This window comes from Pangasianodon hypophthalmus, chromosome 11 (genome assembly GCF_027358585.1).
Source record: "Pangasianodon hypophthalmus isolate fPanHyp1 chromosome 11, fPanHyp1.pri, whole genome shotgun sequence".
Lineage (NCBI taxonomy): Eukaryota > Metazoa > Chordata > Actinopteri > Siluriformes > Pangasiidae > Pangasianodon > Pangasianodon hypophthalmus.
Window position 1 is genome coordinate 20548510 of NC_069720.1, and position 122958 is coordinate 20671467.

The following is a 122958-nucleotide window of genomic DNA, read 5'->3' on the forward strand; positions in this document are numbered from 1 at the left end:
CAGAAGACAACATTAGGTTACACTCCTGTCAGATAAAAACAGGAACCTGAGGCTACAGTGGGCATAGGGTCACCAACACTAGGCAGCTCAAGATTAGAAAAAGACCAGGCGACATTTTTCCATTCTGTCCACTTTCAATGAGCCTCTGACCACTTTAGCCTCAGGTTCCTGTTCTTGGCTGACAAGAGTGAAAACTGATGTGATCTTCTGCTGTTGTAGCCCATTCACTTCAAGGTTCAGTGTGGATGTGGATCTGGACCTGCAAATGGACATTGAGTGTATTTGCTAGTTTAGGTGAAATACAGCTAAAAAGGTGCAGGTCTTCTCCTCCCATCTCCTTAGTTGTCATTATTGATCTGTTTAGTTATAATACATATAACTTCATTTATTTCTGTGTTTAGACTAATATATTGGCATATTACTAGCTTTAAATCAATAAACACAAAGTTATGTGATAAATATGTGAATTAAAAATAAGTTAGTGGTTTGCGGCTTTCTCCTGGTTAGCTGTCATGGTAATTTGCATTTAAAATTCTGGCAGCACTTGTTCCAAAGTTGAGTTTACACATTTCAGACTTTCTTGTTCAGTCTCCAATGTGCCCAAGGCTTTCTTCATACCAGTAAAATTTAGTGCACACTGCATATCCTCAAGCCCAGCAGACAGAAAACATGGCAGCCTTTTCAAAATATTTCAGAGGACTACTGTGAAAGCCATGAGAACAAAAAGTGGGCTGCAGTTCATCCTACTATAACAATCAAAATGACTTCTGTTGTGCATAAAATATATACACTGATTTTATGACATGTCCTGTCATATTTTTTAAGCAATGTATACCGTGTATATATATATATATATATATATATATATATATATATATATATATATATATATATATATATATTCTGAATCCAACATCTCTTGTATATTCATCACCACAACTTCATGTATAACCCAGTACATTTGATGAATCATCAGAGAAGGCTGGTGCTGATAATTAATTATACAATATACCACCACTTTCAACACCAGGGCTAAGAAACAGAAGAAGGGCATGACAAAAAAAGAAGTTATGGCGAATGTATTATATACCTAGTTTAATTAAGCGCTAGGTTTCCAAAGCTGTTATGTGTGATTAGTTTTTGTGTTATTGATAAGGACATGTTCATAGCTTTGATGAATGTTTATAGGTATACCCATGGCACACAAAGTATTGTTTTGTGCTGATTATAAAGAGGGCATTTTCAATTTGGCTTTTGTTCCTAGTAAAATTAGTTTGTTATTGGTTTTCCATTTTTGTTCTTTGAATCAGTTTGGAGCTCTGCATACAATATTATTGTCATGGATGATTCCAATAGAGAATGTGACTTTGTATATTTGTATTGGATTTTTAAATTTTTATTTAGTTGGTATGTTTTGCACCATTCCCTCCCAAAAAGCTTGTCCAGCTATGCTCTCTTGGAACCCAAACCACAGAGGCTAAACTCCCGAGTGTTGTTATCCATTGCGCCTCCCAGGTACCTTTCTCTGTTTAAACCTGTATGCTAATACTCTGTGATTAGCGTCTCCATTAGGAACTCAGTCAGCAGTGACCAAAAAAAACTGAAACTGTTATTAATTATTTGTTTTTACACATTTGTTATTAAGAACAGTAAAATATATCTTTGAATACATATAATTTTAATACAATATCATGCTGATCATAGTTTTCCAACTGTGCTGAAAGGTTTGGCAATATTATCGCAATATGAAAATTATATTATATTATATCTTCACGTCTTCACATTGTACTTTCAATGTGTTTCATTTGCCACACAATACAAAGACAATCACTGATCAATTTTAATTCATCACTGTGACAAGGCTGAACTTCCAACTGATACAACCACTAACATAACATGCAGTAGTCCATCGGCAAGCGAGCACAAGCCACAGGTTTTTCAATACCAGAGAAAAAATAAGCAAAATATGCAGACAGTAAATGCCTTAAACAAACCTCCTCACTTATTAACACATTTTATTACTAGAATCTATAACTGTAACCATCTGCCACTTGAGGCAATTCCCTGTGCTTTATTTTTAAGTGCTCAGAATAATGCATTCCTTTATTGAAAATAGCAATAAAATTATATTTTTTCAAGAAGACTATTGCAGGGAAATGTAGTCCATTCTGACCTGGAACTTACTGTTCAATAACTACCAGTTACTGACTTACAGTAATTTTACCCACAAGTTTGTTTTTCATATAGCCTGAAATGGCAGTCTCTGAAATATGTTTATGAAATGTATAAGGTGTGCAGGAATTACAGTCAGGATTCATGTGTATGAGCCTGTAAGCTCCATGTGTCAAAATAGTTACATTCCCCATAACTGTACTACACTAAAATGCGAAATGCAGTAGTGGTAAAACTAATACTAGCCAAGCACTTCTGAGTGCAGCATTTCTTTAAGCAAAAGAAGTCAAGCTCTCTCCTTCCTCAGGAGAAAGTTGATCAATTTAAACTCCATGAAAATGTTTATCTTAGAGTATTATCCCCAAGTCAATATATTCTAAGATAGTACCACATTAAAAGACATAAATAGATGAAATCCACTTGACATCATAGGCACAGACAAATGTGCTTAAAATCAAGTACCAACAGACAAAAGGCCACAATACAAAATAGCAACCTTGCAGTCAGCCTTTTGTTCATATTTGCAATCTGTGAATTTGGTAAATAAAATATATAGGTGTAGAGGTTCTTCATTAGGTTTCGGTGCAATTCCAGTCTAGAGAAATATGACCAAAAATATTGTGCTCATTGTATTGGCTGAAGCAGCATTTTCTGGATATGTTGCTCATTAAACCACTCAGGTATTTCCCCTCACTAGTGAGCAAGGTCATCAAAACTAAAAGATGCACAAAATGAGAATGAGAGTCTGAGTGATGCATAGTGATATGTGTCCAACCTGCATCATTTGTGCTCCTAGATGTTGTGCATTGTCACTCTTTGAACCGTCTTCCACTCTGCAGCTTTTTGTAGAAGTTCTCCTGATGGATTTGAGGGTTCTCCCGATCAATTAGCACCAGAGGGGTTTTGCAGCGCAGACTGCGTCCCTCCATGGTTTGATCAAGCTTGGGGAGCTGGGGAGGTTGAGGGGGCTGTGGGGTTTGAAGAGGCTTATGGGAATCTAGGTCAGCCTCACTGGTTGAAGAGCATGGTGAGCTGTTTTTAACCTGACGATATCCTCTAGAGCCCTCGCGGTTCAGGTCGTTGAGTTCATATGACTCGGTCATGTTCCCATTGGAGGTTCCCCTCCACTCCCAGGGATTGGCAGGGTTGGAGACCATGTGGACTACAGGGTGGTGGATGGCATGGGCATCCACTGTGATGATCCCAGAGCTGCTGTCACGCTCAGATGGTGGGCGGTAGGGGGGTGACTCAGTTCCTGTGATAGAGGAGGTGGCAGAGGAGGATGAGGCCTCAGAAGATTTGGGTGTGCTGGACAGCAGACCTTGCTGCTTGGACATGGCAATAACCTGCATAATGCGAGGTTGGTTCGTTGCCCTAATGGCACCTGGAATATTGGCCCCACTCTTCTCTGTGATGGACAGCCACTTAGCACGGGTGCTCGCATTCTTTGGAGACACCGGAGGAGGGACTGGTGGCTTGGGGGGCATCACTACTTTTGCTCCAGTTGGTGCATTGGCTGGCTTGGCAGGATGTGGAACAGTGGCACTGTATAATGTGGATGGTGCGCTCTCTTCCTCAGTGGTGTCCTCACCTAGGTCTGAGTCCTCTTTACTGCCCTCTTCGCTCTGCAGACTTGCACTGCGCATCTCCAATGACTTCTGCTTCCATTCAGAGACTAGCTGGTGTGAGCGCATTGGGTCCACAGGCACAGGCACCGTTACCAGACGCCTTGTAGTCTCCTCAGGGCCTGCAGCTGTAGCACGTGGTAAAGTATTGCTGAATGTCACCATAGTCTCCTTACCCATAGGGCTGCGGGGTGCAAGGAGCTCTACATCTACACTGGCCCGTTTCAGGCTGCCCAATGATGCCTTCTCCCGCTGGAGAGGGCGGTTCAACCCGTCCAAGGAAGACGGTGATGTGATTTCTTCGTTGCTCTCAGAGGCATGGCCTTTATTGTAAACTGAGTCGTGGCCTCTCTGGGCAAGAGCTCGTAGGGCATCCTTCGGGGGGGGTAAGGCAGGAACAAGAATGGCATCCTGAGCTGGTTTGAAGTTAGAAACAGCATAGAATGCCTGGGACAAACCAGAGAAGGCTCGAATGAACAGTGTATACAGTCAGATTAATATTGACCAGCCAGTCTAAAATTCTAGTTTTGCACACTTGGTAAAGGCAATAAAAAAAGGCCATGGAAAATCCTAAAATATGTCAGTGGATGTGAAGGGACCCTGATTCTCACTGATATTTTTACATCATGCAATCTAATTCTGAACTGAGGGAAAAGAGCAAAGCAAGGAAGAAATTAATGACATGAAAGACCCCTGAGAACTTGTTCACACCCATCTTAGATACTATGCCTTGGAAAAGGGAGATATGTGTTGCACTAACATAAGAAGCAAAGGCACAGCTTCCAAATGCATAAGTAAGGGCATAGAAAAACAGCCTCACCAGATACACAGCTATGCCAGCGCCGATGCAAAAGCCCACATAGACATCAATGGGATGGCTGCGGTACTGTGTGATCTGAGTGAGACCTGTCAGGGCAGCTGCGATGGCGAAGGCAAACACCAGCACAGGCTTCAGCAGCTTGGTGCTGTCTGAGATAGTGGAGTTGAAGTACATCTAGAGGAACAGACAGCACAGCAGATGGTCCATACCCATGTGCACAAACTCCTATCCGTCAGCCTGGTAATTTGTGTTATTTATATAGTGGCAGGCTGGTGGCTGAAAATGCAATGTGACTGGTTTATTTCTATACAATCTGCCAGAGACCTTGCAAGATGATGCAGTTATAAATAATTAAATAAATAATATTTCCCTTATTTGAATACCAAAAGCTATACATGCAATAGAAAAACTGAGCAAAGTTTGTGTAAATATATTTGCTTATTTGAGCTTGTTCCTATTTTTAAAAATCCACTACAGTTATAATCTTTGCTAATACTGTTTATCATGCCACATCAAGAGAGGGATTAACTAGGATTTGCTTAGTGGTACATATTGTTTGCTTTGCTCTTGTCATCCAACAGACACACATCCACACCGAGAGGGAAAGACTTACTGAAATATAAACAGCAGCAAAGGAAGAAAGAGTTGCATGCTGGGAAGGAAAGGTTTTCCTGCCACAAAGGAAAGCAAATGTCTAGAGTAAGGCAAAACCATGGAAAGCACTTGGGGTAAGGAAAAAGAGATAAATACACAAAGTGCAAAAATAAAACTAATTCAAAATCCTCTTTGACTGAGCATTTTTGTCAGTAGTTCACTATTATATTGATGCACTGCCACATGGGATTGTGGGATTACCTGGCAGAGAGAATGGCATGCTGGTCATGGCCAGAGCAGATGTCTTTAGTGATATAGGGATTTTTGTCACAGGAGACTCCAGGGAGGGTGTAATTGGGCTTGCATACAGTCAGAAAGAAGGGTGTGTGGTAGCCAGTGGCAATTTGGATGACATCAGTGACCAGTGCCGTGGCACAAAGACCAAACACATGAACACCTGAAAAGGCAAGAATGAAGAATGGAACGATTATGTGACAAATTCAAAGTCTTGCGCACTTTTAAGTCATGTTCTAATTATCATACAATATATGTATGCAGGGGTGGAAAGTAATGAACTACATGTATTCTCATTACATTACATGGGTCACTGTAATGGTACGTTTTTTGAAAGTCTACATTTCAGGCGCCAAATGCTTAGTCAGCAGCAGCAGCAGTGTCTGAGACAGTGGAGACAGATGAGTATTCTTTCCCAATTTATCAGGTATCTTCAGTTTTAAATGCTTCAGAGGAAACAACGTGATAATGATCTACAAATTATGCCAGCCAAAACCCTTGGAGATATCGGCATTTCACAGCTCAACATCCATCCTGTGGAAATATGTACATGTAAGCTATCAGCTAGCTGAGTGCGCTAAACTATCTAGCCGGATCTTTTGATGTTTTATAGTATGAAAGCTCTGTATTAAACTTAAGATGTCACTTCAGTGTTCCATAGTGATTGCCTGTTGTGTTAAATATATTCATGTGCTGCTACAGCCTATAGCTAATGCTAAGATGTGTAAGTGGCACCTTTGCTAGCTAGCTAGAAACGCGTATTACTGAACATGAGCCAGCTAGCTAGGTGTTTAATCAACCTGGCAAGCTACTGAGCCCTAAACAAGATTTTGCTAAGTTAGCTAGCCTTGTTTGGATTAATTTTAGTCATAAAAAAACTAAATTACGAAGGGTTTTAGGATGTAAAGGACCTTCCTATGAATGAGATAAGAAAGTACTTAGCATTATGAAAGTTTCATTACTGAAGTAGTTTTTCACCAGACAACTTATTTTATCTTATTTATTTTCTGGTTCACGACTTTTACTATTATTCAAGTGAATTACTACTACAGTAGCAGTACTTTTACCCAAGTCAGTGTGTTTTGTAGTCTTTCCACCACTGTATATACAGTATGTATACTCTCAATAACCTCTTGCAAAGTCAACACTCCTGTGATGCTAAAATGACAGATGACTGTAAACTAGAAATACATATGGTTTGTGCAGCCATTATTTTAGCGTGCGAGAATTTTGGTCACTTACCAACAAAACGCACAGTTCTGCGGAGGAAAGAGTTGAAATTACATCCACCAGCATTGATGCTTCCCTCATTCCCAGGCCCTATCTTGAGTCTGGACTGCATGCAATACACAATACCCTCTCCAATCATAATCTAGACAGACAGAACACAACACCAGACAATCTCTCAGACAGAATGCTTTAATTTATGGCTAAACAATGATATTTTTATTATAATATAGAAAATAACTGACTGACAATAAAGAAAGTGAACCAAGACACTGTGGTATCTACAGAAGTCTATTTCTTTTTTTTTTTCTTGTAAGCTCAAGATAACAAATGTTGTTTTCTCCAGATCATGACTTATTTTCATGTGATCATGAAAGTTGTTTTCTTGAGATCACAACTTATTTTCTTCATATGTTGAAAAGCATTATTGGGCATACATCCTTTACATCACATGGCGTCTATTTACAGAAAGTGGCTGGTACAGTGACAGAGTTACAGCCCCATGGTAATGGGTTTGATCCTGAGCTCGGATTACTCTGTGGTTTTTGACTAAATTTTTCCCAAATTTCCCCTTCGGGATCAGTGAAGTATATCTATCTATCTATACATCTGTCTAACCATGGAGACGTCCCGGTCCCAGTCCTGGCAATGAAACCGATCACCCGTTCAGGATCACTATAGGTTTCACTACTATATAGTTGCATATTTATGATTCTTTTTCTCAAATAATTGACAGTAACTTGGACAGAAACATTTTGACAGAAAAATAAGTTGTGATCTCGAGGAAACAACTTTTGTTATCTTGAGATCACAAGGGAAAAAAAAATCATGGCCTTTCTGGACTTCTGTAGATATCTAAACATGCTTTATAAATTCTGAATAAGAATTTGCATAATATATAATAAATATAATAAAATATTTGAATAAGAAAAAAAGCAGACTCACTGTAGAGCTTTCTTACACCTAAAAAGCAGTTTTAAGTTTCAACACAATGTTATGAAGAAAATTGAAGGATTTTCCCACAGATATAGCCCATCTGAATTTAATAAATGAAAAAACTATTTATTTTGTCCCTCTCTGGGCCGCTAAAGGTTCCATTTAGAAACCAACAGAATATTTCCTTATCAAAACCCCCTTTAGGAATCTTAGAAAACTTAACTATCCAAAGAGCCATTGACGAACCTCTGGTTTTTGAAAATGTGGAATACAGTACATGTGAACAACTGCTTATGCCTTGTCTATGACGGTGTAAAGTCAACCAGACCATTTTAAAAAGCCTAATGTTAGTAAATCAATGCCACTAGACTTGCAATGTTTTGCCACTTGCCCAAAGGGAAACATTAAGAACTAATAAATCATGGAACATCTAGACTAATAGATGTTGCTAATACTGAAAAAGTTATTCTTGCTCATTTTGATGGTATCTATAACAGTTGAGAGCACTTACAGAAGCAGCAGGGCCCGCAAAGGCGAGACTCAGCAGCATAAGCAGGGGGATAAGTTCCTCTCCGCTCTCCACATACGGCATGCTGAGCGAGCGATCATGGCAGCGAAAACCCACCTGCGCTGGCTGCAGCACATCAGTTAACTCCAGGAAGTACAGAGAGACCATAGAGGAAGCCACGATGGGCAGCTACAAGTCACATGAACAATGCAATGAGAATGGAATTACTAATCCATTACCAAGCAAGAAATTATTATGTTGTGTTAAAGCCAAAGCTGTATCAGTGTCTTTGATGCTATACATATTGTTTCCCTATGCACAGCTTTGTCTTGTAGTGCCCACAAACCAAACCACTGTGTACCATAATTGTTGGTACCTATCATGAAATTAAGCAAAAGTGGAAATGAATATGAAACAAATAGCACATGCATAAATAACAAATGGGGATTCTGTGTAGTTGTATCACAGAATGCCATTTTTTTCCTACAAAATTATCAGCAATCTTGAAATCAATATTAGGTGAAGCCTCCACTGGTGAGTATAAGAGCACTGAGCCTCTTCTTGTGATATCTATTAGGGTTAGAGAGATCAAGATTGTGGGCACAGCTCCATGCAGAACACTTCAAGCTTTATATTATATTATATTATAAAGAATCATTATATCCTTTTGTTTATGTATGTGTTACAGGGAGGGCTCGGTACAGAGATGGAAACAGTACCAAGCAGGGCCCGCTATCCAAATGGATAAAAGATGGCAAATATTGAACCAGAATGTGAGATCGGGACAAAAATAGGAGCGCATGCTGGCCGAGACGCAACCTCTGATAATGATGACAACAGCGGCGCGCAAACCGGGGAGCCTTGTTTGCATCGCTTTGGCTCACTAAACACTACACTGCTTACAGGGGTAAGCAGCTGGGGGAAGAGTGTGTATAAGGGGGGCGATGAGCTACCAACAAGCCCCGGCTCACGCTCTTAAGCTCCACCGCAAGATGGGGGCCAAACTCTGCACCGGCAACTAATTGGCCACACTTAACGCCATGAATGCGAGGGTACGGCATCCTCTCAGCATAACTAAACTGACGGTTCAGCAAAGAGTGTCTCTCACTGAACCTCAATATATAGCACGTCTTGATATGATATTGAAAGAACCTGACACTAGTCCTGAACCTCAATAAAACTTCTTTAAACCCTATTCTGGATCTTGCATTCTTAAACCGCTAAGATTAGCAAAATTACCTCTCAGAATGAGCATGTCACTCTGATACCTGGCATAGACTTATGTCCGCACACCAACTGACAAAAACACTCGTTTTAAGTAGTGGCATGCGCAGGTGCTGTGAGTTAGCACTGATTGCCTGCATGGGACTGACGCGCTATTTCGGGCGCACACCTGACAGGCTGCGACATAGGCCTGGACATCTTTGTCCATAGGGGGCCACCAGAACTGATGCTGTAAGAACTCCAGGGTTCTGGCTGCCCCAGGGTGCCTGGCAAAGGGAGAGGTGTGGCCCCAGGAGAGGACCTGTGCTCTGGTGCTTCGACCTCAACTATAAACTATAAACACCTGGATCCAGTTCTTGCTGATGTGCCTGGCAGATCATTTCTTCCAGCGAAGAAGGAAGAGGAAGCCCCAGTGAAGAAGGAAGAGCCTATCTTAGGAGTGACGACTGGTGTGAGAGCACATCCGGCTTAATGTTCGTGAGAACAGGTCTGGCTTAATGTTCTTCAACCTGAGTTTAAAGGACAGGACAAAGTCAAACCAGGACCACCTGGCCTGTGAAGGGTTAAGCTGCTTGGCCTGCTGAATATAGGTCAGGTTTTTGTTGTCCGTTAAAATGAGTAACGGATGCTTGGCCCCCTCTAGCCACTGCCTCCATTCCTCTAAGGCCAGGCTAACCGCCAGGAGCTCATGGTTCCCTACATCGTAGTTCCTCTCCACTGCAGTCAACCTGTGAGAAAAATATGCGCAGGGGTGTAGCTCCTTTTTAGGGTCTGACCGTTGGGACAGGACAGCAGCCACCCCGATATTGGAAGCATCGACCTCAACTATAAACTGGGTGTTAGGATCAGGCATCCTAGGCAATCCAGATAAACGAATGCATAGTGGTTCACACAGAGGGCATCATTTCTGAAATGCTGGAAGACCACGGGGGCATTCATCAGGCCAAAGGGCATTACGAGATACTCAAATGTGGTCTTCCATTCATCCCCTGCCCTGATGCGGACCAAGTTATACGCACTGCGTAGATCGAGTTTGTAAAAGATCTTGGCCCACTGCATCGAAGGCCGAGGCAGGGCAGGGAGTGCTGGTCCTTTTGTGTCACTGTGATTAAGTAATCTATGCAGGGTTGCAGGCTTGCATATTTTTTCTTTACAAAGAAGAAGCCCACGCCTGCTGGTGAGGCGGATGGGTGGATAAACCACAGGGATAAAGCTTCTTGGATATATTCATCCATGGCTTTATGCTCAGGGGGGAGGGGAGAGAAAATAACCTGCCCCTGGGAGGGACTGCCCCCAGAAGCAGGTTGATAACGCAGTCGAAGGGCCTGTGGGGTGGTAACATTTGGGTCCTGCGCTTCAAAAACACCTCTCAGAGGTCCCAGTAGTCCTCCGGTACCCCCCACAGGTCCACCAGTTCCGTAAGGGTGGAGGAGGGGTTACTCATACCCCTTAGGCAACTCTGTGGGCATTGAGATCACCAAAGGTAGACCGAACCGGTGGACCATTCGATTTGGGGGTTATGCTCCCGTAGCCAACGGAAACCAAGCACAAAGCATAGCTCAGGAACCCTGGTGACATATAGGGCCAACCGCTCGGTGTGGCGCCCTATGCATAGGATGAGCGGTGCCGTCTGGGTGGATATGGGACCAGAGGCCAGTGGTCGCCCATCCAGGGCAGAGATTGGTAATGGACACGACAGTGCCTCCGGGGGCAACCCCAGGCTGTGGGCCAAGCCTTCATCAATAAAAATTCCCTGCGGCCCCCGAGCCAATAAAAACTTGGAGGCTCACCTCTTTGCCCTGGCCCCAGTGAAGGCTTACTGATAAAAAGAGGCCAGAGGTGTGAGAGACCGCACTCAGTGACAGCCCAGATCCCCCTCCCTAGGAAGGCACTTGTCTTTTAACTGTTTGTGAGGGCAGGGGGCCTGGCACTGGCCCAACTGCCCATAGTGCCAAGACGGCTGCGATTTACTGACCCCCCCCCCCCCCCCCCCCCGACATTGTCCCCTGCCAGACAATAATGCCAGACCGTGGCGGCCCAGCCAGAGCTTTACTGGTCAATAGGGCAATCTTATACGCTAACTTCGCCTTCTCCAAAGGGATAATCGGGTTGCACCCTACCGGCTCCCCTGCATATGGCTGCGGAGCTGGCAACCATGTCTCAGTTACTGGGGGGACAGTACCGGAGGCCCGGGTCAGAGGCTTTCCGCCCGGGCAGTGTCTGTAGAGGCGGCCTGGGCTGCAGCAGGGCCTGGATCTGCCCCACCCATTCCGAGACTCCCTGGACATTGGTGAATAGGGCAGCCAGGGCCTGCTCATGTTTCCCTAGTGCCATACCTTGGCCAGCCACAATGTCACCTATCCGCTCCAGATTCACGGGTTCACGTGTGGACATACCATTACCTGGAGGGCTCGGTACAGAGATGGAAACAGTACAGAGCAGGGCCCGCCACCCAAATGGATAAAAGATGGGAAATATCAAACCGAAATGTGAGACCGAGACAAAAAGAGGAGCACGTGCTGGCCGAGACGTGACCTCAAATAATGACAACGAAAGCAGGGCACAAACCGAGGAGCTTGTGTGCCTCGTTCTGGCGTGCAAACCACTATGCTGCTAGCAGAGGTAAGCAGCTGCAGGAGAGTGTATAAGGGGGGCGGTGAGCCGCCAACAAGCAGCGGGCTCACGTTCTTAAGCTTCACCACGAGACAGGGAGTGAAATCCACGCTGGCAACTAATTGGCCGCACTTAACGTAATGAATGCAAGGGAACAGTGTCCCCTCATCATGACTAAACTGTATATAAAAAATGACTGTAACGCTATATAAAACACGTCTTGATAGTGCTGAACCTCAATAAAACTTCTCTAAAGCCTATTTTGGATCTTGCGTTCTCAAACCGCTAAGATTACCAAAATTACCTCTCAGAATGAGCATGTCACTCTGATACCTGGCACAGACGTATGTCCGCATGCCGACTGTCAAAAACACAGGGTTTAAGTAGTGGTGTGTGCAGGTGTCATGCATTAGCACTAATTGCCTGCAAGGGACTGACACGCTATAAAGAACCGTGCAGGTGGCTGTGGATTTGTCTGAGAAGACACCCACGACGTTACAGTATGTGGACATAAGAATATAACAGTCTTTGAATTCAGACCACAGGTTTTCAATAGAGCTCCAATCCAAAGATTGAGTTGGCAAAATATTTATTTTGGTCCCACAACCATTTCTGTGCTTACTAGGATGTATTTTTGAGATCATCATCTTGTTGAAAAGAATCTTCGGCCAATTCTGAGGCAGAGGCAATCAGGTTTGGTCTAAAATACCCCAGTACTTAGCAGAATTAATGATATCATCATTTTTTCCCTATAGTGAATGGATGACAAAGGGATTTTACATAAGCCCAACCTCATATTTATACCCCGGAGAAAAGTTTCTTAAAACTGAGAGAAATTTATGTATTTTTTTTTTCAAGAATGACTTTTTTATCAAGAATGATTTGTTTTTTTCAAGAACGATTTGTTTGCATTCATTTAAATATTCTGTAGAAGTTTCAATAATTTTGCCACAAATTTATTTGGAAAAAAAATTTTTGTTCTGGATTTTTTTTATATTTGCATTTATATTTTTGATTTATATTTATTATATATATATATATATATATATATATATATATATATATATATATATATATATATATTTTTTTTTTTTTTTTTTTTTTTTTTTTGAAAAAAAAAAAAAATTATTTAGAAAACTAGGTCCATATAAAAAAAAATTTTCATGAAGGGTGCCAATAATTATGGAGTTGATTGTACCATTAAACAGCGCTCACCTCTACGAAATAGAAACAGGGTAATAATGTTAAGCTGTCCTTGGGTGGTTTCTTCTTGGTGGTTTCTCGTGCAGGCATCATTATGGATTCTCTCAAACACTGCCCTGAAGAAAAATGATTTGATGGTTAATTTTCTTCAAGCTGTTTTCCACTGCTGTTATCTTACAGAGACTCACAGCAACTAAAATCCTTTTGACAAAAATGAATTCATTTCTCCATTTCAAAAGGCAACCTTGTGTGGTAACAATCTAAAAGTAATAACAGTAGAAGGGATATTTCCAATCTAAATAATCCTCCTCCCTGTGAATATATGATGAGAATTAAACCAGTAGATCTGTCCTTTTCGCATTCATGGAGCAGAATTAAATTTATTCTGTTCCACAGATTCTAAAAGTGAGGTGAAAAGCAAATCTGTGTGCATGTTTGTGTTGCATGTTTAGAGAGCTGACTGTGCTTTATACTTGACCAGTGATTCTCAAAAGCAGATTCTTGGTGTTTTTCCTTCAATCAACTTATCTGCTAATTAACAAGTAAGCTGGGAAGAGGGAAAACACCAAAATGTGAATGGGTGGTACTCCAGGACCAGGATTGAGGAACATTAGACCAGTCATACCCAAATGAGACCATCAATCAATATTCTTTTTTATATTGTGGTTAATTTGATCATAATTGGCCCAACTCATGTAGTCATATAGTCATATAAAAGCTTCTAGGTGTTTAATTTTCAGCCTGGATATAAATGAACATCATCTGTGTTTCCCTAACCCATTACATCTTTTCCAAAAAGACAAACTGCACATCCCAAATTAGATCACATATGTATCTGCAGCAATTGGTTCTATAGAAATGGGAAATGGAGAAGTGCAAAGACTGTGCCCCTGCTTCATGCCTAAAGACATGTACTCGATTAACATAATACAAAAAGGCTGTAGTAATAATAAAAGAAAAATAAATATGACAAACAGAACACTGCTTCCTGGGGTTGCAATCTGTCAAGCTGCAGACATAGTATATAGTTTTCTAATGTATATATTATAGTTATGGCATTTGGACAGTGATAACGTCTTTATAATTCATTTTGAAACAAAGTTTACGTTTCCTACTTTTTCTAAACTGGTATATATAGCCACTCACATTGTTTTTCTCTTTCAAATAAATTCATGAAGTCTTGCATTTTACATTTATAGTGAAGTCTGTACAATATGTCATTCCAGCATTCCACTAGTATACACATAGTGGAATGAATTGTTGTGTCCCCATTACCATGGCACAACATACAATACTAAGGAAGCACAACAAAAAGGACTATATTGCTTCGAAAAAAAAAAAAATAAAGTTTTTTTTTTTTTTAGCAAAATGTCTTCCAAAATTTTTCATAATTAGTTTATATTAATATTTTTTTCAAACAGCCTTTAAGAAAGCCTTTGACAAAAGAAGAACATACTGAAATCATTGTCATAAGCTGTCACAAGGGTGCAATGGACTTTAACAAGAAACATGGCAAGCACATCACACACGACACTGTTGCCAGACTTATTAACAAATTTAAAAAGACTGGAAGTGTTGCAGACCAAGAAGTGGACATCCACAAACATCCACTTACGAAGGCACAACTGACGTGGTGCTGGCATACATAGTACCATATGTATGGAGACATTTGGAGACCCTTTAGTGTATGCTGAACAATACAATAATTACACAGGACATTACAAAACAATAAATGCATTGGACAGGCGTGTGACAGAGTATACAGGAGCATTGTGTAGACGAGCTAGGTGACACTGTTCAAAATGAATAGTTAGTCCTAAATTTCAGCATATCTATCTGTGTAAAAATATCAGAATACAGTCATAATAGCAGCATTTTTACCACAGCGGAGTTGAATTCTTGAATCTGATTGGTCAGAAGGTGTGCATTATTTTTGTATAACAGCACAACTCAGACAGTAGTTCCAGCTGTATCATGTGCCAGGTTTATATTAATATTATATTAAGTGAAGTGAAGTGATGTGTAGCCAAGTATGGTGACCCATCCTCGGAATTTGTGCTCTGCATTTATCCCATCCAAGTGCACACACACAGTAGTGAACACACACACACACACAGTGAACACACACCCGGAGCAGTGGGCAGCCTTTTTTGCTGCGGCGCCCAGAGAGCAGTTGGGGGTTCGGTGCCTTGCTCAAGGGTCTCACCTCAGTCGTGGTATTGAGGGTGGGAGAGAGCGCTGGTCATTCACTCTCCCCACCTACAATCCCTGCCGGACCTGAGACTCGAACCCACAACCTTCAGGTTCACCTTCTCATACACAGGAACTAATAATAAATTGATTTAAAAAAAACTTTTTGTTTAATAAAGAGAATTGTTGATGTGGTGAAGTTTTTTGAGAGAGAGAGAGAGAGAGAGAGAGAGAGAGAGAGAGAGATGTAGGTGCCAAAATGTAAGTGAGAACAGGAACTAACTTTCTCATAAATGTTCCTCAACACTAAATCTTATTATACAACAGTTAGCTCCAGTCCACTAATTTCATAGGTCGAGCAGCGTTCCACAGAGTGTCTATTTTCTAATAACCTCACTGCTAGCACATGTCAATGATTAAGAAATAGTTCACTGTAATCTTTGGCATATCATTGTGGTATAAGTGGAATAACACTGGAGACCATGCTGTTATACAAAAATAATCCACTTCAATCCAATCAAGGCATGTATTATTTTAGTCTAACAGCATGGTTCATTGTGTGTTGTATAGTCCAGAACGGTGTTTCTCACTCAGGGGTCTGCAGACAAATTGTAGTCCATGACATAATTACAGAGGGTCCTTGGGATTGTTTTTAAAAATATTTAAAATATATATAAGTGACATACTTTTTTATTACATATTTCAAAATATACTTTATATACATATTTAGGCACATTACATTTCAGAAACATTGCAAACATTTTTAATTAACCTATATGCTTAGTCATGCTCATTCACAACTCTCTCACTGTTGCAGCTTAACATACTCATTCTGGAGTGATCTTTGCTCACATATATTTATTAGCACATGCACTGTTTGTATTATATCCAATACTGATGGGTTAAATAAACAAATGATAATTCAGAGTGTTCATCAAATTAAGTATAATGTTAACAATAAAATGTGTAAAAATTTTACTGTTCACCCCGGTTGCAAAAACTTCAATTTCAAGTTTAACACTGATGGGTATAATGAAATGTGTGTCAATGTGCAATGTCACATGTTACTGTCAATGTACAAAAATGTCACTGTAAATGTTAAAGCAATGTGAATAGCATGAAGTCAAATCAAATTTAATACTGAACTCAAAATTTATTAAATCTGACACTTGTTAGTTTATGATAATATGTAGTGACCGTTGTGGTCTATGAGGATAAATCAGAATACACTAGGTGTCCATGGCTGAAAAAAGGTTGAGAACCACTGGTCCAGAAGATCATATTTGTTATACACTTCACGTGCAAGTCGTAGTGTGGGTGGGGGATCTTTTATGGAACCATTTAAAACAGTTCATTTGGATGTTGGAGGGCTGCAGGGTGTTGAATCTGCCTTGGGGAAGAAGCTGATACAGAATCTAGCAGTGCTCACTGCTGTGGGTGCTGCTGTGGAGGAGGTGGGAAAAGTCATCCACAATGATGGAGACTTTGCAAATGCTGTGTTTATGCAGTCTGCTGTAGTGTCATGTATTCCTGCACAAGGTAGTGATACAGTAGGACAGGATGCTCTTCATTTTCCCATCTAATACAAACACCAGGCCTCTTAAGAAATTATTACATTTAATTTTCCCCCCACTTAGAATTCATATATGAAATAATTCTGCACAAAATCTACATTCCATTAAAGAATGACAATGAATGGAACCGATTTCATATGTCAGAATGTGCATTCATTATTAATCTCACCACTGAGTTGATATCTTGCAGATTTTCTCTTATTAAATGGAGTCATTGGGGTGTAAAAAGCATTCTCAAATCTGACTGGTCAGAAGATAATGATAGATTTTCTATAACAGCATGGCTCTAACAGTAGGTGTACACTATGATATGTAACAATGAATATATACACTCACTGAGCACTTTATTAGGAACACCTGTACATCTACTCATTCACGCTGTTATCTACTCAACCAAACGTGTGGCAGCAGTGCAATGTATAAAATCATGCAGATACGGGCCAGCAGCTTCAGGTAATGTTCACATCAAATGTGATCTCAGTGATTTTGACCATGGCATGATTGTTGGTGCCAGATGGGCTGGTTTGACTATTTTGTGGTATGAGATACAACAGTCTCTAGAGTTTACTCAGAATGGCACATTAATGAAAAACATCCAGTGAGCATCAGTTCTGCGGATGGAAACACCTTGTAGATGAGAGAGGTGAACGGAGAATGGCCAGATTGGTTCACGAAGACAGAAAGGCTACAGTAACTCAGATAACCACTCTGTACAATTGTGGTGAGCAGAAAAGCATCTCAGCATGTACAAACATGTCGAACCCTGAGGCGGATGGGCTACAACAGCAGAAGACCACACTGGGTTCCACTTGTGTCAGCCAAGAACAGGAAGCTGAGACCGCAGTGGGCACAGGCTCACCAAAACTGGACAGCTGAAGACTGGAAAAATATAGCCTGGTCTGATGAATCTCAATTTCTGCTGAGGCTCACAGATTTTGGTGCCAACAGCATGAATCCATGGACCCAATCTGCCTTGTGTCAACAGTCCAGGCTGGTGGAGAAGGTGTAATGGTGTTGGGAATGTTTTCCTGGCACAAGATGGGCCCATTAATACCAATCAATCATCGCATGAATGCCACAGCCTATTTGAGTATTGTTGCTGACCATGTGCATCCCTTCATGGCCACAATTTACCCATCTTCTAATGGCTACTTCCAGCATGATAATGCACCATGTCACAAAGCAAAAGACGTCTCAAACTGGTTTCATGAACATAACAATGAGTTCAGTGTTCTTCTTCCCAGTCACCAGATCTGAATCCAATAGAGCACCTTTGGGATGTGGTAGAATGGGAGATTTGCAACATGAAAGTGCACCTGCAAAATCTGCAGGAACTGTGTGATGCAATCATGTCAAAATGAACAAGAATCTTAAAGGAATGTTTCCAAAATCTTGTGGAATCTATGCCACAAAGAATTGAGGCTGTTTTCAGAGCAAAGGGAGGCCCTACCCAGTATTAGTATAGTGTGCCTATAGTAAAGTGTTCAGTGAGTATATATTGATATGATTTCTGGAAAATGATGTTTCCATTTTTGGAAGAAGTCTCCAGTTTCAGGGAGAATTCACCCCAGATGGGCCTTAAGTCCATTGCAGGGCACAATGGACACACATATTCACATCTAGGGGCAATTTAGCATTGCCAATCCACCTACCGGCATGTTTTTGGACAGCAGGAGGAAACCCACCCAGACAAATGGAGAACATGTGATACTCTGCACAGACAGGAACCCGAGGATCAGGACTGAACTGGGGAGCGTGGAGCTGTGAGGCGACAATGCTACCCACTGCACCACTGTATTCTGCCTCTGTATTCTTTATACGAGATGCAAAAATTGCAGAATGTTACACAAAGTTTCCAGACAAACGAGATGTTTTGTTCAAAAGTCCTTGTCCCCGCAAAGTGCTTCTGAAGCGTTAGGAGGTGAAACCAGTGTATGTTTGAAATGGCTGATGTTATAACTGCTATAATCATCAACCATTTTGAATACCAATTGATTTCACCTCTTACAGCTTCAGAAGCATTTTCCTTGCACAGCTGATGAAGGACTTTTGTCAAAAATGCCCTATTTCTGTGAACACTACACTGAAGTTACTCCCTGGATTTTTCTTCATACAGTCATGTAGTTGCCTAAGCTTCAGGGATGTTCAGTTTGCAACCTGTAAATTCATTTTCATCATCTGCAAAAAGACATAAATTGTTGTTTAGCCCCTGTATGTAAACAAGTTAGATCTGTATCTTGTCAAATTGCTTGAACCGGTGGCTCAATACAAATAAAATATAGTGAAGGCAAACAGACATGTTTCAGTTAAAGAGTTTTAAATAGTTTTCACTCTAGAGGTTGGTTGTTAGAAATTTCATTTGAATTGATTCCTACTTAAAATAAATGATCTTAAAACAAATCAACCTAGGGATAGGGTTAGAGTTAAAAACACTTTTATTGCAGATCTGTTTTGTTCCTGTGATATGATCATGTGTTTGTCACCCTTTAAAAAGATTTGGTCTGGTATTATTTGAGATAATATCCAATTTCTAATCCACACTTAATGTATTTTGGTCTATAGTTGTTTACTATCTTTACTAATTTTGAAGATGAAATATTTTCATGATGGTGGAGTCAGGTTTTCTGTTATTAACCACTTAGAAGTTCTCAAATAGAGTGGGATCAACTGTTCTCTGAAGGTTTTGATGGAAAGCCATCACCACCTGGGGCTTGTTTTCAATCTGCATGTATATTGCACTCTTCACTTCATCATTTCTGCAGTGTTAATCTCATTTTTCCTCACATCAATAGAAGATGAATCTTTTGAGCTAAGATCATTTTTCATAGTTAGTACAGCTGTATATTTTCCAATCCCTTAAATTTATTTATCGGCCTACTTGTTTTTGAAATGTTGAGGTTTGGATTAAGCGCTTCAAGTCAAGTGACCAGTCCAACGTGCTAATACAGCAGTGCTCAATAATAAATATAAGAACTTTGTTGAAGGTGGATTGTGATTTATACCCATGTAACAAAATAAAAAATAGAAGACCACTAGTGGTCCCTGGACCCCACTTTCAGACCCATGGCTCTAATACATTAATATTTCTCCTGGATGCACATTTCAAATATTTTTGTCTATCCACCAGTGTCCTCAGTTCTTTTCATTTCTGCTCTACGCTGTACGTTTCTAGTTTGTCAGTTCTTTCTTTCTCTCTTTTTCAGTTCTGGTCTAGAATGGCTTGTGCATTTTAGTCAGTCTTTGTTTTGTATGAGTGCAGTGAATTCTGTTCTGTTTTTTTCTTACCCTTGTTCTCTTCATCACCATTTTCTCCTGCTGATGGCACACTTAACCATTTCATTACGATTTAAAAATCTTTCCCTGCTTTTCCTGAAATCTTTTAGTTTTTGCTTTGGTCCCCCTGCTTATATTTTACAGACAACTACAGCACTAATGCGTCTTCGTTTTTTTAAAAAAATAGCGGAGTTTTATTCTCCTTGACTGTCACGAGCTCAATGCCTAGCCAGCCATCTTGCTCTATCATCTAGTGAAAGTCCCCATATACTCAACTTTCAAGTGAATCCTGGTGCATTTTGGCTGTACTAAACAGAGTACTTGTTTTTCATGAAGACAAGCTGTCTTTATCTAAAAGAAGCACATATGCCTTCCAGCTAGTCTTGAGAGCTCTTCAAGTCAGCGTGTGTGTGAGTGTGTGTGTGTGTGTGTGTGTGTGTGTGATAGTGCTAGGCATCAGACTCCTCATTAAACACACCAATGTTTGTGGTCACAGAAGGGCTTCCAATTCAGAGCAATTTAACTGAAACCAATATGCCTACATGGGGATGGCACTTTTTCAACCGAGGCTTAAAACTGGTGTGCAAATGCAGTCTTCCAAATCAGTGTTATATAGTGTACTGTTCAGAGACCTTTCTGTAAAAAGATCCAGTGCATGTAGGCATTTGATGTGAATTCATAAATGGGTGAGAAATAATGCTGAGTTATATACATATATAACTCTAATAATACACTCATATAATAAGTAGAGTACATGTATAGCTAGATAGGTAGGTAGGTAGGTAGGTAGGTAGACAAGACTTGAGTGGACTTGACAGAATAATCATGCTATGTGAAGAATTAAATCCAACATGACAGTCCATGATAGATTTGATCAAGTGCAGGAAGAGATGTGAGGAAATCTGCATTCTGCTGCATGGACACTTGACTGATGTGCAGTTCAATAACATCAATAACACACTGATTGATGACACACACTTTACAGAGATGCCTGGACACTGCAGTGTACACTAATGGCACCACTAAGGGAGTAATCAACGCGTGTTAATGAAAATAATGAATAATAAGCATGCTTTGAAGACAGTGACAGAGATGCTGTTGGAAACTAGAATCACTGCGACAACACAGCATGAGCGTTTAACTAAGAGCAAGCCGGGTAAGAATACATTATTACTCACCAGATAAACCCCAAGCTCCTCGGTGGTGATGCTGGTGCTGGTGGTGATGCTGGTGGTGCAGGTGGTGTATTTCCCCCTCAAGTCTTTAAATCAATAGGTTGTTTCTGCCACAGTGGGTTACACTGCAGTTTGTATTCGTCTTTCTGCTCACGTCCATGCAGTGCAATGCTGCGGCTTCCACAGCCGACTGAGATGACTTTATTTATTAGTATTTTTTATTCTTAAAGTTGCTCAGTATAGTTAGTTCCCCTCCCACATCAAAGTCTATCACTGTTTCCCCAAACATGTAAGCACTACAGTGTCGTACGGACAGGGCAATGAAGCGCGTGAGGGGATGTGTGATTTAAACAACAGCCTCCCTCCCTCCCTCCATCCCTCCATCCGTCCCTCACTCCATCCCTCCCTCCCTCCACGCAAGAAGAAGAGCTCGTGCACGACGCCGAGCTGACACGTTCAGCGCTGGATTAACTCTTACACTGCTCATTCATTTCCATTCATTTCCATGGACACTCCGTGGACACACCTTGCACTTTACTGGTTATTATAGCCTATAGTGTGCTAGACGCAGGGCTTAATCAGGGTTAATGCTGTAATAATGTTTGGGCTGATCATTTCGCTGTCTATCTAAAATGGAGGTCTAAAAAAAAAGAGAAGGAAACCCCTCAGAAGGCTGCAGTTCGCAGCGCGCATTGATACTAATAGTTAAAAAGCCGAGCGCGGAAGAAGGAGCCTCATCACTCCACTGAAGAAGAAGAAGAAGCAGGAGCCTCATCACTCCACTGAAGAAGAAGAAGAAGAAGCAGGAGCCTCATCACTCCACTGAAGAAGAAGAAGAAGAAGAAGCAGGAGCCTCATCACTCCACTGAAGAAGAAGAAGAAGAAGAAGAAGAAGGAGCAGGTGCCTCACCACTCCACTGAAGAAGAAGAAGAAGAAGGAGTCTCATCACTCCACTGAAGAAGAGGAAGAAGAAGGAGTCTCATCACTCCACTGAAGAAGAAGAAGAAGAAGGAGCAGGAGCCTCATCACTCCACTGAAGAAGAAGAAGAAGAAGAAGAACGAGCAGGAGCCTCATCACGCCACTGAAGAAGAAGAAGAAGAAGAAGAAACAGCCTCATCACTCCACTGAAGAAGAAGAAGCCTCATCACTCCACTGAAGAAGAAGAAGAAGAAGAAGAAGAAGAAGGAGTCTCATCATTCCACTGAAGAAAAGAAGAAGAAGAAGAAGAAGCCTCATCACTCCACTGAAGAAGAAGGAGTCTCATCATTCCACTGAAGAAAAGAAGAAGAAGAAGCCTCATCACTCCACTGAAGAAGAAGAAGAAGAAGAAGAAGGAGTCTCATCATTCCACTGAAGAAAAGAAGAAGAAGGAGTCTCATCACTCCACTGAAGAAGAAGAAGAAGAAGAAGAAGCCTCATCATTCCACTAAAGAAGAAGAAAAAGAAGAAGGAGTCTCATCACTCCACTGAAGAAGAAGAAGGAGCAGGAGCCTCGTCACTCCACTGAAGGAGAAGAAGAAGCCTCATCACTCCATTGAAGAAAAAGAAGAAGGAGCCTCATCACTGCTTCGGTGAAAGAAACTTGAAACAAACATTCAAGTCAATGCAAGCTACATGAACCCCTTTATTTGTATATATCCTTCGAATAGGTGCCAATATTTCCCATTCAACACTTGGACAAATATTGATTGATAATGGACGCTTAATGCCTGTCCTACTCCGCATTTTCAATTCAACACGAATGAAAAAAGAAAAGGGAAACAAAGTGGGGTTTTTTTTGCCTGAGCAAGAATTTCCATCCATCTTCTGTACAGCTTATCCTACACATAGCCTGGAGCCTGAAGCCTATCCCAGGGGACAAGGGGCACAAGGCAGGGGACACCCTGGATGGGGAGCCAATCCATCACTGGGCACAATCTCACACACACACACACACACACACACACTACAGACAATTTAGAGATGCAAATCTGCCTACAATGCATGTCTTTGGACTGGGGGAGGAAACCGGAGTACCTGGAGAAAACCCCCGAAGCACGGGGAGAACATGCAAACTCCGCGCACACGGGGTGGAGGCGGGCATCGAACCCCCAACCCTAACCACTAAGCCACCATGCCCTCAAATAAAGAATTTATTGCTAAAAAAAATAGCAGCAGGCTATCTTCAGACTGCTTCAATTAATCAGGGGGGCATGGACATGTCTAGGCCATCATCAGCTGCAACATCTGTCATAGATCAGCCATTTTAGTGTGATGATGGCTAAATTTATGCAGTAATCTGGAGATAAATGAATGAATGAATGAATCTGTGACACATAATAGAAAGACAAAGAAGAATTGATACTAAACAGGAGATTTCTAAAGTGCCTGTCAACTTATTTTCACAATTAGTTTCTTATGGTTATAGCTATAACTGCAAAAGAAAAGGCAATGTTTTTTGTTTGTTTATTTGTTTGTTTTTTCCAGTTAAGAGATTTCTAGATTTCAGTTTTCTGCTATTTCTTTTTGGCCAGTTTGATTTGGGTGAGATATTTGGTGGAGGTGGCATCTGGTTTACCAGTGAACCAATCAGAATCAGCTGTCTTCTTACAGCAGCTCTTCCTTTTACATGACATATAGAACTGACTTCAGCCTCTTTGTGCCTGGGTGTCATTTTCGGTTGGAATTTTTGGCATTTTATATAGCAATTCCTTTTGTGTAGTAGTTTATGTGTGGTTCTTTTCCAATGGTGAAAGGAATGCAATATGGAAGAGTGGCATTTTTATGAATGAGAACACCATGGTCTACATATATTGCTGTAAAATTAACTATGATGTATTTTTGTGGAATTAACAATTTTTTTTTATCATACTCATTACTTAGGCACATTTAAAAAGTCAAGGCTACAGTTTGTCAATGTTTTTTCATGTTTATATAAAATATACTGAAAAAAAGAGAAATTTAATCTGATCTTGAAGAGCTTCACCATCAAAAATCACAACCCTATTGTCACTGTGTGATAGTAGGCAGTTAAATGGAGAGGAGAGGAAAGCCTCCAGCTGGAGGTATTGGTGGAGTGCACACAGATCACCAGCTTGTGTGGTTTTGTGACTTTTGTGAGTGCTGTGCAGCTATAAATGTGCAGAAAAAAGCCTACACCAATCCACCACTGTTTATGATTCGTGACTGGGGTATTAACAAAGGTACTGTCTTTCCTACATGCTTTTCCAGCACTAGCACTGTTGAGAAGTTGTTTACTTTGATATTGGTGTCTTCCCAGCAATCAGTATGCAATTAGACACACCCACACTGTACTGATAGAAAAAAAAAAAAAAGATAAAAAGACTTTTTGTAGCTTTTAGTTATCATTAACGCATAGTTAGGGATAAATATTTCTTGAAGTTACCATTGGTAATGCTTATTAAATGTCTGTCATATGAAGAACTGTCATATCCCAAAGATTTCCAAAACTTTAAGGATCTCTCGGGAGAATTAAGACGACTGATAAAAGAAAATTAAACATTTAATCAAGTGCATTAGCCATGGTAATGTGGCTTTCCCATTCATTTGTCTTGTGATCTCATACAACCACTGAAAACATTGTGCAATTTGGTACCTGGTAGATTTGTTTAACATAGTTTTATGATATCAAAACAGAAGAATATACAACACTATACAAAACTACAGGGTGCAAGTTTGGAACCTACTTTCGGAAGAATATTTCATAACGTGAGGTGTGTAGCGCTGGTGTCCACCATGTAGAATCATTTCACAGCTGCCAGTGGCATGTTAATACCAGTCACTGTCACTCAATGTTACAAGTTTAACAGTATAGTATGAATGGAGGGGGGGAGCAGCAGGAAGTGTTGTTGCCTCAAAGCTCAGGGGTTCCCAGTCTGATCTTGAGCTCAGGTTACTGTCTAGTTGGAGTTTCTGTGCATCTAGCCACATGCCATAAGCGCCTCCTTGTGGCATTATGGGAACATACCATGAAGACTCTATATGCACTTTATACAAAACAAACCACAAAAAGCCCAGATTGTCAGCACATCTGCCTTGGAGTTTATTGTGAGAAAGTAATATAAAACTTGACATGGAAAAGTAAGCTTCTTAATATTTACAAATAGTCAAAACATAATTCATCAAAATACAACTTTTGCAATAATGGACAAACCTTTTACTGAAATGCCTGATTTATACTTTAAATACTTTAAAGTACTTTGTATGTAGAAGAAAAGTGTTTCACTTGTGTATAAAAAATAATCCTTTACTGAATTCTGTAACACAGGTTTCTTTTTTATCCTTTTTCATGTGGACCACTATGGTAATGCTGACCAACTTAACATACTAATAACATTAACAGAAACAGAATGACAAAAACAGGACTCTCTAAAGATGGTGAGTCTGGGCATTTAGGACCAGGCCAGGAACCATATAAACAACCTCCATTGTCAGATTTTTGGAAAACCTGTCAGAGGAACTTGGAAGCCTGGAAGGTCTCATGCCACAGAGTTAGGGATCTTCCTCCAGAGGCCTCCACACAGACAGTTCTTTATCCATCGCTGCTCCCACTGCTTCATAGCATTGGTCTTGTTCGGGGAGCGCAGCATTGTAACACAGCCACACCTGACAGAAACAAATAGGTGGTGAAGACAGATTTAAAATCATATTAGCTATGATAACCAATAAAAAGCTGTGTCTATACACAAATGTGATTGTTATTTCAAAAAGTTCATATTTACTACTTGGAAGAAAAAAAAAAACATTCGATTGGGTTGGCAAAAAATAAGTCTACTGAAACTTAATTTCTAAACTATTTGGCTAAATTTCCCTTATGTTTGCTTGATGTGGGACATGGGCTCTGAATAAATATTTCATATAATTTTTTTATTAATTGTATAATTTCTAATTAATATATATATAGAATGAACAAAGCATGTGTCCTAAAAATGATGTTACATATAAGGAAGGCAAATTTCCAAAAGGCACTCATTGGAATCATTCTGTGCCTAAATATCAGTGGTGTTATTTATTGGGTATAAAGTGCACTAGGTAAGCAGTGCTATTATGAAATGCCCTATGTAGTGAGCATATTTAATCAACAGGACACTGGTTGGTCTTTTGACCCAGCTGTGTGCTGGAGGGGCCTTATACTGTAAATATAAATGCGTTTATAAATTAGTAGTTGTTATTACTGTGAGAAGTTGGGTTTCCAAGTAGATCCTTAATGTTTCTGATAAAATTGAAATATTACCTTGTGGTTTTTTTTGGCTGAAGAAAGCAATAGGCTATCCATTCTATTGTAGCCCAATGGACCCGTGCTTTTTTAAAATCAACAGTAAATAATCGTTTAATGCATTTTTTTTGTTTGTACCTGGTGCAGGCCTTGCTGTCCTCTGTGGGACAGATGCCCATGTGTAAGCAGCGGAGATTGTCCATCCTCTGAGATGCTGGACTCCTGAAAAGATATTTGCATTCTTAGAAAATATGAGTGAACAATGCTTCTTTATCAATACTATACACCACATGAAAGTGATGTGGCTCAGACAAACATCAGTGCAAATAGAAATATGGTGTATATGCTGCATCAAACAGACTGAAGATTTCTTGCTTATATGCCTATTACATGTGAGTTTATTCATGTGTCTGAACTTAAATTTTAGAAATATTTTGAAACAAAGCACCCTCGGGGATGCTCACCTGGAGAAAAGCTCCATCTGTGAGTTGGGGTTGAGTCCGGGCAGTGTATAGGGCTTGCCAAACTGCAGCCGTAAATGGTGCTTGCTCTGGATCTTCGTAATGACGCCATCGTTGATGGGAAGCCAGTCCATGCTGGGCACAAGCAGCTGACTGGGCAGCAAACAGCACTCGTCCAGCAGGGTCTCATCTGGCTCCTGAGGGTGACTTTCATCTCGTGCTACAGGTGGATTAAAACCACAAAAATAAATCGCTACATAATGTCATAATGACATACTATCCATTATTCTTCTTATAAGATAGTAAGTAAGTAAGAGTAAGATATTCTTTATTTGTCCCGCAGTGGGGAAATTGCATTTAGCAACAGCAGGGGTACAGTACAGAAAGAGTTTAATGGCTTAAATAGTGCTAAAGCAAAAATCCTAACACAAAACAAAAAAGGAGAAGGGTGTATACACATAAGTACAGGTTGGTTGAGAATAGTGTAGCTTGCCAGTAGTGTGACGGTATTGCACATTAAAAGATTGCACACTGATATTGCACATAAATGTGAGTGTAAATACTGTAATGAGAGTATTATAAAGCCATCCTTTGTTTACTTTAGGATAACAATAATAAAGAAACTACATTATTTGAATGACAGAGCTTAAATAAATTGTTCCAATTACACTGAATGTTGGCTTTCAGTGAACAATACTTATTAACACTTATCACAGCTTTTTAAAAAAAGACTTCAACAGATGGCATTTTTAAGGCAGACTCACAGCAGAGCCAGAGCTTGGTGAGGAGGCGGAAGAGCAGAGACATGCTGTCCTGGTTGTCTGAGGTGGCTGTGTAGATGGGCAGGCAGCCGGGCTTCAGCAGGCCCCAGATGCGGATCATCACCATCATCTCCCTCAGCATGCCCAGGGAAGGTCCGTCACGCAGGAAACCAAAGCCTGGTCGCACTGTAGAGCCCTGTTATCAAGAGGAAGAGACATGGATTGTGGTTCAGTATGTACATTTCCATCTAAAGTGTCGCATACCAAAGCACATTACCTGTGGTAGTTTACATAAAATTTGGCTCATTAAGCATTTAGCTCACACAAGGAAGCGTTCCAGGTAATCATTACAAACACTGTATATAGCTATGCCACAAACTGCAAACTATGTGTCTTGGTTTATTATACGTAGGCGGTTTGGGATTAAGATTATTTGGGATTGTGAGTCTCAGTGGCTGCAGTTTCTTCAGGTATAATGGCTATCATCTTTATTTTAACAAAATATCAACTTTTCTACTTCAGCCAAGTGCAAGAATATGAAACCATTTTTGCACTTCTGACTGAGAAACGAAGAACAAGAAAGAATTATGACTTCTGGCATCCTGCTATGGCATACTGTAACCCATCTGTTCTTTCCCCATCCCATCACTAGCTGCTTGACACATCCTGTCACTCACTCCTGTAGTATCTTTGATGTGAGGTGCATTTAAAGACCTCACTCCCTCAACTTGTAGGGAGTCCCTGTAGGGAGTTACTCTCTATGCAGCGGATTAAAAACAACCTGCTTCAAACATCGTCACAGTTTACTTTGTTCCACATAACATTTCCAGTTTTCTGTGCAGGTGGATGGAAAGTACACTTAGGAGATGTGTGAAATATGTGCTCTCTAGCCATCACTAATGTGCTCCAACCTCAATCTGTCATAATTTATTTAACTTCCAGTAAATAAAATTGGACAGGGTATTCATAAGCTTTTTAACAGAATAAACTTGGTATAAGTGTGGTTTATTTTTGTGCTTTTTCTAGTATTTTAAACCTACAACTACATTTTGCAATTCTACAAATGTGATCTTTAGGCTTTTCATTGTGTCCTTCACTATTCTTTATCTAATGGCCTGTTTTTGGGAGGTGGGAGGTAAGCGGAGCATCCAAAGGAAACCCACAAGGAAAACATGAAATTCCACACAGACAGTAACAGGATCTCAGGATCAAACTCCAGGCCCTGGAACTGTGAGGTGGCAACAGTCCCCACTGTGCCACTTTATTTAATTTACTCGTTATGTAATGTACTCTTCCTAAACTGACCTGGTTAGGCAGATTGGCCAGCAGATACAGCACAAAGTCTCCCACCCACTGAATGAGCTGTTGCAGGGACTGGAGTGGAGGCCCATCCAGAACAAATTCCTCCGTCTTCAGGTTGATCATCACCTTGTCAATATCTGGTCAAAATAAAGAAATGTGAGAGTCACACATTTGGCTGTAAACAAAACAAAACAAAAAAAAAAAAGTGTTCATAGATTGTGTTACATAAAAAGAACCTTTAAAAAGGAGTAGCAAGTAAGCCCCTAGTATCTGTTATATATTTCACATAAATGACTTTACCTGTTGACCAGGCTATTTAACAAGTCCATCTACAGCTGAAACTATTGTTCCCAAGTGGATATTCTTTCTGTTTGTTTAAAGTGTATATTCTTCAAGAGAAGCACTCTTGGACAAGCGTGAATAAGCACACTGTACTCAGATATAAAACCGATCAGAAAGTTCCCATAGACAAAGACTGCTCCATAGATATGAGCTTGTTACCAGTGTCTATATTCTTGGTGCAGATCTCTGCCAGCCGGTCTCCTGGGCTCTTGTCTGGTGTGTTGAGAACATGGGGCCTTAGCAGAGATTTAAGCGTGGAGCTGATGGCAATAAGGAGCAGCTTGGCATAGAAGTCACATGCCCGGGCTGCTGTGGCTAAAGACAACTTGCACAGAGAGGCCTTTACAGCTACGATTCGGGTAGACAGCACCTGCGAAACCCATCCAAAACAGAAAAAGAATCACAAACTACCCATAATCCTAAATAATTCTAGCTTTACAGTCTATTCCAAATCATGACCGAGCACTCATCTGCTACCCTTATAGGCCACTTTAAGTAAAAACAAATCGGTCCTTAAGATAAACAATATCTCTGATTAAGTTGCTGTCTCTTCCATGCAAAAAAATTTCATATTTATGTATTTCATATTAGTTTAGAATACCATTCCTTTGTTTCAGGATGTGTTTACATGAAATTCAGGATGAAATATTGTGGTTACAACAAACTATCAGACATTGGCACTGGACTTAATACTTCTTATGCAAGAAAAATTGACTTTAAGGTCAGAATCACACGTAACACGCCAGTTTTCATCAAAATCCACTCCGCACACTCAACTCCAGTGCAGCTGAGCGGATTTTTTTTTAATAGAATCAGCTTTGCCATAGAGTTGTACTGTATGTATTATATGACAAAGATATGCATTATATAGTAAGTACAGTGCTTATAAAGATATATACAGGACTTATAAATATATAACATTTATAGTAAATACAGGACTTTATTAAATATCTAATATTTAATGTAGCACTGAAATCAAACAGTTTTTGAATGATCCCATATCAGAATAGTGAAAATCCCATTCATATGTACCTGCTGTAATGCCTGATTCTGTCTCATGTACTCTTCATGGAGTTTCTCTACCAGGTTATGCACCATGCTATGTTGCACATGCAGCAGCACATCCCACCAGTCGTAGCCTGTCACCATGCAGTACTCCAGCAGGAACAGTAAATGGCGCAGCAGAATGTTCATGTCCAACATCTGACCCATGGAGGGGGACACGCGGATCATGTGCAGCTAAGAACAGCAGCATAACAGAGGTCACAGAACAATGCAAACTCTCCATGTAATAAAATTAAGTAAGCAGGCACCAATAAGTTGCTTCATTCTGCCTCTGCTAGTTTATGATCAAATCCTTTCAGAGGAATTAATTTGAGCATGCAGTCTGGTCAAAGTGCAAAAGACTGTTAGGAGTAGTGATGTCTTTAAAGAAACAAGAGGGATTGGAATTGAAAAATAGTGTAAGAAAAATGAGTTGGTATTAATATAATGTTACTATGTGGAAATGCCTCCTGTTATTAAACCAATTTAATTCATTTTTGCTTTTATAGCACTGTTTACATTAGGAATGGATGTGGGTACATGATGGTTTGAGACATTTCAAATTTACAAATGAAAAGAAACCATTTCTTCATAGCCATTTCTTATATTTCAAAATTAAATGATGCTTATTTATCCACCATCAGTGATGATGTAAGTGCAATCTAATCTGCTTCTCTCCAGCTAAAACCAAGCTTCACATTGCATACCTTTCCATGGTTATCCACACCAACCAGAGCCAGAGAAGTCCAGGAGAACTGCAGGGCTTTGAAGTGCACGGACGGACCTCCAGTTCTCTGGCGTTTAATCGTCGGCTCGTCCCCCACACGCTGAGAAGTGCCAGTAGTCCCAGGAAACACACCCATGGTTTGGAGGGACAGACGGTGTAGTATCTGAATAGTGCCATCATGGAAGGCCAAAGCCAGGCCTAATCAAGAGAGATCACACAAGGCAATACAAATCGTTAAGATTTAGTTCAACAGCTATGAAAAATTGAATTGTTGAGTAAAGTTCATGACATGACAGCTGCACATACAGTTCAAGTTTTGGATAGACAGATTCTGTAAACCAATTCTGTACAAAAACCTGAACCAATTGTCTGAATTCAATTTTATTTGTATATCGCTTTTAACAATGGACATCGTCACAAAGCAGCTTTACAGAAGTAAATGGATTCAAAAAATATATTGTAAATATGTGAATTTATCCCTAATGAGCAAGCCAGAGGCGACGGTGGCAAGGAAAAACTCCCTGAGACTCCCTGATTTTGAACTTTTATTATTTCTAATATTATTTATAATAAACATTATATGAATAATTAATTATTGTGTGTAATTTGAAATTTGATTTCTCTACAAATATCGCTTCAGAAATGGTTAACATGTCTGTAGGAATAATAAAACTTTGATGCTGGGACATTCTATGGTTAGGTAACTAGAAAACACACAAAGTAAGGAGGACCTCTAGGCATGTGAAGTATTTTTATATGTCTGTTTCCATAAATGTTTATATCACTCATAGAGAAAGTGAATATAAGATATACTGTAGTTTTACAATTTTACAACTGTATTTCTATAAAATCATAACAAATGGCCTGAGTCAGTGGGTTAATTATTGCTAACTTATGATCCCAAAGTAAAAGTTAATGTTTCTCTGACATGAGCACATAATGAGAAAATAAAACATTTACCAAGGCCTGGGCAAAACTTTGTGTCTGAAGCAACTTTAAGGTCAGTGTTGGAAATTGAGATAGGCAGTTTAGGCAGCGCCACCGCAGAAACACGGTCCAGGTCATTTGTGGCTGAAAGGATTCGCCACTTCAGAATCATCGGCTGTTTTTCTCCCACTGCAAATGAAAAAGACCACATCAAATTATTAATTCGGATACAAACTGTAAAGCATTACTACACCACAAAATCATAGATGAATCAAACACTTCAAATACTTCATGCTTACCAACGGGTGAGCGGTGCTGAAATATATTATTGACTGGGAGCCCCTCTTTCCGTAAGGACCAGCACTCTACGATGCTACCCATCTGACTGGATGCACATAGCAATACCTTCAGAAAACAGGAGCAGGATTAATAAACAGACAAGGACACAATCTATGATCACATACATCCTGCTTCCTGACCACCACTGATCTATGGGTTTGAATTTGGATTTTCTTTGATTACAAAGACTCTTTTCTTCATCTTCTCTAGCAGCCATCTTCATTAATAGGTTTATTCCAATGACATCCAGCTCACCATTAGTTGAGGCCTTACTACTCAAGGTTTGCTGTATTCTTGTGTTTTTCATTTTCATATTTTAAAATTGCACTTCGTATTGTTATTTTTTGGTTCCTTGCACATTGTCACCTTTGAACTAGCACAGAAAATTAACCACGAAGCTACCAGTATTTTCCGTGTTATGTTGAAAGAATACTCCTGCATTTTTCAACTTAATCTCTACTTACTGCATCAGTAGCATATGTGGAAGTACCATAGACAATAATTTCAACAAACATACTTTCAAAGGAAGTCAAAGGGCAGTAGTTCTGGCAGCCAAAAATGTTTACACAATTTATGAATGTTCATGTAGTCATAGGTATTTGTACATTAAGCTCATATTATGTACATCTTGTCCTTTCAGGGATGAGACTACTTTGCATTACCAAGGCAATCATACAGATCTAGAATGTGCATGAATACTACACAACATTATTGAAAGCATAAGTACCGAGAAATACTATTTTAATTTTTGAAAGTAAGGACCACATAAGAGCTACATTTGGAAGAACCTTATTGTTAATGCAACAGTTGTAGTTTGAATTTGTGTTATAAATAGACAGAATTTAACAACTACCCTTAGATTTTCCATTATCAGTATGCTTTGAGTAAATATGTTCTCACCTGCTCAGAGTTCTCCCTTGTGAGGAATTTGAGGTGTGTGACAGCAGGGTACTTGTTGCGGCGTACCGGGTCGGTGGTGCAGCGCATGAAGAGCGAGGGCAGCAGCTCGGTGTCGATACGGCACTTCTCGCTCACCACACTCACGCACACCTTGTAGAACTGCACAGGTGAGGAGCTGCTGCCGTCCGTCGTGGCTACCACGATGTTGCCGCCGCCTGTGAAGGCAATGTCAGCCAGGGCCACACGGCCACGCAGGCGGCTCAGACTCTCGCTGGCTGAAAGTAGCGCGCCATTCGGCTTCAACAGAGACACGCTCACTAAGCCGCTCACCGTCACAGCCAGCCAGCCCTCCATAGGTTTCCCACCAAAAAGAGTAAGCGATGGAGAGAACTTCACCCGTGAGAACTTCTCGCCGAAGTTGGTGGAGCCGGACTGTGAGATGACATAGTCGGTAAGCAACATGAAGGATACAGATTTTGTACTTGTAGTGGACTGAAGTGTGTCAATAATAGCAGTGGGGGGAAAAAAAGAAAAAGTGCTATAATTTTTTCCTTGCCTTCTCTACATGCAAAGCAAGCTTCACTCCATTGTGCAGCCATGACAGAGCGACAATAGGATCTCCTTCGACCGCACTGCTTTGTGTACATTCCCAGCTGTTCACCAGGTGCTCTGTCATTGCCCAGCACTTGATCTGTCCATCCCCATCTGCAGATAGCAGTCTGGATCCTACTCACACATTTAAAAAAAAAAAAAAAAAAAAAAAGGTAAAATGCAATGGTTAGCTGTGATGATAACTAAACACTGCAATAACAGGCACCTTATTTACACACTATACAAGAGAATGCCAGTAAAATCTTGGCCAAATACTGTTCCAGACTATCAGCTATGTTCAAATGTGCTGCAAGTAAGATTGCACGATTAAGACTGTCTCATGCCAGTCCTACAGTGCAATACAGTGACAATATTATTCCACTGGTGACTTTTCAGACTGAAGTTGTAGCAGCGCTTACATTCCAAGATTTCGACACTGCCAAAGCTTGTTTGGCTGCACTATGCTGGTGAACATGTCGCATTAAGTGATCTTACCGTTTTCCAAGAGTACAGTAAATAAGCGAGGATGTATGTCTGATAGCTACTTCTGAGGTTTGTTACAAGCATGAGTAACATGCGAGAATTAGTTTTCCAAAATATGTCTTCTATCAGTGATGAATTTCAGTGATGGTGACAGGAAATGACACAGGAAGTGGGCGTACTGCAGTACCCCAGATTTTCAGGATTCCTTTAACTGCAACTGCTAAAATAATAATAATAATAATAATAATAATAGATAGATAGATAGATAGATAGATAGATACCAACACTTTCCATGTTCCTGGTGCCAGGTACTGCTAAGATTTTATTTAAATGAGTGCATCATTACAGCTGTGTTACATGGGAGACAGATGTTGCCTGTTGCTTTACAACTAAATCTAATGCACTGAAGTTTACTCACCTGACTGGTCCCATTCAAGGCACGAGATAACTTCTGTATGACCAGAGTTGATGGAGTAGACATCCCAGGGATGCTCGGTATCAATGATATGGATCATATGACTGAGATCTAAACCAAAAGGAGCACAGGATTTGCAAATGTTACTGTTTACAAGTTAAACTTCTTCAGTTTCATGAGTGTTTAGAGTAGACACAATTCTGAAGTGTGATGTTAAACATACGAATGCATGCATGAATGTCACTGAGTATAATTAGACACTGAAGAACAGAGAAATCCTGTGTGTGTGTGTGTGTGTGTGTGTGTGTGTGTGTGTGTGTGTTCTACCTTTGTCTTCATCTTCATTTTTCAGGTCGGTGGTGAAGGAGATGAGGTTCCTGCATGACCACGCGCACACCAGCGGGATGGAAGGACAGTGGTTGCTTTTGGTTCTCTTCTCCCACTCACACACATACACAACATCCATCTTTAAACCATTGACGTTTCCGATTCAATTCATTAAACCCATTCAATTTACGCCTGAATCTCTCTCTCTCTCTCTGTCTCTCTCTCTATCCTCCTACAGTATCTGTCTATCTAGCTAGCTAGCCAAAACAAAACATGAAATTAAGTGGACAAAACAAAGGAAAAACAAATGTCTTCAAAATTACACCTATTTTATATGTTTCTGATTAATAATATGCTGATAGTGCCTACAAATAACATTCTGAAGTTTTATATTTCCCCCATTATCTAAGAAAAAAACCCTGTGAACGTACATGTAATTCACGTCTTAAGCTACGCACAAAAATCACATACTGCCGTACTGAACAGTACGTTAAAACAGCAAGCCTACGCTAATGACGTAAAGTACTACTAAGTGCGCTAGTACGCAAGAAGCCTTTCAAAAGAGGCACTGGAAAGAGGATTGTTACAGTTATAGCGCCACCTGTGGACCGGAGGGTAATGACAGTTTTTATCTCTATACTAATACAATGAACTTGGCTCAAGATACATCCATGAGCGAGATGACGTTACTGAATTCTTGAATCTGATTGGTCAGAAGATGTTGACTAATTTTCTATAACAGCAGCTCTGACAATATTTCTGGCTGTTGTGCAAATCACAGGTTTATATGAAAGCGCTTGGTCTAATATGTTGTTGTTTCTATTGTAACAGCTCATTCACAGGGACTTATGTGGCAGACACTCCACATAATCTAAGTTTAATAATAAACATTTAAAAAAAAAATTTACATATGGTGAAGCTTCCTGTAAGTAGATGTTTATTTCACATTTATAGAAGGAGCCTAGAGCTTTGTAACAGTATGTCTTTCTGAAAGGAGAAAGTCCTCAGGATGGAGGACTTTGCACTTTCTGGTTTCTTGGTAACATGACACACTGTATTTATTTATGTATTTATTTGTTTGTTTGTTTGTTTGTCTGTCTTCAATAGAGATTAAAAAAAGAGTCTAGTGGGAAAACAACTGTTTATAGTTGTTATAATGTAACTGATGGGAAATAACTTGTCTTGTGGACCTTCTACACAACATAAAATGTGACTATACATTGATTGAAAAAATATGACTCATCATTCATTGATAAATTAAAAATGGTATTCATTTGTAAATCCCTGTGGTATAAGAGGAATAAAACACTTCGGGACATGCTATTATAGAAAATTAATCAACTTTCAGGGAGATAATACATCACACAACTCCGTCGTTGATTATTTTCCTACAGCAGCATATCCTGAAGTGTTTTATTCCTTATGTATGCCTTTATCAGTGTGTTTATGTGGCTGGATTTAGGGTTTATAGCTGATATAACTGGCCGACATTCCACAACATTAAATCCATCCATTCTCTGTGCCGCTTATCTTACACAGGGTCGCGGGGAACCTGAAGCCTATCCCCTGGGACTTGGGGTACAAGACGGCGGACACCCTGGACGGGGTGCCAACCCATCACTCACACACTACAGACAAATTAGAGATGCCAGTCAGCTTACAACGTAAGCCTTTGGACTGGGGAGGAAACCGGAGTACCCGGAAGAATCCCCAAAGCACTGGGAGAACATGCAAGCACTGCGCACACAGGGCAGAGACGGGTATCAAACCCTCAACCCTGGAGGTGCGAGGAAAAACGTACTACCCACTAAGCCACATTAAATGTAACCATAAAATAATGAAAAAAGTATGACAAGTTGTTCAATGATGAATTAAAACTGGTATTTCTTTGTAAATCAATGTGGTATAAGGTGGTGTGTACATGCTGCTATAGGAAAATAATCAACTTCGGGGAGGTAAAGCATCACACCACTCCGTCGTTGATTATTTTCCTATAGAAGTGTATCCCGAAGTGTTTTATTCCTTACTTATGAGTTCAAGTCAAGTCAAGTCAAGTCAAGTGGAGTTTACTGTCATTTCAACCATATACAGCCAGTTAGTACATAGTGAAATGAAACAACGTTTCTCCAGGACCAAGGTGCTACATAAGACAAACACAGAACTACAAGGAACTACATAAATTTATACAAAAAGTGCACAAGTGCAAAAATGTGCAGACAGCACAAGACCGTACAATGACTACTGAGAGACAATGGGCACAGTAAGTCCCAGTGCAGCGCCGATCAGTACACAGTTCTGTTTAAAGTGAATCTAGTGAGAATAGTGCAAAGAGTACAAGTGTACAACAGGTAGCTGAAATAGTGTTAACATAAGAGTAGCAGCCTATGTACAGTATAATAAATATTGTAGCAGCATAATGTAATGTGCAAATACTTGCAAAAAAAATTGCAGAGAGGATGGAGGATGCTCAGTTGTGTGTGTATATATGTGTGTGTGTGTTCCTTCAGTCTAGTTTCTGAGTATTGAGGAGTCTGATGGTTTGGGGGAAGAAACTGTTACTCTGGTCGTGAGGGCCCGAATGCTTCGGTACCATTTACCAGACGGCAGGCGGGTGAAGAGTGTGTGAGAGGGGTGTGTGGGGTCATCCACAATGCTGGTGGCTTTGGGGATGCAGCGTGAGGTGTCAATGTCCGTGATGGAGGGAAGAGAGACCCCGATGATCTTCTCACCTGTCCTCACTATCCGCTGCAGGGTCTTGCGATCCCTCTGTAGAACATGGTGAAGATGGGGGGTGGGAGATGTGCTTTCCTCAGTCTTCTCAACTGATCAGTTGATCAGTGTGTTTGTGTCCCTGGCTTTAGTGTTTGTGACAGTAAGGGACGTGTCGGTTAGCAGGCTGTGTGTGTGTGTGTGTGTGTGTGTGGTCATTCAGTACACAGGTGGCGCTGTAGTCTGGAGCTCCACTTGAACTGGTCTGTGTAACACCTTCTCTTTTTTTGGTCACTCCCAAGTACGCTTAAAATCTTGTGTAAACAGGAGAACCGAATGGGAGTCACTGTACTGTCCGTCGAGAAAAGACCGTGTGGGATTATAATAATAAGTTTTAGTGGCTGGTGTGTGAGATTTACATGGAGCTGGTGTTAAACAGCACAACATACGGGTCCTGTGGTGACCATAGCTACTAACCAGCTGCGGCTAACTCATTAGTTTGCGGAGCTAGCTTAGCTAAACCGTGGCGCCGATATCAGACTTCACTCAGGATTATATCTTTCTGTGCGTTATTTATTTGACTACATTACATCGAAATACAAAACGAGAGCTGGTTAAGAAAAAAAGCGTACAATGTTAGCAGGATAGTAAGGAGTTTGTTAGCTCGCTAGCTAGGCAAACTTGGCTAAGGTAAAACAGTGCTGCGTTAGCTAGCTAGCTAGCTAGTTAGTTAGTTAGCAATCGGAATAAACGTCTGCTGAAGACCGGACAGCTAGTTTACAGCGTGACATGGTAAACAACACACTTGGCAAGTGCACTCGTTTTTGCTAGCTAGCGACTCTGAAGCCATGTCATGGGACATGTATAGGTAGCTAGTTAGCAGTGTAGCTTTAACCAAGGGTCGTGTTATTTAAAAAAAAAACATATTTTATATATGTGTAGTAATCCTCGCAGTAAGCGACAAGCTAATTAACGTCACGAGTCAGCTAAGCTACACATCGTGCTGTTTGGGTCTGATTTGGTGGAGTGTGTGTGTGTGTGTGTGTGTGTGTGTAGAGCTTCATTACTCCCCCATGACCCACACTGGCAGTTGTGTTCATCCAGCTGTGCCACCGGAATAACAATGTCAGACAATCAGGGCAACGTGAACAACAACAACGTGCCTCTAAACAACAACAACAACAACGGCGCGGCGAACCGACTCCGGAACCCGAACATCAACCAGAACCCGCTCATCAATGTGCGGGACCGGCTCTTCCACGCTCTCTTCTTTAAGATGGCAGTCACATACGCCAGACTCTTTCCTCCGTCTTTTCGCCGGGTTTTCGAGTTCTTCGTGCTTCTGAAGGTGAGGTCTGATCTGCACTTTCTCCTGTGCCTCAGGCTTTTGGTTTTTACATGGTCGAGGAATCCAGCACCTGATAGGAATATGCTGAATGAGATAACAAATCCTAACCTCTATCTCTAGCTTTAATCTTTAATTTCTATTATTCTCATGTTTAATCATATTCTATACCATACAAGTTTACTGCTTGGTGAGGAGGTAAAGGGCTGCACAGTGAATCTCTTTACCTTGATGGATTTCTTTAAGGGCAACTTCTGTTCTTTTACATGGATCTCCATCTCATGTGAGCTTGACAGTAAATTATTGTCCAGGTGCCATATTGGTATTTGTTGACACTGATGTTTTCCAGCACACTTTAATCAGTAGGATAACACTAGTGATTTAACAATAAATCTGATGTCATAGATAATAATTATAATAGAGCTTTGTGCATCAAGCGGTTTTTGATCTTGATCTTGATCTTGATATAAACATCCTCATATTAACCGAGACGACTTTCTACAAGCTTTCTTTTATCCTCATCTGGGATTGCGGCATCCTTTAAAATAAGTCCTGTGTCCTGTGCATTATCCATGCCATGTAAGTCAACATATTGTGCCTTTATGGCATAAAGAATCAGATCAGACTGAAAAATATGGCAAATCTGATCCGAAATCAGGCGAGCATTTAGGCTTTTTACGCTTTAAAATTTTTTTTATTTCCGCATTTTAGCGTTGGAGTACGCTTCTATGAGTTATCACTCCAAAATATGCCTAAAGAGTCTTCTTTTTTTGACCAGTAAAAATGGCAGATGAGTCAATTGATGTATGAATCTGGAATGATTGACAGATTGACAGACGTAGGCGTTGTGAAAACTCTGATATTAACAGACACAGTCTGGAAGCCCCGCCCCTTCCCCCCATCTCACATTAGTGATTTATTCTCGTCCCGTCTCATTTTTCCCGAAGATACATCACCCCCTCTTTCTGTCAAGGTAAAAGGAGAAAGTTTTGAGTTCATACATATGAAATAAAATCTGTCAGTGTATGTTTGACATGGCTGATGGTAGACAAGTATATAGTTAACATCAGTTATAACTGAAAGAAGGGAAAAATCCCTGTCTACATCTTAACTAAAACAGCCGAGTGGCAGCTTTTCCCCCGGGGGCCTTGTGCTTACCGTAAAACCATGTGTATGCACGCACTCCAGTTTCTACCTTGGGCAAGTCATTTGTGAAAGGACTAAACTGAAAATATGCATTTTCTCCCATTCCCAGGCCTTGTTTGTGCTCTTCATTCTGGCCTACATCCACATTGCCTTCTCTCGTTCACCCATTAATTGCTTGGAGCACGTACGTGAGAAATGGCCACGCGACGGCATCCTGCGTGTGGAGATTCAGCGCAACTCCAGCCGCGCTCCCATATTCCTGCAGTTCTACGAGACGGAGGGATTCCAGGGGCTTGTCAAAGAGCCGGACAGGGACACCGAGGACACCAGCCGAGTTCCCGTTCACCAAGAGGATGAGGATGAAGAGGAGATGACGGTTGACATGTTCGACAACAGCTCTGTGAGGGTCAGTGTCTGGAAATACACTCATAATATTTGTCAGTGAGAAGATGTAGCTTGTCTTCACTAATGTTTTCAGTCAGTAATTGTAAATGTTAAGGCTGTAGCAGTTACTTTTATAATCCAGCAGTCTGTTGACTAATTATTGGATAAGAGAATAAACAATGATTGCCTGTTTTAATTACAATAACTGTTTAATTTTGACTTAAATTATTTATATAAACCTCAAAGGAAGATTCAAATGAATGGCGTTCATCATTCTGTTTCTTTATCTAAATGGTACTAAATCAGTAGCTTACTCAAACGCTTTCAGATAAATGTAATAAGCCTCATTAAACCAAGCTACTGTTTTAGGTGTTTTCCCTTTTTATCATCATCAGTGTGCTGCTGCAAAATGCATCTCTGCTTTTGTATACTACGTTGCATTAAGCTTGTACTTTTTTTGAGTGAAACACTTCCCCAATTTTAACATTTCAGGAATTGCCATTTCTCTCTCATTGCCCTCATTCAAAGGTCAGTCTGTGCGCTGTGCTATTTCTTTTGTAGTGCTAGACATGTACTTCAGTACTGGGAAGGGCATTTATAGTCGATGGTGCATCAATTAATTTTCATGCTCGATTTAGTCATGTATGTTGTAAGTATGTTGTTGTAAGTATGTTGACTAATCATTGCATCCCTAATAATTACAAAATGCACCAATACAGTGGATGCACCAGCTACAAATGGCAAGTTATTGTAGTGACTCAACATTGATGTGCATAATTGTGACAAAAATTTGTGAATGATAGCAAAGTACCTTTAAACTTGGTATTAAACCATGGTTTGTTTTCTCCTCTTTTGCCCGAGCATTAATTCACTATCTGTCTGTGTTCTCTTGCAGTTTGAGCTGGACATCGAACCGCGACTGAAGCCTTTGGTGAACGATGGCGCCCTGGGCTCAGGCTCGAACGACACCCAGGACCTCTCCTTCAGCCAGGCTCCCTCTAAAGGTATGCAGCCGCTGAAGGAGACTGTCTCCGAGATTGAGATGCTTACCAGAGCAGGTAAAGCTCAACATGTCTAATGCTTGTACCCTGGCACCACAGACATCCTGCTGCAATCCTTTTTCTCCTGCTGCTCTGTGACCTCATGCTCCTTTTCCTCACTCGCCTCCCTTTATCCACTCCTGCCTGTAATGCTCTCATCCCTTTGTTCCCTCATTTTTTTTTTTTTTCCTGGAGTCCCATTCTCTCTCTCGCTCCTCCACGAACTGACGCTTGTCACTGATTGGTGCTAGAAGAATAAACCTCAGGAAACCGCTTAAACTTGCAGATATTCTGAGATGACATGTTTGAGTTCCTGAAATTTTTGTGTGATAGTATCAGCTGTCTGTTCTATCATTGCGGATTGCGTTTCGTTCTGGATTGTAATTTGCTCACCCGAAAGCCCTCGGCAGTTTGGTTTGGATTTTGTCAATATTAAGTCATACTAGATTTGATCTCCGATCTTATCACACTGTTACAGTTTAGGCTCAGTGACCCTCAGACCTACATTTCCAGACAGGTGAACTACTTTTGTTGTTGCTTTTAAAATGGTGACTGATGTAGTGGCATTTTGCCTTCCTCACAAGCTTCTTATCAGCATTGGACCAAAGAATGTTTGCGTATGTGTGTAAGAGAAAAGAGGCGCTGTTGACAGGCCTAAAATGCATTCCTGCAGAACAGGCCTGACCTCCAGCATGAGCTGCACTTAATAAAGCACAGTGCTGCTGATTTGTCATCAACACTCCACCACTTATACTCCCACTTATATTTCACGTATATGAATGTGTGTTCACTAATAAATACAGGTCTTAAGAATTTATGGGTCCGGACATCTTAAAATAGGCCAAGAGCAGAGCTAGTTTTCCCGGTGACTGGCATGCACTCCGAAGTGGCTGATCCATGTTGCTCTAATTGTGCTCACATCATGTGCCAGTGGCATGCCACTCAACCCAGTATGTATTAGTCATTATTTAAAAGGAGTTCACAACATATTTTATTAAGTAGTTATTAATAAGCACAGACTCCAAATTAATAACAAGTATAAATGATAGGCATCACATATAGACAGTTTGTGACCTTAGTATTTTAAGATTCAGTCTAGGTTTCAAACTAATAATCAAAAACTGATGATAAAAATAAGAAAGGAGTTTCTTTATCGGTTAGTTAGTCTGTTGTGAAGCATGCACTGTCACTTCTCACCACAAGTAGTAAAGATATTCAATTCAAGTAGTTCAAATGTTTGTTTTTTTTAAGACACATTAGCATTGATGAACACTACGTTATTTAATTTTCTTAATGTATATGTTGTGTGTCAAGTCATCACACACATCAAAGAGCTGGGGGTCGAGCTGAATTTAGCATCTGAATGTTTCTGTTTGGAGCAGCATCGTTTCTTTGGTATATGGAATGTAGCCCTTGTGTTTGCACTTCTGAAAATACAAGTGTTGGAGTGGAGGGAAATTGCTTTCTGAGGCTTCCATTCACTCAATTCAATACGCACTATTATTCCATGACCATTTAAGGAGGGATGCTGTGGTATATTTAAAATACATACTAGGTATATTGTTTTGTTAGGTGCCTTTGTAGAACTGTTTTCTCACCAGGTCTTATAGTCACACAGAACAAGTGTGTTGTGTGTACATGTGTGTAGTGTGAGGATCTGATGGGTTTGTGTTTTTCTATTCGCAGTGTGGCCTCAAGAGGAATACATAGTGGAGTATTCCCTGGAGTATGGTTTTCTGCGGCTGTCTCAAACCACACGACAACGTCTTAACATTCCTGTCATGGTGGTTACCCTGGGTGAGTTGCACAACACGTTAAAAAAAACCTTGAGGATTCACCATAGTGGCTGTTGCTCACAATTTTTTTTTGTTGTTCCAAGCAGCTGTTGTGAAATTAATAGTCGAAGTGCTTTAGAGGATATCGTTTGAGGGCTTGTAACCAGAGTAGTGTAACTGACATTTGACAAACAGGAGAGCCAGGACAATCCTTAATCATACTTTGACACTGTTAGATATTTTATGGTAATGGATTCACATGCGCCTGTGCTGAAAGACTGATCTCTTTTTTTTTTTTTTTTAAATTTATAAAGTTGTTTTCAAGGTTTGAATATTTTAAATGTGTATTGTGTGCCCACTAAGCCTTCATTGCCAATTACGTTTTCTCAGTGGAGTGGATTGTAATGTGAACAGTAAGCCTCTTTAATCTGATCTTGGCACTGGATCTAAACATATTGGCAGGTTGCAAGTGGCTTCTGCAAGCATCAAATTATTTCCTCCTTGGTACACCATTACGCCATTAACTCTGGCTGCCAGTTCAACCCAAATTGGCTAGAGTGTGAAAGTTACAGCGAGGTGCATATGCACTAAACCACACATCGCAAGTTCTGCTAGAGAAAGAAACGTCTCGAAATGTGTAATTGGTGCCACAATATCATTGAAATGAAACAGTGCAAATTAGAAATTTTTACCATTTATTCTTGCTGTATTGAGCAGAATTACAATTAAATATCAAAGTATTATTAAACAATAAAACTATGGATAGTCCAAAGTTCTTTTTGCAAGTGAAGGCAAATCATCAAATGACTCATTTGTGTCACTAGTAGTTAGGACTAATATAATGATAAACACCAACTCATTTGTATCAGTGGAACCACGCTAGTAAAGCACAAGTAATGTATTTTTAAATATTTTATAGGAAACCATATGGTAAAGATGGGTAAAAAGGTTTTGACAAATTTTTTTTGGTTATTATTATTATTATTATTATTATTATTATTTTGTGGTCTAATCTTTAATCGAAATAAATTTATTTTGAGGGGAAAAGTTCTCAGAAATATATTTTAACAAAAACATATCACAGTTTGTGGCACTTTTAGAAATTTTACAAATGAAATATAACTAACGCTTGATCCCATATATATTTTACTTTAAGTTCACCTGATCGTTTATGAGCTTTTATGCTATATTATATCATCCATGCCATCCTGTTTCACTGGGGTATAAATACGAGGTTACACAGAGGTCAAATTCCCTTAGTCGTTCATCAACATAGGGAAGATTAGTGAATACACAAATTATTTGATTCAAAAGTGTGCTGACCTTCATAAATCAGATAATGACTATAAAAAATAGCCGCATGCCTGATATTCAAATCTACTTAGGGGCAATAATTAAGAAGTGTAAAACACTGATCACCTTTGGAGATTTGCAGAAGATTGTAGCATTTTGGTATCACCAATCTGTAATTTGATGCCATCTCCATGCCAACAAACTATTGCCACCGAGGGTTCACTAGACACTAGTGGAACTGGGATCTGTGATCAGATAAACCAAAAATATACCATTTTGACACAGCACTCAAGGTGGATGTGGAGTAAAAAGAAAGATTATTATACAGATCATGTGATGATGTGGGGCTGTTTTTCCTCCAAACACCCTGGCAACCTTGTTAGGATACATAGTATCATGGACTCCATGAAGTAGATATATAGATTCTCTATTGATCCTGAGGGAAAGTACCAGGAGATTGCTCTTATGCTTTGCAAAGGGAGTTTGCACAAAATATGCTTTGCAAAGGGAGTTTGTACAGTTTCTTAAATTAAAGGTTAAATTTCTTTCTTTTTCAGTGTGAGATAAGTTGAACGACATATTTTTATTTTACCATTTTTTAATGAAATTTTTACCAAGGGTGCCAATAACTCTGGAGATGTTAAGACAGCAGCTGTCTGCTAAGATTATGTACTCCAATAAATTAAGCAATTGGACACTGGTCCCTCTTTGGTTCAAAGAAACAATGAAGCTGGAGAGACAAGCATGGCTGTTAAGATGGGTGGGATATGATAGAGACTTCAAACCTGCACAGATGGTTGTGCGGTTTCAACAATGGATATGGAACGGCATTACATCGTATTGTACAGTTTCATCCAAGACAGGTTTCCAAAGCTTCCAGCATCTCGCTGATACCTATAATTTAGAGAGACAAGATTTCTATAGATATTTACAGCTTAGAAATCACTTTAATAAAAATATTAAAAATAAGGAGGGAATTGAATTGAGTCTCATCAACGTTTTTGCTGAAGCATATAAAGATGCTATTCACAAGAAACTGGTATCAAGAATATATTCATGTATACAGTCCTCTAAGTCTCACTCTGCCTTATATATGTTAAAGAAAAATGGGAGAAGGAGGCGAATATAATTTTAAGATTGGTTAAACATATGTAAATCACAGCATGCTACCTCTGGTCTGGTCAATGGAGAGAATTCTCATGGAAAAATATCATTAGATTTTTTTTATTACTCCAAAAAGAAAATATTTACAGAATGGTAATCCATAATCTGCACTTTGCTGGAGACGATGTATCAACTCGATGGCTGATTATTTTCATATATTCTGGGACTGTCCAGCATACTGGTTATTGGTAGTCACTGAAATAGAATTAATACTGGGTCTTGAGATTGATCATAGCTTTGGTACTATATGTTTAGGAAACATACCAACTGATTTTAATGCTCAAGACAAGTACCTTCTCAGATTGTTATTGGTTGCTAGTAAAAAAAGCAATAACCAAGAAATGGCTGGATGAGAATCCACCAACAAAAGAAGAGTGGATAGCAATTGTAAAGGATAGGTTTGATATGGAGAAAATAACCTTCTCTCTAAGACTAAGTATGGACAAATTTTATAAGAACTGGTCAAAATGGTTAATACATAGGAAAATAGATAATAATACAGTATTAAGTAGTAGATATGAAGTGCTTTGCAGTGAATGTGCCCCCTCCCCCCCTTTCCCCCTCCATATATGTGAAGTATTTAATTGAAAATACACTGAATGGACTGAACTTTATGGACTTAAATAACTGAGAATTACGGACTTGAATTAACACTTTTTTTTTCTTCCCCCTATTTTCCCCCTATTTTCATTTGTGTGTATGGGGGCTATTGGGAGAGTAACCCCTATCATGAAAATAACTGTATAACAAGGATGTAAGAACTGTATGTGATGCCTCTGGTGACCTGTTCAGTTCTTTATTTATTTATTTGTTTTGTTTTCTTTCTTATCCTTTTCTTTTTTCTTTTTAAAAAAGTTAAAAAAAAAAAAAAAAAAGGCAGCAGCTGTCGGTAATTAGTTGAGGTGCATCTGTAAATAGTAGTTTACAATAATTTCATAATTTATAATTTTAAGAGTATAACCATCAGACATAAGAAAATCGGCAAGAAACAGTTATTACAAAACATGATTATGCTGCTTAGAAGACACAATACAGCAAATATTGCAAATATTAAACTGTTAACGTGAAAATAAGTCATCGACACTGACCATGCTTCCCTTTGTTTCACATCCTCTCTTATGCTCTGTCACACAGCCTCAGAGGTAGTTACTCTTATACTTAATGCTGTGCACACACAGAGGGTGGGTAACCTTGCACTTTGTGACTCAAGTGCACATACACACGGTCAAGAGAGTGTGATGCAAATTTACAATTGTGATTAACATGAGGCTGCAGAAAAAAAATCTTTAAATCATTATTTCTCAGTGCAGTTCGATTGAAGAAAACTTTGATTCTGCAGCATTTGCAGTCAGGCAGCTACTGCATAAAATGGCCCACCGTTGTTTTCCCCCGTCATGAATAATGACTGTAGACATAGACACCACAGGGCACTGTGAGGAAACACAGTTTCCACGTTAAGCCGTGAGTGAATTTTAAAATAAACAAAACACTCACTTGCAATGAAACAGAACAAACAATGTTTGTCCAATCCAGCTAAACAAACATTTAACATTATGTACTCAGTGTTAAATTTCACATTACTGAACAAACAGTGAATGGTGCGTCTTTGAATCATCTTTGAATGGTAGAAGCACAAGATTAGTTTTCACCCACAAGTGGTTGTTGAGCTGCAATCAACAGAAAAACTGCCGTGACTTTAGTAATGCTTGTACCCAGTGTCAAGGGTTTTCTTTTTAACTTTGGGAGAACATACTGCTCATACTCAGGACATTGGCTGTTAGTTAGAATGTGCCAGCAGTTCAGTCATTCAAAATGCGGATGAGCTTTCATGCACAAACATTCACTAGGTAATGGAACTGGTGTAATGTAGAAATAACAAATATTTATGTTGTTCCTAACACAACTGGTGTTTCGTAGATTTGAGCATCACAATCTCAATTCTAAGGCAAAAAAAAATATTCCCATTTTGAGAATCATGCAGCCCTAATTAAACATGGGCTAAATTTAATTTTACCCAACTGCATCACACTCATTGAGCTAATGTGTTGATCTGCGCTCTACTGAAGACAGTCAGATCTATCTACCTTGAAAGTGCGTGATGTGATTTTCTCAAAATGTCACTTGAGTACCTCCGGTTCTAAACCCATGAATTATTTTTCTTAAAACGTTTTCAAGTTTATAATAGTTTGAGGACATTCTGTCTTAAAATATTTACAGACCCAGTAAAGGACCAGTGCTTTGGAGATGGATTTAGCCGCTTCCTCTTGGACGAGTTCCTTGGCTATGATGACATACTGATGTCCAGTGTTAAGGCTTTAGCAGAAAATGAGGAAAATAAAGGTAAAAACATGACCTGTTCTGTTTCGTATTGTGTATTCATGCTTGTGTATGTATGAACTATTCATGTGTTCATGTTGTGTATGTTTAGGATTCTTGAGGAATGTGGTATCAGGAGAACACTACCGTTTTGTTAGTATGTGGATGGCACGTACTTCCTACCTGGCTGCCTTTGTAATCATGGTGATTTTTGTAAGTATCTCACGTTGTCTGGTGTCTCCTGTCACATGTAGTGACCAAAGATAGAATTAAGTTGGTGTTGTTATTTATATGGTTTATGAATCTATTGTCAAATGAACTTAATTAAATTTAGACACAAGTGGACTTGAAGGGACATAATAATTAAAAATGTTAATAAATAGAGGGTTTACTACAGGGATTAATAAAGGAGGGTTTACTTTTTCATGTTTTTAATAAATAATATCCAAAATCGGGAATTGCATTCAAAATGCTGAGGCTGAGAGATGCAGTACAGAGTAAAGTGACAAACTACCAATGTGACATTTTCTAAATTGTTTATTTCTCTGTATTGGTTTAACCTTTTCTGCCATCTCCTACAGACACTCTCTGTGTCCATGCTGCTCCGCTATTCCCACCACCAGATCTTTGTTTTCATAGGTAAGCTCAAATACATTGGCCTAGGTTCTTGCTGATTACACGTACACTATATGGCCAAAAGTATGTGGACACCTGACCATCACACCTTCACCAAACTGTTGCCACAAAGTTGGAAGCACATAATTGTATAGAATGTCTTTGTATAGCATTACAATTTCCCTTCACTGGAACTAAGAAGCCCAAACCTAACAATGTTCCAGCATGACAATGCCCCTGTGCGCAAAACAAGCTCCATGAAGACATGGTTTACCAAGGTTGTAATGGAAGAACCTGAGTGTCCTGCCCAGAGCCCTGATCTCAACCCCACTGAACATTTTTGGGATGAAGTGGAACACCGACTGCGCGCCAGGCCTCCTCTCCCGACATCAGTGCCTGACCTCACTAATGAGAATAAATGAACAAATCCCCTCAGCCACGCTCCAAAATCTAGTGTGAAACCTTTCCAGAAGAGTGGAGGTTATTATAACAGCAAAGGGGGGACTACATCTAGAATGGGATGTTAAAACAGCACATATTAGTGTGATGGTCAGGTCTCCGCAAACCTTTGAGCATATAGAGTATTACTGAAATGGGCAAACGCATACATTCCATATGAAGATGAACACTGAATGTACTTGCTTAACATTGCTTTCCCATTTGCCCTGTGTGCAGTGGACCTCCTGCAGATGCTAGAGATGAACATGACCATTGCATTCCCGGCTGCTCCTCTTCTCACTGTAATCCTGGCTCTTGTGGGTAGGTGCTGCTCACTGTGTGGTTGTGGGTTGTAGCACAGGCATGCGTCACATTTACTAAACATGGCTGCAGTGTTTATGCCTGATCATGTTGGACAGCCAGCAGTGAGGGCTAATATTTCTGTGTAAATGTGAACTTTACAGAACAGGCAGAATTAGACACTTTATACTGTTGTTATGAAAATCATATATTTGCAAGAACACTTTTTTAAATAGTTATTTGGGTTTGACATTGTTGTGAAGGTTTTTCGCATCTTCCACACAGCTGTAAAAGGAGCAGATGTTTAAAATTTCTGATAAAAGCTAATTATGTTTGATAATATATCAAACCTCGTATATCTCAGAAACCTGTTGATAACACAATGTCACTGTCTGTCACATCCACAGGAATGGAAGCCATCATGTCTGAGTTTTTCAATGACACAACTACAGCATTCTATATCATTCTCATCGTGTGGCTGGCGGATCAGTACGACGCCATCTGCTGCCACACCAACACAAGCAAGCGCCATTGGCTCAGGTACTGCACAATTCTTCAGTCTGTGTAGCAGTCTGTTTTAAAGGCAAAGTGCTGGAGAACCACAGAATCTGAATCAAACTTAGTGATCAGTGATTCACCATGCTTAAGCAAGAAAACTGTGACCTGTGAGCTTTAATCAAACATGCACAGGAATTATACTCAGCTTTGGAATGAGAAGAAACTTCTTTATGAACTTTAGCCATGTTTCCTTTAGAGGTAACAGGGACAGTTGTAGTTTCTGGGCAGTCGTCTAGTAGAAGATCATTTTTCACAGCAACCAGGCCTGTCAAGATTCGGTAGTTTTAACCAAAGAAGATTTAAATGATTGCTCTCTTACTTAAATAAGAAGCTAAGTTTTGCATTGTCTTAAGCACATGTGACTCTTCTATTAAGGTTGAAATCATACCAATAAAGCAATGAACAGTGTGTAGGGTGTTTCTGTAGCATAGAACAACTCAGGGTTCATAGTGATTATGCCTACTTAGGTCCTGCTGTTTTAATATTTTTCAGGTTCTTTTATCTGTACCATTTTGCGTTCTACGCATACCATTACCGCTTTAATGGGCAGTATAGCAGCCTGGCTCTTGTCACTTCTTGGCTCTTCATTCAGGTAAGCTTGTTTGTTCAAACTGAAATAGTGTTGCCAATTAGGCTATGAAAAGACAGCTATGGTTCTTGTATCATTTCATTTTGTGTATATCACAGTACTGGAAGTCGCCATATTTTGTCCGACTGTGTATGCGTACGCATGAGGTCCCAACTGCAATTTACTTGAATATCAGCCATTTGTCTTGCAAGACATAAAAATCCAATTGCTTTCACTCTTGCTTATTGCTGCACATTGTTATCCATTCCCAGCACTCCATGATCTACTTTTTCCATCACTATGAGCTGCCCGCCATTCTGCAGCAGATCCGCATCCAGGAAATGCTGCTGCAGAACCAGCAGGCTGCTCAGGGCAACCAGACAGCGCTGCAGGACAACTTGAACAACAACACCACCACCAATGCTGTGGCACATGCTGGCAGGCCAACTGCAGCCAGCTCAGTCACTGCCAATGGCCAGGAGCGCCAGTCAACCCTGGCCCAGCCACAGGCTGAAACTTCTAATGGCCTGCCTACTCCTGCACCAAGTGATCAGGACTGGATGTCCGAGACGGCAGCCATCATCACAGATGCCATCATCACGGAGGCACTTTCAGCCCCACTACTGGAGACTACAGCATCCACTGCAGGCATCAGTGTCGCACAGAGTGCAGCTATGGCAGGAGAGAATCAGCAGGGGAGCGAAAGATCAGCTGGACCCCAAGAAGGGGGAGGGAATGATGAGGCAGGAGCAACTCCTCACATCACAGACTGCAGAGAGGCAGAGGTGGACAAAACAGACATGCGTCAATGGGACGCCAGAAAAGAGAGCGAGAGTCACACTGAGCCAGCCACACCCGGCCCTCACACCGCCCCCTCCTGAGCTCAGCTCTCACTCGGGTTCAATTCCAAACCCCATAATTCCGCCTTTTTACTTCTTCAACTAGCAGCAGCAGAGCTTTTCACCCTAAATGCATCCGTAAAGTGTCAAGGAGGAAGAAGAGCACCAACAGCGATGGAGCGCAATGTAATCACACCCTGAAAAGGGGTGGGGGGAGTAAATGTTTTCTTTTCTTAAGGACTTGAAGTGAAAATGGATGCTTTTTGAATTATTTTGAAAATACACCACATGTGGGGTGTGATCATTCAGAGAGTAACTGTGTGTTTCTTTTCTTTTTCTTTTCTTTTTCTTTTTTTTTTAAAAGATGATTGATTAGTGATTGGTTTCTTTAAACACTGGGTGTGTTTGTATACAATAATGTGTTTAACAATGATAGTACTTCTGATGGCATATTGGCAGTCATGTGGAGCTCAGCATCGACCTGTGTTATCTAAAGGAGCATCTAGTCTTTATTGTATCCGATGATTCAAGCCAAGCAGCGGTTAATCTTTTGATTAGATTTGAGTTTTTGAGGTGTAAGGTTCTTATGCAGTAGCAGACGACCCAGTGTAATGTTGAAACCAAGCTCTCACCTGGAAAGTAGTCTACCTTGTGAAAGTATAGTCTTAGTCCATGATGCCTTGAAAATTTGTTGTATTTTAAGTGATTTTTGAAGACTACACTTAGGTGTCAAGGACTGATTTTTGAACTCCTTTCTTAAGGAAAAAAATCCTGTTTGGGACAGATTGCTGATCTTTACAATTACTGCACTAATTTCTTTATGAAACAGGTAAGCTCAGTCTGTTTTTGTGCAATTCCAAGAAGATCTATAAAGGTGCCCCAGTGAATTTTGTCTGGTTAGAGAGCAAGTCTCGTAATTTTCTTGAGAGTTCCTCTTTATTTAGGGGTACAGATATTTTGTTAAGGCTATTAATTCCTTCAGCTTTGGGCCTTCAGTTCAGGGTGTTTCATTTGCTGGCTTTGAGATTGGTTGCCTTTAGCATGTAGTACTATGAACCTGTTTAATAGTGCTATAAGGTTATACCATAGCTCTAAAGCCTTCTCAGAGTGAACGTCTTATTAATGTGCTTGATCATTTTTGTTGCGCTTTGCTTATGTGTATGTATTAATTGCATTATAAAAAGCAGCCATACAAATGGGTACATTTTTTCCCAAAACCCATATTACAAAAGATATTATTTCTCCATCAAATAGTAACTCTCATGGAATGTAGGAGTACAAAAATAGCAAAACATTTTTGATACTCCCATGGGTACTGCAAGGCATACCAAGACAGAGTTCAATGTTTAACAGTAATCAAGACACAATGGGTGTCACAGAAGAGAAGGAGAACATTATTTAACTGCCATTCAAAATGTATGCAAAATGAGTCAGTCATTATGCTAGTACCAGTAAGAAAAAAAAAAAACAAGCATCGTAAAAGCTCAGTGAATATTTTATGTGCAAATAGATCAAAAAGCTTTTTAAAAGTGAGTGAAACAGAATTAAGAGTTGTATGCTTTATAGATCATGCCTAGAGGGACAGATAAAGCCAATTTAAAAAAAAAAAATCTTGCTTTTACAAGTTGAGTTAATTGACTACAACGAACTTTATTCTGTCAAATAGATTAAGCTTAACGTGTCACAGATTGTCTCTACTCTTTGGATGAGAGAAGACTGGAGGAAACTGTGCAATTTCTTTGGCAGGGTTTCATTCAAAGGCTATGCAACAAATGACAAGGTAAACGTCAGCGGCTCTGGGAAGATGGTTTTATCCAAAACGTGTGCAATAAGTCAAGTCAGTTTGAGAGAGATTTTCAGCATGAGTGCTCCGCAGATGAGCTTTTATGATCGAATTTCTTTTTTTTTTTTTTTCTTTTTCCTGTGCCTATTTGCCGTTCTGTGTCAGAATGCAGGATGATGAGTTTCTATCCATTCATCATAGACGATGAAAATCCACAGTTCTGTGATGAACTCAATTTGCTCTTTCATTCAGTTGTATTTAAATGTAAAAACGAAATGCATAAACAGACAAAAGGATTTTCCACTCCGCATGCTTGCTTGTGGTTACTTCTTTGTTGCAGCAGACTTGCTTTCAGGTGAAATTCTTTTTTTTCTACATTTACTTTCAGAGTTGAGCTGTATCTTATAAATAATGCATCAAGCAACATAAAACGTAAACCTGTTATTGTATGCTGTACAATATTTGTACCAGCATTTGGTGCTGCTACCCAATTGCCATTGATATTATTAGTGGGTTTATGAAAAACACAACTAACTAGACAATGTGTCTACATACTGTATATGCAATGTGTATAATCCACTATTAGCTTAGAGCAAACACTGAAAATCCCATCGTTGTACTGGCAAATGAGCAATGCTATAAATAAGCATCCTAGCTGCAATGGTTAGAAACACAATATCTACTTCTAAAAGTGAATAATACTGAAACCATATAAATCATTGCTACATAATGATTTTTTTTGTAAGGATGTACATACAGACATATTTTCCAAGTCTTTCCAATGCCTGTGATAATTTAGGAGCAACTTAATGTCTAGAGCAGAGGTTCAAAATTTTTACAGTCACAGGCCACATCATTACAGATTTATTTTACATTAAAAAGAAAATAACCACATTATTTAAATGTATGGATTAATATTTTGGAAATTTATTGGTGCCAGAGATTGGTGCCAGGGGAAAAAAAAAAAAAAACCCTTGTATTTTCCACCATTGTTGGTCCTTACTTTGAGGAATCTATGGTAGGATTTTAGGATTTAATTTAGGATAATTTTATTTTTTAATAGTTAAGAATTAAAAGAAAAAACTACAACATTTAAATTTATCACTAAAAACAAAACCTTTTTAAAAAAAATTTATCACTTGGTCAAGCAGGTGTAGCCTGCATAAGTGTATAGTTGTGACCTCCTTCTTAAAACACACTGAATGCTTTTGGCTTATTTTTTATGAGAGCTCTTACCTTCAAGTTTCAAATTGCTAATATGATCATAGTGTAACTGAGAGGAAAGCCACACACAGGGTCACATGGTGACCATCACCTCTGTCATAACAGTCAAAACCAAAATACTGCTCATGATTGTGGATGAGTTAAAATTTTAACGAGTTAAAATTAACAGGTTAAAAAAAGGATCCTATGGATATCCCATCCAATTTTCTGACCTTTGAGATATTGAGTCATTATCACATTTATCCTCAGAAGAAATCATGAATAACAAACTGTCATTAGCCGTTCTTATATTAGACTTTATTTGTGAAAAACATTCAGGCCCAATTAACAATACTATAATTTCAGATCAAATACTGCATAACTGAACAAAACATTTAAAACCCACCAATTTTTTTTTCTTCTTAACTATTGACAGATTTTAGGTCATGTTTCAAATCCCAAGCCAGTGCTCCCATGAACCGCAAAAACACATCTGCAGAGAGGAGCATGTAGAAATCCTGTGCATACTCTCCACACAAGAGGAGACATGATATAGCCATGCTGATGTGTCCTGCCTTATATCCAGAGAGCTTTGGATTTCTTTAGGCCTCAGCTGCATGGCTACATTTCTCTTTTGGGTCTTCATGATAGGGTGCTGAAGTTCTGAATTTCTTTAGAAAATGGGCAAATCCGTGTCCCCTTGCTGTTCTCATAAGCATAACAGTGCCCTAGAGCCTGATGATGCCATAGCATGAGGACTGCAGCAGATTCTAGGCATCACTGAAAGCCTTTGGATTGCTATCAGAAACAGGATGCCTTCAGTTGTTCATTGCATTGTCCCCTCTGAGCTGTGCTGAAAGCGACAGCATCACCTTTTTCCTTCCAAATCTTTGACGAGGGAGCGGCAAATTGTGGCTGTGACTGTGGGTGGCCCCTCCTGGGTCAGTGGAATCACAGCAGCAGCACGTTCTTTGGCGAGAGCAGTCTGAAGTTGGGCCCGGCGGGCCAGAGCATCCCTCAGCTGACCACGGATCTCCTCGATCTTCTCCTGCAGCTCCTCCAGCTCTCCATCTTTGGGAGGGTCTGTTGAGTGAGGTGGAGAGGATGGGAGTGGCTGTAGAGGCACTGGCCCGCCATTTTCACACACTCTCGATACCCGACTTCCACTGGGTGCAGATTCAGAACCAGATCCGGACCCAGATGCAGATCCAGAAGTACCCTGACTGCCTTCTCCAACTACACGGGCGAGGAGGCGGCGTGTGTTCAGCGTCTCCAGGTTAAAGTGAACCCTCTTGTTGTCCTTGAGCTCTTTGGCCGCCCGGCTGCTCTCGTTATTCCACTTGGCGAAGGATCCTGGCGGCGGAGGTGGTGGAGGTTGTGCCGGCTGGGACTTCTGAATATTACAGCTATAGAATTAATCAAATTAGTAATAGCATTACAAACTGACACTAGGTTACATTATTAACCAATAATCAACATAAAAAAACATGTGACTGTCATAAAGACACAAGAATGAATTAAGATGAGGTCAAGTCAATACCTTTTCTCTGCATTGGCTCTCTGTCGTTTTACATCCTCGTAAGTCATATTCAGCGCTCGGTGAATTTTCTGTAGTAAAACAAGTAATTATCTCAAAGAAATGAAAGCATTCAGCTCTAAAAATCAATAAGCCCTGACAGAATTATTCATTTGTCTTCAGCAACCACTTTATTCTGGTCAAGGTTGTGGTGGATCTGGAGCCTATCCCAGGAACGCCAAGGCAGAAATACAATCCGGATGGGATGCCAGACTGATGCAGGGGACATCCACACACACATTTACACCTAGGGGCAATTTAAAATAGCTAGTCCACCTATCAGCTTGTTTTTGAGTAAAATGTAGAACATAATATCAATAACCATGGTATTATTAAATGCTAGGACTGGGCTTTGAACATGTCTTTCTCCCCACTCTGTGCCACCAGAGATCCCCCTTTTCCTTAGAAGTTCTGGAAAGGGTCACGATCATTTGGTCAGTGGTAAACCTATCCTTGTATGAATAGTCAGTGTCTCAGGAAGTGTTTCAGTTTAGGACTGAAACCTGGAAGCACCAACACTACCTGCTTCCACGAGGGAACTATTTCTCTTGTTGTGAATTTGGTTTATGTTTTCACATTTACACTCTTCAACCACCAGATGGCAGTCATTTTCTTTGAGAACTTAAGTTTGGGTAATGCAATAATAAATAAATAAAAACATATTTCATACATTTCATAATTGTTACAGTTTGTTACTTTCTCAGGACAGCACAAAATCTAGACAAAATAAACTAACAAGTTTGAAAAACTTGAGACATTAGTTATAGGTCATTTTTAAAAAAATGCGTAATGATCATTAAGAACAAGCAACAGAACAACTGTACTATTAGATTCTTCTAAAAAAAAACAATATATTGAAATGCATAACATTTTTTATATTTACAAAATACCTTCTGTTATGCTGATGATTTGAAATGTATGAATATGTTATCAGTTAGTTACACCACTCACGTCTCTGACGTAACATCATTAATCACTAGTTAGAGCACAGGTTCCCATCCCTGGCCCTGGAGTTCCTCCTGTCCTGCACATTTTGGTGTTTTCCCTGCTCTCAGTTGAAGTGGGAGTGTTAGGGCAAGAAAAACACTAAAATGTGCAGAACACGGGGTACTCCAGGACCAAGCACAGGAACCGTTGCGCCAGTGTAATGAGTTAACTCTACAGGTCTAAAAGAGCAATGACCATGCTATTATTAGAGTGGGCAGAGTCAAAATTTTACACAGGTGATTTAGAAACAGACCACGGGTTGAACCTTGGATAAAGATAAACATATGATGGTGTCTCACCTGGCTGGTATGGAGCCAATACTTGAATTTCTGCCGACGACGGATATGAGGAAGAACCAAACGGTAGAAGGCGTGTTCACCTACGAGAGTGAGTAATGCCCCAGTCACGCCCACACACAGCAACACAAACAGCCCTGAGAAATGCCGGATACCCATCTGCAGCGTCTGCAGGGAGACGAGATCACACATTTTAATAGTGTTATTTGTATCAGAATCATAAGAAATATTAAACCAAGTCTTAGTATGGAAAATGGAATTATGCCACATGATTACATGTCAAGTACAATCAGATTATATACAGCGCATTATGGAAATGTCTGCAAGATAAAGCACTTCTCTGAACAAACAGAGATAACAAACCACGCAGTTTTATTATTACCATTATTTGCCTCTTCAGTGACACCAAAGAATAGCTCACAGTGTGCACCCTTTTAGACCACTGTATGATAAAGGCATATCTAATCGACTGTAAACTGTGCTCTGTGAAAACACTAAGAGGAGCTACTACAGCATCTTTCTACAACACCTGATAAAACATCTTACCGCACTGAAACAGTATCTTCAGTAACCAATGTGAGGGCAGCATGCATAGTCATTAAAAATGAGGGCAAGGTGTTATGTTTTGGAGGCACACAATGGTATTCACAAGTGTAGAAAGTGAGCATGTAGAGAAACTGTAAAAGAAACGTGAGGGAGAGTATTTCACTTCTGCGAGCACTGAGCGCTAAGACACCTCTGCTCGCCAGGTCTACATGTTGTTTGCAAGTCAAGATGCAATTCACAGCATGCTCACTGATACTGTTCTGTGCACTCAGTTTGGTTCTCACTCACGCTCTCTCTTAAAGATACCATTTCAAGGGCTTAACATCTTAAACATAAAACTGAGCACAAGGAGCTGACTGCTAGCAACACACCGCAGCGACTAACCTAGACAGAGCTAAATATAGACTTCTGTGAAGCCACTGATTGCTAATATTAAGTAGATTACTCATTTCGCTAATAATTAATGAATACCAAAGACATGTACTCATACTCGTATTTGGTCTGCAAAAAACTATATCAATGCATCCCTACTTAGTCATATTATACAGAGGAGGATGGATTCCCTTTTGTGTCTGGTTCTTCTGAAGGTTCCTTTTTGTCTCAGGGAGATATTCCTTTCCACTGTCACCTCTGGCTTGCTCATTAGGGATTGAAATCGAAATCTACATCTGGATTTCTGTAAAGCTGCTTTTCCACAACGTCTATTGTTAAAAGTGCTAAACAAATAACAGTAAATTAAACTAAATGAACAGAAAGCATTTCACTGCACGGAAAAGCATTTCACTGCACGTCATTCTGTGTATGGTTGTGTGTCTGACCAAGAAAACTTGAATTTGAATTTGAATGAAAGAATCATGATGTATAATATCATAAGAAAGTCTCAGGAATGCATAGTCAAGCAGGCAATTACTCCACGTGTGACAGATCAGTCACAGTCAGCAGTCTACATTACCAATATGGAACTAAACAGACCTATGGAGAAATAAAGCACACACACTTTATTTCTACCGAAAAGGAGCTTTCAGCATGCAAGTTAATTAAAAAAAAAAGTGTAAGAATGAAATATATCTGTACAAATGCTCCATGCATTCCTGAACCTTCATACCAGTGTTGTGTGAGATAAGCTGAAGAATGAATGCATGGATGTTGGAAGGCTTTTGTGAAATAGCAGTTCTCAGCCCTAGGTGTCTTGTCTCTGTCAGAGGAATGAAACCTGAAATCCCTTTGAAAAGGCCCCTTTGAAGTGTCCGTGTGATACCCGGGCCAGGCAGCAGGGGGCATTGTATTTCTTTCCGTCCCAAGGCAGCTGAGGTCTCTCTGTGTCATGGCATTCAGGATTCATTGCAAAGATGCACTGCATCCTCTCAGGAGCGCCTTTGATGGAGAATGGATCCTACTGACTAGAACTAATTGGAATTTTTAAAAAATCATTTCATCTAATTGAAATCGAAGCCATGCTCATATACGAGTCGTCGAGTTGCTTGGTTTGCTTCTGTAAATGTGAGAAATGTCTAGCAGTTTGAAACTCTCCATAATAAATAATGTCATTTAACGTCATTCATTCATTTTCAGTAACTGCTTTATCCTTGTCAGGGTTGCACTGGATCTGGAGCCTATCCCAGGATTACACCCTGGATGGGACGCCAGTCCCTTGCAGGGCACCATGCGCACACACACACACACACACGTTCACACACTCATTCCCACTATGAGGAAACTTAGCGTAGCCAATCCGCTCACCAGGGTGTTTTTGGGAGGTGAAAGGGAACCGGATAACCCGGAGGAAACCCACACATACACAGGAAGAATATGCTAAACTCTGCACAGACAGTAACCCACACTAAACCGGGGACCCTGAAGCAATGCGGCGGCAACGCTACCCACTGCACCACTGCATAGAGAAAATACTTTGCGCAGTGACATCATGTAAACTGTTGTGAGAACAATCATGAGAACCATGTTGCTAGGCAACCAGAAAATTATAGACGGCAACTACAATCTAGCTAATGACTGAAGCAATGGTTTAGTTAGACAGCGTGTTGTCATTAGGTATTTTATATAGATGTAAAGGTATAGAGACACTGTGAATAAGACAAATTTGAAAAAATATCAATATTTCCCTTACATTTACGTCAACTGCATTGTAATTACACTGACACTGACTGCACACTTAACTTCCATGAGTAACGCCACATTGAGGTGTCAAAAAATTTCAACATTTGAAGCAGTAAATACCACAAAGGCTGGTAAAAACAGTAAAGACCGCAATATTTAAATGCAGAATTAACGCAGGCAACCTCACTAAAGCTACCGTATCAAAGGCAACACCTTATGCTTGTGAGCAGGTCATGAATAGCGTAACAGCTTTTACACACCTACACATATGGAAAAGTAGTATTTTACATACCAATGAGACAGTACAAATGACTGAACATTCATGTTTCATATCGCCAGAGAGGTTTCTGAAGGATAACTAGCATTAGAATGCTAATATTACTTTTAATATCTGATGTGGCAATGATGATGCCATTTATCCTTCATAATTTTCAATTATTTTGCAGTTTATTTTAAAACATTTATATTTCAGATTTAATTTTACATCATGCATCAACATACATGTCATGTAGTTTTGCCCATGCATGCCTCTGAGCAGTATTCAAGGCCAATCATAATATATTTTATATAAATCCCAGAATAAACAGGGTCAAATAATGGTCTCTCACTGAGGAATAGTTTTAGATTATGTAGAAAATGGAACATAAATCCCTGAGATGTCTTTTACAAACCTTTTTTTATTATTAAAAAATATGACCACAAATGGTTTCACAATTGTGTCTTTGTCACAAGTGACTCCTGTCACAATCTGAAAATGAAGAATGAGAAAGGGGGAGGAAATCTCTCATGAATGGCGGGTGTCTCCTCTGCTCTTTTTGACCTGAGGGCATGAGAAAAGGAGCTGGAGAAGACTGCAGTAGAATACTGTCTCCCCGCCTTCAGTGGTTCTTCAAATCCTCTAGTCCAGATAGAATCAGTTCACCTATCACACTGCCCAGGTCAACATCTATTTCTAAACCACTTCAGGAAAAGAATTTTGATCTTGCAGCAGGCATCTGTTCCTCTGATCCTGAAATCTCTGAGATTAGGTCCAAATGAGCAAAAAATGTGTAAAACTGAAACTGAATCAATAATATAGTATAATATAATTGATAATTGTTAGATAGAAAGTTTTAAAAAAAATACCAGAAATGTTTTTAAATATTGAAATATGAACATCAGCAATAGCCAGCTCGTTCATAATTAATCCAATTATCAATTAATTACTAAATACTTACCAATTAATTACCAATAATTCACTTTAACAGGAATTCCTGATTATTTTATTTACTGCTTCTATAATTCACATAATACCTCTCAGTTTCATTGTGCCATACTTTCGGCAAATGCTATGTTGACAAACAATCTTCCTTGGTTAGGATTTGTTGCTTTCACTGCCATGACGTAGGTTTGATTTCAAGGTCAAGGAACTATTCTCACTGGCAAATGCCGGAAACAAAATGTACAGCAGGAAAACATGTCCCGGTCACGGAACAAGAGTAAAACAAGCTGTCCTTTAAGTCAGATTTGAACCATTGACCAAAACACTGTTGTGTTAACACCCATAATCCTCCTTTGTGGAAAACACAAGGGCATCCCTTTAATGCCAACTCGATGTGTTTGGTGCACTTCTAGAGCTACTCGAACAATCTCACAACACCCTGCCCCTTTATCAATGTCTAGCTGATGCCATTAAAGCCGGAGGATATAAAATGGATTGATAAGGAATAATCGTTTTAGCTGAGGCCATGATAATTTTGCCCTCAATTAACTTAGAATATTTTGCACACTGGGGTACATATTTCTCAATCTTGATGTTAACTTACTGGTGTAACAGATTACAGGAGCTACTCAAGGTCATTATAAATGGCAAAAGGTTAATAAGAGCTCAATATGCCATGTACTCCAGAATCTGGCTTTGTTTTATAACTAATCGAGAGCACATGTCTGACATAAGATGATGATATAAGGTAACTTCCTATACAGGCTGATCGAACTCAATATGACAAAGGAACTGAAGCTGAGGATGAACGCCTGCACTGTACAGACAAGAAGGTAGCTCTGGACAAGTCGGAAAAGACACTCTGTTTAATTTATTTGAAAAATATGGTTGGTTTGTTGAACATTCAGTAATTGGCTACCTGGGTATAGCTGTATCCCAGACCAGATGGCATAAGCTTCAGCATCATATGTTTTCTGTTTTTTTTTTCTCAGTCTTTTTTTAAAACATCCCAGTGGCATTGTTTGATCAGGTTAAACAGCAAATAATTGTGCAATAACATGGTCCAGTGGCTCATGACAGATGGCCTGCAGTTACATCTGTGTAGAGGAAGGGGGCATAGCCCCCTGTATTCCTGTTAGCAATTCAAAATTCATTACATGAGTTATAAAGAGCTTAGAAAAGAGATAAATCTGTATTATATCGGATTTCCTCCTCAACCAGAAATGATGGACACTGGGTACAAAATTGGATATGATTTTCTGGCCTTTCATTCACAGAAATATTGCAATTGTGTTTTTTTTTTAAATAATTGGGTTTAGGCAGAGACAGATTAACAACCGTGCCAACTGGGCATATGCCCAGAAGACCTGGCCACTAGGGGGCCATCATGAGCATAATGTTTAGGCTGATTAGGCAATGGGTTCACAAATGGACATTATGAGTTTCTGCAACCACAAGCCTTGACCATTCTTTAAATTCCATTTTTATAATGTAGGATTTCTGTAACGTGAACATTTTATTATGTCAGTCACATATGTGTTATCAAGTGACTAAAAGAGGAATACTCCATGACTGTCTAGTGGGAAGGGTGAGCTTGCATGTCTTGAGACACCTTTTAAAAAATCAGGAGATGTGTTTAAAAGGGCGCATCTCTTTCCACTGTCACCTCCAGCTTTGAGTGATACATAAGGAATAAAACATGACAGGGTGTGTTTTTATACCCGGCCTGACGTGAAGCAGTGGAGCCTGGTTTATACTTGACGCATGAATTTGCTTGTGTGTGGCACATCAGAGCCAAAACATCCCTGTCCATCTGGTTTCCAAGTCAAACTGTAGACTATTAGTCATTTCATGCACAGTGATGTGAAACACACTGACAAGCGCTGTTTTTTTTTAATAACCTTCCACCGTTGTTGTGACTATTGTCCTGAACTGCATCTCAAATCCAAAACTCTGACCTTACATTCAAAAATATTTACTAATGTAGAAAATTCAGAAGACTGGCCTGCATAAACAGATCTTTCAAAAGCTTTGAAGGCTACATGAGAGGATTTTAAAATTCAAACACTAACCGTAATAGAAAAATCGGTTAAAGTTAGTACTCAATAACGGTATAAAATTGTGCATAAGTAATCATACATAAGTAGACACTAGTTTGTTTACTGGAGGTAGAGTGACGGGGAAATTAGTCTATTTTATCGCTGAATTCCTATATATTTTTGCAGCAAGTCAGGATAACAAACAAAAAAAAACTAACTGCTCATTTACTTTTAATTTAAATGTGGATTGATTGAATGCCACTCCCAGTAACATTTCAATATATTAACACATAAAATACATTTTCATTAGAGTGATATTTCTCATATTAATTTGTAAAATAAATAGAGATTGAGACTTTCCCTCACGACCCCATTCATAAAGTTTGGGAACCCCTGGATTAGGTGATTATGCTCCCACACAACACAAAACAGAGAACCAATGAATGTAAAATCACCGAATCTGAAATAAACTGTTGAAATGTTATAGCTGTGTGGCTCTGAATGTGTATCCAGTGAGTGGTCAGTCATGTCCTTATTACCTTAACTAGGTATTTGGATGAAATAAACATGCATGTAGTGTAAATCCATACTACATGCGTCAAAGAAACGAAAATTTTAGAGAACATTAATCTTTCCTAATGCGTTGGGATAAAAAAACAAACGCCATATTAAAATGGGCCAAAGATGACTCAACATGCTGTCACTGCTGGTCATTAGTAGAAATAGGAGCTTGTAAAAGAGCTTGACTCTGATCATTTGGCTTATGAGTTTGCAAGGAAAAAAGCAAGAAAGAGATAGATAGATCGATAGATAGATAGATAGATAGATAGATAGATAGATAGATAGATATTCATCCCAAAGGGTAAATTCACAAGTTAGAGACCACCTTCTCGGGGTGGGGGTGGAGGGTGGGGGCACCTCTGCTTAGGTTCATGCACAGGTGCCTAGGTTTTAGTATTCCTTCACTAGGATTAGGGTTTTGGAAATGCAATTCTATTTCAGTCAAAATGCAGGAAGCTGTCACTCTCACCTCTGTCATGGCGAAGACTCTCTTTCCACAGGGTACCACTTTGTACCACTTGTCGTGCAGCATGTCCATGTAGCCGTCGGATTTGTAGCGGCTGATGAATTCTGAAATGTTAGATGTGAGAGGCGAGTTCTGGGGCAGTCCGATTCCATAACCTGCCGAGGAAACAGCACGTAAGTCAGTCCAGGCTCCAATCAGGCTGTGAGCGCAATGCTATTTATTCCATCTCAAGCGTAAACAGTGAAGGTGAGTCAATGACAAAGTGGGGGTTAGAGAAACACTGGCAGGACAAAGAAACCACAGAAAAACATACATTCCCTTCCTGTCAAAACCAAGCAATCAGCTGAATGGTACAGAGATTTTAGAACAGATTTCCCTGTTCAACACCATTAAGCCACCCGAATATGCTCCCTGTTTGTTTCTTCATCAAGTGTAACAATTTGAGTGCACATACCAGCTTAGTTTTAATTTGAGTACAACCCAGACATACTGATTTTAGTAAGATGTCCTCTAACCCTGTATCAACAATAATTATGAGTCAGCAGTGCAAGATGAAAATCTGGCCACAAGCAATCAGAGGACACAGCCATGATGTAAGGCAGATAATTAATGCAGAGAAGACGTGGGATGAGCAACTAACATTCTAACTGAACTAGAAATTATAAGATATTTTTAATCTTGAGGGCAACTGAGGTAAATGGTCAACTAAACGTTAACAACAACAATAAGAAGAAATCCCTGATTATTGCTTTAATCTCATCTCAGTGTCAGGCTTGTAAAATCGAGAAACTTCAAACTAGTTGGCTGTAGTGCGAAGCTTATTCTTCTCTCTCCTCACAAATTATTGAACTTTCTTCCTCTTTCTCCCCAGGACAGAACTGTGGAACCTTTCCCATACCCTTTTTGTGAAGAATCTGTTCCTGTCTCAGTGGTTGAATAGCTGCTTTCTGCTAAAAAACACGGCCAGTGAGTCTCATGAAAGAAATCTTCCAGACAAATTTCAAACCTGGTGAGCTGTGAAATACGCTCAGGAGTTTAAAATATGAAAACATGAGATCAGAACATCCCCTCATTCAGACTCTCACTCCCCAACTCTATCTCTCTTTCCTTTAATTCCAAAAAAGGGATGCACACCTTTCAGTGCAGGCTTAGAAAATTAAAAACTGTGCTTGGCTCAATTTGTCTGTAAGAACCCAGAGACTAATTTATCAGTGAAATTTTTAACATGTCTTTGTTCAAAATTCCTGCAGTGCTCTGAAAATATCTGCTGTAATTAACAAACATTATCGAAAATGCTACAGCAGTATTGTAGAAATGTTTATAGATGTTATGTAAAAATATTACACCAGAAAACCTGACAGACTGAAGATTATTAAAATCAAAACTGCAATAGAACGTTACAGTTCTAGCAACTTTTGGTTTTAAGAAACTTCATTCTGTTAAGACATTCTGACATTTTAGAAAAAGGTTGGCCTTACGCATTCATGCCTTAATTCATTTTCAGTAACTGCTTTATCATAGTCAAGGTTGCAGTGGATCTGGACCCTATCCCAGGAACACTGGGTGCTGGGCATAATACACCCTGGATGGGAAACCACTCCATCACAGGGTACTATGCACACACATATTCACGCACTCATTCACACCTACAGGCAATTTAGCATAGCCAGTCCACCTACCTGTATGTTTTTGTGAGGTGGGAAGGAACTGGAGAACATGAAAGAAACCTGTGCGGTCACGGTGAGAACATGCAGAACTCCACACAGTCAACTCAGTAGTGCTGGTACTGTGAGGTGTCCGTGTTACCTGTTGCTGACCACCATGCAGCTGGGTAAGCCCAACGTTTCTCTAAAATGTCAAAATGTCTGAACTAACAATGGCAATCAATTCTAGTTACAGCTACAACAAATCATGATCCATCTGTAACTGGCGTTTCCATTCCACCTGTTTCCACAACAATGATTTCACTTTTACTTCCTGCTTTTACATAACCCCTGCTGTTATCCTCTTGTGCAATAGAATATGCACTTAATTCTATAAATCCTTAGAATGTTGCTTTGTATGTGCGCACAGGGTGACCTATATTAAGAAGATATTGTCAAGAAGGTTCAGATAGAGAAGTGTATGTCTAACCTTCAATAGCGAAGGGTTTGCCGACAGTCAACAGCTTACAGTCGGCATCGATGGATACCTCGTAGTCCAGCAGAGCTTTGTCCATGATGAAAGCATCAAGCTTGGGGGGATCTGTCCTTCACAACACAAAGAGAGGGGGATTATAGAACTGCATGCACATGCACACAACCACACAGACACACACACACATACACACACACACACGCACACACACACACACACCCTTCCCTACATGGCTATTCTTTGTTTGATTAAATATGCACAGCAAGGTTTTCATCAGTCAGACTCTGCCTCCCTGTCAGTTGCAAATGGAACCATCATCATTTGTCCAGGCTAACTGTTCCTAAGCAAGCACACCCATAAATCTAGTGTCACCCTAAACGAGATGGAAAATTAATACACAGCAATGCACAATAGAGGGATCAAATTCCTGGTGCTACTATAAGGACAGCAGCACAATTGTTGATTAAGGAGCTATCATACTAAAGATTTTAGCCAGTGGGAGAAACTTTTTACATAGCCAACATTTTCTATTCTAAAGTTCAGACAGGTCAGTGAAATGTGGAGAAAGAAAGTATTTGTTTTCTCCCAATTAAACAGCATATCTAGGTCGGTGTGAAAAGGACTGCCCAAAGGCGTATACAGTAAATCATGATTGTCTTCAAAGGCAAAATATAGCTTTCAATATATATTTCCCAGCTCCCAATATGACTGTTTTATTGGGTTTGTTAAAACCATTACACATGAAGAGAGTACACAGATTAATAACAATTTGGCACCCAGCTGGTATCTCTTGAAACAATCTGACCATTTCTATATTTTATTGGGTTCTTTTAAGTTCTTACTCCAATACAAGTACAGATATTTTCAAACTAGTGTCACAATACTACCAGCTATTGGAGAGAATAAATCCATTAGAAAGAAATTGCGAAAAAATTGAGGCACATGGTTGATCATAAATGCTTACAGTTATGATGTGCCTTTATCTTTGTAATTTGTTATTTGATTATGGTTATCTGCTTTGGTACAAGGCCAAGTTCAGCTCAGCTGCAAGAAAACTCCAAAACTAGAAACAGGAAGAAAACTGAATCAAAACAAAGGTAGGAACAAAGACTGTGCTATCTATTTTTCATATAGGCCTGGACTACCAACTATATGCAAGGAACCAGTCATGGACACACACACACACATCCTGAATCAGTGTCACAACTTCAGCACAGCAACAACAAAGAAGACACAGGTGTCAGCAGACAAGGAGTCCCAGAACTTCTCCCTGTATAGAATAATAAACATCAAGAGAGACGGGTAGAAAATCTGGACCATATTTATTTCAATGCCTGCTACTATCAATATTAAGATACCAGGTTCTTCCCTGATCTGATAAGAACTCCCATTAATAAGTAAGTAATAAAACAAGACAAGGGCATGCTGTTATTGGAAGCTAATCAACAACAAGGTGTTCTTCATTACCTCTCAGAAGTGTTTGAAACCACAATTTGCCAGCTAAAGTGTACTAACTAAAGAACAACACGTTATACTTTTTATTCAGTAAAAGTTAAATGTTTAACATTATGGAACATCCATGAAACCTGTTCCTGTTATTACTTCACTATACTAACAATGACAAGTTATTATAGAAAACAAAAATGTATTAAGAAGGAGCCTTTGTTTTGTCACATTGCGTATCCCAGCTTGCTAGGAGGCTGAGGTCAGGGCACGGGGTCAGCCATGATACGGCACCCTGGAGCAGAGAGGGTAAAGGGCCTTGCTCGAGGGACTAACAGTGGCAGCTTGGCGGTGCTGGGGCTTGAGCCACTACCTTCTCAGCAGTAACCCAGAGCCTTAACCATTGAGCCGCCACTGCCTCCCAAGCTGACCAATCAGATCCCAGAATTCAACCTTGCTGTGGTATAAGTAAGCAATATCGCATGAGAGAGAGTGCTGTTGTACTGAATATCAGCATGGCTGTGATTCGCCCGTAGGCAAATCACAAATTCGCCAAGGCCACAGGTAGTCACAGTCATGCTGATATTCAGTACAACAGCACAATTGCAAGTGTGTTATTACTTTTACACAACAGTTCTATAAACAAGAAATTAATATCAAGTAACTGACATTTCAGACACAATATGGCCAAATATTTTGTTTATTTTTGCTCTGTTAATGAAACTAGCTCCCAAAGAAGCCATGGCTGGATAGAGCGTTGCATGGTACAAACATTGAAATGTCCCAGTGCTGTTATACTAAATATCAGCACTCTTGGAACACTGCTTGTCCAATCAAATTAGTGGACTGGAACTAATTGTTGAATCAAAAACAATACAGTACTACTCAAATCAAACAGTACACTCGATGGAACCTTTACCGAAGGTTTAAATTACCAAATGTTTCCAGTTTTACATAAAATAGTAGAGTATTTAGTTGGTTTTACTGAATGCCATGATCTCTTACTTGAGAGTAGCAACACCATCTGGGGTGGTTGGCTCATTGAATCTCCTCATATATTCATGCATTTCAGGAAAGCTTTTCTTCATGTAGTCCTCAGCACTGCTTTCACGTACCGTGCCAAAGCGGAACCCATGGGAAGGGTGATGGAGCTGGAGACATGTGGATTAACAAAAGCAATATAGTCAAGAACAACAACCTCAATCACAACTGGTTATCTCTCAGCAGCAAATAAAACTTGCTAAATAATAGCACACAGCCTGAATTATAAGCATATGTATAAGCGTTAGAAGAAAAGTGTCTGAAAAATGGAACTAAAGAGGATGCCAGACAACACACTTGGTGCCAGATTATTTTCAGACTGTAACAGTTCTTTGTGATACAAAAATGTACACTTTCTGCATCTTCAGAAGGAACATTTAGGGCATTATGGTGTGCCCTGCTGTAATGTACTATGCTTTATCTCCTTATTTCACGAACCACAGAGTTTGTCTCATCTTTTTTTTTATACATTGATTTTTGGTATGTCTATTTTAAATCTATTATAAATGCAGCTCCTGTTTCAGGTATACAGGAAGTAAGAGTGTGGTTAGAGCACCTTATGCTTCTGGTAACATCTGTAACATCATAAAACAACATGAGGTCCCTACATAAGAACATACAGTATGTAATAAAACATTTAAAACACATAGACTCTTAAAACACATATTAAAAACAGCACAGTGCCTTTTTGATTCTACTTTTTACGCAACCAGTGTGAGCTCATATTTAACAGTTGGCAATGCTAAAATCTACATAGTCTTGTAGGTAAAGGCTACTTTACATTACTTTCACAGTACTCATCAAACTTATGGGAAAAAATGAAAATCTGTACTCTAAATGTAAGCGCAGGTTAACAGCAGTCCAGAAAGTGATTGAACAAAAATTTTAAACGTGGTGGCTACTTGTGTAGTTGTTTTCTCTCTCTGTTTGTTGTATTTAACACAATATGACACAAAATATAACGCAACTAGTGTGCTGTTAATTAACACTACACTTTTAAGAGTGTATACTGCCTACAAAAAAAGTTTGGGGACATGTAATTTTTCAAACTGCTTTGTTAAATACCAGATTTGTTTTGGGGAGCACAATTTAATATTTGTGGTTAAATCATATTGTAATAAAAATTATTCTTTTAACAGGTAATTTCTTCAGACATTTTCTTTATACAAAGTAATCAGGATTCATCAGAAATGCTCTCCCAGGTTTCTTGAAAGATTCTTTTAGCTCGATTGGTTGAGGTGGAGTGACCGGTCACGCCATTCTACTAATAAAAGTATTGCCTCCTTCCTCTGTAAATGTCTCTCGCACAGGTTTCGGGGGTGTTTGGGGTCACAGAAAATCAACATTATGTTAATTACTTTAAATTTTCCAAAAAGGCAAAGCATCCCCAGACTTTTAACAGATAGAATATAAGTCATTTACAGGGGTTTATGAATGCTTTTAGAGAGTAAGTAGTGTAGACAATCCTAAGTAGTATTAAGCTTTACTTTGTGCATTGTGTATTTGTGAGTATTGTTAATGTTTTTAAAGTCCTTAAGTAGGGACCTTCAAATAAATTTTACCCTGTATTTATGTGACCTGTGGAGCAAACCACTGAACCTCACGAAAGCTTTTAGGAATAACTGTGTGAAATAAAACTCTCACTTTGGCATCATGAATGCCCGAAAGCTCTTCAAAGGTCTTTTCCCCAACCATGACTGCAGCAAGGTTGGCTGTGTAACTGGACAAAACTAACAAGCAAAAGATGGCCCAAAGGTTCATGAGGAATCGTCCTGTCCAGCACTTGGGTGTTTTACTTGATACTGTGCGGCCAAACAGAATGGCATAGCACAGGTTAAGGGCTGAGGAGTAGGAGAACACCTTCATGCGGTTACGCCCATGTGGAGTCATACCAAATGGGCTTTTCCACTCATAGAGGGTGAGGAAGAGTGCCGTCATGTGCAGTGCTACAAAGATGCCCACCCACATGGACCAGTGCAGTGGCCACATGAACGCTCCAATGGGTGCTGCCGTGTCCTTGCTTCGCACTAGGATGCCTAAGCTGGTGGAGAAGAAAGGGCTGGTGAAGTCCATTACTTTGCTGCGTGCTGAGTTGATGCTGAAGCTGGTGACGGCCATATCAGCTATGCCATTAAGCAGGTCGCCGACCAGCCCTGTCCAACGGCCGCTTTTCCACGCTCCATATTTCCCGTCTCCCACAATGTAAAGGTCAAATTCAAAGTTCAGGTCCTCGGCTAGCTTTTCTAGCAGGTCAATGCAGTAACCATAGCAGCACTTGCTGTATTCCGCTGGAAGAAATGTGTTATTCCCTTGTGCTCGCGTGGCAAAAAAACGATCCAACATCTCTGAACTGTTGGTACCTGCATCCAGGCAGTACTGTCCCGCTGGGCAGTTGCCATCCTCGTCCACCTCTCTCGTGAACACAAACGGGTGCTCAACTAGGGTGACTACGCGCACACGGCTCCCTGAAACAGGGAAGCCGGGCCTCCACCGGCTGCCCTCGCGACCTTTTTGTGCCTCGGTGCGTTGGCGTGGAGTTGAGCTCTGCCACAGACCTCGCTCCTCAACATCCAGCTGGGTGCCCTCCCAGCTGCCCACTGTCACCCAGGTGGGCTGGCCCACAGCATCGCGCCGAAGCCTCCAGATGTGCACGCGCTGAGCTGTAAGCACGCGTGACATGTTCCGTTGCACACTGACTGCACCAGTCAGCCCCATGAAGGATGTGTTTGAGAGAAACCTGGGGGTGAAAGAACAGACATCAGAATTTGAAAACAAAAATGCAGACCAAAATATACCTTCCACATCAGTAAAGACAAATAGCTTATGGTCAGGTGTGTTCATCATACCTCTACACTTCCAGGAAGGAGGATAACCCTCATTGGTGACAGCAGTGACCCATAGTTAAGTCTGTCTTATTGCCATCAGCAGGCCAGCAGAAGGCCTGGGGAAAGGGATTACCTATCTGGATGACTGACACAATCTGGCTGCTTTTTGCACTGTAAACTATAGGATTTGCTTTCACAAAGAGTATATGTGGTTGTGAAACTCCATCTCCTTCAATAAATTAGAGCTGCTTGTCTGGCTGAGCTGAAGATTCAGGAAAGAGCTCAGGTCACTTTAGACAAGGCAATGCGTCTATGGGCCAGACTGGCCTATTACACGGGCCTGGAAATGAACATCTTCAGCCATCAATAAAAGACATGGCGTGTGTCCAATGGTGAGCTTCTTCATAAAAAAAGTTAAAGGAATAAAAATCGGAAAACACAATTTGGCCTGAAACCTTTTTGTCATTAATTTTGTCTGTGAGAGACACAAGTTGGCCCACATGCAGACGTCCCCCCCCACAATCCCCCCCACCACCACTCATGGTGCTGAGTGATATTGCATTTACAGACCATGGTTCCTCCTTTTTAGGATGGCAGGTTTTAATTAGTTAAAACCAGCTCACATCCATTTCTCTGCCAGGGCAAACAGCGCACTGAGACGACCAATGAAATGAATGCTAATTCCCCACTGGTCTTTCACAACCTCAGGAGTACACCATGAACTAATGAGTTATAGTGCACACTTCATTATTGATTAAAGGAAATAACGTATCAAATGACAACATTTAAATGTCATGTTTGGTGAGAATAATTTTAGTATCATTCAGTTAAGCTGTCTTTACTGTAACAGCAATCTGTTCAGGAGGGCGAATCAGAAAATGATTCCTGTTCATGGCAATGTAACTGGCATAAGCACTACTGAGGACTATTGATCTGTCTCCCTTGCACTGAAGCTTTGTCTCGCTCAATTGTTTGACATTGTGTTTGGGTCTATTTGACAGATTTTATCCTGTTGTACTGAGCTGCAGAATTCTCTGCATGGCCACAGCGCAGAGCAATCCTGCTTGTGTTTGTAGGGAGGGTTTGAGAAAAAGAGTGAAACCTCGCTAATCCACACGGAGCAGTGGGCTCGTTTGATAAGAGTGATCCCTGCCTCGTGGGAAGGTATCTGAGTGAAACTCATGAATACAGCTTAAAGCTCCAAAACATGTTTGCATTCCAGCTGCCAGACTAGCAGTTTCACTGCAGTCACCAAAGTCAATAGCTGTATAACCCTGATGCATTAAAAAAAGCATTAAAAAGCCAAAGTTGAAATCAACCACTGCATATCGCTTGAATTTCACCAGGCCATTTATTTTCAGTACTTGAAAATTTGCTAGACTGTGAATAAGACAGTTGGTATTGCAAATCCCACTTGCCCTCCAGGATAAATGCCAATGGTTTTACTGCTTTTCTTAAAGAATAGGCAACTCACTGGTAACTTACAAAGCTTATTGTCAGACCCCTTTTCTAATATGGGATTCAACAGTTTCTCAAAAATTTAATAGTTCAAAAATTCAATAATGTGCTTTTGGACTCAGTGAGTTATGAATCAAGCCTGAGAGATATGCACATTCAAGCAGATTAATCCATCACAACTTTAAAGCCCTGATTTACTTAGATCCCAAATAACAATTACTGCAATCAGATAAATTACATGCATAGTTAGTGAGCACAGGGCAGGTGATATAACGATGCCGGTGTCGGAAAAATCAGTGGAGGAAACAATATGTAAATGATATTTTGTATCTAGTTCGGATATTAAAGAAACTCCCGTAAATGCAAGTTAAACTGAAATGAGACACATTGAAAAGACTGTTCAAAACATAATATGAACCTAAAATAAAGGAGTGTTGACTTGAGTTCATAAGGTATATGTTAATGAAAAACTTTTCAAGGGCTGTATAAATGCTGTTGGCATCAGCACACAATGAATATCTAACAAGAATCCAACTTTATCATATTAATAATAAGCCATACTTTTAAGAAACTTTCTGATTATTTTTTACCAAGGAATAATTTCTGTCAAGGCATAATTTTCTCTCATTATTGAGACTTAGTTAACTGTTGAACTGACAAAAAAACAAGATTCCACAAATTCAATACCTGCCCTCCATTCATATTAACTTGTGCAGAAATTGCCTTTCCTAAAATGCCTTTGAGCGTTAGCAGAGTGCTCACTTGAAAGACTCAATCCTCCATAGATCCTGTTAGCTTGCATGTCCGCATGTGGTTTTAGACCCCAAAACCTTTAGTAAATCAGGGCCTAAGCGTTTCTTAAATACCATAACTTTCTTTCTGATACAAACAGTCTTTTCAGACTAAGAAAGTCAGTGCTATGTAGTTCAATATTAATGCCAGGATAAAAGACTAAAATAGCTGTAAAATGAAGTGTGGACCAGTGGATAATGTTTTACGGATCAGCTGCAATCTTCTCTACGAGAGAAAGAGGCAGAGCCTCTGACAAAAGAAGTGGCTGAGGCACCATACAAGGCTGGTGTAAAACAATTGACCTGACTGGGTTTTAAAATTGGCAGTTGATCATGTGGAGGCTAGTATGGTGCAGGTCAAAGAAGTGAACTACAAACCAATAATTATTCATTTGTCATTTCCGTTGAGTGCAAAAAGTGTTCACGTTCAGATGGCAGTACCATACAAAAACCAGGCAGTACGTAGTATGTAGTATGCCACCTGGTACAGCTTTAGTTTTGCAAAGATAAATAACTGGTCAATATGTTTATGAAAGGTAGAAAGATGCCTACCTGTTGGTAAAATAAGGAATGTGTTGAATGTAGTGTCTTATAAGCTAAATAGATCCTTTAGGCATTTAATCTGGTGAATGGGTAGGCTTTGACAGAGTACCTAGTAGAACTTTATGATTAGTAGCAGTAAGTGGACAACTGGACATTTTGCCACTCAACTGAGGAGTTTCATTAGTGCTGAATTGTGGAAAATTTCCTGCCATGTTTGTGTTTGTTAGGCACTTATGCCTATGACTCTTTACCTTTCTACTTCTACTATAGCCTTGAAATGACTTTAATAACTAAAAAAAAACATTTATCCAACTGTAAGTCCAAGACCTTAATTGAATCCTTTGGTCAAAAAATAAAGATCCATTGTTCAAAGAATAAAGGCATTTACCTGGCAATGTACTGTCCAGATGAAGGTAGTTCATGTTTATTGGGTTTATCAAAACAGTTCACCATGTTTTGGATAAGAGCAAGATCTGGCCGCACGAGTGTGGCAGCAGCAACTGCTCGACTGACCAGCTGTAAAGTGTCACGAATGTAGAAGTCCAGAGGCTTGCGATCAACCTCGCCATAGGCCAACAGTCCCAGTGGTAAGCCAATGGAATGCAAGGCATCCGGGCTTAATGGATATCCCATAATCCAGTGTATAGTAGGCAATGTAAGCCCCAGGTCATGGGCACTGCGCAGTACAGCAGAGGCGCATTGTGGATCGGACCCAAGAAGCAGCACCGAGGCTGGAGGATGCTGGTCCTGGCTGAAGTGCTGCTCCAGGAAATCTGATATGCCTTTTTGGTCTAATGAACTCCCCGAGAGGTTAAGGGCAGCGCGGAGTTTCCAATGAGAGTTGCCCTTATCTGTGTTACTCTGCAGCTTCAGGAGGTCGAGAAGGCCAGCTTCTTCCCAGCCCTGGCAGAGTACAGCCATGCCCTCATGCCAGCCACTCCGCTGCAGCACTGCCAACAGAAGCCCCACCAGGTCTGATGCAGGGATACGTGTCATCATCTGCAGGTGAAATCGGTTCTGTGAAGCAGAGAAGAAAATGATTAGCAGTGCAATAATACTGTTATAAGAAAAGCTGAAATGATTATACAGGTATACTATGTTATATTATTAATCTCATTCCATTCCACACCTGTCCATGAACACTGTCAATCACACTGTAGAGCTCTATATGCCTCTTAAGAACAACGCTCGTGACCTTTTCTATTTAATCAGTTTTCATTAAGTTAGGAAACTTTTCGAATATATTTTTAAATAAAATATAGCTTTGCTTTATTACTTTTCTTCTTCTATATTTTTCTGTCTGAATCCCAGATGCATAGATTTAAATACATTTCATAAATGCCATTACATTTCATTTTGCCCTTAGAATTTTTCTTTTTAATTTTACTACAACTGCAAAAAGTTCTGTTTTGTCCACCTTAAAGGTCCTGTATACTCCATGAACCCCACAACAAAATGTTTTCCTATCAGAGAGGGTCCAATGTACAACCGCGTTATAAATCTATCCAAAGAACCCTTATGTCATGAATCTCACGCAGCTTTGGATGCACAGGGTTTTATTAAAGCATGGTCAGCAGCCAAACCAACAGGGCAAATCCAAAAATATGTATTCAAGGATGCAAAAAGGTCAGGCGATCGGCAAGCAAACTGAGATAGGCAAAGCAAGAATTAATTAAATGAGAAGTAATTAAACAAACCGACATCAGAGAACCAATCGAATAAACATGCAGATTCTAAGAAATTAAGTTTGTTGAAGAAGCAGTCAGTGATGGCATTGAATTCTAGGAAGAAGAGGTTTTGACAGGAGCTTAAACTCTGTGCTTAACTGTGCTTAAATACTGTAAGTAAAAATGGACCTAAAACAACAAAGTTTCAGATGAAATAATGATATTCCCTCCATGATTTTTTCTTGGGATGTGAAAAAATTCTTACTTACCATGATTTATATATGACTATGAGCACATACCATAATGCTACTGCCAATATTTTGCTGTGTTGGTGGCAGAGATATACGGTTTTCATAGCCGAACTTTCATAGTGTAACTTCTCTGTGATGTAATATTAGAAGGCATGATTTTTTTTTTAATCACCATGAATGGCTTTGAGTTCATCCCGATAATCATTAATGTTTGTTCTGATCCTATGTAACACATAACTTCAATTTGTCTTAAAGTCTGAAGTCATGACTTGGATTTAGATTTCTCCTTACTTTCTTACTCCTATTTAGATTAGATTAGATTAGATTCAACTTTATTGTCATTGCGCAGAATACGAGTACAGAGCCAATCAAATGCAGTTTTTCGCATATCCCAGCTTGCTGGGAAGCTGAGGTCAGAGCGCAGGGTCAGCCATGATATGGCACCCCTGGAGCAGATGTGGTTAAGGGCCTTGCTCAAGCGCCCAACAGCAGCAGCTTGACAGTGCTGGGGCTTGAACCTTCCGATCAGTGACACAGAGCCTTAACCGTTCAGCCACCACTGCCCATATATATACATACTTACTTGGCTTACCGATTTCACTTATACTTGTTTTATGTTTTTTTACATGCCTGTATATTCTTTTTGAGCCAGTATCACACATATTGTAGTTATACATCTGCAAACCATGTTTCAGCAGTATGTGTACTCTTACCACTAGCAGTTTGATTCAAAATGGTGTGTTCATTCAATAACATGTGTGACAAGTTCATTTGGTGGGTCAGAGCAGGCCAGGCTGCACTGATTGTAGAGGGGATTGCTATTCATGGTTTTTCTCAGTGGATTTTCCCAGCTATGTGAAACTCCCAACTGACTTTAGGTGATCAATCAGTGCTACTGTGATGTGAACATTTCAATAAAGGCAAGGCTCAAAGTCTTTGATATCCGTCCAAATGCAATAGATGGTGGAAAATATTCAAGTCACATATATCCAGAGTTTACATTCATGTCCAGATTGCTGACTTCAAGGCTTGGCCAATATCTGTAAAAGTAGCTTAAATATTTTTTTCAGTTGGCCACAGAGGGCAGATGCTGTATACAAGGAATATCCACTGTGCAATAGCAGAAAGAACAAGAATCCATGCTGCATACAGACATTCTCTTTCAGAGAAGTCAGGACTTAAATGTGTCATTTCGGCAAACTAACCCTTCCTTAATGCTAAGAGGACTCAATAAACAAGCCAAAAAACACTTCCTTTTAATTTACTTTAGGGATATTTTTCCATTCTCACTAGTTTATTAGTTGTGTTAATTGTGTGCCTACTGTTCTCAATTCTCATTATGGAGATTATTTTCCTACCCTAAGCTGAGCATGTATACCTGTTCATGGACCAAAATAAAATGGTTCTGCATTTACAACTTAGAATATATGCCTCTGGTGTTGTAGACAGTAAAAAAAAAAATGGCTGATGCACCATGCAAGAATGTAGGTCCTACAAGGTTATCACTGTCCTACAGCATTGAGGCATGTTATTCAGGTGATTCTCACCACCTTATACCTATCAAATATTTTGATGTTTTGCATTTTTAAATGATACACTGTGAATATCAATATGCAACTTGAGACTCAGACACTGAAATCAAACTTGTGTACTTGTACCTGCAACACGTGAGCTGGTTTATTAGCAAGTAACTAGTTATTAGGGTTGGCTGGAGGAGATTTTAATGCTGGTAAAGGAAAAGGCTGGATACACACCAATTTTTATTACTGTTGGGCATTAAAAACAAAACACATATTGAAAAACTACCCTGCACAGTTTTCCTTATCATTATGTCCTTAATGAGTTGGCCTATTATGTTGAGGGAAGTTGAAGTTTAGCTTAAACTTTAAACTGGGCAGGGAAGGCAGCCCCAAGGACTGGTGTTAAGAACCCCAAGCTTTAGACTGATGCTTGCCTGATTAAAAAGGTTTGTGTTTAATATTCCAGCCTGCTATTGATGTTAAGCACATACTCTTCGCTAATTCATGTCTGTTTTAAGCTTCTTGGGGAGAGAGGAAATAAAAAATTGATGGCATATCAATTAAAGAAGAAGTGTTTCAGCAACACTGGCATAGTGGATCATCTTATTGCATGCTTAGTCCTTCACAGTCCTACACAGAGAGTGCTTACAGTTACCAACAATATCACATCAAATTATGCCCAGGAGTGGAATTTGGAATTATCATCATGAGCTGTATGTCGTACAGAGTTCATCATATACAATGTGTCGCCATTCATTCCTCCTTTATAGGAATACCACTTTATAGAATCAGCTGCATTAATTGCCGAGTATGTGAAACATATTGGGACTCCAAATGATACAGTTCATTTGAGGCTCACTGAAATAGAGAAAGTGAGTAATGAACATACATTATAAAGTAATTGTATAAATGATTAAAAGATTTTTTTTTAAAACATATTTCATTTAGTTTCGAAGATCGATTCATGACACCAATCCAGTGGTCTTTCACTGCTGTATAGAGAATCTATGAATGAAGATCTCCCCAGCAATCACATCAGAAACAGTTGTTGCATTTGAGACGAGACCTCTACCATCTGAAGATAAATAACGCCATTTCTCCTCATCCTAATAGCTTCAGGAATCTAATAAGCTGATTCAAGATTCATGATGCATTAAAATACATTAAAGCCTTTAGAAAATTTTTGAATCATTATAGTACATAAAAGCCCTTTTGAAGCCCTTTAAATTAAACAGTATACCTTTCAACATACAAATACCATTCCACTTCTGCAAGATGGTCAAAAACAGCTAGAGGGGCCGCAGCTTACGGAGAACCATTTATGTATTTTTATTATAAAGGCAGTACATTATTCCAGTGTGGCCTGGGGATCAGTGTTATTCAGCCACTGTGAAATAAATGTTGCCAAAGTGTTTCCAAAATATGTTTACTCTCATCTTATCAGAGGCAAAAGATTAGGCTCTCTGCATAAAAATGCCAAGGCATTTCAGGAGGTATTCAATACTATACATTAGTCCTCCTAGTGCATATTGTAATTCTATCACCCAGCAGTTTGCATGCTGATGCTCTCCAGTGAATGTAAATGGACTGTATAAACATGCATCATGGATGGAACACCATTTCGGTTAAATCATAGTCACTGAGTATGGCAGAGGGCACAATTTGACTTCCTTCTTTTTTTTTCCGTACATGTCAGTAGCAAATCGATGTGTTAGAGCTCTGCCAATTTAATTTTTCCCCTTCTTCATTTTTCATGGCTGAGTGCTTAAGTGCTTAAGACACTTCCCAGACAGTGTAAAAATGATCGGTGAACGTGCAGTGCTGCTGCATGTATAGTGCGTAGTTGTCACAATCACCCCTTCCCCCTTAAACTCCAATTCCCAGAATCCCCAACTTCCAGCCATGCCCACTTCCCTAAACTCTGTCAGTCACCCTTGTTCAAGTTTTCAGACTTACTAATCACTCACCCATAGCTCTTTATTAGCATCTATATATCTATATCTATATCTATATATACATATACATATATATATATATATATATATATATATATATATATATATATATATATATTCATTCCTTTCAGTTCATTTCATTTCTGATACACAGAATTGGAATTAGAAAATATATAAAGAAGAAGAAGAACTAATTCAGCTAGAACAAAATGATTCATTCATTCATCTTTAGTAACTGCTTTATGTTGTTCAGGGTCACAGGAAGGAGAATTCCCCCTGATTAGAACACCAGTCCATTGCAGCATGCAAATCGCACATTCACACCTAGGAACAATTCAGCATAGCGTACATCCATGTTTTTGGACAGTGGAAGGAAACTGGAAACCCAGAGGAGGCCTATGGGAACATAAGGAGAAGACTCAAACCCAACTCAAGCTCACAACTGAACCAGGAGCCATGAGGCAGCAATGCTACATGCTGTGCCTCTGTGATGAAGTCTTTCTACAATATTAACAATAATGACTTTAAAGTTGGAGTTGCCAAATACCAGACCTTTCAATCCTGTCACTATTGAATGGGTTTTCAGAATGGAAATGACCATTTAATGGATTTAATGGATTTTCAGCATATGACCATTTACCATGTGGACAATGAGGACATTCATCAGAAACTGAAAACAGTAAAAGTTTACTTTAAAACCATGCTTTTGGTTACAGTGTTAAACTTTGTTCATGAACTTTTCAGTCAATACTACAACATCAGCGTTGTAAAATATGGACAAAAGCATAACTCTTTAACTCTTCAAATGACAATAATATTTGTGATTATGTTCAGGTTACAGGATTAATAAAACATTCCTAAAATGATCAATTTTCATCATTTTAAACATTTTTTTATTTAGAAAATGCTTTAAATGTCAAAATATTAAATGTCAAATGAATCCACATAATAAAATTAAAATGGTCGCTAAAGCTAAAATTTTTATTTAACGTTTGTGTTTGTGTTGGGGAATGGGCATGACCAATGTTGCTCACATGAAGGATGGATATTAATATGTTTCTAAGCAATGCTACTTATTTGTGGTTTGTTGTAGAGGAGACGTGAATAAGACATCTTAACCTTTACTTTGTATGCATTTTTTAACATTAGCGGGACAGAATCATTAAATTACAGAGAAACACAGCTTGAGATACCTAGGAGGAAACAGAAAACACAGCTTATCAACAAGGAGGGCTTTCCAAAAAACAAACAAACAGCTAAATGATGAGATTACAGCTCAGAACGACCTACATACAAATGCCAATAATGATCAGTGGGAGTGACCAAGGAGGAGCTGCAGCAGAATTTGAAGTAAAGCAGGAAGTAAACAGTAATGTTCTGTGAACTCGCCATATTTAATTTCAGTGATGGAAATCATTAAGACCATTTTAACACCCAGAGCTCTCAGCTGATTGCTTTAGTTCTGCCTGTGCTTTGGCACTGCTGACTGGACATCGCCTCCTTTCTCTATGGCCATGGTTTCAAGCTTGTGAAACACTGACCCGGGGGGGTGAACTATTGATCAGAAACCATATTTGCCCTTTGTCCTCTACTCCTGGATACGTGTGAACATTTGTTTGACTCATTTTTATCATTCTGAGAAACACACATGCTTACCACATAGGCATGACTGACAGCCTGGAGCTGCTAAAGACACAAACGTTTTGGCCAGTTATCACAATTAGTGACACTTTAAATCCTTTTTTTTATTTCACGCAGTGTGCTTCTCTTTGGATAGACACAATAAAATGGCGAACGGACCTCAGCTAATCTGAGTTTTTCAGAAAGGAAACTAATTGCATTCTTTATCCTGCATGGCTGAACTCCATCCATGGTACTCCAAGTTCTGAGGGTGTAACATTAGGTTCCATCCTTCATGTGTCCCGTGAGCCTGCGCTTAAAGAAACAGGGCCAAATAAAAGATTGAAAGGCTTCCGGAAAAGAACAAGAACTCATCAAGATTACACAATGTATCCATTTACTACACAAGATTTCAACCTAGCATTCAACTGTGACAATGAAATAATACAGCTTTATCTAAGAAAATGGCTCTTCCATTATCTTAGATAAAGCTGTATTATTTCATTTTCACAGGTGAAGATGAAATAGAGATATAAATACAAACTACAAAACTAGAGATATAAATGCAAACTACAAAAAGGAAAAATATGATAAAGGCTCCTTATGCACTTGTTATCTTAATACACAATATGGACCATCCTTGTTAACTTCTCCATACAGTGAATGCTAGACTAAAGCATACATCTAAGGCTGGCATCTAAGGTTTTATGTTGAGTGCATTTGACAAAAGACCACAAGACACTTAATTGTCAGAGACTGAATGTAGTGCCTCTGTGGTGCTTTTTCTCTTTTTGTCAGAGAGGTCAAAAGAGCAGAAGAGGGTGAGCTGAACAGTTTCAGCACAGAGCTCACAGCAAGGATTTTTAACCCATTCATGTGACAAGAGAATCAATATGTGAAACGATTCAAAGCAGCATGTTATATTCGTCGAGCAGATATTAACGTGTCTTTATGGCAAGGTACATCACTCAAATAGGTTTGTTATTTTTCTTTATTCATATTAGAATGAAATTTAACCTGCTGACATTAATCAATTTTGTATTAAAAATTTCTTTCCGAAATGTATTAAAATATGCAAATAAGGCAATAGATCAAAAGATCCCACTTAAGCCCTTAAGACCCTATTTGCATAGTACAAAAATCCATTTTCCAAAAAAATAATAACTCTAATAATAACTATAATAATTTTTTTGTGTGTGTGATAACATACCCACTGATCAAAACATTGCTATTTATGGAATTCAAAAAAAAATTATTTACATGTATGACAAGTGCAGATCTTGCATACATTTATAGATATCATTAAAACTCAAAACTACTCAAAAAATCAACATCCATATAACTGAACACACTGGTTCCTAGGACAAAGTGTGACCTACGAACCAGTGTGTTCAATTATATGGATGCTGCTTCTTTAAATGCTAAAAGGTTATCATGGAAGTCATTTTAAGAAATAAATATTTTAAGTATAGTGCAGGAATGAAAGTTATAGATGAAAAATATCCAAAAATGCCTAGTGGGTGAAAAAATCACAATGGTCTCTTTCAGCTTGTCAATTCTCAAGGCAGTAAACAGTTAGACATTCTTGTGTGGGACTCCATGACAGTGCTTTGCGTAATGGAGAACATGGCCAGTTTAGACAACACCAGGTTATTACCATTAATCCTATACTATGAAAATCAACCAGTCAATCCAATGACAAGTGGAGTGGCTCAGTAGTGTGTGATCAGTAACATGGTGAATGCAGAAAGTTCCTATGACAGAATGGCCCTAGATCAAACCTGCTCTGCCCTTAGAAACACACTTCACCCCAAACTGTTTGAGTGTGATGTGATAGTGGGTGGCAAAAATTTCTGAAAAAAAAAGTAAATCTCACAAATATCACGCCATAATATGACATCCTTTCAGTTTCATAAGGACCATATTTATTAACCATTCTTTTTGGTATTATTTTCTTCCATATGGAAAGAAATAGCAAAACCAAACTGAACTTTATATTTATAACTTTAACATTTATATTGTCTTTTACATACAATTTCTTGATAAAATGGAGAAAATGTATAAAAAAGTATATGCATAAAAATTCAATCCTAAAGAATGTAAGTTTGATCAAATTACATATCAGCACTGAATGAACACTGCTTCAACAGTAGTGTTTATAAAAAAATGTTAAAAACAAAAATAAATAGTGATAGGTGCTAACTCTCCTCTATACATGCCACAAGTGAGTGAAATGCTTCCAACCTTGTGCTGTAATTTATCAAAATCTGTACTGTTTTTTTAAACCCAAAAGACATACAAGTGAGCTAATTTACTATGAGCTAATATACTAACGAGCATACTAATATTTACTAACCACTTTTGGTGAATATAGACAACAGTATGTTCTAATAACTGGCGCTGAGCACAATCGTTGTTCTTCTTTCAGCTGCTCCTGTTAGGGGTCACTTAGCAGATCATTCATCTGCATATTTGATTTGGCACAGTTTTCACACTGGATGCCCTTCCTGAAGCAACCTTTCCCAATTTTATCCAGGCTTGGGACTGGCACTGAGAGTGCAGCGTTTCCCTGGCGTTTCGTGTGCGGTTCCCTGGCCAGGAACTGAACCTGGGCCACAGCAGGGAGAGAGCCAAGACCTAACCATTAGTCCTCCAGGGACCTTGGTGCTGAATGTAATTAAATGTGATTATTTAAGCTAATGATCTTACCTGTGTGACAATTTGTCCTATCTAATTGAACTGCACACGCATTACAATTTCATAACCTCTATTTAGTGTCTAACTAATTTGTTTTATTGTCTAGCTAATTAAACTAATTCGTGCACACAATTTAGAACATAGTGCACATGGAATAAAAAGTTTCTTTTCGTGACCTTTCACTGTCACTGCTACTTTGCCACAGTGTCACTGAGAGAAATTAAATAATTTTGTTTAAATATAATATTTTAAAATATTCATATACTGTATGGAGGATATATACAGATTTACAATATTACACGCTATCTTTTTCTTTTATTGTATTACAGGACAGTGTGCATACCATAAAACATCTCCCCTGACTTTTCTTATCTGATGTTCAACTGATTTTCACTGATTTCTTTGGTACAGATGTTATGAATTCCTGCATATTACAGGTGATGTGTAATATACCTCCACTGTCAATATTCTGAATTAGCATAATTATTGGAGTAATGGTGGTGAATTAGCATATCCAAGATAAGTTTCCAAGATAAGGTTTTTACTACTATTGGCACATTTAAATCTACTACACCATTTATTAAAATAATCATAATAATATCTCAACAATCATTAATCAAGAAAACATTAAGAAAAGTATTCTTACAATAGCAATCAACAATAACAAAATTAAAGGATTAAATAAAATCAGAGTTTCATGTATGAAGTACAAATACCTTTACAATCACATTTATCAGAAATTAAATAACATAAAGTTAGCTAAGATAAATGTGAGAGCTAACCTAAAGATCAACATTGAGCAGGGGGCTCACACTCCTCCCATTTCCCATCGCCCTGCTCACCAGCAGCTAAACACAGAGTCATGATACTCTACACACAGAAACCCAACAGTGTTCTGACTATTCTTATAACAGACTTGCAGCGATAAAATAATAATTTGTTTATACTTGAAATTGAAAATGTCCGATAAGTCAATTTCCATTCCACCGGCGGAATGTAACACCAATGTACCGCTAGAAAGGGTTAATAACATAAAATTATATTCAAGTGAGTGGAGTCAATGAGGCCCCTAGGGTTTCACATCTATGGTGTATACAGCCATAGACCTGTGTCCTTGTGAGTGAAACTCATTCAGAGAAAGCAGTGGCTTCATGAAGGCACCACTAACATGCCAGCCAAACACAAGACCATTCATTACAACCTCAGAAACAATAACACAGTCTAGATGTCCTGGAAAAAAAAGGGATATTTGCTCTAATGCACTGAATATAATACTTCACATTTGAGTATATAAGAAATAACCAGAGAAACTCTGAATATAAGGGCTATTTAGAAATTTCTTACAAATGACTGGCCCAGATGCACTTTATGAATAGAGATTTCTCAGCAAACAACACTGTGCATAATAATGCATTGAGTGAGATCTATGAAGGAAATTTAAAACCTGGGAGGCAAAAACTATAATATGGTAAACTGGCGTGATGGATATTTCCCCTTCTATATTACATGAATATTAAAAGAAAAAATCTCCTTTGTCAGGGAAACAAAGAAATGCAAAGATTTCTGTGCATTCATGAGCCCTTAATGCAAATGTGATATATTTCTAAAGCCAGACAAAAGATGCTGAGAAGATTAAAAATGCTGCACTGGGATTTGAATGTGTTTGAAAATACAGCAGATAAACAAGAGGAGGGTAAATACTACGGAAATGAACACATATCACCGAAGATCTAACAGCTGCTGATTAACAGGAAGGAATAAATAAATCAAAACGTGTCACTAGAGGACTCAAGCACATGAGGAGCTTCACTGAAATAATAGGAGACAGTGGCAGGTAACGTGTAGAACAGAGAAAGAGAACCCAGCATACAAGAAGATCTATGGAAAAATGGGACGTAAGACCATAGGTATGCTTTGCTGAATCCCAAGGATGTTGTATTTAAGTGTATTTAAAGTCCTGTGGTTGAAATTGCTGACAAATAGGACAGGAGTAGAATTAGAGGGCAGGCTTAGGTCACATCTACGTTTGTAAAACACAAAGGCTGTTATCACTACAGTGCCAGATATAAGAACATAAGTAATAAAATATGAAAACTCTAAATTATTCATTACTTCATAACCCAGTCTTTGATTTCATAGTAAGCCGCACTTTCTGAGTAGATGCTTTGTAAATAACAGCAAGTGCATCGCCAATATAAGATTTGATGATTCAATGAAGGATGTTTATATGGTAAAATAAAAGTAACAGTACATCACTCTTATTTCAGTTTTTACTGAAATTATTATTTATATCTAAAAACTATCTCTAGTTAATTATATATGCTTTTCTCTGTCTGAAAGTGCTCATGATGTGAAGGTGGAGGGAGCATGGCTTCCAACAATATTCTCTTCAAAGCAAAACTATTTTCTCCAGTTGTTGAATTTTATTTCACCCCTCATATCAGCCAGTGGTGGTGAGAGTCACCTGGATAACATATTTCAATAATGTCATGAGGATTATCTGGAAAGGTAATCAGAGATCTGCTCAGTGCAGAGTGATGCCCGGGGAGCAGCAGAACAGACTTCCTGGAATGGCATACCTCTTAATATCACCTGAAGATATTCTGGATATCTTCCTGAAAATATTTCTGACCCTCAATTCACCTTGAAGTCTGGAAAGTGTTCATGGAGCAACTGAGCCTCACCTCTAGCCATCACCGTGAGTCTGACAGGCAGGGGGAGAGACCAAACCAAGAACTCGGATAGTGTTACTTCAATTGTGGAGACCGTCAGGGTGATTAGTGTTAGTTTCTCTCTTGGGCTCAGAACTCCCTGATCCATTCTCTGTCACTCTGTGTCCCCTGTGACGCTCCACTACTTGCTCTCATGGCTGACAGTTTCCTAGCATACACTGTCCAAGCACTTCATCAATGCTGCCCTTATAACCATGCACTCCGCATACAACCTCTTGCCTCAGGAACAGCTCTTAGAAGGGAGACTTCTGTAACTCCACACAACACTCCACTTCGCCTTATTACTTATACCTATATTCCACTTCCCAGCCATTCAAAGACTGTTTAAAAAGCACTCCCAGTCTCTTTGGGCAGCACTACACTATTCATGTGCTCTCGCGCCACCACTTCGACAGTATGCCCCAGATTTCGTGAGTCTTTTCTGAATATTTATTCCTAGACTGCGTTAATGCCATTTTGTAAAGATCTGTGTGTATATTTATCATAAACTTTGTAGTATTTCCACGTTTCTAGTTCATTCTTTGTTCACTTCCTTCTTAGCTGTTCTTTAAGTTCAGTCCCTCCTTTTGGATTTTAGTATTCTAGCTTTTCATTTGAAAATGCTCCTTAGTGTTAGATCTTGTTCATTCTCTCTGTGTAGTGTTTGTCTCTTATTTAAAACCAGTAATTATCTGCATTTTATCTCGAAACCCTAGTTACAACTATAGGCTTCTCATGAGCCCATTTCATATTTTTACATTAATTACATCATTAACTAGATAATTTACATGATCTAATTTTAACCATTAACCACTAGAAAAACTCAAGCAAAATCGTACTACACTGAATCATCATGCACCACATTGAAACGTGAATAAATCATACTGCATCAAATGTTTCCTCCTTAAAATTCATCTTTCACGCATCAGATCATTTCCCATATACAAGACATGTCATATCAGTCTTGCCAGTGCATTGAAGTTTACTGAGACACTGCAGTATCAGAAGGACCACACATTCCTTATGTGTTGAGATGAGTGAGAACATGCTGAAACTGACCTGGATTCTGCACGGAAGACCAAATACCAGAGGAAACAGATTACTGGGATTGGACTGGAGACTACCATGACCAAATGACCAGTGTGGAGATTATGTCAGAAAAAAGAAAAACTGCACACAGCAGGTAGACATTTCTGATTGTACTGATTGCAGGATGTTGTGTAGCTGCACATACCCAATTATTGCAATTCTCCAGTCAAGGAATCACGCCCCTGCAAACAATTTAAACAACCTGTCTAGTGTAAGACAGCTATTTACAGTATTCACTTATTTGCCTTTCTCAGTTCCCTTTGGCAAATACAGGCAGAAAAAATAAAACATTTCAAAACAGTAATGAACCCTTGGACAGCATAATTAGTTGAGTAAATGGCAACAGCAACATTGTTTAGTGTAATGCTTTTATAACATTCTATAATAAAAACCATGCTTAGCTATCATCATACACATATCAAGTGTATTGGGTTAAGAAAAGTTAAATTGAGATCTGATGTTCTGAGCCTACAGACATCCTAAAAGCCGCCGGCAGCAGCTGGACTCATTAGCACAGTCGACAGTCCCTGTTTCCCATCACTGGAGTGCATCACTGGTGAAAGCTGTCTGCACTTCGAATAGCAATGCCACAAACTCCACACCCAGCAAGAAATGGGCTAGAAATTAATGTGCCTGAGTCATTCAGAGGGTCGTACTCAGAGTTCAGTGAACACAATGAGGATTTAAGACTGAAATTGTGCACATCCGTATTCAGACCTCAGACGTAACTACAGACTTAACTGCTATTCAGAATTTATGTGAATTTATGTTTACACATGCAGAGTGGAGTCTGAGTAAAGCAGAAGTGTGTCTCATTTACACACACCCTTCTGACTTATACATGTTTGACTGTAGGAATAAAGCATTTTTCTTGTGTGATATCAGCTCAAATGAGGAGCAGTATTAAGTCAGGCACCACTTTCTGACAGTTTGATATGAGTACAATGTCATGCTGAAATTCATACAAATACACACAAAAACTACTGAATGTCATTTGAGGCCACTATTATTGAGGACACTATTAATTCATTATCATCCTTTTTAAAGTCGATTCATTATTGTCAATTCACAGGGCAATGGAGCAGACAGCATCGGCAGAGACACTGCTTATTAGACAATTTTTTATGTATAAAATTATAAATTAAATTGAGCTAGAAGCACAGTTAACGAGTGCTTGGTCAGCTTATCCTTTAAATTGTTGGCACATTTTCTTTACAGGAGAGCACAATAATTACGATATATAGGTATAATAAAATACTGGAATAATTCAACAAACCAAAATAGCAGATTAAAAGCTTGATAAAATAGCTGACATCTCTTGCATTCATAATGATGTCATGACACTGATTTAGCATCTCATGGCTTCATTAATTTATGCACATGACTAACTGTTGCCTGAAAAAATGAAATGAAAAATAATAGGACATGCAAGATCAATTCCTATTTCAGAAACTACCAGATAACATGAATGGAAGACACATTGTTAAATTAAACAAATATGCAGTGTTTAGTGTGATAATTACAACTAGGACTATTCACACAGCAATATACTAGACGTGTGTTGAAGACTTGAATGATATTTATTGCAAGGCTTGTGATCTTCTCATTCATATACCATCATATTAGAACTGTGGTTTTTAAATTGTCTCTTGCTTTTATGTTACATCATATTACATTTGACAGCAAAGGAATAAAAAAAGCTGTTTCCATCTTCAGGCTGCATTTTATTTCTGTGATTTTATTTGATGGCTAAAAGGCAGGTACTTACAAGGCAACCTTGGAGGTGTGAACAACATGCATGTAATTTGTGCAATGTGAAGGGCGCACTCAGAAAATCAGCTTTGAAGGTGCTCAGCCCATCTCTAAATACATTTAACTTAACTTGTAAATATTGACGTGAGTTTTTTTTTTTACTTTTGGAGTCGCCGACTCGACCAAGCAGGACAGCAAGCATGGCTGTACTCTGCCTGCTAAAAGCCATCACACAATAAGGACCATTACACAATGAACAAGTTATGATTTTCTATATACGTCTTACAGTGGACGGTTTCCTGATTCATGCATCCTAAAGTAACTAAATGATAGGCTACTCACTCCAGAATACAGTGCTGCAAACTGCTACTTCCACCTGCTCCAGCACACCTGATTCAACACTCCAGGGGCTTGCTAATTAGCTGAATCAGTTGAATGAAGTGTGTTACAGCAGGGAAGCATTAAACTGAGCATTCTACCTATACTGTGCCAGAAGGATTAATATTCATTGGATGGGTTTATTCAACATTAATCAAAATGATACAAGCACTGTCAATTCGTTCAGAGCGGAAGTGAAGAACGAGGAGCCTCTGTGGGGTACAGCGTCGTCAGCAGGTGTCAGAGGATTTCCTGTCACAGTGATAAATGACTGTGTAATAATTTATAGACTTAAAATGAAGACAGGATAACTTGGAGTGCTGTACTACACCAATTACAGTAAACAACATTACGGAGAAGTAATGAGAATTAGATTAGACAAGGAAACACAGTAAGGGTGCGTTTACAATAAAAAAGAGAAGGATGCGCTGAAATTTTTGCCAAAAACTTTTTCAGTTTTCAGCCAAATGAGAAAAAATGCTGAAATTTGTGACTGTGAAAGTTACTGATTCACCTTTTTCACTACAAGTTTGATGTACCATTTGAAAACACGACATTCTCGCTAATATGCACACCATGTAGCATATAATATTTCCATATGATAAGTTATTTGCTTTATTTGTTGTAAATTTGGTTTTGTAGAGTTATATACTATTGTCAATAATTGTAAATAAGTGCTTTTTTTTCCTTAAATTGTAGTTTTTCAAATAAGAAGAAATGAATTAATGTTTTTAACTAGTTTTATATTTTCTGGCATTTCAGTATTACTCTCATAAACAATGTAAGTAAAATATTTTTCTGCCATGATCCTATGAAATCCTCACTGTCATGATCCTATGAAATCCAACAGTTTCATACTGCTCTCTGGTCAAGCTCAGAAAGTTTACAAGCTAAAGCCTAATGACTTTCTAATGACTAGCTTGGCGAGTCTCTTAGGACAATGGCTGCGGGAATGAAATCCCATGGCTCAGTCCTATGAGGTTTTAATATCAGTTTAATGCATGTGACTACTCCATGCTGTGAATTTGATACACTTTGACTGAGGACAAATCTTTTAATAGCCTTATACAGACATCAGGCACAAGCCTGGCATGAATACACTTCTTTTTCTCCATCAGATTCAGCATTCATACCCACACCACTTTGATCCCACATTCTTAATTACTCCTGTTAGTCTCCACTGTGTAGTGCTGCTTTTGTAGTAACAATTCCACCTTTGGCATCTTTTTTTTTGCTGTGCACACAGAGATTTATTTACAGCACGTACTTCATTTCTGCATAATCACATCAACACTTGGGCACAGTGGGAAAGCATTACATACTGACGGTATTTACATTACCTTCATTTTTATTTGGCTTCCCTGATGAGAGCGCAGGGCTTTAACACAGCAGCAGAGCTCCAATATAGGTGCTCAGTATAGAGCTTGGCTAATCATAAGTGCAGAAAGTTCACAATTTAAATCATAAATGACACGCTAATGACTAGCTTTGCTGCTCTGTTATGACAATGGCTGCAGGAATGAAATCCTTGGGCTCAGACAATGCTCTGCACAGGAATTATTGCATGGCTTCAATCCAGCTTTCCTACTTCAAGGCAGGTCATCAGCAGATGTTGCAAGCAGGGAATAAGATACCAAGAGTGTAATGGTGCAGACTGTGGACATAGTTAGTAGTTGTCCCTGATGTAGACAACACCAGAAATTGCTCAGGGTGACACCAGTACATTGCATTCTGTATAGGAGCATGTGATTTCTATCTGCCTAACATCTTGCCCCATTAAATGATGCCACTGATTGGTTGCTGTCTGTTGCTCTACTGCTGCCTCCACACACACATAGTTCATGAATGAAAGCCATCATCAAAGTCAAAAACATACAGTAGCTTTGGCCACTACCAATCAAATGCACACTCCAAAAACCTTGATTTGCAAATGACGCATTAAGAAAATGAACAAAAGTCACGTGATATTAAAAAGGCCATGTGTGGGAGAGGAGAGCAGAACAAACTGCAGGTTCAAACAAAAGATGCAAGAGATGCAGATGTAACTGTATATTTCTATTTATTTAGTATGTTTATTTCTATTTTTGACATTGCCTTAAAGAAAACCAGAAAGGTCAAATGTTAACTTAAAGGCTTTAATATGCATTAATAACTTTTATATGCATTAATATGCATATAATAACTTTAATATGCATTAATAACTTTTATGCATGTAATTATTTTTATTTGATTACTTTTAGTTTTTTTATTTCACCACAAGGAGGGCCTTGAGGATTTTTACTTGTATATTCATTCATTCCTCTTCTGTAACTTTTTTTTTCCCTGGTCAGGGTCATGTTGGATCCTGAGACTGTCCTGGGAACACCGGGAGAAAGGGGGGGAATACACCCTGAATGGGAAGGGCACCCTAGACACACACATGCACACATTCCAACACTCATTCACAACTAGGGGTAATTTAGAGTCACCAATCCACCTACTGACATGTCTTTGGAAGGTGAAAGGAAAGTGGAGAACCCAGTAGAAACTCATGTGGACATGGGGAGAACATGCCGAACTCCACAGAGACAGTAATCAGAGCTCAGGAGCAAATCGAGGACGCTGAAGCTCTGACGCAGCAGCACGACCTGCTGCACCACTGTGCTGTCTGTATACTTTTCCCTTGTTTGTGTTAATAGCAATTTTGGCTACTCCTGGCATTATGGATGCGTCATGCGAATACATATTTACTCACAAATTGTCTCGTTACTTACAGTAAGACAAGTAAAGAGACAGTTTGCGTATCTGATTATGCCAAATTTCAGGAAAGAGGCAAACCAAAATTCAAAACTAAGATATTTACTTAGATATTTCACATGTAGCAGATGTTTATCAGTTTATTAAGAGTATGACATAAATGAAGGAGATCAGAATAAACATAAAAAAATAGTATTAAAAATATTTGTTGTTTTTTTCTCTAGTACCGAGAAAAAAAATTCAAGCCTTAGAGATATGACTTTTTTTGCATTACAGATGTGACCTATCTGAAACAGGCTTCCACAAATAAAACAACTGAATTAAAAATGAAGCTGAATTTAGAATTATGGCCAGCATTAGGCTTTAGTAAAAGTTGGGAAAAGTATAAGGCTCTCTTGGTCCTTAAAATATGCTGTTTTTCTGAGAGCATCCCTCATGTCTGAAGGACAATTATACAATTCCCTTAAAATCCAATCAGCGTGGTTAAAATGGGATTCTTAAAAAAACTTTTTTTTATTTTTCCATGGTAAATTTGACATTTGCACAGAAGCTCTCGTTTTCCAGAAAGTGACTTTTTTTTGTGTTTTGTCAGGGTTGCTCTGCATCTCCATAGAAGTCCACTGGCCTATGAACTAGTCTCACCTCTCCTAATGTGGCATGGATGTTGATTTATGAAAGTAGATAACAACAGGTGCTAATGTGGCATATCATTTTCATATATATTCCCCAACCACCACAGTCCTCCAACAGGTATAGAAGAAGCCTTTATTTGTCACTTATACATTACAGCACAGTGAAATTCTTTTCTTCACATATCCTAGCTTGTTAGGAAGCTGGGATCAGAGCCATGATACGGCATCCTTGGAGCACATATGCTCAAGGGCCCAACAGCCCTGCTGGGGCTTGAACCCCAACCTCCTGATCAGGAACCCTTAGCGGTTGAGCCGCCACTGCCCAGGCCTGTGGAAAACAGTGTATCCGAAAAATCCCTGTGCAGGAGATAGAGCTTAAAAATCTTGAAAATGACTGAAAGGCACCCAACATTCACAAACTTTTCACATACTTGAAGTGCCGTCATAAAAAAGAGCAAGCATCAGTGTCTGCAACTTCACTCAGCTTGCTGAAATGTTTTTTTTCCTGTTTTAAAATTAAAGGACAGCAGCCCACGCAGCACACAATGACATTGTAGTGACTCCCGGTTTGATTGAATGCAGGAATCAGCCCAAACTCGGCACATTTGATTACACAAAAGAGAGAATCAGTCACAACAGACAGTGCCCTTTTAACAAGTGACACCAGCTCAGAGTGAATGAGGAAGCAGCTTAGGTCAATATCTGATTTGGTGTTTGTCTTAATCAAAGCTCAGTTCAAACAGACCAATGACAAGAAACAGCAGCTCCTGCACCAGCAAAGCAGAAATATAATCAGTCCAGAAAGCTGTCAGTTTCGATATGAGTTTGAGCATGAGTTTGGCTCTTCACAGCAAACACTGGGCAAACAAAAGCAAGAAATAATCTGGCATCTCAGCAAGATGAAATCAAGACAGATTGTGTATATATCAAGTTCAATTTGTTCGAATGATATATATAGTGAAAAAATACATAGTGAAGGAAAGAAGCTTTTAAAAGATTGACCATGTCGGTTCAGAAAAAGAAATAAGATGATTAGAAGATGATTCTGTGTTCTGTTTTTTCATTGTGGTTCATTTTGTTGTGTTGTGGTTGTTTTTTTTTTTGAATTGGGGTAATTATGTTTTGTGTTGTCCTTTTGTGTTGAGCTTAATTTGTATTATCTTGTGGTCATTTTGTTTTATGTTGTAGTCATTTTGTTTTGTGTTGTGAGAGCACTTGGTTTTGGGGTTGAGGTTAATTTGTTTTGTGGTCATTTTTTATGCTGTAGTCCTTCTGTATTGTGTTGTGATGATTTTAATTTGGATTCCAAGGATTCCACATGGATTCCACAAGATGTTGGAAACATTCCTTTGGGATTCTGGTCTATGTTGACATGATTACATCATGAAATCCCTGCAGATTTTTCAGGTGCACTTTCCTGCTGCAATCTCCCGTTCTACTACATCCCAAAGGTGCTCTACTGGATTCAGATCCGGTGACTGGGAAGGCCACTGAAGAACACTGAACTCATTGTCATGTTCATGAAATCATGTTTGAGACGACTTTTGTTTTGTGACATGGTGCATTATCATGCTGGAAGCAGCCATTAGAAGATTCACGATTGGCCGATTAGATAATTACATGAATAAGAAGGTGTAGAAGTATTCCTAAAAAAGTTCTTGTATAGTGACTGTATATAAAGTTCACTTTGTTAGAAAGAAAGAAAAGAAAAGAAAAGAAAAGGAAAAAATGAATGAATAGAGAAGGGAAAAAGCTTTTAAAAGATTGGCCATGGCTGAGAAAAATGAGAACAGATTTATTCAGTTATAAGATAATTCTGCGTCCTGTTTGCCTTCCAAATCATTCTTGTTTCTTATCAGTCATCCTCTATTATGCAAATGAACTCTGTGTCTGTCTGCCAAATAATTGGTGTCTTGAACGTGTGTGTGTGTGCGTGTGTTTGTGTGTGTGTGTGTGTGTGTGTGTAAAATACAAAATGATGTATAAATATCTATAGCCTCTTCTCTCTCTCAAAACACACACACTCATACACACACATTTTATTGGTTTTCATGGGCTGTCTATTAGCAGAAAGGTAGATTTAAGGCAGTGAAATGGACACCCACTCACACACCGTTCCTCCCTTTGCCTTGATGAAGTAGTAAAGAGAATAGTGAATGCAGCGAATACGAAAAAGTCCACTCATGCCGTCAAAGTGTAACGGCTACTATAACAGAAGACTAAACAAAACGTGGCTTCTCCTGAATGTACCGACTCACTAAACAAGTTTAGGTGTGCAACCCTCTGCCAACACCACTGGGGAGATTAGAAGTCCAGCTTGCCCGTGTCACTTTGAGGTATTTTGGAAGTAGGGAGTGGAAAAGCTGGCATTCTGAAAATAGTGATCATGACCTGAACAAGAAGACTGCAACATCACTCCAGGCCGGCTAATCCCAGAGGTGGTGTGGCAGTGCTGTGTGACAGGCTCTGGCACGCTTACAACCCGTCCAGAATCTATCAAGGATGTTGGCTGCCAGAAGACAGTCAGAGGGGAAGACTGAATTAGCTCTGAAGCAGTATGCCAACATTCGCCATCTTATTTCTTGCTTATACATTCCACTGATGGCATCAGCTGAATTCTTTACTAGCACAGTGAGGTAATAACTACGCATTAAAATTAGAAATGCATGCTGAGGTGACCATCTGCATGACCAAAACTATCAGTTTTTTTTTAAAAGAGCAGTGTTCCTTTTCCTCTACAAATTGAGCACTGCCATTTATTTTAATTATTAAATATTTCCAGGTACTTTGCAGAACCACCCTTGAATACAAGATTGGAGATATGTGATATTACTGAATTTTGATTAATTAGCTATAGAATCTTCAAAAGAGATCAGCTCCTCAGTCGAGCATAATTTTAGTCGATAAATCTGTGCACTTTGGCGGCCAAGAGACACATAACGCTCCAAAATGGCCATAACAAATATCCAAATCTGACAAAATCACAAAATGATCTTAATACAAAATCAAATCCCACGACACCACAATATTATTAATAATAATGACTATAATTGATAATTAACAGCTGTAGTTCATTTTTGTTTTGCACTGTGGTCATTTTGTTTCATGTTATGGTCATTTCATTGGCTGTTTTGTTTTGTGTCAGGGTCATTTTGTTCTGTGTTGTGGCCATTTTGTTTTGCATTGTGGTCATTCTGTTATGCTCTGTAATCCTTTAGTTTTGTGTCATAGTCTTTTGTTTTGTTTTTATTTTGTTTTGTATTGGGGTCATTTTTTGTGTCATGATTTTTTTTTCTTTTGTGACCATCATTTTGTTTTGTGTCAGGGTCATTTTTTTGTGCTAAATCATTTTGTTTGGTGTCATAGCCATTTTGTTTTGTGCTAGGTCATTTTGTTTTGTGTTGTGGTTGTTTTGTGTCACAATAATTTTGTTTTGTGTTGTAGTCATTTAGTTTTGAAGTGTGGTGCAATTGGTTTTGAATTGTAGTCATTTTGTTTTATGCTGTGGTCTTATGTTTTTTGTCTTTATTATTTTTTGTTGTGGTTCATTTCGTTTTAATTTTTTTTTGCCTTATGTTCATTTTATTTTGTCATTTTATTGGGGTCATTTTGTTATCACGATGTGGTGTTTTGTGTTCTGATTATTTTGTAGTGTTATCCATCTCTCCACCACTGTAATGCACTAACATTTCATTTACTCCAAAAGATCAGTTCTTCATCAGTCATATACTATTTGTATAAAATTTTAAATTATGATTTAAACTTGATCTTTTCTGGCAAAATCATGTAACACACGGCAGTTACAGTATCCTGTAGCACAAGCTTCGCATTACTGTAATGTCTTGCAGTGGGTTATCATTTTCTCTTGGGTTTTCAGCAGATGCATCTGATTGCGTGCAAAAATAAATACAAAGTAAATACAGTTTCATCAGATGATTTGTTTTTGTAAAACAATGCCTTCCTTACACAAACAGAGGGAAGAATTCAATGGAGCTTTAAATGATTCCACATTATGTTGGGGGAAATAAAGTAAGGCTTATGTACAAATGTGAAATGAAAAAGTCACTTAATGTTTTAAGAGGTACCATTACATTTTCATTGCTTTCATTATCTGTAAGTGGTCATCCCAAGAGTGCCCATCCTTTTAAAGATGAATGAATGTAAAAGCTATGCTAATTAATTCCTATGTCTGGGATCAATAAAACAACAAATGAGAGTATTGATCTGAGACCTTTCATGTAAAGATAGAAAACTTTAAACTCTGATTCATAACTAACAGGACGAGGCATCCTTTGGAGCGTGGTGAAGTAGAGGTCAGATCAATATGGCCGGCTAGCTGATGTCACTGTATATTGGGCTAACAGCTAATCATTCCTCCAGTGCCCCAAAAAAAAAAAAAAGTGGCACAGCAAAACTCAAAAGGGGGGAATGAGAAAAAGAATGCTCTGTTGTGAAACAAATTCTTATTTATTAAGACACTGGTCCAGTGATTGTATCAGATCTTGTTCCATGCAATTTACTGTCTGAGAATAGCTTTTTATGGTCGGTCTTTCATCTCCATTCACTGAGATATTTAAGAAACGTGTGCTCTTATAGAAGAAAGGCACTAGCTTCAACATGAACAGAAACATCAAACTTAATCAGCTGCCTGACTGTACACAAAACACACAAGTACAGCTTCAGCAAGAGCAGGATGTTCATGCAATCAGCCTTCTGTCAAGGCCAGATATCTCTCTGTGAAGCCTCCAAGCCAGAAGGCAATTCTTCCTATCGCTCTCGCACACCTGCGTGCCACTACGACTTATCTTCCACTAGTTTCTTCAATGTCCCTTTCTAGGTCTCCTTCAATTTTATACTTATTAGGGCTTTGCTTCTCAGGCCCTGACTGGCTTCTATTCAGTAAGCACGTAGCCAGATGGGTGCATTCTGTAAGGTTTAGCATGATTGTGTTACTTCCAGGATTAGGTAGAACTGTGTCAAGGTCAGTGGTGAGAGGTCACTGGTGAGAGTTATCTGTTCTTGATCTGTTATGACAGTGTCTTCATCAAATAAAGCTAAATAAAACAAAGTATTCCTGCTAGGGGTGGCAAAATCTAATCTACTGGTACATTCACTAGTTGCTGCTCTGGGGATGTTGATTAGATTGGACTATGGAAAAAAGTGAGGCAGATGCTAAAAAGATGCAGACAGATAGTTAAAAAAAAGCAGGCTAAATGTACTTTGATAATCTGAAAATATTTCAGAAAAGATGAAGCCAATTTTACAGTCAACTGCACAAGTCTACACTGGAAAAGTCTTTTATATATTCCTTTTGAGGACAGGCATGCACAAGAGTGTTTCACACTCCCGCCGCTCGTGATCTATTATTTTGCACAATACAGATCTATTATTTTGCACATTTATTGCACTAACTTTATGGAACTTGTAAGCTGAAAAAAAAGTATTTGAATATTAATTTTGCATATTGAATTATATACATTACATTATATAAATTATTTTATAAGTATTTTATAAATGTACATTTTTTGCCAATGTTTGTTCTTTGTTTTGAACTTACTAGAGGTAAGATTTACCTTTAAAATGATAAAATTAAAAATTCCAGGTTACGCTTTTGAGATTTAAAAATCTCAAATTAGATTGAAAAAAGTGAACCATCTGGGATTCCCAGAAGAAGCTGCTTTCAGAGTGGCTGAACTCAGCATTTAGCCAATCACAGTTGTCTGGTCATGCTCACATCCATGAAGTGAAGAGAAGAGATGTGGAGTAGAGTTAAGCGGAGTTAAGGAAAGATACGAAATGTAATGAGGTAAGTGCATTTAAAGTTTTTATGTTCTATACTGAAATAGAAAACTTCATGTTTGCTTTATTAACTTTGGCTGTTAGCAGCTAACAGAAAAAAATTAGCTAACATTAGCATAGCCTAACTAGCCTGAACATTACCTATGGGCATATACAAAGTATCCAGTGTTTCATTTTAGTGTAGAAAACTAGCTACTTGAGTAGAACATAAAAACTTTTTTATTTGTTTGAGCACTCTGAATTTATCTACTTTTCCCTGGGAATTCCAGGGAATGCTTCTTCCTTGACCCTAATTTACATAAATTCTGTATTCTTGAGATTTTAATTTTTGAGATTTGTATTTATGGGTCTGATTTTTTAAAGTCGGAATGCTGTAACAGTAATTTCCTTTGTTTTTAAGTGCAAATCTTACCCCTAGCACATTCAAAACAAAGAAAAAAATCATTGGCAAAATGTAATTTTATTAATCACACTACAGAAAAAAAAATTTATGTGATTTTTATATGATTCAAATATAAGAAATTTATATTCTAATACTTTTGTCAGCTTCTAAACTCGTTAACAGGCTAGCCTGAAAAAGCATTGAAGCTGGAAATGTAATTTGTAGCCTGTTAATTGAAGTGCAGTTTGACATGTTCTTTGCTGTTCAAATTAAACAGCCTAAAAATAGACATGTCCTTAAAACAGTTTTTGCATTAACTATGGAACATCTGACTAGTCGTCTAGTTGGCTACATTTTTGAATTACTGGTTGACTAGTAAAAATTAGTAATCGTGCAACCCCTAATTCCTTATATTCCATGTTATAGTGTGTAACCATCCCACACACTACCAAGCCAAAATACCAATTTCATCCAAATTGTAGAAAGAATCTGTAATTAGGTCACTGAACCCCCAACCCTGTAACATTAACACCTACTTCCATTCTTGGGGGGCAAATGAAAACTTGATACCACCTTGTAGAAAGTGATGAAGTATGTGCACTGACATTCACAGAAAATAAATCATTACTCTGAGAGTGTGCCGTCCTGAACAGCCCGGACAGTATTGAGAGATAATTGGCTTTCATAGTTTTGATTAAATTCATTGATTTTTTTCCTGCAGCATTCCTCCATGATCCATAAATATATGCCAGAAAATATTCATTGACCTTCCAATTGGTAGCCTGTTATTCTGCAATATGAATAAAGATGACAAATCGATTAGGGCAGTGTTTCTCAATTCTGGTCATGGAGTCTCCTTGACTTGCAGATCTGCAGAGCTGAGTGTTTTCCTTGTTAGAACATAATTATTATATACTTAAAATGTTATCAGGTTTGTTGGGGGCAGAAAATGTAGTAAAATGTGCAACGGATATAATCTGTATTAAAAAACACCTGATTCAAGCAAAAAAAAAAAAAAAAAAACCACAAAATCCAATCACACAATCCTTAAGTCTCCAGCTTAAGGATTCTTCACATTTGTCACATTTCTTTCATTTGAGCTTGTCAGCAGGTACAAACTCACATTGCTGTGAGTAACTACATTACTTTTCTATTAGTTTTACTGCAAATACAGTCCTGTAATTATATCAGTTACTTAACAGTATCCTTTAAGACAAATAACTGAAAAAAACTGGGAATTTAAGGGGTTAAAGATTCTACCTAGCACCGTATACACTTCAGAAAAGTAAAATCCAAGTGAAATCCTACAACTGCTACACATTAAAAGAAGCCTCTTCCTTTTCTAAGCATGTAGGACCAAATCTGAGGACCTTCATAGCTTTGTTGTTTCTTTTTCATTTTATTTTAAATCTACATCATGTAAGTGTATATATACCACTTCGCTGTGCTTGCACAATTTTAGATATACTATATGTTATGAAAACGCTGTGCATAACCTCGTCATCTAATATGATATTCTGTATCTGTCTGAACTCCTGTGTCAGAACTGCTGACCAAAGCTAACCTTACACAACACAAAGCCTGCTTTGAAAACCAGCTGCTGAAGCACTCAGACTGATCTGGAGCAAGCATTGTTACAGCAAAAAAAAAAAAAAAAAAAAAGCAGCACCATCTACAGTACAGTAATGTAGCCCCATTTGCCCCTATTGAATTCACATTCCTGCTACTATCCCAATGAGATTTATGGTTTGACCTTAATGCTGCTGTGTCAGAGGAATCTACACACTCTAGGTCACTGCTTCAAGACACACAGTGTCAGAACCAATGTGCACAATTTATATGTTTCTGACTCAGTGCTGCTTTTTGCTAGGAAGAAAAACAATGAAGGAACCATAATAACCATAATAAGCACAAATACAGGCCTGTAGAATAATATCTAATACTATGCAAACTGTGCAAGAAATCACCACAAAATAAGTTTCTTGTTTGTTCCCATTTTATTAATAATTATTATGAGATTTTTTTTTCCCCAAAATAGGCTACCATTCAATTTTGTTTTTAGACTTATTTGTAAATTAATTCTATTTGTGTATGTGTACAAATATATTAAAGGTATATTAAAATAAACAAATCTTTATAACAAATTATATTTCATATTATGCATGGCAGGTTTATGCTTTGGTTGCCTCTGAAGATGGCGTGTTTCACATTTGTTGTGTGTTAGTACAGTGTGGCACTGTGACTGAGCACACCAAAGTCAGGGGTTCTTCACGTGGTGTCCCTCTGGGAAAACCCTTACAGGTTCTGTGTAGATCCACACGACACAGTGTTTCCCTGTCACAAAAGGTTCCAAGTACAAATATTACTGGATGCTAAGAACCGTTAATTATCCAGTGAACCCTCAAAGAACCCAAGAACAACTCTTTATTTTTCTAAGAGTGTAGTAAAACGACTATTAAAACAATTCATTTGTGCACTAAAGAAAGATGGAGCTTATCCTGCGTCGATCACCGTGACTGCAATTCAGAATTTCTGACTTATGATACTAAAATGGACAATAAAATGAACATTTTGGCTTTACAGCAAGGTTTGGCATGTTAACTTTGACATGTTACTCCAAAGTGCCTGCATTCTCCATGGATATATTCTCAAACCTGAAGCAGAAATGAGAACTAAATCAGCATCATGTAACAGTCTTGTTTATTTAGTGTATGTACAGTAACTGATCAGTAGGATACTGAGGTGTATTAACACACTCATCATAGAGCAGTATCAGCAAATGCACTGAAGACCATATCCAAGCAGTCATAAGCACTACAGCATGTCCACGCACTTCTACAGCGAGCAGGGGCTTTTCTCACTCAGCGTCTTCATTAGATCGTAGATCGTCCTTTGACAGCATGAGAAAAGCCCTTTCAGAAGCTCTGAATTAAAGGACTGTTACATTTTCAGACTGCAGTGTAGTTCAAAGCAGCTGAACTATCCACAAACACCGAGATCAACTCCAAAGTGGTTTTATTGAGAATCTTAAAGAAATAAAACGATACCTTAGTTTAAGTAATCAGTTATTGTTTTAGTGAATCAAGAAACAGTACAAAAGGGATTTTAATGAGTGGATATTCTGGATATTTAATGAATTTCCTGTTGAATTTGTTGTACATTTAGTACACATATAGTCCTCATGTGGTCTCAGGGAGTTTTTTTCTTGCCACCGTCGCCTTTGGCTTGCTCATTAGGGATAAATTTAAAATTTATATCCTTAATTTATGTATTTCTGTAAAGCTGCTGCGTTATACGAATAAAACTGAACTGAATATTAAACAAACAAATGTGGGTCCTTTCCCTAGCCAGCTATAAGATTTACAGTGTGAGATTCTCCCCCTTTTAATTTCTTTAAGTACCTTGTGATGTAAGTGGTTTTGTGCTGGTGAGGCATGCCAGATCCTGCAGTACACAATACAGCCAATACAGGTGCAAAACACACAGCACACTTAAATTAACTGGAAGCCCTGGCTCTTGAAGAAATGATATTAAGTCTGCTAGGTCAGTAAGGCAGGGCTGAATGAGAACAAGTCAAGAACATGGCCAGTGCAAATATATACAAAGCAACTACCTGACAGCAGTCTAGAAATAGATTGATATCAGGGAGCTTTTTTCATTTACTAACATCAGAACTTCTTAAAGCGTGAAAATGCAATATTATCCATGTGCAAAAATAGTGTGCTGCCGAAAGTATTATATGTGGAATGTATTTTAGACCTGCGTAACAGCTGGATGATGGATGCACATCTGCTGACCCGATATGTGCAGGGTGATCTCATTAAGTGCAATACAGACCGCCCTGTTTACGGAAGTAGAAATCTGGGGGGAAGCGCGCGCGCCCGGCAACAGTTGGCTACAAGTGGCGCGCAAACCCAGCAAAAATGACCAGTGTTTAATAAAAACTTAGACTTTTATTTCCCAGGACATGCATCCACAATGTGAGAGGTAATTCAGCACTGTATGCGTTATTAACCCATGAAGTTTTTAACTGTGCGCCTGCAAATCATTCCTCATTACGCACTTTGGCTAGAGAACCTGAGAAAAGCAGGAGACACTTTACCTCTGTTTTGAGCGGCTCTCCGTGCTCGATTATGCTCACGAAGGGGATTTCCAAAAACGACGACATAAATTCCACCTGCACGAGTTCGTCCTGGCTCTGGGGGAAAGCGAGCACTGCTGAGACCCCCTGCACCACTATGGACTGGCACAAGCACCGGAACAGCGACTCGGGGTCACCGTCGGCCGGCTCGCGCGCTACCACGTCCAGACTCAGGTTGTAGGGCAGGATGTGGCTTCCGCTCTCGGCCATGGCGCTGAGCGCGCGGTCCAGCGCGGCTCGCACCCGCATGGGCCGCCGGGAAGGCAGGAGCACGCCGAGGCGCACGGTGTGACCGACCTGGGCGAGCACGCGGCACGGCTGCGGGTGCGAGTGGACCGGCACGATCATGCACTGGAGCATCACCTGGTACAATCCTAAGTAGAAGAAGTACGCCAAGAGCCCGGGGCAGATCAAATTCATCCTGCTTCGCTCTCACGCGCAATGAGGCATGATCAAAAGATTGCATTGCTTGCCTCGTGTTGCGTTCCCTGTCCCTCTCTTTCCTTTTTTGCTTAAAGAAATCCGTTATTGCCTTTATTTTCAAGGAAAGGAATATGAGGTGCTGGATGGAGTTGCGGCACGAATGTGTGGGATGCTAGGGCTCAGGAAAAGAAGGAGGGAGGAGGGAGAGCGATGGGAAGGCGGAGAAGTCTCTCCAGACAGACACGGGACAGACAACGAGTTGGCAAAAAAAAAAAAAAAAAAAAAAAAAATCCAAAATCAGATGGATCTTGTTTGTGACATTAGTCACTTTATAATGCAACTGCCTGTTAATGCTGCAGTTTGTTATTGACACTGCTGCAGCCAAGTGAACTTTCAATCAAATCCTACCCAATGCTCAAGAAGCAATGTGAAGTGGAAAAAGAAAAGAAATGTACAGGCCTAGTAATAATATTATAATGTCTTTTTGGAAGGAGAAAATCATATCTCATTAATTCTTACATCTAATGAAGGTAGTGATTAAAATGGATCACCAGTATTTGATTATTGTTCCTGTCATGTGCCCTGAGAAAGGGGTTAGTTTCTGAGATAAAAAGCTACAGGATTCCTCAGAGACATGAAGGTGCCAGGTGAGGCTGTACATCACTGAGGGACGGCAGCAAACGACTGCAACTAACAACGGGCCTCCGACTCACTTCACTGAACTGATTCTTTCTGTCCAGTTAAATGACTCGAACAATTACGTTCTTGTTTGATTCGCCACGCAGAATAGGTCCAAACTTCTTATGTACACTGCGTTTCCACCTACACCTCTACAGTAACCGACCATGACAGTTTCATATAAAATAGTTCATTTGTTTATATAACTATATTGTACTATATATTATAATTTGTTTATATAACTAAATGTAGACAGATTTATGATCCTATAAAATTCCATACATTTGTACATGTGAATTGTTTTCCCACCCAAGTCAGTTAAATGAGTCATTCAACAACAACAACAAAAACAAACAAACAAATAAACAGGCAAACAAACAAACAAATCATCAGCAAATATGTGTCCATGACCAAGTGGAATAATCATTGTTGTCTAACTTTGGACATTTTCGTTAATTAGAAAAGACTCAATCACTCAGTGCTTAGTTCCAATAGTTATTATTTATTATGTTTAGCAACCTGGGAAAACCTTCACATGGTGAAAGTTTGACATTTTCTACTATGTATATATGTATATATACAGTGGATATAAAAGTCTACACACCCCTGTTAAAATGGCAGGTTTTTGTGATGTAAAAAAATGGAGGGTGGGAAATTACAATGTATAAAAATTAAGTGAAAAACAATCAGAAACATTTTAGGGAAAAATAGGAAAAATAAATTACAATAACCTAGTTGCATGAGTGTGCACACCCCTAAACTAATATGTTATTGAAGCACCTTTTGATTTTATTACACCACTCAGTCTTTTTGGTTAAGAGTCAATCAGCATAGCACATCTTGACTTCTCAATATTTTCTCGCTCTTTCTTGCAAAAAACATTCTAGATCCATCAGATTGTGAGGGCATCTCCTGTGCACAGCCCGTTTCATGTCACTCCACAGATTTTTAGTTGGATTCAGGTCTGCGCTCTGGCTAGGTCATTCAAAAACATTGATCTTCTGTTGGTGAAGCCATTCTTTTGTTGATTTGGACGTATGCTTTGAGTCATTGTTGTGCTGAAAGGTGAAATTACTTTTCATCATCAGCTTACTAGCAGACACCTGAAGGTTTTGCACTAAAATCAACTAGTATTTGTAGCTATTCATGATTCCCTCCACCTTGATAAATGCTCCAGTTCTGGCTGAAAAAAAAAACAAACCCTAAAGCATGATGCTGCCACCACCATGCTTCACCATGAGTATGGTGTTTTTTTGGTGATGAGCATTTTTTTTTTTTGCACCAAACATACCATAGAATTATGGAATTATTATACTACCTTTTGGAATTGGTCTCATTAGACCATAGCACATTCTGCCACATGGTTTGGGGTGATTTAGTTGGGCTTGGATGTGTTTTTTTTTTTTGTGAGAACGGGCTTCCGTCTAGCCACCCTACCCCACAGCACAGACATGTGAAGAATATGAGAAATTGTTGTCACATGCGGAGTGTAATCAGTACTTGTCAGATATTCATGAAATGTTGCCGTAGGTCTCTTTGCAGCCTCTCTGTTAAGTTTTAATCTTGTCCTTTTATAAATTTTGCAGTTCCTGTTCTTGGTGATGTCACTGTGCTGCTCCATTTTCTCCACTTGTTGATGATGGTATTCATCTTTTGCATCTCTGTCCTGATCGATACCTTTTGACAATGGCACCTTGTACAGGCTTTGTAAGTTCTTTGCAAACCATGGCTTCAGAAAATCCTACAGAAACAGCTGATCTTTATTTGAGGTTTTATATATATATATATATGTATATACAGTCAGGTCCAGAAGTATTTGGACAATGACAGAGTTTTTGTGATTTTGCCTTTATACACCACCACAATGGATTTGAAATAAAACAATCAAGATGTGATCGAAGTGTAGACTTTCAGCTTTATTTTAAGAGGTTCCACAAAAATATGGCATTTACCATTTAGGAATTACAACCATTTTCAACAAAGTACCTCCATTTTCAGGGGCTCAAAGGTATTTGGACAAAGTGACATAAATGTAAATATAACCATAATTTTAATACTTGGATGAAAATTCTTTGCATTCAGTGACTGTCTGAAGTCTGGTGCCGATGGACACCAAATTCTGAGTTTTCTCTGTCAAATGATGCTTTGCCAGGCCTTCACTGCAGCCACCTTCAGTTGCTGCTTGTTTGTGGGTCTTTCTGCCTTCAGTCTTGTCTTCAGTAAGTGAAAAGCATGCTCTATGGGGTTGAGATCAGGCGACTGACTTGGCCATTGAAGAATATTCCATTTCTTTGCCTTCAAAAAAGTCTTGAGGAGCTTTCACAGTATGTTTAGGGTCATTATCCACCTGCACTGTGAAGCGGCGTCCTATCAGTTTTGTAGCATTTGGCTGAATGTGAGCAGAGAGTATAGCCCTATACACCTCAGAATTCATCTTTCTACTTCTGTCAGCAGTCACATCATCAATAAACACCAGTGAACCTGTTCCACTGGCAGCCATACATGCCCATGCCATAACACTGCCTCCGCCACGTTTGACACATGATATGGTATACTTTGGATCGTGAGCTGTTCCTTTCTTTCGCCATACTTTTCTCTTCCCATCATTCTGGTACAAGTTACTCTTGGTTTCATCAGTCCAAAGAATCTTATTCCAGAACATGGGAGGGTTTTTTTAGATGTTTTCTGGCAAAGTCTAATCTGGCTTTCCTGTTCTTGAATGTTCCCAGTGGTTTGCACCTTGTTGTAAACCCTCTGTATTTACATTCATGAAGGCGTCTCTTGATTGTAGATTTTGACAATGATACTCCTACCTTCTCCAGAGTATTCTTGACTTCTTTTGATGTTGTGAAGGGGTTTTTCTTCAACGAGGAAAGGATTCTGCAATCATCCACTTCAGTTGTCTTCCGTGGTCTTCCAGGCCTTTCGATGTTCGATGTTCCAGACCTTTTATCTGCTTCATTTGTCTTGAAGTAACGAGGGAATGGACCGCACCTGGACAATTAACTTCTTGTCAGTCAATTGTTCAAATACCTTTGAGCCCCTGAAAATGGAAGTACTTTGCTTAAAATGGCTGTAATTCCTAAATGGTAAATGCCATATTTTGTGGAACCTTTTAAAATAAAGCCTACACTTTGATCACATCATGATTGTTTATTTCAAATCCATTGTGGTGGTGTATAAAGGCAAAATCACAAAAACTCTGTCATTGTCCAAATATTTCTGGACCTGTATATATATATATATATATATATGTATATATATATATATATATATATATATATATATATATATATATATATATATATATATATATATATATGTATATATACAGTTGAGGTCAAAAGTTTACATACCCCTTTCAAGAAAGGTCCCACAAATTCTTTGGTTTTCCAGCATTTTTTGTGTATTTGAACCCTTTCCAGCAATGATTGTATGATTTTGAGATCCATCTTTTCACACTGAGGACAACTGAGGGACTCATATGCATTAAGAGCTGGGGGGTGAAAACTTTTGAACAGAATGGAGATGTGTACATTTTTCTTATTTTGCCTAAATATCATATTTTTTCATTTAGTACTGCCCTTCAGAGGCTACAGAAGATAGTTACATGTTTCCCAGAAGACAAAATAAGTTAAATTTACCCTGATCTTCAAATTCAAATAGTTTTCACCCCCCGGCTCTTAATGCATGGTTTTTCCTTCTGGAGCATCAGTGAGCGTTTGAACCTTCTGTAATAGTTGCATATGAGTCCCTCAGTTGTCCTCAGTGTGAAAAGATGGATCTCAAAATCATACAGTCATTGTTGGAAAGGGTTGAAATACACAAAAAATGCTGGAAAACCAAAGAATTTGTGGGACCTGAAGGATTTTTCTGAAGAACAGCAGGCAGTTTAACTGTTCAGGACAAACAAGGGACTCATGAACAACTATCACTAAACAAAAAAACACAGCTGTGGATCATTCAGGTAACAACACAGTATTAAGAATCAAGGGGATGTAAACTTTTGAACGGGGTCATTTTTATAAATTCAACTATTATTTTCTCTTGTGGACTATATGTAAACATCTTTTATGTGAAATATCTTATTCAGGTCAGCACTAAATAAACAATAACATGCATTTTGTATGATCCCTCTTATTTTGGTAAAATAATAAACATTTTGCAGATTCTGAAAGGGGGATGTAAACTTTTGACCTCAACTGTATATATATATATATATATATATATATATATATATATATATATATATATATATATATACACACACACACACATATATATATAATAAAAAGGAGCAAATTGCATTTAAAGTTTCCATTCTGACAGGAGCACAGTGGACATTTTGAGAATGTGAATTAATGAGGTTCAGATGTGTTTTATTATCCAACAACTTGATCAAAGTGTGACATTGCCTACGTGAGAAAAGCTCAGTCAACTAGCAGTGTTTTAGACATTTTAGTGTTTTTGTTAAACTGGCTTTTTACACAAAATGATATTTGCATGCAGGCAAAAAAGTAAATAAAAACAGTTCTCTGGTGAAATACTGTGTATCAAAGTATGTTACAGACAGAAAAACAATTTTGCCTAACACTTGATTTTTCAGCTTTTTTTTTTTTTTTTTTAATGTTTGCTATAATTTAGCCACAACACCATCTGACATATTTTCCCAGATTACCAAACATATTAGGTGGACTGATGACATGTTTTATTATACATCACAGTACTGGAAGATACAGTATTTTTCATATAAATTGCATAAAGGTTAGAAATAAAGAGAGACTACTTTACTTCTGCTATTGCCCTTACACTTAATTTTCTTTTTGGTAACCTTCTTCAGTGTTTCCAGTGGTCAATAGGGCTTAAACTATGCCATCACTGCTTTATTAATATTTGTAATATATATATATATATATATATATATATAAAATCATTTTTATTCTGTTTATGGATACTGAAGATAATGATCATTTTTTTTTAAAATCTTCATTCAATTAGGAAATCAAATTCTCCTTTTAATTATGATTTCAGTTATCCAGGATTTTGTTGGAAGGTAATCCTGGCCACTTCACAATGATGATAAGTGGAACAGACAATAACAAAAACAATGCAAATTGGAAGCATGCTTAGCTAAACAGCTTTGGCTGGAGTTAACACACTGGTGTAATAAAATGACAAAGCAAGGTGCATCCAGCCACAATCAATGAACACATTATAGCCAGGACAGCTGTACCATCACATTTGCATAAAGCAGTATGTCACAACTTGACACAGCATCATCCAGAATTACTGTATATCAGAGTTTCAGCCCAGACTGCAGATAAATTGCACAGCTTGCATGAAACTTCATGGGCGACTCCACCAAAGTGACATTGCACAACCATGCAGCCATTAAATCTCATTTGTTCATTCGGCCCTACCTTCACTGAATACATAATGGACCTGCTTTTGCTCCATCTCCTAATGCTGAAGAGGGGAATGCTTGGGCACATTAGGGGAGCTGCTGTCACACTGTCAGCAGTGCCTACCTCTTTTTAGCGTGACTCCCCTGGGCCGATTTCCAGGAGACAGCACTGATTAGCATGCAGGATCAAGTGATCTGATCTACCTTCACACTTTCTGCAATTCACCTTTAATGCCAAACACATCTAGTGTTCAATGAATCTGGACTTGCTCGATATTAAAGAAACACCCATAGTACGCTTCTATGTGTGTGTGTGTGTGTGTGCATATATGTATGTTTTTTTGTTTTGTTGTTACCTGTTGATGTGATTGATTACTTTTGCATCTCACAGTTACATGTGTTTGACTATATTTGTATATATCCATGCAAGTTCAGCCTGATAGATTGTACTGTATTCTGGTCAGTTGCTGGAAACTGAACATTGCAAAGCTTGTATCAGTGTCAGCCCCATTATAAGCTGCATGTTTATACTGTATTTTGAAGAGTTTTACAATTAACTAAGTTTACCATCGGTAGCTTAGTTATGTATTAATAACTCATTATAAAGCTGATAATGCAACTGTTCATCAATAATTACCACTAAATGTAGTCAGTCAGCTAAGATATGTTTGGTGTCTGAAGTTTCCATCCCTAGATGGCACAATGATAGAGCTACCACACTAACAATAATTGGCCTCATTAAGCTACAAAATATATTTAAAGAAATGACTTTGTGATTATAGCACAGGTAGTAAATTTGCTGCTGAATAATCATTCATATTATTAACAATGTAAAGTCTGAACGTGGAAGTGCTGAAGGTTAATAACATATTTATAACATGAGCGTTGTCTATGCTCTTCTTTGAAATGAGAAAAAAAAACCCTAATAGCTTAGCTAATAATTAATAGCTAATAGCACGGTATTTGAAATGTAGACACCATCGTGTGTTTCCAAATATGTGAAGTACAAACCAGGCCTTGCTTCATGTCTGTAAATTCAAACAGCCCAGGATTTTGTCATTTTTCCTGGAATGATATGGAATGACAACACATTGCGCCAATTGCATGATTCCAGTTTAACTTGATGGCCGCTCTCATAATGTTACTGTCTGTCAGCTATGATACCTCTACACTGTAAAGTTTTGTTAATTTTTATAGATTATAGTAAATTATAAATTATACCATGTCATGTCATGTCAGTCACAATTAGCTGCGTGGGTTACTTAAAAAGTTTATGTGGTTTGAGGCAGATATTTACAGAATGTAGGTATTGGTATTGCTGGACTAATATTTAGATCACACACATTAATACTTCTAAGCAAATGCCTGTCTAGTCAGACAGATTGAAATCTGATAGCTGTTATTATGTGTGAATATGCAAATTAGTTTATTACAGTTGAACACTAACTTCCAGTTTTGTTCCTCATTTTTAGTTGCTTTATGAATAAGATAGATGGTGTGGCAATGCTGTTTCTGATCTCGCTAACAATTTATAGGCATCAATTTTGGCATTCATGGAGTATGTCTGTCACCTGTTTACAGGCATTCTGGTTGATAAATGTTCCTTTGACAGGCAGACGCATTTACATTTATAACGACACGCATCTCAGACCACCTTCTTAAGTGGTTTGAGCGATCAGATTTAAATCTTTTTCAAATGCACCCTGGGTGCATATACAGTTTTACTTTTTAATGTGGATTATCTTTATCTTAATGTAATCCTTATACTCACGACACATTAATGAGATGTAAAGGGGGTCATAGACTTCCATAACTTGTAGTTGCATTAGTCATGTAGTTCCAGTGCAAACCTAAAAAAGCACTAGATATGTCTTTACTGTGGAAAACGGTGTGAATTTGATTTTCACTGAATTAATCCTTTAAATAATACACACCGTGTCTCATCACAGCATTTACTTTCAGAAATTGGGATTGCAAAAGAATTTTTTTTAAATGTCACACTGCTGTTTTAACATTTCAAACCAATCTGTGCTACTATAAGAGTGTGAAATGTAAGAGGGAAAATTGTATTCAAGTGCTTTGGACACATTCCTGCCCGGTAGTTTATTAGATCTTTGATCTCCACGTATTTATGACTAGAAATCTTAAAATGCCATTGCAACCAAACAACCCGATCTTATTCTGGAGGTTTGATCAAGAGCCAGTTAAAGGTCTTTCAACAGAAAGATTGCACTTTTCATCCAGGATTTTTACAATGTTAACTTATTGGGAATATTATATTAATTAATATTAATAACATATTACTGCTTAAAGTTTTAAAGGATTACGCTGGATTTATTTTTGGCTCACTGACAGGACTCTAGAAAGGGGTAAGATGGTATACTGGTAGGTTGGTAATATAATATAATGGTGATATAATATGATAAGGAAATGTAAAATAATGGTGCACTACTTATGTGCTATACTGATATGGACAGTGACATCGCATTAATATATTAGGAGCTTGTCATTTAAATATGCTAGAGTATTTTTTTTAAATGGAAGAGTGGAATTTTTCCCCAAGAAAACTGTATTTCAACATCCTTTAGTTAGTGAAAGTAAGAATGATCCTCTTCACAAATGCATTTCATAAACTATCCAGTGTCTCTGTGTAAATATTTTAATCCTTGCACTGTTGCTTGTGCATGCAATTATGTAAATTCTAACATGGTGACATATGGAGACAACTCCCCTTCATAAGTTGAGACTTTGTTGTGGTGAAGGAGCTTGTGTACTTTGAAGAAACTCAGGGCTCTGTCACTGGGGGCTTTATGTTACCTAAAGGTAACATCCGTGTTATTTGCAGATTATGTTGTTGGTCCTTGGTGGGTCCTTGGCAGCACCTGAAGTGGCTCTATGACACCTCCAAACCTGAGGCCGTGGTTCCTAGAAAAGCGTGGGATGGACATTTCCGGTGAGGGGACAAAGCTTAATCATGGTGTAGGAGTTTCCTTGTGATCTTACACGAGTGATGGAAAAAGAGAGTGTGAGATCAACAAATGGATTGAGTCGGTGGCTGCAGTCTTTCAGTCACTGTATAGGTGTGTGGTGGTAAAACAGGAGCTCAGTTTTCAGATAAAGCTCTCTGTTTACCACTCAATCGATGTTCCTATCCTCAGGTGTGGTCACAAGATGTGAACAGTTACTAAAAGAATAAAGTTGTGAGAACATTTGCTCTTCCTCAGGACTACTGAGCTTTGAAACAGAGTCGCTGCTCCTTTAAACTGAAAGGAGCCAGCTGAGGTGGTTCATGTTTGGATGCCCCCTGGTTGGCTCCTGCTAGAGCTGTATCAGGCATGTGCCACTAGACCCTGGGGCAGACTCAGGACCTGTGGAAAGATTATATCAGTTATAACAGTTGGCACAGTTGGGAATGACTGGGGATCCCCCAGGAAGAGCTGGAAGCTAGGAATGGGATAGAGAAGTCCGGAATGACCTTCTCAGCCAGTTTTCATTGCAAACATCATCAGGAGACGCAACAAGAACATTAATGAATAAATGACTGAAATAATAGAGACAGCCCAGTCTCTGAATTTGGCTCCATACTGATGGTTTTCTGAGAGCTGCAACTGATACCTTTTTTTTTTTCATGTCCTTTGGTACTCATAAATACTGATACTAATAGTGACACTGAAATGAATATCCTACTTAGCATTAATCAATCAGGGACGATTTTATTTAGCTCTGTTTATGTTTGGCACCTATGTCTGTGTCTTTCATGCCCTCATGCACTGGTCTTCAAGAACAAGACAATGAACTCCTTGTGCTGAGTTTTCATCAGGAATGTTGTAGTACTGTAGTACCTCCTTGTGATATTTTCACAGGATACAGTTTGCAGTCCGCTTTGCTTCGATTGCCAACATGGATCATGAAATACATCCAGAGCACTGTCGTTTCCTGTTGTCTGTTTGTTAGCACAACAAAATCCACTAGGCTTGTATCACATAGTATCACGTGGTATCAGATGTTGCTATTTTTACAAGTATGAGTAAATGAGCATGGTCTCAGACCTGATACCAGTGTCAATACATCCCTAGTATTCATCGCACTGTCCTAACAAAAGCCTAGCAATGAGCAGCTTTTGCTCAGGTCAATACAGTATGTACAAATCAAAACTGATTCAGTAAAGAATGGATACAAACCTGAACAAACTGATGTATTTATAGGTTTAAGAACGCATAACTAGTGTAGCTAGTTAGCAGCTAGTAGCTGATAAGTCACAAAAACCTGATTACTGGCTACTAAATAGCTTTATTATAAAATGAAAGGCTAGAACATACTAGAAGTTGTTCATATTAATTCATAGCTGGTACCTTGTTGGAATACTACATACTTGAAATGTACAACCCCCTGATTTTTTTATTTATTTGTTTGTCTGTTTATGTTAAAGGGATCAGAAGTGGGTCCTTATACCTTATACTGAAAACATAAATTTGGTTTGTTAGGATACCGTGAAATTGTTATACCATCACAGCCGTACGTCAAGGAAATCAATTCGCTCTCGGTCCCAGCTGACTGAGGTGGATATAATTGCATAAAAGATGCTTCTTTCACAATTCTGTGCATTTGTCAGCAGGTTTGTGTTCATAATAAACCATCTGGATTGCACCACCTCAGGTATTATATAAGGCATTTGGTAGCATAAAAGTCATGAATATTCCACAATGAACAATCTGCATTGTTATGCCCTCAGTATTATATAAGCTTCTGGTGCAGGAGGTACATTATTACAGAGATGGTTAAACAATACTAATTTTCCCAATTTCCCAGCTGTCCATATTCAAAGTATTCCATATTCAACAGATCATCCAAACTCCACTGAAACAGTTATTTATCAGTGAAGGCTTCATACATCCTCCTTTACTCATACTAGACAGAAAAGAGACAAAGGCTTCTGGTTTCTATTTAGGTTAGTGCAGTGGATTTCTGCAGATTTACTGGTTTTACCTTCATGCCAGGGTGAGGAATCTGTTCTCTCATTAACTGTAACACATGGTAGCTAGATGTGGATGGATATAAGTCAATATCCAGAGCGGGAAACGGATCACACGCAAAATGGTCATGGCAAATTACTACTCATATTCAAAAACCAGGCAGGCTAAAGTCAAAACTAGAAAATGCAAAACTAGAAAATTGTAACTACAACAACCAATTATGGAGAATTGTGTTATTATGGATACCCTACAAAACTGACTAGAGAAATCCAAAACATGTGAGATTAAGAAGAAATACAAGGATATACATATATAAAACACTAGGTAAGAGCAAGATATGCCCATAAGCTTATTATGAAAACATTGAAAAGTTACAGAATAGGAGATTGCGACACATTCTAAAAGAAAACTAGAAGTAATACATCTGTAAAAGGCATGTTATAGCAGAGGTTGGCTGCCTGGGTGATATGGACTAGTGTCAGAAGAGTTTGAGTTTCAGTAAAAGCAGACGTTTGGCTCGACTGCATCGTCTGTTAGACTCTAACAGGACAGCTGTTGTGTTACTGTGGTAGAAAAAGTAGGAATGTGTCCACTGAGGTTCTTCAAGCCGTGGTCTACAGGCAAGCCCAAAATAATGAGTGAGCCTCAGGAAGCTTAGCAGTTCCTTCACTGAGAAGCTACAGCTGTGTGTCATTATAACTTTATATAAGGTTGTTTACACAAGATTTCAGATCACAAAGTTAAATGGGTGTTATTCTTTAAAGTAACAGATCCGTTTACAGATTTCCCTTTTAGTAAAAATAACGTGTGGCCACACGTATCATTTGCACATGAAAACTGTGCCACATTAGAATTCCATTTTGGAGATTTGTCAATGTATATATTAACAGGGGATTTCACTAGACAGTCTCCATATCCTGCGTATTACTATTTCCACAATAAAAAGAAAAACCCACTGTGAACAACTTGAATATCAATATTTATGTTTGATTGTCAGTGGTGTCCAAGATTTTTTTTGTAATGAAATTCTGGGTTTGCTTTTAAAGGTTAAACTTAATTTAAAGGTTATTGGTTTCCCACATTACCCACTATGCCGTTTGACTACATGCTGATAGTGGTGCAAGTTGGAATTATGCTGCTTTTGACTCACCTCAGAAGCAAGAAGTCAAGCTTGGAATTACATAATTTTCAACCTCCATGCGTTCAAGCTACAAAGTGGGAAAAAAACATGGACGCCTCCATTTTTTTTCTTTTGTTAGCAACAGTTTAGCCAGCTAACTGTAAAGTGATGTAAATTTACCTCTGCAAAACAGCAAACCGTACAGACAATGTTATAGATTTAACAAGCTAATATGTCTGCATGTTGATTGATTTAAAGCAAATACTTGTATATACAGTATAACATATTTAAAGGTGTGCTACTTTGTTTAGTGTTCATGCTGTGAGCAGTCATGTTGCTGAACTCTCTCTCACCTCTGTACACTTAGCTCAGATTTCATGCTAATACCACCATTCTTGTCATGTTGTAAATTACTAGCTTTCTGACCTAACTTAAGCAACTCTGTTGCAGAACTTTGAATCCAACATTCAAGAAGTAGTGCTCTCTCCACTACTTCTCTACTGGATTTCTCATTACTATGACATTTACCATCACTGAAAAATGGTGAGTGAGAACAGATGCTCTAGCTCTTTTGTATTTAGGAGCTGACAGCAAAATATGACCTTTATCCCTTATGTTTGTTATAACTAAATTGTTTTTCTCCTATTAAATGTCATTATAACTGTGGTAGCAATGTCCACCTGTGATGTCAGTATGACATACAACCTACAGTATTTCAAGGGAATAATGAAAGTACAGCATCAACCAACAAATTAGCATAAACAGATCAGAATCGCTAAACACATCACAAATATTTCAATATAAACACACTTAATGTGTTTAAAGTAGACTCTTCCTTTAAGTTGTCCACTACTTAATGATCTTGTTTTGTACACGTTGTCATCTGAATGAATATATGGCATTAAAAACCATTTTAAAAGATGAAGCAAATGGTGTGCAAAATTCATATACTATATATTGTATATATCCATTATTCCTAGCTTGCTGTCGGACCTCTCTCAGAATCTGACAATCTTACATTTTCGAGTTGGCTAGTAGTTTCCAAAAGCTGAGTGAGGAAATCACCAATGACAATGACAATTCCCGTTGATAAACAAGGCACTAAGCCTGTGTTCTGACAGCTTCAGATACATCACACAGATTGATTTGCAGGACCAGAGTGAAGATCACAAATATGCCACCATATATTTTCATGTGAGTTGATCACGACATCCATTTGGTGATTGCATTTTGCTTTTTTAAAACAGGAAGTGGCTCTGACAGAGCTCAGGAAAGAGTTGCATATGACCAAGAATGTACCCTTCATGCCATTTGACAAATTTTACCCTTTTTAATTAGAAAGTTTACTTGGCTGAAAATCAAAAACACTTCAGTAGGATTCAGTGGAGTGTTGAGTTGCAGCTGTGATCCGGTTTAATGCGTAAGGATAATCAAAGCTTCACCTTTACTTGCAGCAAATGAAGGAATGCAGATGTTCTCCTCTCTTCAGTGTGAGGGGAGATAGTAAGGAGGAAATCCTTTCATTAAGCATCCACACTTCAGCAGACCGCTTAACCAAGCGAGAAACAGCGGAGACTTGTGTTGTGTGGAGCGATATCCCCGGTGTTTACAGAGACTGACATACTGCACAAAGATACCATTTGCTACTAGAGCAGAACACTTTCTCAAGGCCCCATATCTTAAGGAAAAAAAGTGATGAAGTTTCCATATTGATGGCTTGGAAGAAGTGACTTTAGATAAGTTTGCCCGTACTTTGACCTGACAATGTTAGCTCTTTGATAAGGTTTGATAATTTATTCAAAACTAAAATTGTGGATATGTTATTTTGAATTAAGAACTTTTCACTTAACCCAGATTGTCTCTTACACCCCCCCCTGGCTCCAAACTCCAAATATTCTGATAAGGACTTATTTCTTGCTCCACCCAGCTCGGTCCAGCAACATAATTCACAAACATTGCCTGAAAATTCTGCATAGGTTACAGCTGAAGTCATATTTGCAGCTAGCTTTTCTCATCTTCTGTTCTATCACATTTGACTCACGCTATAGGCGGTCTAGTGAATTTTTAAAGTAACCCCATAATTGGCAGTTGAGATTTGACAACATAGTCATCCAGCAATACAGTCTAGTAGCTCGTCTTGAGTGGTTTAGACATACCTTTATTAAACTGAGCTTGATACAGCAGGTGTGCTTCCCATTGCCAGTGAGGCACACACAGAGGAGCTAATATTATAAACCAGGTTGCCAGGTTTCAGTAAAGGTTTCTGCTACATGTCAGACACAAAAGGCCTGAAACTAGCATTTTTCTTGTTTATTTCATAGGAAACAAGGTCACACGCATTTCGGATACAGATATTATACACAGATATCATCCACTACATAACTCCCCTTTCCTTCTGCCAGTTTTTTCAATATATTTTACAATAGAAATTATTCTGTACGTGATAAACAAACCATATGCACTTACAATTTGCCTTCGTTTGTGGAAATGTATTAGAATTAATTCTGAATTAATTCTATTATCATTATTATTCAGAATAAAAAAAAACAAGATCTGTTGGCTGCAGAGTATTTTTAAACTAGCACAATTTGGCATTAAAAGAGCAACCATGGGAACTCTGTCATTAACTGTCTTGTCCACTGCTCCCCTGGTACTGAAAATGCTCATAGAGTGATCATGGGGCAGGGTGATTCCTGCCCAAAATGGCCTCTGTTGCAGTTGTTGTAGCAATTTTTGACCACTAGGTGCAATAATAAACCTTTGGAGCTGAATGATGCAGCGAGCACACGATTGCGCAACATCTAGAAAGGTGAACAAATTAATAAAACATCAGCTTATGTCAAATAGCACCATTTTTTAAAAAAATCTTTGGTCACCCGAAAGAGGTGATTAATATTCCACCGCATTATCTGTGGAGTTGTAAATGAGGACTTTATGTATATTAACACGATATGAACAGCTGATGTAAATGGTGGGGCTCTGGCCCACCTGCACCTATAGACAAGATGGTTTTATGGTTTTATGGACATTTCCAAATAAAACCTTTAAGAATGCAGATAAATGGTGATTCTAATCCTGATGCAGAATGAGCTCCTTAATTCATCTTTACGTGTGTTAAAATGCCTTCCTCGTTTTAAATTTGGCTGGCAGTCAGAAGAGCCCTTGAGCACAGCCATTCCAGTGAAGGGTGTCTGGATGAGACCTTGCTTTACTGCCCTCATTTTTTTCACTCCCTTTCAATTTGATCTCTCTGGGACACGCCTCCATCGGCTGATAAAAGCTAATGAGTTCCCACCATCATCGCCGCAAGTGGAAAAGAATTTGGGGATTAAATGAGGTTACATAAAAGGGGCAGATCCCTTTTGTAAAAACAAATACAAAGCCAATTTCTGCTTAATTAAGCAGTTAAACAGCAACTGAACTTTTCCTCCCCATTACTTTTTAAGGGAGATTTTTACATTATTTGAAGCCAATGGGACAATTTCGAAATGTTTGGTTACACAAATCTCATAAACATGATCAGAGGCTACCAAGACCACATTTTCATATTCCAAACTCACATTTTTGAAAAAATGCAGCAATCAATTGAACATCATTATTACTATTAGTTGCAACACAAACACGATTATCTACAGAAAGGCATTAGGAATGAAAAAATAGAAAGGACAGGATGAAATGAGGACATAAAAATCAGAACTGTGTCTATTTAGGATAAAGGAGTCATTTGCATTAGTGATTTATTATTATTTTTTTAAAATGCTCAACTGACTTCATGTTGTATTTCCTCCGAATAACAAATATAGTAAACTGATAAGTTGTAATCATCTCATTCAAACCAAAAAACAATTTTTGGGCAATTTGTACTTTAATTTGATAATGTGTGCTCAACTTTTAGTTTCTCCTCTAAATGCATTTTTAGGGAAAAACAATGATAGAGTCAATAACCCACTTCACATTCATTACACCATGACTGAGTCTGTAACACAACTGGTGATGACGTAAAAAGGACACGTCATTTAACCAGGCTGAAAGATACACTATATGGCCAAATATATATGTATATAGCACTATATGTGAACATCTGACCATCACACCCATTCCAAAACCATGGGCATTAACACGGAATTGGTCTCCTCTTCGCTGTTATAACAACGTCCGCTATTCTGGGAAGGCTTTCCACTAGATTTTTGAGCGTGGCTGTGGGGATTTGCTCATTCAGCCACTAGAGCAGTAGAGAGGTCAGGCACTGATGTTGAGCCAGGATGCCTGGTGCACAGTTCACATTCCAGTTCATCCCAAAGGTGTTCAGTGGGTTTGAGGTCAGGGCTCTGTGCAGGACACTCGAGTTCTTCCATGACAACCTTGACAAACCATGTCTTCATGGAGCTCACTTTGTGCACAAGGGCATTGTCATATTCCAATGAAGGGAAATCTTAATTCTACAGCATACAAAGACATTCTAGAAAACTGTGTGTTTCCTACTACGTGGCAACAGTTTGGGGAAGGTGCACATCTGGGTGTGATGGTCAGGTGTCCACATAATTTTGGCCACATGTTTATTAGCTCAAATAGATATCAAAGCAATGGACGTGTAATCACATGACACAACTCTCACTGATAGGCTGCATGAGCAGCGCTGGGCTTGTTACAGTTAGTCCACAGTTTCGCTTCATACCATTCTGTGTGTTTTTACATTTACGGCATTTGGCAGGCGCCCTTACCCAGAGTGACTAACAGACCTGCTTTGAAGTCTCTATCAATAAATACATCCTTATACTGGTGACTAAGAGTACTATCAGTCTAAACACTGCTGAAGAGGGAAGTGTAGTATGAAAAATACACAAGACATTTAAGTACTTCATAAAAAAAATCATTTTGGCCGGTGGTACTGTTGCACCTGATTTCCCAAAAATCCATTCCCAAAAATTTGTTAACTGCAAATAAGACCATGATGCCAAAAATGAAAGTTTCAATAGATTTTTTTTAATAATTGAAAGAGAGGTGGTAGCTTAGCCGTGCTAAACCACTGAAAACACCCGGCCCTCTTGGGTGGGGTGGGGTGGGGATAAAGCTTTCCCCTTCAACCAGAACGTCTATTTTAGCTAACTAGCTAGCGTTAGGTGACTAGTTCATTCTGTAGATTTTGCGCTGATGGGTAATGACAGTGAGAGCTCACCGACTCACTGTAGCTAAAATACAAGCCCCTGTTGAAAGCAAGAGGTTTTTAGTTTTAGTGTATGAAGGCTGTGCTTCAGAGAATTGGTCTACTCATTGCCATAGCAATTTATTTATGACAAAATATGTAATAATATGACACACTTTTATGCCTATTTAGAGAAATGGTCTACTTTTAATACTGCTTCATTAACAACGTGTCGCATGATGCTAAAGTAAATTTCGCGATTTTATATTTCAGCAGCTGGATTCGATTGGTCATATCACTGCCTGTGAATCAGATGGCACTGTACATGTGGTGTGTAATGTGGATGAAACCAGACAACAAATAAAGGGGAGATTACAGGGAATGCTTTTTCCTTCCCTGCCTTCTAGTATTGATTTTAACCCACTCTGATCACCTTCCTAAGGTCAAATGGCTAGAGCAAGGGCCGTTCCAATATTTGCCTGAAGTGAAGCTTGGTCAGTTGACACCTTACATGCTTGAGGAACAGAGTCAAGATGAATTCAGGAGAAGAACTTGCTTCTGTTTAAATCGAAGCAATAAAATCCTTCATATTTCAAAAACAAAACTGATTTCTACTGAATATGAAAGATAAATCCTTTACTCTGCTAGGTAAGTAACAAGTTAGGTAGTGAGCCAGTCAATACTGCTGTACACATACTTTAAAAGAAATAAATTGCTCTAATCGTCCAGGAAACTGCTTCATCCTCACTGTGCTTACTAACAAGCGCAAGTGTGTCGATATGAAGAATGCGCTCTGGATTAGACCCTCATCCGTTTTTCAAGTGGCCACTTGTGATGTCGGAGCTGTGAGGGGAAGTCATGCTGGAACTGAGTTGTTTACACCCTATTTCTCACAGCAGGTCATTAAAGATGTGTGTTTTTACATAATGAGACCGACAACAAATAGCAGAATTGCTTAAAAAAAAAGCATTGAATTATGAGTGTAATATGAAGTGTTTGTTTCCTGTGTTTTGCATTTCTGCTCTCTTAATACGTAAGATAATAATAGTTATGCAGTTTTTACAAAATGATTTCCTGCTATATTCTCATAAAGCATTTATTTCTCATAATTTAGTGACGAAAG

General features: G+C 38.9%; 4 protein-coding genes across 6 annotated transcripts; 1 reads left to right on the top strand and 3 right to left on the bottom strand.

The window, feature by feature from the left end:
* Nucleotides 1-1659: 1659 nt before the first annotated feature.
* Nucleotides 1660-21774, bottom strand: plppr3b (phospholipid phosphatase related 3b). The gene is made up of 8 exons (XM_026939736.3): nt 21432-21774; nt 13229-13332; nt 8180-8365; nt 6748-6877; nt 5473-5668; nt 5231-5288; nt 4618-4791; nt 1660-4244 (listed from the first exon to the last, which is right to left on the bottom strand). The coding sequence occupies exons 2-8, from the start codon at nt 13307-13309 to the stop codon at nt 2982-2984; spliced, it is 2088 nt and encodes a 695-aa protein (XP_026795537.2). The 5' UTR covers nt 13310-13332; nt 21432-21774; the 3' UTR covers nt 1660-2981.
* Nucleotides 21775-25448: 3674 nt separating this feature from the next.
* med16 (mediator complex subunit 16) lies at nt 25449-35781 on the bottom strand. The gene is made up of 14 exons (XM_026930881.3): nt 35265-35781; nt 34941-35048; nt 34005-34174; nt 33449-33880; nt 32509-32614; nt 32243-32398; nt 31263-31480; nt 30544-30750; nt 29671-29881; nt 29173-29306; nt 27871-28063; nt 27110-27326; nt 26784-26867; nt 25449-26035 (listed from the first exon to the last, which is right to left on the bottom strand). Exons 1-14 carry the CDS (start codon nt 35401-35403, stop codon nt 25909-25911), a joined length of 2502 nt encoding a protein of 833 aa, XP_026786682.1. The 5' UTR covers nt 35404-35781; the 3' UTR covers nt 25449-25908.
* A 2454-nt stretch (nt 35782-38235) lies between these two features.
* On the top strand, nt 38236-53843 carry tmem259 (transmembrane protein 259). Of its 3 annotated transcripts, XM_053238154.1 has the most exons (12): nt 38236-38765; nt 39030-39321; nt 40574-40870; nt 41744-41906; nt 43575-43685; nt 48338-48460; nt 48549-48649; nt 49018-49075; nt 49727-49810; nt 50197-50329; nt 50840-50939; nt 51188-53843. In XM_053238154.1, the coding sequence occupies exons 2-12, from the start codon at nt 39097-39099 to the stop codon at nt 51794-51796; spliced, it is 2004 nt and encodes a 667-aa protein (XP_053094129.1). In that variant the 5' UTR covers nt 38236-38765; nt 39030-39096; the 3' UTR covers nt 51797-53843. The 3 variants fall into 3 exon arrangements, with proteins under 3 accessions (XP_053094129.1, XP_053094128.1, XP_026775582.3); XM_053238153.1 differs by having other exon boundaries at nt 38236-39321; XM_026919781.3 differs by having other exon boundaries at nt 38236-39321; nt 41744-41852.
* Nucleotides 53844-54275: 432 nt separating this feature from the next.
* On the bottom strand, nt 54276-104735 carry grin3bb (glutamate receptor, ionotropic, N-methyl-D-aspartate 3Bb). Its single transcript, XM_026922509.3, has 9 exons — nt 104056-104735; nt 75153-75781; nt 70792-71884; nt 69112-69257; nt 66661-66776; nt 64531-64682; nt 57603-57767; nt 56281-56348; nt 54276-56146 (listed from the first exon to the last, which is right to left on the bottom strand). The coding sequence occupies exons 1-9, from the start codon at nt 104512-104514 to the stop codon at nt 55609-55611; spliced, it is 3366 nt and encodes a 1121-aa protein (XP_026778310.1). The 5' UTR covers nt 104515-104735; the 3' UTR covers nt 54276-55608.
* Between the last annotated feature and the right edge of the window lie 18223 nt (nt 104736-122958).

Excerpts from the sequence above, each read along its gene's own strand:
- tmem259 (XM_053238153.1), top strand. The coding sequence starts at position 39,097 with ATGTCAGACAATCAGGGCAACGTGAACAACAACAACGTGCCTCTAAAC. Across the intron at positions 40,871-41,743 it reads TCGACAACAGCTCTGTGAGG|TTTGAGCTGGACATCGAACC; the intron begins GTCAGTGTCTGG and ends GTTCTCTTGCAG. Across the intron at positions 48,461-48,548 it reads AGAAAATGAGGAAAATAAAG|GATTCTTGAGGAATGTGGTA; the intron begins GTAAAAACATGA and ends GTGTATGTTTAG.
- plppr3b (XM_026939736.3), bottom strand. The coding sequence starts at position 13,309 with ATGATGCCTGCACGAGAAACCACCAAGAAGAAACCACCCAAGGACAGC. Across the intron at positions 6,878-8,179 it reads TTGCGGGCCCTGCTGCTTCT|ATTATGATTGGAGAGGGTAT; the intron begins GTAAGTGCTCTC and ends CTGTCTGTCTAG. Across the intron at positions 5,669-6,747 it reads CAGAACTGTGCGTTTTGTTG|GTGTTCATGTGTTTGGTCTT; the intron begins GTAAGTGACCAA and ends TTGCCTTTTCAG.
- grin3bb (XM_026922509.3), bottom strand. The coding sequence starts at position 104,514 with ATGAATTTGATCTGCCCCGGGCTCTTGGCGTACTTCTTCTACTTAGGA. Across the intron at positions 71,885-75,152 it reads TCTGGACAGTACATTGCCAG|GTTTCTCTCAAACACATCCT; the intron begins GTAAATGCCTTT and ends TTTCACCCCCAG. Across the intron at positions 64,683-66,660 it reads CAAACCCTTCGCTATTGAAG|GTTATGGAATCGGACTGCCC; the intron begins GTTAGACATACA and ends TTTCCTCGGCAG.
- med16 (XM_026930881.3), bottom strand. The coding sequence starts at position 35,403 with ATGGATGTTGTGTATGTGTGTGAGTGGGAGAAGAGAACCAAAAGCAAC. Across the intron at positions 30,751-31,262 it reads GTGTGGATAACCATGGAAAG|CTGCACATGATCCGCGTGTC; the intron begins GTATGCAATGTG and ends TGCTGTTCTTAG. Across the intron at positions 26,036-26,783 it reads GACAGCAAGGCCTGCACCAG|GTGTGGCTGTGTTACAATGC; the intron begins GTACAAACAAAA and ends TGTTTCTGTCAG.